Source organism: Myotis daubentonii, chromosome 11 (assembly GCF_963259705.1).
Source record: "Myotis daubentonii chromosome 11, mMyoDau2.1, whole genome shotgun sequence".
NCBI lineage: Eukaryota > Metazoa > Chordata > Mammalia > Chiroptera > Vespertilionidae > Myotis > Myotis daubentonii.
The window spans coordinates 64,646,154-64,751,998 of record NC_081850.1 but is presented as its reverse complement, the minus strand read 5'-3'; the positions used below and the strand labels follow the sequence as shown (position 1 = coordinate 64,751,998).

Here is a 105,845-nt window from a genome sequence, read left to right as displayed (position 1 = left end):
TAGCATGGAGAAAATATTTTCAAATCAAATATCTGATAAAGTCTAGTATCCAGAATATATAAAGAACTCTTAACTCAGCAACAAAGAGATGAACCCAATCGAAAAATGAGCAAAGGATCTGAGTAGACCTTTCTCCAAAAAAGTCATACAAATGGCCAGCAAGTACATTAAAAGATGCTCAACATCATTAATTATTAGGGAAATTCAAATCAAATTCAAAATGAGATTTCACTTTACACCCAGTATGATAGTTATAATACAAAAAAAAAAAAAAAGGAAAATAAGTGTTGGCCAGGATGTAGAGAAATTGTAACCTTCTTACATGGCTGATGGGGATGTAAAATGGCACAGCCACTTTGGAAAACAGCTTTGCAATTCCTCAAAAAGTTAAACATCTGTTACCAGCTACTGGATAGTCTACATGCAATTACATTTTTAAATGCACACCCGAGAAATGAAAACATTCAAAATAACCACCAGATGGCACTGTTATTTAAATATTCAAAATATAATACCACAAAATGTTAATTAACAAAATTTTGATAAATTATAACCTGATTTGGATTAAGGCAAAAATAGCATGAGGTCTCTGTAGGACTCCCATAAAAGGGAAATAAAAAGAGGTATACATTTGAAATTCCTTAAAACTGCATCATTAAAATAGTACATGATACTCTACTTCATTTTTATATTATTTAAATTATCACGCCGAAACCGGTTTGGCTCAGTGGATAGAGCGTCGGCCTGCGGACTGAAAGGTCCCAGGTTCGATTCCGGTCAAGGGCATGTACCTGGGTTGCGGGCACATCCCCAGTGGGGGGTGTGCAGGAGGCGGCTGATCGATGTTTCTCTCTCATCGATGTTTCTGACTATCTCTCTCCCTTCCTCTCTGTAAAAAATCAATAAAATATATTTTTAAAAAAATATCATAAAATAGTCAAGCTTGTCTTCACTTTGTGACTCCTAAAGTCTATTAAGTTTAACTCTCCAATATTAAAGAGTAATTCTCAGATACATAGGAAATTGAAAATGCCAGCTTAAATTGAAAAAACAAAAGTTAAAACATTGAAAACTTTAATATTAAATTATCACAAAAGGACTCTTGTAGAAGAAAAAGACTCTTCATACCCTGGCCCCTTGTATAAAAATCTACTTTTTAAGTGTATAATGAAGTAACATTCACATTTGTTGACCATAACCCACGTAAGGAAGTACATTTTTATCCAGACCCAAAATCCAGTTTTCTATTCTATTTTAATCTCTTATATCTTATCCTGTTCTTTTTAAATTGATCATAACCTAGTAAATTATTTTGATGACTCATTAATGGTTCGTAACCTACCCTTTGGAAAGTATTGCTTTAGCCCAGCTGGCTTGGCTCAATAGTTAAGCATCCACCTATGAACCAGGAGGGGGCATGCAGGAGGCAGCCAATCAGTGATTCTCATCATTGATGTTTCTCTCCTCTCTGAAATCAATAAAATTATATTTCAAACAAATAAACATTGCTTCAGTGTGTTGTAATTTTTGAACTTGTCTTTTAAGATATCTTAGCCCTCTCCAGTCAAATATAAAATTACTAATTAATGGTCAGAGGTCAATAGGATGTGACTAAGAGCAGGTGGAGGCTTTCAATGGCTTTGAATGTCAGGGATCTCAAAACTTTCCATTTCCTTCATCCACAAAACAGCCCACCCTAGTTCAGAAGCTTAAATGGGGAAATCCTCAGGATTTAGAGGGTATGACAGTTGTTTCTGATAATGTACCAAATCTTCCTCATAGGACTCCTAGTTTGCCTTTTGTTGCTCAATGAATTATTGCCAGTCATTATTTAATAACTATTGGATACGAACCTCACTGCTGTATTTTAATGTCTACATATATCTGGTAATACATCATTCCAACAATCTAGAGTTAATCATTGTTAACAGTTTGGCATATATCCTTTAAGATTTTGACATTTTTATATAGATGTTGATCATTTTTAAAGCATAGGGGAGATATCTATAATAATAAAAGCATAATATGCTAGACTGGACATCCTTCCGGACAACCTTCTGGATGAAGCCAGGGCTGCGAGGGAAGCCTGGGTCCCGGGTGCCTACCAGCAGCCAGAGGAAAGCCCGGGTTTCAGGTGCCTGCCGGTGGCCAGAGGGAAGCCCAGGTCCTGGGTGCCAGAGAGAAGTGGGTGCTGGCAACTGGGGGAAGGCCTACTCTTGCACGAATTCTGTGCATTGGGCCTCTAGTCTATATAATAAAAGCCTAAGCAACCGTTATGGCGGAATGACCAGAACAACTGGTCACTATGATGTGCACTGACCACCAGGGGGCAGACACTCAATGCAGGAGCTGCCCCCTGGTCGTCAATGCGCTCCCACAGGGGGAGCGCTACTCAGCCAAAAGCCGGACTCATGGCTGTTGAGTGCAGCAGCAGTGGTAGGAGCCTCTCCCACCTCTGCAGCAGCACTAAGGAGCAGGGGAGTGGGCCTAAGCTGCAGGCAGACATCCCTCAAGGGGTCCCGGACTGTGAGAGGGCACAGGCCAGGCTGGGGGGAACCTCAGTGCACAAATTTCATGCACTGGGCCTCTAGTATACTATGTTGTTTTGGAACTGCTTTTATTTTACTTTGCTTCATAGACATCTTCACAAGTTTACACCTAAAAGTTTATCTTAACGATAGGTGCATAGTTTTCTTTTATAGGAATGTACTCCATATTAATTTTACCATTGTCATATTTGATGGACATTTAAGGTATTTTAAAATTATCTTTATGATAAACAACATTGCAATAAAAGTGTTTGTGCATATATCACTCTTTGCTAATCATATTACATTTCCTTAGAATATGTTCCGGGTTTGCTCAGTAGATATACACATTGAATACCCTTTAGCTAAAGATTGTGCTAATTTACACCAAGATTTCTCAACCTTGCGATTATTGACCTTTTGGGTTGGATAATCCTTTGTTGTAGGAGTCTAAAAGTGTACCGTAGTGTGTTTAGCAGCATTCCTGGACTGTATCCACTATATGCTATTATTTATTTATTTATTTATTTATTTATTTATTTATTCATTCATTCATTCATTCATTTATTTGCCTTGTTAATCCTCATCCAAGGATATTTTTTCATTGATTTTTAGGGAGAGTGGGAGAGAAAGGAAAAGACAGATAGAAACATTAATGTGAGAGAAACACATGGAATGGTTGCCTCCTGCACGTGCCCTGACCAGGGCTGGGGCCGGGGAGGAGCCGGCAACCAAGTTATGTGCCCTTGACCGGAACTGAACCCTTTGGTCTGCAGGTCGACACTCTATCCATCAACCCAAACCAACTAGGGCTCCACTATATGATATTATTCCCCTCTCCTAGTTTTGTTGTTCAGTGTGGTAAAATATACATAACATAAAATTTACCATTTTAACTATTTGTAAGGGTATATTTCAGTAGCATTGAGTACATTCACACTGTTGTGTAACCAACACTATCATCTATCTCCATGCCTTCCAGTTTTAACAACTAAAAATGTCTCCAAAAATACTAAATGTTCCCTGGAGGGCAAAATTGTCCTGGTTGTTTACACCATCACAGAGTTGAATGAGAAAGCCAAAATGTCAATATCATTAAAAAAGGAGGAGGAGGAGAAGGAGCAGGAGGAGGAGGAGGAGGCTGGGAGGAGGGGCTAAGGATCTGCAATAGATTAAAGGAGACTAAAAAGACATTACAATTAAATGCAACACATGATCTTGTACTGGATCCTGTATAGAAAAAAAATTGGTATGTTAACACAATCAACAAATTGGAATATTTACTAAATTAAAATATTGTGTCAATGATAAATTTCCTGAATTTGATAACTGTAATGTGGTTATGTAAAAGAATGTCTGGTTTCTTAGTATGAATATTAAGGGGTAAAAGGAAGTGAATATGTACCAACTCTCAAAAGTGTGTGTGTGTGTGTGTGTGTGTGTGTGTGTGTGTGTGTGTGTGTGTGTGTAGAGGGAGAGAGGGTGCTAAAACAGGTGCTTTTGGGTAAAGATATACGAAATCTTTAATTATTACAATTCTTCTGTAAACTTGAATTCAAACTAAAAAGTTTTGTTTTAAGTGAATGAGAATGCTTATTGCTGAGACTATAGATTGTCTGCTCATGCTTTTCAACTCTGGTTCCCTGCTAATTTTGTTCATCAATGCTTCAGAAAAGGTAACCATAACTACGGCTCCAGATAACATATTAATTAGTCTAGGTCAGTGGATCTCAAACTTCAGTGTCATCTGAAGAGCTTTGCAAAAAATGGATTAATGGGCCTGACCTCTGGAGTTTCTGGTTCACTAGGTCCTGGACAATACAGTTGAAGAATTTGTATTTCCAACAAGTTTCCAGGTATTGTGAATGCTGTTGGTTGGGGCACAAAAAGGTGTTGGCCAGAAGTACCCAGCCTTGCTTACAAATTGGAATCAATTAGGGATCTTTAAAAAATTCTGATGCCTGGATCTTACTTCCAGGCATTCTAATTAAATAGGAAGTAAACTCCCAGGTATTTCTAAGACTCAGCCAAGATGGAGAATCACTGATCTTGGTCAATGTCATCTCATTCCCCTTGTCAATGCCTTGTTCAGAAGTGGGTGTATTATCCAGTGTGACAAATGCTGGGAAAAGTTTTCTTACTTCTAAGAAAGACCACAGAATTGTCACTTGTAGATGTTATTTCTGTATATGATGCTTGGAACTGCTGCATCTATTCTGCAACTATAAGAGGAAGTAGCTTTCCCCTTTCCTATAGCTCTTTCAAAGGTAAACTTTCTCCTAGAATATACATGAAGGAAAGGTTGGGGTTGGGGGCAGTTGTCTCAGAACCCTCCTGCTAGTTTTCTAATACACTCACTGCTCCAAGGTACACTGTGGGTTTTCTTCACTTTGAGGCTGGCCATATCTTAGAATTCCAGGAAACATTTCCCTCAGTAGACAAACCAATCCCTTGCATGAGGGCTCGCAGGAGTGTGGGTGTGTGGATCATGCTACGTTTCCCTTTTTTGCTCTGTTGGTTCATTTACTGCACCATTTCCACACAACTCTTTGCCAATGAGATGAGTTGAAGCTTACAAAAGTGAATTAGTATACATCACTGATTTTTAATCATTGTGCTGCAAGAACTTTTAAAACATACAATACCTGACTATTTATGCCGGGAGCTGGTCCATCCTTGCTGTTTCAAGGGACCTGGCATATATGGCGTACTGTTCTTAATATGTTTGCTCACCTTCTTGGCACTATGTGTTTTAACCAAGGTCACCTCTCTGAGAAAGGTTGTTTCCCCAGGTAGGGGTTTTCCCCTGAAGTTAGGGAGGGAATAAAACCCCTTAACTAAGTGCCAGGCGGGTAATTAATCACTTTAACTACGAACAATCATGCTTAAGCTACATAATCTTTACTCCCTGGAATGGAGATAAGAAACGCCCTAACCTTTGGAATAGAGATTGATAGGATTGGAATCAACTGGTATAAATACAGATGTAACAAGACAACAAGACACAGAACTTAGAAGACAGAACCTAGACACAGAACCTAGACACAGAACCTACACAGAACCTAGAGACAGAACCTAGTGAGAGAACCGAACCAGAACTTGGCTGGAGATTGTGGCTAGAGATCCTGGCAAGGCTGCTGATCAACTGAACGCTGTCTCCATGTCATTCCTTCTTCGCCGACTCCGTCTACACCTTTGGGGACCCCTGGACCTGCTGGGGTTGGACCCCAGCATATTTAGTTAGGGGCACTGACCTCTTTTCCCTTAGATTGTCAAATAAAAAAATGACAACAGTCAGCACAATAGCTGCCTAGTGTGAATTAATCAAAATTATACCTCTTTTTGTTGTTGGATGAACAAAAATATATTTCTGTTATGCCACAGAGTTTTAATTATTAGTTATGTGTGCCATGGGATGAAAAAGGCTGAAAATCACTGCTATAGCTATAAAAAATTAACTTTATATGACAACTGCTATGTGAGAGACTACTATTTGCCTACCCATTATACATTCTTCACTTCTTACCAACATCTATTATTAGAGGTGGCACTATGCCCAGTAAAAACACTGCATCTCCCAGCCTTTCTTGCAACTAGGAGTGACCATGTGACCAAATTATGGCTCTTGAGACATAAGTGGAAGATTTTGGACTTCTAGGGAAGCTTCTTTAGAAAAGCTTCTAACCATTTTGTGAGCTTAAGAATTAAAGCCATAAAAAAAATGAAAGCCATATGCTCACATAATGGAACAAAAAGCGATTGGCATCTTTGATGAATATGGAATGTCATAACAACACTGAAACCACTACTTCTAGAATTTTGCATGAAATAAAATTTTACCTAATTTAAGGCACTATTATTTTTAGTTTTCTGTTATATGTATCACAATCTAACTCTTAATGATACTCAAGGCAAAAGTATAAAAAATTATATAAACCATTGCAGGGGTCCCTCCTGAACATAATACCCAAATCTCTACTTTGCTCTGGCTTCATCTGCTTTCATCTCTGCTTTCATGCCTGAGAGCATGAATTTTGTTCAAATTTCCTTCTTTAAAATGCGCTTTACTATCTCCACCCCTTTTAGGAGATCCCATGTTCCACTCACACATCGATTGGTTGCCTCCTACATGAGTCCCAACTAGGGCCCAGGCTGGGGAGGAGCCTGCAATGAAGGTTAAGTGCCCCTGACCCAAAATGAACCTGGAATGCTTTGGTCCGAAGGCCTGATGCTCTTTTCACTGAGCCAAATCACCTAAGGCTCAATTATTCATTCTATTTAGACTATGGCTTTAGCAAGAGAGTCCAAGGTGGGTGTGGTTGCTAAGCCCAGTGCCCTTGGACATATTTCCACCTAATTCTTCCTGGTGTCCTCACTTAATAGTAACTTTTATGTCAAATACACCCACATCACCCAAAGTCAGGCATTAATTCTGAGACACAGTAGTCCACTTTGAGTACATGAACTCTTTCCATGCTAAGAAAGAAACATTTGACTCTTCTATCATCGACGTAGCCTCCTCTGCTCACTATAAAAATAGCATTTTAGCCCCAGCTGGTTTGGCTCAGTGGATAGAGCATTGGCCTGTGGACTGAAGGATCCCGGGTTCGAGTCCAGTCAAGGGCATATGCTGGGTGTGGGCTGGATCCCCAGTAGGGGGCGTGCAGAAAGCCAGCCAATCAATGATTCTCTCTCATCGATGTTTCTATCTCTCCCTCTCCCTTCCCCTCTGAAATCAATAAAAATATATTTAAAGAAATAAAGAAATAATTAAAATAAGTAAAAGTAGCATTTTATTTTGCAGGACAATGTCAGTCTTCTTTTATCTTCTAGCTTTCAAACTGTTCCTACCACCAGGCATTTTTTAAAAAGAATTTTAAAAAGGGCATTCAAAGTTAGCTTAAGAATCAGGTCCATGATTGAGCCATCTCTTAATGGCCACTACTTTGCTATACAAAGATCAGGCTTTGGAATTACCCCCATGTCTTTACTCTGTGCCAAATTATTCTTGAAGGTGTCATCCTCCTACTAACCTCTCCTAAATTAAATGTTATTGTTGAAAGTATTACAGATGTCCCCTGTCTTTCCCCACTAAATTAAATTTTTGATTAAGGTTTCAGACTCCCACTGCTCTCGTTGGAGAGGCTACATAAAGACTTAGGATCCTCTGACACAGTAATCCTCTACCTCCATGAGTAAGGAATGGGGTAGGAATGGGGAGGAGATGTGCTTTTCTAGTTAAATTAATAACATATCCTCACAGAGAAATGTTCCAGATTGTTCTTTAGCTTTGTTTTTCTGTGACTGACCTTTTGCTTATTTGCCTGTTCAAGGTTAGATATTTGCCTTCCCTGTGGGCTCATCAGTTATGGTAAACATATTTTAGAACCATATTGGGGAGGGATAATAGCTCTATCCATTTGTCTGTCAACGCCGGAACCTTTCCACTGACTTTGTAGACTATGATCTGCTTTTGGCGTAAGGCTATTGTTTCAACAAAGGACAAATAAGGAAAAAGAAAATAAATATACCCTAACCAATATATTTGGCTCCTTGTTAAGTACTTATGTCAAAAAATTTAGAGGGAAGGTTTGAATTAGTGACCACAGTGAAGGCTTTGTTCTAACTGTAAAATAAAATTTATAAAAATAAATAAATAAGTACATAAAAATAAAATATATTTTTTAAAAATCCCCACTTAATTAGAGTAATGAGTTTCAATCTCTTCCAATCCAGTTTTTAAATGCTGTAGAGGAGTAGTGCTATAGCTACAGAGTTTTCTGGGGAAAAATTTTTAATTCATTGAAGTTTCATTTAGAAAAATAACAGAATATATAAAGACTTAGGAAACAGATAACCCATTATCCTTTCTAAAAAGAAAATCTTAAGGATATAATTTTGCCTACTGGAAGGTGAATTTTAAAAACAACAATATTGTCAATGAGAACTCCCCTAAACTAATAATTATATCTAAAAATATGAATATTTATAAAATTTAATGTGATAGTTATAATTTTTGATAGAAAATTTACATAATGTGAAACTAATACTCAGACAAAATTGAAAATAAAGGAGAGAGTCATCAGAGTTGTTGTGAGGGCTAATTTTTTATTTCTCAGAGTGGAGTCAATAAATATCTTGTACATTTTTGCTCCTGAAGTTGATGATTTATGTATGTTATTTAACACTTAAAGATAATTATTAGTGGAATCAACAGTAGATCTTCTAATTTACCAGAGAAAGTTGCTATAATTCTGATACTAAACTTTAAAAAGTAGAAAGGAGTTCTGCTGAGCTGTAAAGAAAGGAAAAGTTTTAAAGGAGGAAAAGGGGCAAAAAAAGGTAATTATTAGTAAAAGATGCATTGTCTCAGGCTGGGTCACTCTCTTAAGGGGAACGGAAAGGTTTTATCTGGTAACTAGAGGCCTGGTGGACGAAATTTATGCATGGGTAGAATCCCTAGGTCTGGCCGGCGATCAGAGCTGATCGGGGCCTTCAGGCTGCCGGCTGGGGCCTTCCTTCATTCCACACCACCCCCTGGTGGTCAGCGCACATAATAGCAAGCGATTGAACTCCTGGTCTCCTGGTTGAACTCCCGAGGGGACACTTTGCATATTAGCCTTTTATATATATAGACTAGAGGCCCGGTGCACAAAAATTTGTGCGCTTGGGGGGGGGCCCTCAGCCCAGCCTGTGCCCTCTCGCAGTCTGGGACACCTCAGGGGATGACCACCTGCTGGCTTAGGCCCGCTCCCCGGGGGATTGAGCCTAAGATGGCAATCAGACATCCCTCTGGCAGCCCGGCAGCCCTCGGGGTATGTCCAATTACCAGCAGGGAGCAGGCCTAAGCTGCAGTCGGACATCCTTAGCGCTGCTGAGGAGGCAGGAGAGGCTCCCACCACCACCGCTATACTGGAAGCCATCAGCCTGGCTTGTGGCTGAACAGAGCTCCTCCCATGTGAGAGCACCCTGACCACCAGAGGGCAGCTCCTGCATTGAGTGTCTGCCCCCTGGTGGTCTGTGTGTGTCATAGTGACCAGTCATTCCCAGTCCTTCTGCTGTTAGGGTCAGTTTGCATATTACCCTTTTACTATATAGGATAGAGGCCTGGTGCACGGGTGGGGCCCGGCTGGTTTGCCCTGAAGGCTGGTTTCCCGGATCAGGGTGGGGGTCCCGCTTGGGTGCCTGGCCAGCCTGGATGAGGGGATGATGGCTGTTTGCAGCTGGTCACACACCCTTCATGGTGGGGGTCCCCACTGAGGTGCCTGGCCAGCCTGGATGACAGGCTGATGGCTGTCTTCAGCTGGTCACACCCCCTTCAGGGTGGGGGTCCCCACTGGGGTGTCAGTCTGGGTAAGGGGCTGAGGGCTGTTTTCAGGCTGGCGGGTGACTGAAACTCCCAACCTCTCCTTTTTTTCTTTTTTCTTCTGGGATTTATTTACCTTCTATTGCTGTCACTGGAGCTGAGAGCCGGCTTTAGCTCTGAGGATCGGCTCCAGCTCTGAGACCTCGGTTTGTTTGGCTTCTATAATTGAAACACTGTTGCAACTCCAGCTCTGAGGCCCAGCTGGCTGAAAGTAGGTTTCTGGGGTTTGTTTAGCTTCTATAATTGCAACATTGTTTCTTAGACTGCAGCTGAGAGGCTGGCAGCGGCAGGAGGGGAACCTTGGCTTTCTCCATCACTAGAGCAAGCAAGCCTCCTGTTCGCTTCAGCTGCCTGGCTGCCGGCTGCCATCTTGGTTGGCAGTTAATTTGCATATCGCCCTGATTAGCCAATGGGAAGAGTGTCGGAGGTATGGTTAATTACCATGTTTGTCTATTATTAGATAGGATTACCTCACTAATGCTGACTAGGTAATTCCAGGTTAACTGCTTAAAGGTTAAATTCCTAGGAGTGGTTGAAACTGCAATTAGATTAGGATTAAGTCTTGGTTTGCTAATGTGGGGCTTAGCATAAGTGACTCCATTTTAGGCCTGTTGTCTCTTTTTTTAACACTGGAAATAGAAAAAAAGTTTCCATTTGGTGTTAGTATGCCTTTTACACCCACACTTGGTAATCTCCCTTTTTATAAAAAGGAGAAATAGGTCTCTGGTCCAGAGTCTTCAAGAGATAATAGTATCTCGCTAGAATTTTTAAAAAATATATATTTTATTGATTTTTTACAGAGAGGAAGGGAGAAGGAGAGGGATAGAGAGTTAAAAACATCCCATTCGGCTGCTTCCTGCACACTCCCTACTGGTGTTGTGCCTGCAACCAAGGTACATGCCCTTAACCGGAATCGAACCCGGGACCCTTTAGTCCGCAGGCTGACGCTCTATCCACTGAGCCAAACCGGTCAGGGCTCTAGCTAGAATTTAATATTGTTTACATTGTATTCACTGACAGCTCTTATGGCAAATGATACTGGTTTTCCATTTATGATAGTGATATAAAATTTGCTTTAAAATAAAATTGCTTTGGCCAGGCAGCTCAGTTGATTAGAGCATTGTCCTGATATGCCAAGGTTTCGGGTGTGACCTCTAGTCAGGGCACAAACAAGAATCAACCAATGAATACATAAATAAGTGGAACAACAAATCTATGTTTCTCTCTAAAATCAATTTTAAAAAGTGAAAAAGTAATGTTATAGAAAATATTTGAAAAAAAAAAGTAAAGTGATTTAGAGAAAAATGTTGAACAAACAAGAGTAAAGATGATACATGGATAGAACAAGAATCATGGAAATGGTATTGGAATGACCCAAGTTTGAGAAACTGCTCCAGGCAGATGTTTCTTAAGTGGGCCTGTTATTACATTCATGGTGGTCTGAGGGTTTTCTGCAAAACTGTTTCACATTTGTGTTTATAATGTTATATAATTATATTCTAGATCATGTGGATAACTATCTTACAATAAAGTGAGGCCATGTAAATTTAGCGCCTACCTTTGTATATACATTTGCTTCCTCACACATTAGTGCCACTTTGTCATGGGCTAATGAGAAAAAAACAGAGAGCTTGATAGGTAAATGATGCATCTGATTCACATAGAAGGCAAGTGATATAACATTCTAAGAAATGCAGGTATGTAGAAAATTTTTAATACAATTGAGTTATTGTCCCCATTATAATGAAGTTATATCCATGCAGATATTCAGCTAATACTAATATACAAAGGTTGGCCCTACTAATCATGGACAACATCTATTTTGAATGGTTGGTGTCCATTTAGTACCAGTTATTAATTAAAAATGTTGAGTATCACCTATATCACCTGGTCAACGATCCTTCTCTGTAGGAATCAGCACTATATTCATGTTGTGAGCAAGGATTTTTTGTTTTAGCCAGACAATTTTACCTTTTAAAATTAACAACTGTTAATTTAGATTTCTATTGATTTAAAATTTTTACATTTAATTTAAAAATCTATTTCAGTTTATTATTTATAAAATCTAGTCTTGTTTCTAAATATTTAACAGCCATTATAAGAAAACTAAGTCAATGCTGAAGAGTATCTTCTTTTTCTTAAAAGTCGATGTTACATGGGGTATATCCTTTTTTTTTTAATCCTTATCCTAAGGTATGTTTAGAGAGAGAGAAACATATATTTGAAAGAGAAACATCGATGGGTTGCCTCCCTTAAGTGCCCCAACCGGGATGGAATCCGCAAAGTAGGTATGTGCCCTGACCAGGAATCGAACCCACAATCTTTTTTTTTTTTTTTAATGTTTTATTGATTTTTTACAGAGAGGAAGGGTTAGGGATAGAGAGTTATAAACATCGATAAGAAAGAAACATCAATCAGCTGCCTTCTGCACTCGCCACTGGGTACGTGCCTGCAACCAAGATACATGCCCTTGACTGGAATCGAACCTGGGACCCTTGAGTCCGCAGGCCAACGCTCTATCCACTGAGCCAAACCAGTTAGGGCAAACCCACAATCTTTTAGTATATGGGATGATGCTCCAACCAACCCAGCCACCTGGCCAGGGCTGGGTGTATTGTTTAAAAACAAAACAAAACTATAGTTAAAATCTGTAGGAGAGTAGGGCTATAGCTTAAGTTTGTTTTCTGTGGTTTTTTAAAATTTTTTTTATTGATTTCAGAGAGGAAGGGTAAAGCAAGACAGATAGAAACATCAATAATGAGAGAGAATCATTGATCAACTGCCTCCTGCATGCCCCACACTGGGACAGAGCCACAACCCCCGCATGCACTCTGACCAGGAATCGAACCATGACCTCCTGGTTCATAGGTCGACGCTCAACCACTGAATAGCTTGAGTTTTTATCCTATATAAATTTCAACATGTGCATTTCAACATATTTAAATTGTACCTAAAAACAAAAATGAGTGGTGGAGAAGGGTAAAGATATAGATGAAACAAGAATGTCAGAATATTGAGGTAGACAGTCCTGAAGTAAGACTATCAGAAACAAGTGAGAAGAAAGAAATTGTTGTAGACACTTAGGTTGCCATTGAGAAAAAGTAAAAAAAACAACAACAATGTAAAGGGACAAAGCAAAAATTCCATTATCAGTTCTCAAGAAGTAGATGGCCTAAAGATAAATCTGGAAAAGTACATTCTGTGGGCTCAGGTGGCAAAAAAAAAAAAAAAAAAGAAAAAGAAAAAAGAAAGGAAGAAAGAAAGAAAGAAAGAAAGAAAGAAAGAAAGAAAGAAAGAAAGAAAGAAAGAAAGAAAAGCTAATGGGAATATATTCTACCTTGGATTTAGAAATAAACATATACTAAGGGGTCCAACTCTTAGTGCAGGGGCTGCAGAAAAATCTTAACCCTTTACATCAATGATTCTCAAAATTTGGTAGCAGCCTCTTCTGGGAATCTGCTAGAAATGCAAATTATTGGGCCCCATCCCTGGGTCAGAAATAATCAATTCCTGTTTAACAAGCCCTCCAAGTGATTCTGATGCATATTAAAGTTTAACTACTGCTCTACATTGACAATTTATCAGTGATTTTAAAGGATCAGTGATTGGTAGTTGGGAGTCATTAAACTATTCCATTTATTATGTTTGAAATAATAATTCCTTAATAAAAGATCATAAAATAGAGGCCAGTCACATATTACTTGTAAAATAAAGAAGAAAAACAGATCCATATATTTGAGAAATGGTAGAGTAATGCTTCTCAAATTGTGGTGAAGGACCATTTTTTAAAAAATTCCAATCTTCTGTGTCCTAATACTTTTGCAAAAATAAATAAATAAATAAAATAAATACAAATACAGAATATTAATCCTACATTTTTATTAGTAGATTCAATAGAAATAGTTCTCTGTCAAGTTGCTATGAAAGTTTCTAGACACTTATTCTCTTACTAGAAGCCCGTTGCATGAAGATTCGCGCAATAGGCCTTCCTTCCCCGGGCTGCCAGCACTGGTTTTCCTCTGACACCCGGGACCCAGGCCTTTGGTCCGGCCGCAGCAGAGAAGCCAAGCCTCTTCAGTCTTCAGTCTTCACTCTGGCTTTACTCCGGCCGGAGCCTTCAGTCTTCGCTCCGCGCCTGCGTATGTAAATTAACTGCCATCTTTGTTGGGTTAATTTGCATACTCATCCTGATTGGCTGGTGGGTGTAGCAGAGTGATACCAATTTGCATGTTTCTCTTTTGTTAGTGTCGATTCCATTCTTTTGGTAGGGACTAGTAGCACTTTACTACTATAGATCAGTTGGTGCTGATTCATGGTCTACACTAAATACATGATTCTTGAATGATGTTCTGCTTTGTAAGCTCATAATAGTAATACAAAATAATAAATATAAACATATTGCATGTGCTACTGTTTTAAGTACTTTTTATGTATCAATTCCTTTAAACTTTCCCAAAAAACTATCATATAAATACTACTTATTATCCCCTCTTTATACTTCAGGAAACTGCCGCCCAGAGAGGTTAAGTAACTTGCCTTAGTTCACTTTTAACTAGTGATGGTCTATAAACTTTTTATTTTTTGTTTTGCTAAAAAATTCTGACAAATCAGGAAATGGGGTTTTAGGAGGGGTGGTGATGCAAAGGAAGGAAGCCATGGGGTAGATAACAGTAGTGTCTCCATCCCATGCCTGATATCATCTACTGAAGCAGACAGACTGGCATATTCAGAATGGGTGGGTGAGCCCTCTACCAGGTCTGTTCAATGTAGATGTTTATCTCATCAAGCAGCTCACTAATACTGACCTCAAAGTGATCCTCCATATCACTGAGGATCTTAGCATCACTCTCACCTGACACAATTATGATGGCCAAGCCTTTGGTGCCAAATTGGCCTGCTCCGGCCACATGATGTGGGTAGGTCTCACAATACTCACTTATGTCGTTTTTAAAGGCAGTATTCAACAGCTTCATGTCCATGCCTCTGCCAAATAGGTTGGTAGCCACAGGAATTCATCACCGAAAATCTTTCAACTGCTGATACTGAGAAAGCCTCTCTTCCTGGGGCAACCCATAGCGGATGGCAATGGCTGGTTAGTTCTCCTCCACCAGGAGCAGGGCCAGGGCAGTGTAATGCTGCATATTGCTTCACAATATTTTAAGATTCTAACTGGCAAATCTGGTTCTAGCTCACACTCTTCACCACCATACAGTACTATTCATTTTATTGCCTAGGCAGAGGTGTTGCTCTACTTAACTCAAATTATTCCCTTTTTCTAGTTCTTTGATAAATAAAGTTAGTGAATAGGATTCTCTTTTTGTGGGAGTGGGGGGTGCGGGGTGGGTGTCTCAGCTTGAAATTAAGCAGAATCAAATATACTCAAGCGTATCTGAAGAGGTGTGACGACCTTTATTTCCAGGAGATCTACTTGTAAGTGGGACCCAGGAAACACCTTGATAAGAACCCACTGCCAGAGCAGAGAGTGGGATGTGCCAGTTTTAAGGACAGAAGCCCAGTAGTTAAGGGGACTGATGTAGTGATAATCGCTCCGATTGTTCTCTGGCCTAGCCCCACAGACTCATGCCTAAATACTAAAGGATTTCCTGTGAATAAAAATGGAATAGGCTGTTTTATTAAAAACTTAGAGGCATTGGGACGTAGGTGGTATAGTATGACAAAAGGATAGAAAAGAAATTCTCCTCTCTTCAGAAAAGTGCTCCAGAAAATTGGCATGGGCTGCCATTTCCTACTATGGACAGTGACAGGAGACAGCACCTTCAGTGCAACATGGGGACCCTCTGAACCAGGCGTTGGACATGTTAGGAGCTTCACAGAAAGATGACTATGTTAGAGCCACACACAGAATGAGGAAAATGGGCATGACTCTTAGTGGTGGGAGGTCAGTGAGTATATAGGAGAGGCTTTCAAGCCTTCTCCCCACATAGCGGGGAAGGACGTGGCAGGAAGAAGACTCATAATTCAACAGATTGGGCAAGGTCTGTCAGACGCAGTGTCTGTCAGCTATTATAACTAGTTTGATTTACCACGATGCTACAGCGTGAAAAATGTGAATTATAATCCCACACATTTTCCTTAAACCTTTAAAGTCTGTTATTCCTTAACTACTGAACAACCAGTATTAAGAAAACTCTCTGCAAGATTTCTTATTATTGTTATATTTTGTCTTACTTATAGATTCACAGGAAGTTTAAAAAGTAGCACAAAGAGGTCTGCGTACTCTTCACCTAGTTTCCTCCAACCCAGTTTCCTTCAATAGTTAGCATCTTGACATTGGGATGATCCACAAATCTTAATGAGATTTTCCCAGTTTTATATGCACTTGTGTGAATCTAAAATTCCATGCAATTTTATCATGTGTAGAGTGTATAATCAAGATATATAACTGTTCCATTAAAACAAACATCCCCCTTGCTACTCCATTGTAGTCACACCCAACCCCTTTTCCCCCCATACCCTCCCACTCCTGGCAACTACTAATCTATTATCCCTCTCTATAATTTTGTCATTTTGAGAATCCTATCTAATAATGAGGGAATATGCTAATTGACCCTTACACCATCGCAAAGATGGCAGCGCCCACAGCCAATAAGGAGGGAATATGCTAATTGACTACCATGTCCTCAAAGATGGCAGCGCCCACAGCCAATAAGAAGGGAATATGCTGCCAAAACCGGTTTGGCTCAGTGGATAGAGCGTCGACCTGGGGACTGGAAGGTCCCAGGTTCGATTCCGTTCAAGGGCATGTACCTGGGTTGCGGGCACATCCCCAGTAGGAGATGTGCGGGAGGCAGCTGATCGATGTTTCTCTCTCATTGATGTTTCTAACTCTCTATCTCTCTCCCTTCCTCTCTGTAAAAAATCAACAAAATATGTTAAAAAAAAAAAAAGAAGGGAATATGCTAATTGACTGCCATGCCCTCAAAGATGGCAGCGCTCACAGCCAATAAGGAGGGAATATGCTAACTGACCACCACACCCTCAAAGATGGCGGTGCCCACAGCCAATAAGGAGGGGATACGCTAATTGACTGCCCTGCCCTCAAAGATGGAGGTGCCCACAGCCACCAGATGGTGGAGCCCAGTCCCCTCAGACCCGCCAGGGCACCTGCCTCCGGAGTCCCCCAGTCCCCTCAGCACCCCAGCCACCCAGGGCTGCCCGAGGCTCAGGTAACCATGGCCGGCCAAGGCTTGCGCTGCCGGCAGTGGCAGCAGCAGAGATGTGATGGGGCGTCGCCTTCCCTGATCGCCAGGTCACCTCCCGCCCCTGAGGGCTCCTGGACTGTGAGAGGGGGCAGGCTGGGCTGAGGGACCCCCTCCCGCCCACCGCTCCAGTGCATGAATTTTCATGCACCAGGCCTCTAGTGTTATATAAATGGGATCATGTAGTATGGAATCTTTTGAGGTTAGCTTTTTCACTCAGTATAATTTCAGAAGTTTCTATTTTAGGGAATACAGGTTAATGATTATGACTTTATGTCTTAGATAAAATGATATAAAAATGTCTACCTCCCAGATTTACCTAATAAATGGTCTTATTTCTGACCTAAACTGGTATTTTTACATTGCTTTTTTGTCTCAAGAAGTCCTAACTGTAAATATAAATAGGGTAATGTTTGTTAAATATTAACTACCACTGCATACTAGAATACCTTAAGGTAAATGTTCAAAGTTGTATTTTGTCCAAACATCATAAATGTGGGGGGTATCGTTTATCAGATAAAGGTGTTTCAGAGGAATTTCTTAGACAAATTAAAATAAAAACACAAGGAAGGCAAAATGTTAGACAATTTATAAACTAAATTATTATGACTGTTTTTATTGATTTCAGAGAGGAAGGAAGTGGGGGAGAGAGAGATAGAAATATCAATGATGAGAGAGAATCATTGATCGGCTGCCTCCTGCACACCCCACACTGGGGGTCAATGGAGCCCAAAACCTGGGCATGTGCCTTGACCGGGAATTGAACCAATAGCCTCTTGGTTCCTGGATCAATGCTCAACTGCTGAGCTACACCGGCCAGGCTAACTGTCTTACATTTCAAAAGTATAGAGCAATTAGCAATACGGAATGCTACCTTCTTCACCATTAAGAAACAAGCAGTACACAGAACATAAAGCTTCCATGCCACGCCAGGTCATGTGAGTGATATTTGATCACTCAGAAACTCAGAAACTTTTACCGAGGACATGGTTTTTCCATGCCTTCTGAATTCTGGAATAGCCAGGATTCTAAAAGTAGTCCTAGAAGACCTAAATTCCATCCTTTTCCCTGTTTTTGAATCACAGGGACTCACAAACCTATGGAGCTCAGTCCATGAGAAGTCTTGAATTTATGACCAAAAATTAGGGAAGAGAGAGAGGTTTCACCTTTTTGTTTTCTTTGTGAACTGTTTTCTTGTATCTAGGCTTCTGTTATTAAAACTACATGCTAAGTGGTTAGGAAATGTCATACAGTTTTGTTCACTTTAGTCAGGTACATTGTCTTTACAGTGGAGACTTTTCAGAGTTATTGTTAATAATAAGGACAATGAATTTCAGACAGACTTTCACATTTATCTTTTTTATTTTTGTTAATTCTCATACAAGGATATTTTTCCATAGATTCTTAAAGAGAGTGGAAGGGAGGGGGAGAGACAGAGAGAAAGAAACATCAATGTGAGGCACATCAATTGATTGCCTCCCGCATGTGCCCCAAGCAGGCTGGGGATTGAGCCTGCAGCCAAGGTATGCCCTTGACAGGAATTGAACACGGGACCCTCAATCAGTGGGTCGACACTTTATCCACTGAGGCAAACCAGCTAGGGCAACATTTATTTTTTAATATTGAAATTTGTTAGCTATCTTAAGGAGTAGGGCTAAGAGAAAGACAAATCTTGTTTTTTAAGTAAAGTATAAATTGACACAGCCTTTTGGGAGTCATTTTGGCAATATTTATCATATTTGAAAATGCTTATACTCTGTTCTGCAATTCTACTTCTAGGAATCTATTTTTTCAAATATAATCATATGTATGCAAAGATGTTCAGACATATGTGATATTCTTTGCAATATTGTTAGTTATTTTAAATAATTAGAAGCAATGAAAATTTCCACTATTTTGTAAAATGTTAAATCATGGTACATGGAACTATGAAATACCATGCAAGGTTAAAAAAGAATGAAGTGTATGAAAAATACTGATGTGAAAAAAAAATCTCCAAAATTATCAAATGAAAAGAGCAAATGAAAAATGGTGAGGGTTTGGTTTGGAAGGATGCATAGAGAATTGTTATACTGGTTATCATGGGCAAGGGGTGGCTTGTGAAGAAAAATAATTATAACTTTTTAATATTTAATACTTTGAAATTTTCAAAATGAGCATGATTATATATATATTTAAATATATTTTTATTGCCTGTAGAGAGAGAGGGAGAAGAAAGAGAGAGAAATATCGATGTGAAAGAAAAACGTCAATCAGTTGCCCCCTACAGGGATGGAGTCGGAGACCTGGGCATGTGCCCTGACCTGAATGGAATCTGGGACATTTTTGTGTACAGGAGGATGCTCAAACAACTGAGCCACACCAGCCAGGATTATCATTATATTTTTTGTATAGTCAACAGAATATATCCCCCAAACAACAACAGCAAAACTGTTATCAGCTACTTATCTTGCTGATATTTTAATATCCATCTGGCAATTTCCAAACTGCAACCTAATATTTGGCTTAACATACAAAACAAAATATAGTCGACCTTTTGGAAAGAGGGACTGAGATCAGATACAGTACCTTAAAGGTACCTGAGATATCTGAAAATTGTTTTTGACCAATAAATAAATAAACAAACTGAACCACAGAATCCATTCAACCATGAAGGCTGGAACCTGATTTTCTGGGTACCCCTGCAGTGCTTGACACATAGTAAACAATAAATATTGGCTGAATGATGGATAAATAGCTCAAATCTTTTTAGTAGCACCTACTTATTTAAAAGCATACCTGTGTGACATTTCTCTCATCTTTACAGTTCAATCTATATTTCTATTTCCCTTCTTCTCTAAAATCAATTTAAAAAATTTAAATAAATAAAAGCATACCCGTTACTTGCGCTTCTTGTCACTTGCTTTTCAAATTGGGGGGCAGAGAGGGAGCAGCCCTTTCTTTCTGCTTAGGAGGCTAGGAATTTGGTCCAGGACAGAGTTTAGTGGCTCACGTTTTGGTGACCTGTGCCTTGAAAGCATCATTCAATTTCAGAACTAGATAGAAGAGGGAAATTATATAAATTATATATATATAATATATTACGTAAATTTATATATAATATACATAAAATTATAGATATACATAATTTTGCTCAAACCAGAGGAAAAGGCTCTAGTAGTGGCTGTGAATATGGGCCAATCACCGCACTCACGTCTAAATCTTTATGTGAAAAACGGGAATCACTCCCTCATAGATTTGTTGCTTGTTTTTTTTTTTTTTACATGGAGAAAAAAGGAAAACTTTTATAAAATGCTGGCATTAGGGTGGTCATTCCATATTGTGCAACGAATGTTTCAAGATAAATTAAATCTGTGGGGTCGAAAAGCCACCGAAGACTAAAACTACAAAAAAAAAATCAAATGTTCCCCAATTCGGTGAAGTCTCTTTAATCTCATTCGCCGTCATCGCAACCACACCTAGCGGGCAGGTGCGGGTCCCACCGTCCACTCCCAGCGCGCAGCCGGCGGGCCCCGCACCGGCTGGAGTTCGCCCCCGCGGGGGTCCCGAGCCCGGGCTTCCTCGAACGGCAGCGCCCGGGACGCGGAGGATGACAGCGCACGCCTGGCTCCGTGCTTGGCCAGGGCCGAGCCGCCGACAGTCTCGCCCACCCGGGATAATTACGCCGCGGTTCGGAGGCTCTCGCGGGACGTCCTTACCTACTCTCCGGAGTCGGGTTCCCAGGTTTTCCCAGCCGGTAGAGGGAGGTACCGAAGCCAGACGGCCGAATGCGGGCGGGAGGGCGGGGCGGCGCAGCGGGAAGCACAAGGCGCGCGCTCCCGCGGACGCCGGAGGGAGACGGCGGGCGGGGCGCACGCGCGCGCCGGGGCGAGGGGCGGGGGGCGGGGTTTTAGGAAGCCCGCCGGCAGAGGGCGCGCTGGAGCCGGGCTGGAGGCCGGCAGGGGGCGTGGCCAGGGGAGGGCGTCAACGCCAGGGGGCGGGGCGGGGCGAGGCGGGGACGCGCTTGCGGGGTGGGGAAGGCGGGGGCGCGGCGGTGGCGGGAGCGTCCCTGGTTTCCGCCCCTGTTTCCCACTCTCCTTCCACCTCCGACCCGCCGGGGCTGTGGACAGGCTCCGCTGGCCCGTCCCCCGGAGCCGCCCCGCTGCTGCCGCTTCCTCCCTCCGCTCGCGGTGAGCCCGGCAGTCTCCGCACTGTGCGCTCCCCCGTCTGGGCCATGGATGGGTAAGTGCTCGGCGGTGCGGCGGTCGTGCGGGGCTGCGCTTGTCCCGCTTCCTTTCGGCTCAGGTCCGGACGCGCCGAGGCCGGGGAGCTGGGTGCGGCACCGGCGGTCGGAGGAGCGGCCCCGGCCGAGCCCGACGGCCGGGCTTCCGGGCGCCTCCTAGGGGAGCTCGGATTGCGGAGGGGCGGTCCGCCACCGCCTCGCCTTCCCCCCCGTAGGGCGCCCCCGTAACATCCGCCCCTCACACCGGGAAGTGGAGGAAAGCCCGGTGGAGCCGCCCGGGGGTTGGGGGCCGGCCTCCGCGCCGAGGGTCGGGGAGCCCTGCCCTGCCTCTCGACACTTCCTCTCTGAAAATGGTGCGCGGCGCTGGGGGAGGCGGAGGCGGCGCTCGGGGCGGGCGTCCTCCCGCTTGGGGAGTTGCTGTTTACCGGCGAGGTGGGGCGAGCGCCGGAGCTGCCCCTGGCGGGGAGGCGAGCGGCCGCGGGGAGGCGGACGGCGAAGTGCACGCGTCGGTACACGTCTGGGCGGCGACCCGCTGCCGGAGCCAGGGCCCCACGCGGGTTTCGGCGTGCGGGGGCACCGGCCGAGGTCCCCGGGCTTGTGCCGGGAGCTGAGTTAACGATCGCTGTACACCAGGCGTTTGGAGAACCGTGGCCGCCTCCCCCCGCCCCCAGGAAACTTCGTGAACCCCCCTGCCATGTATGCAAAATATTGTATAAGTGCCATTTCCGGAGAGCCTTCAAACGCTCTAAAAGTTAATGAGGTCTGTGATCAAAGTCAAGAGATTTAGAATAACCGACATAAATATTTCTCTTGGGGACTCAGCGATATGGGGTGGGACCCGACAGATATTTTCATATTTATTTAAGGAAACAACTGGATGAGGATCTTCGTGAATTGAAGGTCGTAGTATATGTACATCAAGAATTTTAAAAAATGCCCAGCTCTTATTAACACCTGCAGATCACTTATGTAGGCATTCGAAGCTTTGTTGGGACTTTGACGTGCTTTTGATGATACGATTTCTGTAAACCCCTCGGTTGTAGAATATGCAGAACTTGTTTGAAACAGTAAAAGCCGTGTACATGTTGCCAGATAGTCGATGATTGCTGTCATGCTGTGTAAAGACCGTGGAATCTTACAACAGCTTTTACCTTCATTGGATTTCATTTATCCTACTTTCGTAATAAGTCTAAATGCTATATTGGATTAACTCATTTGAATGCATATTGTGCGCTGCTAAGAGACATTAGACAAAGTTCAGTTTTACATTTCATTTATGGTTGGATGTTCTTTCAAGTGTTTTTTACTTAATTAAAACTTTATTGTTTAATTGAAGCTTCTCTGGGAGATTTGTTGAAAACTCATTATGTAAAATTTGCTATTTTGTGTAATTATTGCCACTGGTTTTAGTTAGGAAGGCTGTGAAATTAGTATTTCATTATGTATAGTGAATTGTAAAGCGGCTTGACTTGAGATATGAAAGTAGGTTAGGTTTTTGTATTGGAAAATTTAAAATAGAGGGTAATATAGAGGACTCTTGGGTTATGCGTTTTGGCTGTTAGGTTGTTGGACAACATGAAGTGCAAGCTTACTATTTTGGACAGTGTTTTAAGTTCTGTTCACTCTATATGCGATTTTAGAGCTAATAATGAGTTTAATGATTTAAATAAGGGCAATAAGGTACTGGAAGGTAAGTTCATTTGGGAGATCCAGTAGGTGCATGATTTACTTTGTAGCAAGACCTATACCACAGTCTTTTTTTTTTTTATGCACAAACATCAGTTATTTATCACATTTAAAATTTAGACAAATGAATTTCAATTTTCAAAAGTCTATAAGGAAAAATAAATCTACATGGTTATTGTTTAAAACAATTGAATTTGCATCATTAAACAGTCCAAAGTCATAAATTTGCTTACTTTTATTAAGTAATGATATTGTGTGTTATTAACAATGTATAGAACTTACAGTTTTCTTTTAAAAGCTATGTAGACAAACTTAAGGGAAGACAGTTTCTTTGGAGTTAGAAGAGATGGATTTTTGTTCAGCAGAACTTTATAGAGGTTTTTACACCTTGGTATTAAGGAATGTGGTTTTGACACAGTGAATTTTGGCTTTCAGGAGGCTAATTAAATTTCTACATTTTCCCATAGCCTGAAAAAGGTCCCTTTTCATTATTTTGAATAGTTAGAAAACAACAAACCACCAGTCAACATCTTTCTAGTTCCCCCTCAAATCCCACTGTCTTGTGTGTGTGTGTCTGTGTGTGTGTTCATTTCCTCTTGAGGTAATTTATATTTAAAGTTTTTTCCTAGTTAACTTTTATTTAAATATACAATTTATTTTAAGTTAAATTAAGTGTTACTATTCTTAAAGTTTTATATTTGTTTCAGATGTATATCATAGTGGTTAGACAATTATATAATTTACCAAGTGATCCTCCAAGACAGATTTGATGTGGTAGACTTTATTTAAAAGCCAGTCTTTGAAAATTTTGATATCTGAAATTTGATGTGTTCTGAGAGACTATGTTAGCTGAATTTTGGTGAGCTCTTTGGGTGGTATATGCAAATTTGCAAAATAGCTACTATTTCTGTAAATCCACTCACTGGTTTTGTTTCATTTAAAATTTTAGACTAGTCATTTATACCAGTGATTTAAGAGAATGAACTTTGGTGATTTTGAGTTTCGGTTTGGATTTGTTAAAAAGAGGTAAATGGATAAACATAATCATTTTATTAAAGCACAACTATACTCTCCTAAATAATAAGGGAGAATTTGATTTATTAGTTGTTTCTTACATTTCTATTGAAGCTTTGCTTTTACATCATGCTTTTGCTAGGCTGTCCCATCACTTTTCTTTGTATTAACATTTCACAACTCATTGCATTCTTATTTTTATTATTTTTATTATAATGCTTTTTCTTTTTTTTCTTTAATCTTATTATCTGTCTTTTAAAAACTTGTTCTCTAACTTTGTTTTCCATTTTCTCTTTTACTTTTTCCATACAGTGTTGTTACAGATCTTATAGCAGTCGGTTTAAAGGTAGGAATCTTTTACTATCCTTTAATAAGCATTTTTAAATTTTAGTTTTGGCATTTTTTTTCCAATGGTGAAATCATCTCACCTGTTCATAAATGATATGTTTTATTGTCTGATAATAATCTCTTATTTTCACTTAGCTCCATACTACATGCTCTTATAGCAATTTTTGGATTTTACATATTTATTAAGAGAGGCCACAATATTATCTTGTGTATCTAAAATGTGAGCAAAAAGTTTAGCCCAAAGTTTCACTTGCACTATCATAGAGTGTGTTTATTTTGTTTTGTTTTAGCAAATGTAACCTAGGTTCAGATTTATTTTGCTATCATGTCCTTTTTTTATATCTTCTCTTGGGTATGCTTTATAAGTAATACAATTATAACAGCAGCCGAAGTTTCTTCAATTTCTACTATGTGCCAGCTGCTTTACATGTATTTTCACTAATTATTATAACAGTTCTTCAAGGTAGGTATTAATATTCCCATTTTAGAGATGAAAAAATAGGTTCAGAAAATTTGTATTCAAGGCATAGTGCACCAGAGTTTACCCATGTCTTCCTGGCTCCAGAGCCTGGCTCTCCACCCCACCCCCACCCCCTATTATACCTAGCTGCCAGTAATGAGGATTCTGTCTTAAAGGAGGAGAGCTGGATAATTAATATTTCTCAGTAACGCTCCTAAGTTATAAGTCATTTTAGTTTTATCAAAGTCTTCTCATTTATTGGATTCTAAAGTATAAATCAAGTCAGCGGTGATCAACAACATGAGGCTTTTACAATATAAATGGGCGTTTTAAGGTTCCCTTTAGCTAGTGGTTGGTATAGCTGAGTTGAGAACTTGGTTCTAGAAGCCACTTACAGTTCAGATCAGTGTAGAAAATAGAAAGAAATAATTCATAGTTTTATTATATGTATTTTATATAACATTGTTACATTACTTTTTATCTATCATCTCTCTCGCTAGCAGTTTCCACACTTCCCCCATTTGCATTTATTGGGTCTGTTGGTGACATTTATATTCTTAAAACACCTTAAAAAATAAGCATAAGTACAGCATACAGCATTTGAGAGTAACAATGGTATGTCCAAGATTATAATTGGGAACTGTTGCTTATATTATCTTTCGAAGTTGGTGGAATTACTTGCTTTGGCAAATTTTGAGCATATTTTATAACTTGAAAATAAATGGAGGAGCCTCTTTTGGTGGGATGTTTCCTCCCAGCCCCCCTTTGTTTTTTCCTGATATACTTAAGCCATTTTCTCATTTAGGGGTGATAGAGATTAGAAACTGCAGGAAGGAATATTTAAAGTGAATGTTGTTTTGGTCTTATCAGAAATGTAATTTATGATTCTAGAGTTTGGTAAAAACTGAATACATGAGGCATTTTAAAAACAATCATTTGGATTGAGGAATTATGCTTGAAGGATTGTCATGCCTGTTTTCTTGTGGAGAAAAATATATTTTGATGATAACTAAAAGAAAAATTTGAAGCCAGCTCAGGGCTTCTGGCTGAGCAGCACTCTCCCTGTGGGAATGCACTGACCACCAGGGGGCAGCTCCTGCGTTGAGCATCTGCCCCCTGGTGGTCGGTGCACGTCATAGCGACCTGTCGTTCCGCTGTTCGATCTGCATATTAGCCTTTTATTATATAGGCTATAAACCAAAATTAGTGAATTTAAATAAGTTTTTAAAAAGTCGGTTATTTATTTTCCTCTATTTGCTGTCTGAATATAATGACTAAACAAATAGTTGTAGCCAGTGCCAAGAGTGGATTCCATATGTTGCTTTTCAGGGGTCAAGAGTTTGGGATCTTTGCTCATACTTGATATTGCCAGTCTTTACATTAGCCATTCTAGTGGGTTTAACTAGAATTTGCGTTAACCTTTTGTACTTGCACCCTTTCATGTGATCTTTAGCCATTCACTTACCATTTTTTTGTGAATGTTGTCTTTTGCCTATTCTTTTCAAGTAGGTTTCTTATAGATAGCATATAGTTAGGTCTTTTTTAAGCCACTCTGACAATCTCTGTCTTTTAGTTGATATATGTAGACCACACTTCAGGGTATGATTAATTTAGTTGGATTAATATTTACCTTTTACATAACTGTTTTCTATTTATTGACTTGTTTTTATTTTCTTCCCCTTATTATTTTTTTGCCTTCTGGTTTTCATTGAATATTTTACATGATTTTTTTATCGTCTCTTAGCATATTAATTATACTTCCTTTAAGCATTTTTTAGTGGTGGTTGCAATATACATTTACAACTCACTTAAGTCCACTTTCAAGAAGTAACAGTATATTGCTTTGTGTGTAGTGTAGGTACTTTTTTTTTTAGAAATGTCAGTCATTTTATTTTAATTGGTACAATACTTTAGAGCATTCCCAATGCCTTCTTCTTGTCCTTTATGACATTGTTATTCTTCATTTCACTTAATCATATGTAATCATATGCAATAATCACCAAATACATTGTTAATATTATTGCATTAAATGAAGTTATCTATTAGATCATTTAGGAATAAGTATAAAATAATTTTATTTTACCTTCATTTATTTCTTCTCCAACGGTCTTTCTTTCCTTATGTAGATCCAAGTTTTTGATTTATATAATTTTGCTTCTCCCCAAGGAATTTTTTAAAACGTGTCTTGCAGAATCTACTGACAATAAATTCCTTTGGTTTTTGTCTGAGATAGTCTTTATTCCTCTTTTACTTCTTTTTTTAAAAATATATTTTATTGATTTTTTACAAAGAGTAAGGGAGAGGGATAGAGTGTTAGAAACATCGATGAGAGAGAAGCATTGGCCAGCTGCCTCCTGCACACCCCCCACTGGGGATGTGCCCGCAACCAAGGTACATGCCCTTGACCGGAATCGAACCTGGGACCCCTCAGTCCCCAGGCCGACGCTCCATCCAGTGAGCCAAACCAGCTAGGGCTGCTCCTTTACTTTTGAAGGACACTTTTTATATAGATTCTAGGTTGGTGGGGTGTTTTTTTTTTCCTCCCTTAACATTAACTTTAAATATTTCACTCCATTTTCTTACTGCTTGTATGGTTTCTGATGAGAAAGAAACATTTATAATTCTTATCTATATTCCTCTATAGATAAGGTGGGTTTTTTTCCCAAGACTTTTCTCTTTGGTTTTGGTTTCCTGAAATTTGAATAATATGCTAAGGTATTTAAAATTTATTGGGGTGACAGTGGTTAATGGGATCATGTATGTTTCAAGTTTACATCTCAATACAAGATCTGTATATTGCATCTGTGGGCACACAAATGCATCCCATTCTTCGCTAATGTAACTGGTATTTTATTGTCAGTATGTAAAATACATTGCATATTGACTTTGTAACATGATATTGCTATGTTACTAGTTGTTTGTTTTTTGTTTTGTTTTTTTTATCAGCACAGAAGTCTTTTTTATTTTTTCCCACTTATCATGCCATGAATTCATAGGGAATGGGTTCCAGCAGCTCAGGCTCCTTTCCATTGGTTCTCACAAAGTGTGCTTCTCTGGGTGGAGCAGGCTGACGCTTCAGTTGAACCCAGGTACCTTTCTCCTTGGCTTCCTTCTTTTTCTGATCATTTTCCTTCACACGTTTCAGGAAGCTATCTCGACTCTTAGAGTGCTTAATATGCTCAATACGTACATTAATTCTCTTGGCAAGAATCTAGCCCTTAACTTGCTTGTTCACAATAATGCCCACTGCATGCTGGGTGACATTGTAGACTCTTACAGTTTTGCCCTGGTAACATTTGTGGGGCATTCCTTTTGGAACAGTGCCCATTCCCTTGATGTCCACAATATCACTTTTCTTGTAGATTCGCATGTATGTGGCCAAAGGAACAACTCCATGTTTTCTAAAAGGCCTAGAGAACATATAGCGGGTGCCTCTCCTCTTTCCCTTTGTGTTAGTCATTTTGGTGAATTACTGGAAGATGGCAGTTCTGGCCGAAAGGCTGTTACTAGTTTTTTTAATTCCTTAGAATTGTTTTGTACATGATCATGCATCTATGAATATTATTTTATTCATTCCTTATCAATCTGAATAAGTTATTTTATTTCTTGTCTTAATGTAATGTTTCGGACCTCCAGTATAATGCTGATAGAGATGTTAACATCCTTAATCTCATTCCTGCTTTGAAGGGAAAGTAGTCAGTCTTTGTTAGTTGTACATTTTTCTTAGGTGCCTTTTTTCAGGTTCAGAAAATTCTTTTCTATATCTCATTTGCTATTTTTGGGTATCATGAATGGATGTTGAATTTGGATCTTTCAAGATTTGTATATTTTAGCTAAGATTTGTATATTTTAGCATAAAGTTGTTCACAATATTTCCTTATCCTTTTAATTTCCCTTGGATCTGGAATGATTCTATATTTTTAGTCCTGATATTAGTAATGTGTGTGGTTCCCTCCCCTCCACCACCTATTGGTCTAGTTAGAGGCTTTTCAATATTACTGATCTTTTTAAAAGCCAATTTTTGGTTTTACTTCTGTATTGGTTGATTCTTCTGTTTAATCGGTTTTACTCTTTATTATTTCCTTCCTATTTATGTTGGGCTTAATTTGTTTTTCTTGACTTGAGTTTTTTTTGTTTTGTTTTATAGCCTAAAACAACATTTATTATTGTTAAGATTTATCTAACGTTTTCTGTGAGTCAGGAATATGGGCCTGCCATAGCTGGGTCCTCTGGCTCTGGGGCTAACCAAGGTATTAGTAGATGAGATGTTGCAGTCATCTTCTGGGGACGAAATCTACTTCCAAGCTCACTCAGATGGTTGATGGCAGAATTATTTACTAAGTCAAATGATTAATTATGAAGGTAAATTATGAAGATAGAATTTTTAGACATGCATAGCCCTAGAACGTTTACTTTCTGTTTACCTTCATTTAGGTAGTTGTTTTAAGGATGTACTCCTGTAAACTAAGAACAAGGAAGACAGAACTTAAAAAAAAAAATTGAGCCAATCCAGAATAATAATGAAAAGAAGACTCAAGTTAACAGCTGTTCTGAAGGCCTACAAAGCATTCCAGATTGACACAGGAGGAAAGAGGGTTTTAGGAAGGAGATCTTGGGAAGAAAAATAGGGACTAGGTAGAATGAATGGTGTCATGAAGATTTTGGGTAAAATTTGATGGCATAATAAAGGACAATGATATGAGGAAAATAAAGGCAGTTAAAAATCTCATGGAAAGCAAAACTGAAAAGAAAATCATGGTCTAACTAGGAACCAAATTAAGAGTATAGCCCTGGCCAGGGTGGCTCACTTTGTTGAACATCATCTCATTCACCCGAAAGGTCACTCACTGGTTTGATTTCTATCCAGGTGATGGATTCAGTCCCCAATTGGGGTATGTACAAGAGGCAACTGATCAATGTTTCTCACTCTCCCTCTCTCTAAAAATCAATACAAAGAAATTGAAAGAATTCATTTGATCTTGATTCTAGGAACAATCTTTCAAGTGATCTTAAGGTTGTAACAGACCATAGAGTAAAAAATGAAGTATGTCAGGGTTACATTTCCTTACATAGTGATAACAATGTAAATGTTTATGAGTTTTCCACTTTGAGTCAACCTTTGGACAGGACACGAATGGACAAAGCCCAGAATACTGCTGTTGCAGAGCAGAATGTAATAACCATAAAAAAATAAAATAACAGAGGGAGGGACAGAAGGAGAGAACAGATTACTAGCACTAATAGCTTTGTCTTTCAAAATGGAGAATCAAGAAATAATTTCATATTGACAGAATAAGCAATAAACTGTAAGTATAGTATTTAAAGTTCAACGATCTGTAGTAATAATAGCATAATATGCAAATTGACCTAACAGCAGAACGACTATCTGGACGACCTTCTGGATGACCACGCTGTGACATGCACTGGCTCCAGGCCAGCTAAGGCAGGTGCAATGTGATTGGTCAGGGGGCCCTGCCATCACTCCATGACCTCCCTGCAGAGGGAGGCCCAGGCCACCCTTTGTGGGGTGATTGATATGGGGGCTCTGCAATCGATTGCCCCAAAGAGGGAGGCCCAGGCCATTCTCTGCGCGGTGATTGATTGTAGAGCCCCGGCCAGGTGGGCAGGGCCTCCCTCTACTGGGCGATTGATCGCGGAGCCCCCCCATCAGTTGCCCCAAAGAGGGAGGCCCAGGCTACCCAGCCTGCAGCACTGTGGTGAGTGGGCGGGGCCTCCTGGCTGGTGGCCACAGAGGGAGGCCCATGCCACCCGGCTGGCAGCACTGTGGCAGGTGGGCGGGGCCTCCCTCTGTGGGATGATCGATCTGGGGGCCCCACAATTGATTGCCCCACAGAGGGAGGCCCAGGCCAGCGATGCTGTGGTGGGTGGGCGGGGCTGCCAGCGATCACCCCTCAGAGGGTGGCCCAGGCCAGGCAAGCGATTGCTCTCCACACCTGTTGCCCACAGAGGGAGGCCACCGCCCACAGAGGGAGGTGACCGGTGGCAGGGGGGTGGGGCCAGCTGCCGGCAGCCTGGGGAAGGAAAGCCCTGATAGGCCCTGATCACCGGCTGGGCCTAGGGACCCTACCGGAGGGGTGGAGGGGTCGTGGCTTGCGAGAGGATGCAGGCCGGGGTTAGGAACACCCCCCCCTACACACACGAATTTCATGCATTGAGCCTCTAGTAGTTACATAAGAATTAAAATTGCTAGCATATATTTCAAACAGGACAGAAAAAAGGAAGTGTAAGAGATAAATTTTAAAGTTTTCACACTAGAGGTTAGTTTATTTTTAAAGTGATAAGTCAGAAGTAGTGTTATAAGCATATATTTTGGTTATGTAGATAACCATTGGATAATTAAATTGTGTAAAGATTTGGATATGAGTGGAGAGACTTGCTTTTATCATATAAACTCCTTTGTAACGTTTGATGTGTTATAGTATGTGTATTTGATAAAAATAAAATTAATAAGTTAAAAGAACAAGTAATTCAACAAAAAATAAATTTAACTACGTGTATATAGGGAACTTTTGTTTCTAGTGTTATTCCCCCACAGGTAGCAATTTTATTAGTTTTTTTGCTTACCTGTCTAGTACCTTTTTAATGCAAATAAAGGCAAATATACATATTTTTTCTTTCAATTTTAATACAAAAGGTAGCATATTTATACTGGTCTGTGGTTCTGCTGTGTGGTCAATTTGCATATTATGCTTTTATTATTACAGATCTTTGAACTTTAAATACTACACTTACAGTTTATTGCTTAGTTTGTCAATATGAAATTATTTCTTGATTCTCCATTTTGAAAGACAAAGCAGTAATCTGTTCTCTTCTTCTGTCCCTCCCTGTATACTGGTCTACATTTGGATTTTTTTTCACTAAAACATAAGGAACCTTCCTCAACCCCCTTCACCCCCCATTCTAATTTTTAACAGCTGCAAAATATTTTGTGGCTATAGAAGTTATTTATTAGTTCCTCTATTGATGGACTCATGTTAATGTCCAGTATTCTAATAAAGTTTCTTATGAATAATTGTGTTCATCTGTCATTTTACATATATGCTGTTGTATTTGGGAAGTGGAGTCCCAGCATGGGATTGCTATATCAAAGGTTAAAGGTGTCTCTAGGTAAATAATGACAGATATACCTCCACTAGGCTAGTACTATTTTGCGCAGTACAATTCTTGCCAAGATTATCCTGTTGAACTTTTGTTTTTCTTCCGGGCTTATTGATGATAAATGTTATCTCATTTTAGTTGCATTTTTTTATGGGTGACATAGAGAATATTTTTATATCTTTAAGGGATATTTTAAATTCCTTGTCTTTGGGATGCAGGTTCTTATTTTTAATTTTTCTGTCGGCTGACTTTTTCTTTTCAACTTTTAGAAACTTTCTATAAATTAGGGAGGGAAAGTTGGCCTCTGTTATGAATTGCAGATATTTTCCCCAGTATGTCATTTGACTTGCTTATGAAACGTTCTGCCATGTAGGTGTTTGATTTTTGGATTATTGAAGTTAGCAGTGGTAGTAGTAGTAGTAGTAGTAGTAGTAGTAGTAGTAGTATAGCTCTAGATTTAGAGTCATATGCTCTCCCATTCAAGGTTATGAAGGAACTCACTGTTGTTTTCTTAATACTTGTATGATTGTTTTTCACATTTAGATCTTTTGTTTTTAATCTTTATTGTTGAAGGTATTACATAGGTCCCCATTTTCTCCCACTGGCCCCTTATTGCTCGCCGCCATCCCCCACCCCAGCCTTCCACCCCCCTATTGTCTGTGTCCATGGGATATGCATATATGCATACAAGTTCTTTGGTTGACCTGTTCCCACCCACCCACTCCCGCCTTCCCTCTTAAGATTTCAGTCTTATTTAGATCTTGATTTATTTAGGTTTTATTCTAGTGTGTGGCATGAGAATAGAGTCAACTTTATATTTTTCCAAATGGCTACCTAGTCCAAATAACAGTTAATTATAAAGTCCATTTTCTCCTCTGTTAATTGATGATATACTCTCGTATACCTTTTGCTAATGTAGCACCATGACCTTGGGTATAAAACTGGTTATTCTAATTGTCAGTTCACCTGAGATAGAACACTAAGACAGAGGAGGGAAACTTCCTTTTAAATAATATATGTTAAATTCTTTATGTATATTTTTGCCTGGAATCCTCACAAGAACACCATGAGAAGATGTTTGTATTTTTCCCATTTCAGATGTGGAAACTGCGATACAAAGATAGCAAGTAACTTAGTCATCACATAGTAAGAAGTAGAGCCAGGATTTGAATCCTGAAGGTGTGACTCCTTAATTGAGCTGTGCCCTATCTCTGGTCTTATGGAGGCAACAGGGAGCCTCAAGTTTTTTACTCTTTCAAATCCTTTGCTAATGCAGCAGCAACAGCATGACTGTGGAAATAGAATCTTAACTAAAGAAGTGTGTCTAGGTTCCAATCTTACCAGAGAGCTGCTTATTTTTAAAAAAATAAGTAAATAAAGACTAGCTTAGCCATTTGAGCTTGGCAAGTGCAGAAAATAGTTTATGTATCAGGCTAGAGACTGTTCTTAGAAAGGCTGCTTATAACTTTACAAGGTTGGCCCTTGGTTGGAATACAGTTTTACAATGATAAGTAAGATAATCATTGTGCCTAGACTGTGTAAATAGTGTGGTTTATACTTTCTTTCTAGGAGTCTGGAAATTTGGTACATGCTTGGTAGGGAGTGTCTATGTGACCAGCCCCCAATAAAAACCCTGGGCAGTGAGTCTCTACTGACCTTTTCTGGTAGATACCGTTTCCACGTGTGTTATCACAAATCATTGCTGGAGGAGTTAAGTGTAACCCATGTTCTCTGGGAGAGAACTCTTAGAAGCTTACACCTGGTTTCCTCTGACTTCCCCCATATGCCTTTCTCTTTTGCTGATTTTGCTTTTTATCCTTGCACTGTAATAAGTCTTAGAACACAACTATATGCTAGATTCCGAGAGTGCTTTTTAGAGAATTATTGAACCTGATGGTGGTCTTTAGACTAATTCTAGTCACTGACACTAAATGTTTGTTGTGATTTGGGCAGTAGGGGATGTGTCTGTGCATGTGAAGCGGTGGAGAGAGGGAGAGAATGAATGAATGTACACAGAATATGAGAGCTCTATAACTTTGGGAGGTTAGGAGCCACAGTAGCTGGGACTAACAGCAGAGGAGAGTTTTCTTCTTTACATGCAGAGGAAATACTGGCAGAGTAACTGGTTTCTGCTCAGTCGCTATTGCAGATCAGAACTTCATTCAGCAGCTATATTGCTAGTGATGACATGTTGGAGCAATAGCATCAACAGCCAAGGAGCAGTAGTAGTTGAAGAGAATCCACCTTTTAGACTAATTCAGCACTCTTGAGATTTCAGAATTTGTCATTCAAGAAAGGGTTCTTGCTTAAGAAAATAAGATTTTTTTCTGACTAGTTGTATACAGTCTTGGGTGAAAGAAGAAATAGCCAAATAAATAATTAGTCATAGGTTTCAACACCTTTCTCAGTTATTCATAGAATAAGTAGAACATCAACATTCTGTTCACCAGCTCCCCTCCAGATTTAAAAAAAAAAGGGGGGGGGATTTTATTCCTATCCTGCTAGGTATCAGTATACAAGAAGTTATTTTAAACGGAAACTCTGCATATCTATAATATTAGACCAATTTTGGTGAAACTCTATGTAGTATCACTTTTATTTCTGTTTATGGAAAAATATAGTAACAGCAGGATGAACATGTTTTCTGTTCTGGGAAGTGTTCACAAAGGTTCATAGACTATCTGCTAGAATTATAGAGGAGGCAAACTATCTTGGTTTCAATTTCAGTATTTAAGATACTTTTCTTTAAAAAAAAATGATAGTTATAGGATCATGGAAAATTGTGAAGTATTGCCCTAGCTGGTTTGACCCTACGGAATGAAGGGTCCCTGTTTCGATTCCAGTCGAAGGCACATGCCCAGGTTGTGGGCTTGACCCCCAGTAGGGGACGTGCAGGAGGCAGCCAATCAGTGATTCTCTCTCATCATTGATGTTTCTATCTCTTTGTCCCTCTACCTTCCCCTCTGAACTCAATAAAAATCTATTTGAAAAAAAATTGTGTAGTATTTTTGATAATCTCTTTTTTATACTTATAGTATCTTGATAGACTAACACAAATGATCTTATTCTTGAGTTTCATATCCATTTTAGGTATGATCTGAAATTTAACCGTGAGTTAATCGTTTATTTTCAGAATCTTTCTTACATGTTATTTTAGTGGCTATTTCTCAATTGTTTGGATTGCCTTTTATCATATTAATAATCTCACTTTAATGTTAAATAAAACCACTTCACATCAAATTTGATAATGAAACACTTTATTTGTGCTGCTTAATTACAGTATTCTTTTGCTTTGTTGGCCCTGTGTATTTAATTATTCTTCAGCAGGAGAGAGCTTCAATAATTGATACTTGAGGCAGTGAAGCTGATTGGTGTGTTGACTTAGCCAGAGAGCTAACATGTCCACAGAACAACTGCTGTACTTGTGTAAATTTACGACATGTTTCTAAGGAGACTGTTGATCTAGCATTGTTCATGCACTTTCCCTCTCACCCCCACCCCCATGTCGTCTTTATTATTTGGCTTGTTAAAGCCTTTTATATGATGGTAATTTGTTGACCTGTGGTACAATCTTTTTTCTCTCTCTTTTTAACAATTTCCTTCTCTTGGTCATCTATAGTCACTCATCCAACAAGCTTTTCTTTCTTTCTTTCTTTCTTTTTTTTAATGCTTTCGTTCTGCTTATCTTCCATCTCTTAAACCATGATCTCTTATAGCAGACTTAGGAGAGAGGTACTTAACTTTACGTAGGTCTGCATTGCATTTCCTATACTATAATGGAAATTACCTTTCAGACACTTTTTGCTTATCTATGAAGGGATGCCTTCTGGACCACCATTGTATAGAAGGACAGTGAAATTACCTTTCAGACACTTTTTGCTTATCTATGAAGGGATGCCTTCTGGACCACCATTGTATAGAAGGACAGTGAAATTACCTTTCAGACACTTTTTGCTTATCTATGAAGGGATGCCTTCTGGACCACCATTGTATAGAAGGACAGTGAGAGGTGATGGTGTAAGATAGGGATAAGCTCTGAGAATGAGCTTTGATATTTGACAGCTTGATCAATCTTTTCTGCTCTTGAGAGTTGAACATAGGTGATGGTAATGACTGTTCTAGGCTAGCAAGAAATCTCTCAAGGAATCCTCTGGCTCAGAATGATATATCCCATCATAGTTGTGTGTGTGTGTGTGTGTGTGTGTGTGTGTGTTTTGTTTTGTTTTAAACTTTTATTTTAAAAAAATAAGAGTTTCACAGCAAGTTGTAAAGATACTATATAGGGAGGTATTGTGTACTGTTCACCATTTCCCCCGATTAAGATGGTTACATCTTATACAATAAAAGCCTAATATGCAAATCGACTGAATGGCAGAATGACCAGTGGAACAACCGGTTGCTATGATGCGCACTGACAACCCGGGAGCAGACGCTTAACACAGGAGCTGCCCCCAGCCCTCAGGCCCCAGGCCAGCCAAGGTGGATGCCAGTGGGGGCCCCCCCAGTCGCCTTGCCGGTCACCCCACAGATCCACCCTGATTACCAGCCAGGCCTAGGGACCCCAATTTCGTGCATCGGGCCTCTAGTCTTAATTGTAACACACTATCAAAACAAGCATATTGACATTGATTCAGTGCCTTTGCATAATTCTGTTTCATCTCATTGCTTGTGTAGATTCATGTAACTGTCACCACAATTAAGATATAGAACTAATTCATCACCACAAATATCTCCCTAATGGTACCTTTTTATAATCATATACCCATTCTCCCCACAACCATCTCTGCCCTCTGGCAACCATTGGTCTGTTTTTTATCTATAATTTTATCATTTTGAGAATGTTATATAAATACAATCATATAACATGTTTTTGTTTTGAGCATATGAGCTTGTGATATTGATATGTACAATTAGGTGTTTTTTTTAAAATTTCAGTTGCAGTTTACATTTAATATTTTGTATTAGTTTCAGTTGTACAGCATACTGTAGTTTAGTTTTTTTAAAAACCATGAAACTGTTTCCAGTGGTATTTTACATTCCTATCAGTAATACATGAGAGATCCAGTTTCTTGCACATCCTTGCCTACATTTTATAGTCATTTTTAATTTTAATTGATTAAGTATGTGGTGATATGGTACTATCGTGATCTTAATTTTCACTTGAAGTGATCTTTTCGTGGTTTTAATTTGCATATCCTTTTTAAAAAATATATATTTTATTGATTTTTTTACAGAGAGGAAGGGAGAAAGAGAGGGATAGAGAGTTAGAAACATCGATGAAAGAGAAACATCGATTCAGCTGCCTCCTGCATACTCCCCACTGGGGATGTGCCCGCAACCAAGGTACATGCCCTTGACCGGAATTGAACCTGGGACCCTTCAGTTCCCAGGCCACTAAACCAGTCAGGGCTGCATATCCTTTTTTTTAAAAAAAATTTTTTTAAATTAAATCTTTATTCAGATTATTACAGTTGTTTCTCTTTTTTCCACCCGGTTCCCATCCCATACTCTGCCCTTACCCACTCCCCCCCCAACTGTCCTCGTCCATAGGTGTACGATTTTTTTCCAGTCTCTTCCCGCACCCCCAACACCCCTTTCCCCCAAGAATTGTCAGTCCACTCCCTTTCTATGCCCCTGATTCTATTATAATCACCAGTTTATTCTATTCATCAGATTATTTATTCACTTGATTTTTAGATTCACTTGTTGATAGATTATGTATTTGTTGTTCATAATTTTTATCTTTACCTTTTTCTTCTTCATCCTCTTCTTAAAGAATACCTTTCAGCATTTCATATAATACTGGTTCGGTGGTGATGAACTCCTTTAGCTTTTTCTTGTCTGTGAAGCTCGTTATCTGACCTTCAATTCTGAATGATAGCTTTGCTGGGTAAAGTAATCTTGGTTGTAGGTTCTTGCTATTCATTACTTTGAATATTTCTTGCCACTCCCTTCTGACCTGCATAGTTTCTATTGAGAAATCAGCTGACAGTCGTATGGGTATTCCCTTGTAGGTAACTGTTTTTCTCTTGCTGCTTTTAAGATTCTCTCTTTGTCTTTTGCTCTTGGCATTTTAATTATGATGTGTCTTGGTGTGGTCCTCTTTGGATTCCTTTTGTTTGGGGTTCTCTGCGCTTCCTGGACTTGTAAGTCTATTTCTTTCACCAGGTAGGGGAAGTTTTCTGTCATTATTTCTTCAAATAGGTTTTCAGTATCTTGCTCTCTCTCTTCTTCTGGCACCCCCATAATTCTGATGTTGGTACACTTGAAGTTGTCCTAGAGGCTCCTTACTCTATCTTCATATTTTTGGATTCTTTTTTCTTTTTGTTTTTCCGGTTGGGTGATTTTTGCTTCTTCATATTTCAAATCTTTGACTTTATTCTTGGGATCCTCTAGTTTGCTGTTGGATCTCTGTATATAATATTCTTTTTTTTAAAAATATATTTTATTGATTTTTTACAGAGAGGAAGGGAGAGAGAGAGTTAGAAACATCGATGAGAGAGAAACATCGATCAGCTGCCTCCTGCACATCTCCTACTGGGGATATGCCTGCAACCCAGGTACATGCCCTTGATCGGAATCGAACCCGGGACCTTTCAGTCCGCAGGCCGACGCTCTATCCACTGAGCCAAACCGGTTTCGGCTGTATAATATTCTTTATTTCAGTCAGTGTATGCTTAATTTCTAGTTGGTCCTTTTTCATATCCTTGAGGGTCTCACTAGATTTGTGGAGGGTCTCAGTAAATTTATCAGTGGTTTCTAGAAAATTCTTGAAAATCCTTAAAAGTGTGGTTTTGACCTCTATATCCAATAGTTTGCTTTCCTCCATTTCTGTCATTTGTGACCTATTTCTTGTCTCCACATTTTGCCTGCTTCCCTGTGTTGATAGAGTGGCTTTGTGTGCTCGGTGTCCAATAGGGCCCAGTGGCTCAGCCTCCCCAATTACCTGAGGTGGACACTCTTGGTGCACCCCTTTGTGGGCTTTGTGCACAGTCTTGTTGTAGTTAAGCCTTGATTGTTGTAGGTATCACTGGGAGGAATTGATCTCCAGGCCAATTGGCTGAGAGAATCAGCTGTGTCTACAGTGGGAGAACTGTGCTGGAGACACTCTTCTGGGGCAAGACTTGCTTTAGTGAGGCTTTGGTGCTCACTGAGTCTGCCCCCTGAGTGTGTCCCTTATGGATCTGAGGAGTTATAATCTGGCTAGACCAACTCTGACCACTGGGTACACTGGCTCAAGGATCTCTAAGGAGGTACTAATTTAGCCTCTGCTTGAGGCTACTTAACACATTGTATGCGGGAAATGTATTTATACGTTTTATGTATTTATACGTTCTACCAGTTTAGTAGAGCGTGGGACACGTATTAATACGTTTTTTATAGACTAGTGGTAGAATGCGGGTAACGTATAAATACGTAAACTAAAGTTATCGTAATTTTACTGAACGTTGCCATTTGCGCAAAAAATAAGCCACCTGTTAGCGCGCGATAAAAACTACCCGCAAACAATGTTTTAACAGGAGCTATAGAGAGATCTGCAGATTCCTCTTCTTTGTTTGGGTTTTGGAGGTGTCCAGATGAGGCCCAGCTGTAAAGCAATGCAAGCTGCTGTGGGGCCTTGGGCCTTCTTTTGGATGTTCTGTGTCTCTCTGACACAGCTGCAGTTTGTTAGGTAATTTTAGATTGCAAAGGGCCAGGCCATTCATATACAAAAGTCTCTGCTCACAGTTTGGGTGGGGTGGGGTCTCAGGGAATCAACAGGGCGGAGCAAACAGCTATGGCTGATCCTCAGCCCTGCCCAAGAGGCCCCGGGTTTCAGTGTCCCGCCGTAATCGCTGTAAGCACCTCTGAGAGAAAGCCGCCCTTGAGTTCCACCCAATGCCAGACAGTCCAGTTTCTCCCCGTATGAATCTGGGTCCCCAGAGACTCCCCCGGAACTGGAGTTCAGAGCCGTCAGGAGCTTGAGACTCCTTCCCGATTGAAAAAGACAACCTCGTCCTCAGTTGCCAACCCTTTCCGCATGTGCCTCCATACCTCTGCACTTTATTTCCACACCTCCTCTGAGTCTCAGTGTGCTTTTCTCTTTCCTTCTAGTTGTAGAATTTCCACTCAGCCAGCCTTCCTGTGGTTCTGGATGATGTCCATTTTGTCTTTTAGTTGTATTTTTGAAGTGGTTGTGCGAGGCAGCAATTTCAGGTATTTACCTATGCTGCCATCTTGGTTTCTCCTGCATATCCTTTAATGATTAATAATGCTAAGCATCTTTTAATATGCTTATTGGCTACTTGTACATCTTGTTTTGCAGAAATACCTGTTCAAATCATTGCCTTCTTAAAAATTGGGTATTTGTCTTTAATTATTGAGTTGTAAGAATTTGTATGTTCTGAATACTAGTCCCTTGTCTTATAAGTACCGCGCGCTAACCGATTGCGCCACTGGAGCTCCGGCCCTGAATACTAGTCCCTTGTAGGTACAAGATTTTCAAGTATCTTCTCTAATTCTCTGGCTTATCTTTTCATTTTCTTGATTGTGTCCTTTGAAGTACAATAGATTTTATTTTTTATGAAGTATAATTTATCTGTTTATCTTTTTTTCTTTTGTCACTTGTGCTTTTGGTGTTAAAAAACCACCTCTGTAACCCAAATCCATGAACATTTACCTCTATGTTTCCTTCTAAGAGTTTTATAGTTTTACATTTGGTATACACTCTTTTTGAGTCAATTTTTGTATATGGTGTGAGAAAGGTATACAACTTCCATCTTTTGCATTTAGATATATAGTTTTGATGTATAATTTAGTTTTGACTATATTTTTGAACTCTCTTTAAATGCAATAATAGCATGCATCCCTTTTTTAAAAAACATTTTTATTCATTTCAGAGAGGGAGGGAGAAGGAGAGGGAGAAGGGGAGAGAAACATCAATGATGAGAGCGAATCATTGATCGGCTGCCTCCTACATGCCCCCTACTGGGGATAGAGCCCACAACCTGAGCATGTGCTGTGACCTCCTGGGCCGATGCTCAATCACTGAGCCATGCTGGCTGGACATTCTTTTGTGACTTTTATGTTTGTGAGATTCATTTATGTTATTGTGTGGAGCAACAGTAGTTCATTCTCATTGCTATAAATTGTTGAATACATTTACAAAAGTTTATTCACCTATTTTATACTTAATGCCATTATGATGTTTCCAGTTGGCTAGTAGAAATAATGCTGCTGAGAACATTCTCAGATGTTTAGGTGCACATAAGCAGGCAATCTCTTGTGTGAATCCATAGGAGTACAATAAATACTTAGGGATCCTAGGATATTCCATATAATAAAATTTAGTAGATTGGGTCATTTTTCCAAAGTTGTCCCAATTTACACTCCCTCTACCAATATGTAATAGTTCTGTCACTTTACATTCTTATCAACGCTTGATATTTCAGTCTTTTTAATATTCTAGTATTTCATTGTGGTTTAAACTTGCATTTCCCTGATGACCAAAGTGGTTAGGCATTTTTTTGGTGTATGTTTATTGGATATGGTATTAGTCATTTCAATGTGGCTGAGAAAAATACATTTATTTACTTACCATGTTGGTGGTCCTTACATAGCTATACATGTTTTTGTTCTAGGAATCATGCTGAAAGAGCAGCCCCTGTTTAGGATATATTCTTGTTTCAGAGGTAAAGGGGGAAAACTAGTAGAAAACTACTATCTTTTGAAGATTCTGTTTGGATTTAGTGTAGGTCATGTCCATTCATATTCCATAGGCCAAGGCATATCTTAAAACCATACTCAGGGTCAGTAGACCAGGGAGGTTTCCTCCTTTCGCAGGAGGCATTAAAAGTCACATGGCCATTGTTGGGGATGAATTGTTTTTTCACAGAAAAAGCAGAGAGCACAAATACTCTGGAATAGTAACAAAGTCTACCATCTTATTTCTGAGGTGCTTGTTCAATTCTCTTGTCATGTTCTGTTATTCTTGACTGTTTCTTATTAATTCCTTGTGGGGAGTTTTTCCTCCTTTTTTCTTAGTAAGTTGTGGATATAAATCTTTTGTTGGGTATAGATAGTGAAGATATTTACTGTCATTCTTTGACTTGCTTTTTTAATCCGCTAATGATGTCTTTTGTTAAATAAAATTTTTTAAAGTTGAGATATATTTGACATATTTTAGTTTCAGATTAAGTATACAACATAATGATTCAATATTTGTATATTATTGTAAATGAAATTCTGAATTTCATTGTTGTCTAGTTTATTGATATTTTCCTTTATAATTGTTTTTGTTTCTTGTTTAATAAATGTTTCCCTACTCCAATATTATAAAGATAGCTATTTTCATTATTTTCTAGAGTCTTTATTATTTTGCTTTTTACATTTCAATCTGTAAACCACATAGAATTAATGTTTAGTTGACATTTTAACATAATCCTTCAAGTCTAGAAAAGAGCTAAAATGATCTCTAAGTGGTTTCTAAGATCAGATTAACTCAATTTACATATAGAAACATTGATACTAAATTCACATATGTATAGAAGGTATATCTGTTTTCTAATATAAAAACATGTTGGGCATATTTAAAATTTATTTTACCTTAGAGCTTACTTAATTTCTTTCTCTTGTCTCAAGCTGTCTTTATAAACTTATAGTGAAAGAACCAAAGAGAATAATTTCTAGATGTGTAGTACAGAAATTGTTTAAATAATTGTGTTTCTATTAAGCAAACACATTAGTAGTTTGCCTTTCTTCAGCAAAGACTGAAGTTGTTCCTTGCAGAAGAGGTACTAACATCTAAACATTAAATATATGTTGTGGCACTTTTGCTTCTCTAATATTTGTAGGATAGTTTGGGGATTAAGTTTTATCATCTAGTAGACCAAAATATTTGTTCTTAAAAATTGACCAAGTTAAGCAAATAGTAACATTTTAAATAGGTTAGTTTTAACACTGTGCACAGTATTTTTGTTGTTGTTAATCCTCACCTAAGGATATTTTTCCATTGATTTTTAGAGAGAAGGGAAGGGAGATGGAAAGATAGAGAGAAACATCAATGTGAGAGAGACACATCTATTGGTTGCCGCCTGCAACCGAGGTACATACCCTTGACCGGAATTGAACCCTGGACCCTTCAGTCCGTGGACCAGTGTTCTATCCACTGAACAAAACTGGCTAGGGCTGTGCATAGTATTTATTATCCTTCTTAAATGTAAACTTAAATCTTGGTAATAGATCTTCGGGTTATAATGAAAAGTCTATCTGACTTTTCCTTTGCCATTGACCATTCAGGTTTGGAATTGGTCAAAACTCTTACCTGAAAAATAGAGTAAGTATTTACTTAAATGGTAGTTTAAGAAATAGTACACATTAAAGATCATTTTGAAGATTAATGGATGGAAAAAATAATCAGTGAATAAAAGAATTTGGCCAATATAGAAATAAATTACATCTTTGTGTTCAACCTAAAAAAGAAGGTATCAAAAAACCAGAATTCTTAGGGAGTGCTGCACAAAATATTTGCATTCACATATATTACAAAAACTTGACATACTTAATATACTAAATATTCTTAATGTACTAAGTGTAATTAAAAATATACTACAGCCCTAGTCGGCTTGGCTCAGTGATTAGAGCATCGGCCTGTGGACTGAAGGGTCCCAGGTTCGATTCCGGCCAAGGGCACATGCCTGGGTTGCGGGCTCCATCCCCAGTGTGGGGTGTGCAGGAGGCAGCCAATCAATGATTCTCTCTCATCACATCATTGATGTTTCTATCTCTCTCCTCCCTTCCTCTCTGAAATCAATAAAGAAATATAAAATATATTTTATTTATAAAATATAAAAAATACACACACACACACGCACACACACACACACACACACTACAGAAGCAATGTCAGGATGGAAATCCTAAATATGGTTTCTGGTACTTCACATGTAGCATGTCAGAGGATTGGATTTAATCAAAAAAGGTTCAGGATTACGCCTCCAGTTATGTGATGGCCATTCTGTTTTTTAATAATTGTCATGTACATATTCAGTAATTTTTCTTTTCTGTAAAGTTCACTTCCAACCTTTAGCCTTTGTGATTCTTGAGTACTTCCCCAAATGCCTTGATATTCAGGTGAAGTAATTTACTGACTTTTATGTTTTCAGTAGTAAATATGGATCGTTATTTGAGATTTGTTTTATTAACAGACTATTACTCTTGCTTTTCAGCGGGGATCTGATGAGCTTCTTTCTTCTGGCATCATTAACGGACCTTTTACCATGAACAATTCTAGTCCTTCTATAGGTGTGTATGGTGAGTTTTCTTTTTTTTTTTCTTTTCAAAATCTGAAATGTCTCTTTCTCCATGGGTTTCCCCCCAATTTTTTACAGTGTTCTTGTTTTGCTCATCTTATAAACATGTCGAAGTTCCACTACCTATATATATAAAAGGCTAATATGCAAAGTATCCCCTCAGGAGTTTGACAGGGAGACCGGGAATTTGATCGCTCGCTAAGATGTGCGCTGACCACCAGGGGGTGGTGCAGAATGAAGGAAGGCCCCAGCTGGCAGCTGGGGAAGGGAGGTCCCAACTGGCAACCGGAAGGCCCCAATCGGCCCTGATTGCTGACCAGGCCTAGGCACCCTACCCGTGCACAAATTTCGTGCACCTGGCATCTAGTTTATGTATAACAAAAACTAAAATTTATTGCAGTAAAGTTCATATATGTGAAATTAAGAGTTATAGTTCTCATAAATTTTAAAGATTAATTTGGGTTTAATTTGATAATTCCTTTTTAGTTTGTTGTTCTGTGTGCTACACAGTTGTGATAAGGCTATCAATAAGTTGGTGACCCTTCACAATTGAGTAAAAGAACTAGGTGCAAAGTCTTGTAGTATTGAATGATGATGGATTTAGAATAGAAGTGTTAAAATTTTAATATGCCACATGATTTTTAAAAATTGAAACATACCTTGGGAGGGGAGGGGCTGGGAGGAAGGGAGTAAAGGGAAGGAAAATGGGAGATATCTATAATGTTATCAATAAAAATATATATATTTTTAAAAAATTGAAATGTAATTCACATCCCATAAGGTACCACTTGATTTAAAAATATTTTTGAAATTTGGAGACTGGAGACTGTAAAACAAGTTGGGAAAGTGTAACGCTGGAGGGAGAGTGAGCCGTTAAGAGACTGTTTATACAGTAGCAGTAACAGTTATGACGGAGAGAATTAGAGAACTTACGGAAGGTGAAATTGATAGTTATTGGTGATTACTGTTGGTGATTAATGTTTGAATAAGAGATTCCATTGATGATTTCCAGGTTTTGGTCTTGGAAAATTGAATAGATGGTGATGCCACTCTTTATATTAGAAAATGTAGGAAGACCAGAATTGGACAACATAGCAGGTTCGGATTTTTATTATTGAATTTGACTTTCTCTGGAACATCCAGATGGAAGTGTCAGGTAGATAGTGGGTTCTTCTGGTCTCAGCATTGTGAGAGACATTTGGAAGTGAATATCATACACATAGGCAGCTGAAGCCATGAGAATGGAGAGTCTCAGAAAATGTGAGATTTTTATCTAGATGTTTTTGGAGTTTTAGGGAGTTAGGGAACAAGTGGACTTCAATTTCCAGTCCCTGAGGTACATGGGGTTTGGGAAAGTGAACAGCCTTTATGTGAGGACACACTGAGAAAGGTGGACCAGGTTTAGTTAAGGCAAAAGATGAAAAGAAAACTGAATGAAGAAATTAAAAATATATGGAAATTGGTCAGCCATGATACATTGCTCTGAAGGAAGCATGTCAAACTCACAGCGAGTTTGACATGCTTGCTCTAGAGGACTAAATGGAAAGATTTTGTAGGCAGAGCAACAGCATAGGATTTGTTCATGTATAAGTATGGACCATGTAATACGAGCATGAGACTAAATCAGCTTTCTCAAACTTGAGCTGGCATCCAAATCACCTAGAGGGCTAGTTCAATAAAGCCTGATTGCTGAGTTCATCCCTAGAATTTCTAATTTATTAGATCAAGGGTCGGTCCTGATAATTTGCATTTCTGCAAGTTCCCAGGTAAAGGCGATGCTGCCATTTGAGGAACCATACTCAGAACTACTGGATAAAGGAAAAGCTAGAATATGAAGTTCTTAAACCTTTTGATCTGGTGGGCTTAAAAAAAAAATTCTGCCCTTATTCTCCAGAGTTATAGTATATCGAGGGTAGGGCCTATATGTTTGTTCTTATTTTAAAGATGGAGGTCAGGTAGTCTTTTTGGTCTTGGTTGATTGATTACTTAAGAAAGAAGTATGAGATCTAGCTTTAGCAGGTGGCAGTTTTTGTTTTTGTATTTTGAATTTCTTCTTGTATCCCATTTCCTAAGTTCATTGTTTCTTTTCCTGAAGCGCATGTCCTCTTTAATAGCTGTTTCAGCAGAGCTCTGTAAATGGTAACCTCTCACACTGACTAAAAATGTCCACTTCACTATCGCTATTGAATGATAGCTATTTAGAATTCTAGGTTGATAGTTATTTTCTCTCAGCACTTTGAATGTACTATTTTACTCTTTTGGCTTCTGTTGTTGAAAAGTCTATTGTCAGTTTATGTTATTACTTTGTAGATAGTTTTCTCTGTAGTTATTCTTAATATTTTCTCTTTATTTTTGTTCTGTGGTTTCACTATGCCTAGGTATGCATCACAAGTTCTCAACCCTGGATGCTCAATAAAATAGCTTAGAAAGCTTTGAAGAAAATACAGATGCCTTGACTTACCCCACACCAATTTTAAAATCTCTGTTGGGGCTGGGGCTGGGGTGGGTCTAGATACTGTTTTTTATTTGTTTTTAAAGCTTCTTAGGTGATTTTATATATATATGGTTTGCGCAGCTGGAGTTGAGGACCATTGCTGGAGACTAATTGCCTCCTTCTGGATTTCTGTTTTATGAAATGGTAAAGGAAATCCTTCAGACTTGAGGAAAATGATACCAGGTGGAAAACTTGTGTACAGTGGTAATTATGTGGACACATGACTTTCTCCTTTTTTTTTTTTTTTTTAGTTAATTTAAAAGATAATTGAGGGAGGATTCTGGGAAGATAGCATAATAAGAAGCATCAGGAATCATAACTGCCTACCTAGACAACAATTGCACCGCCTGAATCTGTAACTAATTTGGAACTCTTGAGTCTGTTGAAGGCTTGCAAGTTTCAGGGGGAAATTATGGTTAATTTTCAGATCTTAGCACAGTAGCTGCTACCCGTCCCTGAACCCCCCCCCCCCCCAGTCACATGGAGGCAGCTGTATCCCTGTTTCAGGAGTAGCTTACAGCAGCTTGTTGGAGTTAGGATGGTCAAAAAAAGACCTTGTCCTCCTTGTCCTTTAACTTTTGGGGATCTGTGCTCTGATAGATAATTGCTTCATCTGATACACACTTGCAAACAAAGAGGCAGGCACAAAACAACAATGAGGTACCATCTCACACCTGTCAGACTCGCTATCATCAACAAATCAACAAACGACAAGTGCTGGAGAGGATGTGGAGAAAAAGGAACACTCGTGCACTGCTGGTGGGAATGCAGACTGGTGCAGCCACTATGGAAGACAGTATGGAGTTTCCTCAAAAAACTAAAAATGGAACTCCCATTTGACCCTGTGATCCCTCTTCTAGGAATATATCCCAAGAAACCAGAAACACCAATCAGAAAGGATATATGCACCCCTATGGTCATAGCAGCACAATTCACCATAGCTAAGATCTGGAAACAGCCTAAGTGCCCATCAGTAGATGAATGGATTAGAAAACTGTGGTACATCTACACGATGCAATACTATGCTGCTGTAAAAAATAAGGAACTCTTACCATTTGCAACGGCATGGATGGAACTGGAGAGCATTATGCTAAGTGAAATAAGCCAGTCAATGAAGGAAAAATACCACATGATCTCACTCATGGATAATAAAGACCATTATAAACTTATGAACAATAATAGATACAAAGGCAGAGCTGCCTCAAACAGATTGTCAAACTGCAGCGGGAAGGCTGGGGAGGGTTGGGGGGCAGGAGGGAGGGGGGTAAGAGATCAACCGAAGGACTTGTATGCATGCATATAAGCATAACCAATGGACATAAGACACTGGGGGGTAGGGGAGGCCAGGGGATTGTCAAGGGTGGGGGTAAAAAAAGGACACATATGTAATACCCTTTGTAATACTTTAAACAATAAAAAAAAAAAAGAGGCAGGCAACCATTGTTCTTGCCTCTCCTGATTTGTTGCAAGCAAGGCCTCACTCCCCCCAAGTAACTACCATGAGATTTAAAGGGCCAGTGCTCTTCTCCTTCCCCCACTTCATTTTTCCTGTTTATTTCCTTTTGGGGACCAAACATTAAAAAAACAACTGCATCCACAGGGAAAATTAGAAAGTGGTCATACAGGAAAAGGCTCCGGTGAAACCTGAAAAGACCTTAGTTTACACAGCAGGCTCATTGTTGGCCCAGAGACAGCCTATAATAATAAAAAAAAGAAAGACAATAAATAAAAATAATTCAGAACCTGGAAAGCCTCGCAGAAGGGGAAGAATCTGATTTCCAGAGTTACCACATTCCTAAATTTGATGAAAAACGTGAATATAAATATCCAAGAAGTTTAATGAACTCAGGTAAGATTAACTCAATGAGACCCACACTGAGACACATTATAGTCAAACTTTCAAAAGACAAGAATCTTGAAACAGCAAGAGAGAATAAACTCGTCACATACAAGGGATCCTCAGTAAGAATAAGGGCAGATTTATCATGAAGAACTTCGGAGGCCATGAGGCAGTGAGCCAATGTATTAAAAGCGTTAAAATAATAAAACTGTCAACCTGTAAAAGAATCCTATATTTGGCATAACTGTCAGTCAAAGGTGTTTTTTGTTTTTTATGGTTGTTTTTTAGTTTAAATAAATTTCTTTCTGCTACAGAAAGAAAAAATTATAGATTAATATCCCTCATGAATGTGGACACAAACATATTCAGCAGGATAGTAAATCAAATATCTTATATAATACTAGAGGCCCTGTGCACAAAAATTGGTGCACGGCGGGGGGGGGGGCAGGTGTCCCTCAGCCCGGCCTGTGCCCTCTCACAGTCTGGGACCCCTCAGGGGATGACCACCTGCTGGTTTGGGGCTGCTCCCCGGGGGGTTGGGCCTAAGCTGGCAATCAGACATCCCTCTGGCAGCCCGGGAGCCCTCGGGGGATGTCCATTTGCCAGTGGAGAGCAGGCCTAAGCTGCAGTCTGACATCCTTAGCGCTGCTGAGGAGGTGGGAGAGGCTCCCACCACCACCACTGTACTGGCAGCCATCAGCCTGGCTTGTGGCTGAGCAGAACTCCCCCTGTGGGAGCGCACTGACCACCAGGGGGCAGCTCCTGCATTGAGCATCTGCCCCCTGGTGGTCAGTGTATGTCATACTGACCAGTCATTCCCAGTCATTCTGCTGTTAGGGTCAGTTTGCATATTACCCTTTTATTGTATAGGATAGAGGCCTGGTGCTTGGGTTGGGGCTGGCTGGTTTGCCCTTCAGGGTGGGGGTCCCCACTGGGGTGCCACTGGGGTGCCTGGCCAGCCTGGGTGAGGGGTTGATGGCTGTTTTCAGGCTGGCCACACCCACTTTAGGGTCGGGGGGTGCCCCACTGGGTGAAGGGCTGAGGGCCATTTTCAGGCTGGCCAAGCCTCCCCAGCGACAGAAGCTCCCAGCCTCTCCTTTTTTTCTTTATTTTTTTTCTGGGATTTATTTACCTTCTATAATTGAAACTTTGTAGCCTGGAGTGGAGCTCAGAGCCAGCCAGGGCTTGGCTTCCTCCATCGCCAGGGGCAACCCAAGGCTCCAGCTCAGTGGCCACGGCCTGCTGAAAGCAGGTATCCGGGGTTTATTTACCTTCTATAATTGAAACTTTGTTGCTTTGAGTGTAGCTTAGAGCTGACCGTGGCAGGCGGGGAACCTTGGCTTCCTCCATCACTGGAGCAAGCAAGCCTCCTGCTCATTCCAGCTCCGTGGCTGCCAGCCGCCATCTTGGTTGGGTTAATTTGCATATCTTGCTGATTAGCCAATGGGAGACATAGCGAAGGCATGGTCAATTACCATGTTTGTCTATTATTAGGTAAGATAAGCCTAATATGCTAAGTGTCCGGTCATCCAGTTGGCTGTTCAACCAATCAAAGCATAATATGCTAATGATATGCTAAGGCCGCTCAACTGCTTGCTATGACATGCACTGACCACCAGGGGGCAGATGCTCCAACCAGTAGGTTAGCTTCCTGCTGGGGTCCAGCTGATCGGGACTGAGCAAGACGGGCTGGACACACCTTGGAGCCCTCTGTGGCCCCTCCCCAGCTGGCCGACCTCCCACATCCTTTCCCGGCTCCGACCGTGCACCAGTTGGGTCCCTCAGCCTGGCCTGCGCCCTCTCACAATTGGGGTCCCCTTGGGGGATGTCTGAGAGCCGGTTTCAGCCTGACGGCAGAACAATCAGTCACTATGACACACACTGACCACCAGGGGTTAGACACTCAATGCAGGAGCTGCCAGAAGCCGGCCTTACGGCTGGCAAGTGCAGCAGTGGTGGCAGGAGCCTCTCCCGCCTCTGCAACAGCACTAAGGATGTCCAACTGATGATTTCGGAGAATGGGCCTAAGCTGTCTGTGGGACATCCCCCAAGGGCTCCCGGAATGAGAGAGGGCACAGGCCGGGCTGAGGGACCCCCCTCTCCTGAGTGCACGAATTCCGTGCCCTGGGCCTCTAGTATACATATAATATGGAAAAAGAGGGGAGATAATATATCATGATCAAGGAGGGTTTATATCTGGAAAAGGCATTTTAAAAAATTCAATTCCCATTTATGTTAAAAGCCTTAGCTAATGAGTAGTAGAAGGGAACTTTTTCAACCTGATAAAGGTATGAAACTACAATAAACATTATACTTAGTGGTGTAAGACAGTGCTTTACCTCTGAAATTAGGAATGATGCAAGGATGTACAATACAAGGTCAACATACCAAAATTGTATTTCTGCATACTATCAATGATTAATTGCTACATAATTTTAAAGTGTTATTTACAAGTCCATTAAAAATTATGAAGTATGTATGGCTAAATGCATCAAAATATGTGCATGACCATTCCACTGAAAACCATAGAACGTTGCTGAGAGAAAGTAAAGAAGGCCTACATAAATGCAGAGATATCATGATGTGTATAGTTTGGATGACTCAATTATTAAGAAGAGAACTCTTCTTAGTAAGTACCTGATTTCAAGAATTCCTGTAAAGCTATAGTAATCAAGACAGTGTAGGAATGGCACCCTGTGGTTTAATTGAGGAGCTGGTGGTTTTGGAAGGAGGACTGACTAAAAGGGGCACTAGGGACCTTGTGGGATGGTGAAATTTTCCTCTGTCTTGATTATTGTGTTCATATGGGTGTATATGCGAGAAGTTGTAAAACTGTAAAATGTGGGTAGATTTTATTTTATCTACAGTATACCCAAATGTTGAATTTTTAAAAAAATCCATATTTACAGGGTAGTTTACCTCATAGATTCCTCCAGTTTCGAGATGGGAATATATAATTTTTAAAAAGGCTCTTCCATTTATCTCTTTGGAACATGACTAGTAGGCATTCAGTAGTTTTCAATATATTGTTCAATAAAATACAAGGTTGATGTAAGCTAAGTATTTTGAATACTTATTTTCATAATACAAATTTTGGAAAGTGTGATGTATCCTTTTATACAAAGAACTAGAGGCCTGGTGCACAAATTCATGCACAGGTGGGGTCTGGCTGGCCTGCCCGGATCAGGCCTATCGGGCCAGGCCGGCCTGGGGGGGGGGGGGGGGGCGCAGGTGGTTGGTGGGCCAGGCTCAGTCCTTATTGGGGTTAGGGGGGCTTATTGGGAGTGGGGCCAGTTGGCCCCTTCCCCTGGTCGAACTCCCGGGGACAGGGACAATTTGTATATTAGCCTTTTATTATATAGGGTAATTCTTCAAAGTTATGTATTCAGTGTAATAGAATTTCCTCATTTCCTGTTGACTTTTATTGAATTATGGCTATATGGTTGCTAATATATATTTCCCACTTTCAGATTATTATACTTATCAAATATTTAGATACAGCCATTTTGGGGTCATAAAGTAACCCAAAATTGATTTTTTTATTTCATAAAGTAACTTTTTTGATTTCAGAAAGTAACTTGCCAAGACTGGATATCTGGACATAGCCTATGCTCATAATATAGCTATGGCACTTTCATAATGATATAGAACAATTAACCTACAGTGGTGATTTATAATTGCACATTTTTTAAAATAAAAATGTGTTACCACGGGTCTTTATTTGATAGTGCAGCACAAGCCCAAATAGTTGTAGTATTAATCTTTTTTCTCACACATAGTTTTACAGAGATTATGTATACCTCTGTAAAAGAAACAACCTTCTTAATGTTCTTTCATTTATTTTAGAATAGTCTGGGTAAACTGATATAAACCTCTTGCTTTTAAAATGTTTTTTCCAGTATTTAACAACATTTTCTGGTTAAGAAAACACAAGGTGGTGGTATTTTAGCCTAGCCATTTAGATCTACAGGGAGCATGCAAAAGGCACCTGGCTCTTACTCCTATCCAGGGTGTGATGTTTGGTATTCTTTTTTTTAAAAAAAAAAATATATTTTATTGATTTTTCACAGAGAGGAAGGGAGAGAGATAGAGAGTCAGAAACATCGATGAGAGAGAAACATCGATCAGCCGCCTCCTGCACATCCCCCACTGGGGATTGCCCGCAACCCGGGTACATGCCCTTGACCGGAATCGAACCTGGGACCCTTCAGTCTGAAGGCCGACGCTCCATCCAGTGAGCCAAACCGGTTTCGGCGATGTTTGGTATTCTTAACTAGTGACAGAATTATAAGCCACATAAATGTGCACATACATTGAAAATTTATAAGGTAAATTTGCTTGCTTATTTCTAGGAATGATAAGACAAATGCTTTGAGATTTAGCCCTAGTTGGGTGGCGCAGTATACACCAAAAGGTAGCAGGTTCGACTTCCAGTAAGGCAGTGCTTCTCAACCTTCCTAATGCCGCGACCCTTTAATACAGTTCCTAATGTTGTGGTCACCCCCAACCATAAAATTATTTTTGTTGCTACTTCATAACTGTAATTTTGCTACTGTTATGAATCGTAATGTAAATATCTGATATGTAGGATGTATTTTCATTGTTACAAATTGAACATAATTAAAGCATAGTGATTAATCACAAAAACAGTATGTAATTATATATGTGTTTTCCGATGGTCTTAGGCGACCCCTGTGAAAGGGTCGTTCGACCCCCAAAGGGGTCGTGACCCACAGGTTGAGAACCACTGCTGTAAGGGCACATACTAGGTTGTGACTTTGACCTTGGTCGGAGGCAACTGATGGATGTTTCTTTCTTCCTCTCGAAGGAAAAAAAAAACTTGATTATAAAACCACACATATATCCTTGGGTGAAGATTTTTACAAGGTTACATTTAAATTTTAGTTTGAATAATGCATTTTTCACCTGTTAGCCATTTACAGAAATCATCTCTGAACCTCCATCTCTGCATGTGCTGAAATTAAGATTTAACTGAGTATATTTCTATATGTCAACTCAAATAGGGCAGTGTAAATGAAAACAGTGTGAAAACTAGAAATGAATGGACAGAGTCTTTAGAGCAAGAAAATGACATGGTACACTATTTTAGGTTGATAATGTAAGATCTGAGACCAGGCAAAAGAGGAGTGAGACTAGAGAAGTAGAAGGGGACAAGATCGTAGATGAGGTTGGTGACATTAAGAGTGGAGATGAAAAATATAATTAGTCATTTTGGAGGGAAAACTTACTTCATGGTGATTGATGAGAAAGAAGAGGGAAAAGAAGGAATCTCTTGCCTACCAGATTATCAATATCTGACTGCCAATTATTTTTCACAGTCTGGCTAACCATTTACTATACACAGACACAGAATTGTAAGGACTTCTAAGAATTGATAGTCTTTTGGCTCTGTGTAGGATGCTGCCTGCATTCATGAACATAGAGAATTTGAGAGAAAATGCTGGTTTGGTTAATAAGTCAACTTATTCACCTGTAAGCAAGTAGAGTTCCATGCCACAGATACGGGTATAAAATAGTATTACCATAATTTTTATGTGGTACTCAATGAAATTTATTTATTTAGGAGCACAGACATCTGATTGTAAAGTTCTATTAATATTTGGGAAAATGATCATTTTAGGCCTTTTGAAAGATAATATTTTCTTCCTAATAGTGCTAAGTATGGTATTTAGTATTTAAAAAAAACACACATAACTGTAGTGAAACCTGTGGCTTTCAGATAATTTGCATTCAGTTTTATACAGTGCTATATCGGGGAGAGGGACATTTCTGGATCTTACATATATAAATTTGAGTATTTGTTACAGAAATGTCAGTCTAGTTATTGTCAATGTTAAAATAGTAGGATTTAGATGAAATTTGTGAACTGGGATAATTATTTTACAGCAGTGGTTTTCAAACTTTAAGGTTGCATCAGAATCATCTGGAGAACTTGTTAAAGCACAGGTTGCTGGGTCCTGCCTGTAGTAGATCTAGGGTAGAGCTGGAAATTTGCATTTTTAGCAAGGTGATCATGCTTATGTTAAGAACTACTATTATATAATAAGGACTAAGATTCTCCTCAGAAACCACAATTTAGCCTCAAAAAATAACTTTAAAAAATAAATAATCTCTAAGAAATAGACTTAATTTTCATAAACATATAGCTCAAACCCAAATCCCCTTAGGGTATGATAAATACAAGATTTTTGTTATAGTGTTCCCTAAAAGCTATTGTTCGTACTTATTTAGCAACAGAATAAATTAGAAAAATATATTTTAAAATACTGTAAGGACATTATAAATGTTCTCTATTCACAACAAATAGTTGACTCTTTAGAGGTATTTGGTGCTTCTAAATATGTAATTAACTTACTTGGTAATTTCCTTGAAATTAAACATGCTTACATTTTTAAAGATTTTAATACCCGTGTGAAAAAACCAAAAACCTCTTCACTCAAAGATGAATGGTCCTTTTCTCCTCTTACCCCATGTATCCCATTATCCCCAAAATTTCAAAACCTGAAACTCTTGGAGGATCAGTATTGTCACAATACATATGATTAATATAGTATGTCAACCCAAATTAGTTTCAGTAATTTTTTTAAAATCTTATTTTTTTAGCTAATGGGAATGACAACAAGAAATTTAAAGGAGATAGACCTCCCTGTTCGCCTTCCCGTGTTCTCCATCTTCGCAAAATTCCAAGTGATGTCACCGAAGCAGAGGTCATATCATTAGGTCTACCATTTGGCAAAGTAACTAATCTTTTGATGTTGAAAGGAAAAAGCCAGGTATGTAATATTTAAAGATTGACCCATCGTTATATCTCTGGGTATTAGTGTTAAAGATGATTTTTATTTTTTTGAAGTTTTCTAAATTGCATTTTCTAAATTTCATTCTATTTACATAAAGTAGTTTTTAAATTATAATTTTTTGTGTATGACAAGAAACAACAAATAAAAATATTAACATTGACTGGTCTTTTTCCCTTAATAAAAAAGATTGTATTTTTAATTACAAAATGGCTTATGAAAATATCCTGTGATTACCAAAAGACCCCAACAGAAAAAGAAAATACAAATTATACCTCATTTGGCAAATCATAGGACATAGAAGTTTTCCAAAATCTATATAGAAATATTTATACTATTTTAGTTATAGAATTAATAAGTAGCTTCTTTGATAATTTCAGAAGTTAATAGGTTTTTCTTAAGATGAATATGCTTCTGTGGTGATCATTTCAAAAATATAGTACATGTCATATTGATATAATCGCATGCTTTCTTGTTCCATTTCAGACCTCACTGGGATGAATATTTTAGTTCTCTCCTAGTTCTCTTTTACATTGAGAATTGTTGCAAAGAAGCGGACAACAAATTGAGCTAGGCCCTAGACATTGTGTACATTGGGATATGTCCCTATGTTTCTTACACTTCTCATGAATAAGTTTAAGAAGCACATTTTAAATGTATTTATAAATAAGTTGCTTGATTAGCAATAGACTTGCTAGAGGCTGGATGATGAATTATGCCCAGACCTTTAGTAAGATTATTAAGATCTGTAGAAGTTAAATAAGGTGTTAGTCCTTGTTTTGTCTGCATACTTAATCTTCCATCTCTTGGAGATAGTACATGTACTTAGATCTTTATTTTAACACAGTTGCCTTTGTTGAGAATACTAGGTTTGCATGGTTTGAAAAGAGCCAACATGGCCATGTCTAATGGTTGTGGTATGTGTAACAGCCATGTATCATGTATATTATCATATTTCAATAGTATATCTGCAGTGATGGCGAACCTATGACAGGCGTGTCAGAGGTGACACGCGAACTCATTTTTTTGGTTGATTTTTCTTTGTTAAATGGCATTTAAATATATAAAATAAATATCAAAAATATGTCTTTGTTTTACTATGGTTGCAAATATCAAAAAATTTCTATATGTGACACGGCACCAGAGTTAAGTTAGGGTTTTTCAAAATGCTGACACGCCAAGCTCAAAAGGTTCGCCATCACTGCTATACATTATGTCAAATGGCTGTGAGAGGCAGCAGGCTACATCATACTTTCCTCTGTCGCTACTGTTGGTTCTGGGGTTATATTTATCGGTAGTGCTAATTGACTTATGTTGATTGCTTGTCTTTTGTTTATAAATACTATTTGAAAAATATCTTTTCAGTGATATACTTTAGCAGGAGATTCAGATGTGAGTCACTAGAACTACTTTTAGGTGTAATCTTTCCCATGGTACTTGGAAGTAGAGTGTTGAGGGCATAATGGGGATTATTTTCACCAGTCTTTCTGTGGGTAGTAATTTGATTTTCTTTCCACCCACATTATGAAAATTGATCCTTTTGACTGGATACTTTAGAAAAACAGAAATAAAACCTTTACTTAACAATTCATTAAATATGAATTCTTAGGTTTTATATGATTTCAGGAAAAAACTTCTTATGACAAGAATCATGTACTATTCCAAATACATTGTTTAGTTTTTCCTTTGTGTGACTGATGTTAAACATTGAGTTAATTCTTAATATGTAGTAAAGAGTTTGTAGGAAAAGACCCTCTCCTCATATAGTGAATATAATTAAAATACTACAGTTGTTCAATTTTTTTGTTGTTGAAAAGATGATTACAAACAAGGTAGGAGATACTGCCATAACTATTTTTACCTTGATCATTTTTATCCTTTTTTACAAATACTAGAAAAAGTATATTACTGATATAACTGGATAGTGGATTTAAAGTGTATTGTGGATTTTTATACCTTTTAGATGGTATAAATGACTCAAAGTCTAAATGACTCAAAGTCTGTTTTATTTCTTGAAGATGAAGGAATTTTATTTGTTTATTGTGGATCAGTTAATTAATGGTATTTGATCCACTGTTGTTGGCTAGCATCTCTATTTAGTAGAATGTTTTTAGTTCATTTAATCAATTCAGTTGTGACATTTGATTAATTCAGTTAAGCATCATATTTAACATTTATTAAGTTAATAGCCTAGAATATTTGCCAAATGGAAACACTTGCCAAGTAAGTAACAAAGAAAGTTAAATTTATAGATACGTGCCATTTCCTGTGTTGAATAAATTTTATTGTTAAGTACATACTTTACAAATAAATTATATGTTTTAAATATAATTTGAATTGCTAACTAAATGCTTTATTGTAGTAAAAATGAATTGAGTTGTCTAGAAATTTGCATTGATTTAAAATGCATTTTAAATTTAAGATGAATGAACCATTAAGATAGGTGGCAAAACCTGCCGCCTTAAAGCTTTATAGGTATCCTATTCCTGTCAGATAAGTTACAGGAGTCCTGATAGCCAGAAGCCATATATAGAATAAGATATAAATACCAAGGTTTGTCTTCCATCTTAACTCATCCTATGTTACTCTGCAAATATTTATTAGTAGTACAATGATTATAGATAAAAAAAATTTTGCTTGAATGATTTGACTTATTATGGGAAGTTCTTCTGTTTCCCTAATTTGAACAGTTGAGCCTCTGCTCCTGAATGCTCTATTTAATTGTATTCATAAACTGTTTAATAAAAGGGTAAAGAAGAACAGATGGTCATGCCCCATCTCTGAGACTGTTTTAACAAAGAACTGTTAAATCTCAGCTCCTGAAAGCATCCATTCATAGTGGTGATGCACACATATTTTTATTGATTTCAGAGAGGGAGAGAAAGGTAGAAACATCAGTGATGAGAATGAATCATTGATCAGCTGCCTCCTGCACGCCCCCTACTGGGGAGTGAGATGATCTGGGCATGTGCCCTGACCAGGAATCAAACCATGACCTCCTGGTACAGAGGCCAATGCTCAACCACTGAGCCACACTCGCCAGGCCACACATTTACTTTTGCCTTTTTAATTCTAGATTTAGGAGAAACAAAAATAAGAGAAAAATCAAAAACTACATAAATCATTGAATCAACTGGCAATTTTCAATCCCAAATCCTTTACTGAACTCAGCTTTTCAAGTATGTTCCCAATTAATATCAGCAATACACATTGAAGCAAAAGTCTTTTCATTCTCTTCATCACATTGAAGCAAAAAAATCTTTCCATCCTCTTCTTTTATGAGAACAAATATACAAGTACTATATATATGCACAGATATGTGTGTGTGTGTGTGTGTGTGTGTGTGTGTGTGTGTATGATTTATTTATTTACTTTCATTTTTTTGGCCTGGTCCTTGCCTTGTGGTGAGTGGCTTGAGTTGGTACAAGGTGGGGCTGCATGTGTGTGAGGGGCAGAGATGGATTGGCAACCACAGGATACCTAGTCTGTGTGTAGAACAAAAATCAATTTACTTATCCAGAGATAGCTAACGAACATTTTGCTAATATTTTGGTGTGTGCCCCTTCTTTATTCAGATGTATTATTGTCTATGTATATAATTTTTTAAAAATATATTTTTAAAATATTTTTAAAATGATTTTTTTACAGAGAGGAAGGGAGAGGAATAGAGAGTTAGAAACATCGATGAGAGAGAAACATCGATCAGCTGTCTCCCACACCCCCCCTATTGGGGATGTGCCCACAACTGAGGTACATGCCCTTGACCAGAATCGAACCTGGGACCTTTCAGTCCGCAGGCCGACGCTCTATCCACTGAGCCAAACCGGTTAGGGCATATGTATATAATTTTATTTAGGTTGACAATGCATGAGTTTAGAGCAACCTCGAATGACAAAATAGTTCTTAGCTATCTTTCAAAAACCATCAGTTTTCACTTTACCTTCTTGTGTTTATTGCAGGCTTTCTTAGAAATGGCTTCTGAGGAAGCTGCTATTACTATGGTGAATTATTACACTCCTGTTACTCCTCACCTTCGAAGCCAGCCTATTTTTATTCAGTATTCCAATCACAGAGAACTTAAGACTGACAATCTACCTAATCAAGCTGTAAGTATTAAAGGCATTTTTAAAAATAGCTATAAGCACCTATGGTATAATAGCTTAAGATTAATTTTCTGTTTCAGAGGAAAAACAAAAACGTGTTTTTTTTAATCCATCTTAGCATGATTTATTAGTAAAGATTGTGTATGTAAATTTCTTTCCTGAAAGCTTAAACATAAGAAAGTGAAGCCATGTTTGAAGTTTAAAGTTATGGTGTTAAAAATGGCAGATATTTAGTTTTCTCATGAAACTGTTTACATGAGAAAAAAAATTTAAATTGTTATGTATCTCTTAAAATCTCAGATCTAAAGGAATTTTAGAAGTCAATCCTTTCTTTTACAGAATATATAGCAAAGGCATTGAGAAGTTGAGTGATGTTTCTGTTGTGATGTTACGTAACTGAATTTAAGATGTTAAGAATTTGTATAGATATATTTCGTAAATGATTTATAACTTCAAGATGAATGTGCAATGTAGAATATCAACATTTCTTAGCTATTTTCCAGTTTTTATTTTGGTGTAGTTCATGTTGAATCTTTTGTGTCTTTTCAGGTTGATTTTTAAGTAATTAAAATAGTAATTTGAAGATTTTTTATTATGTTAAGTGCATAATGTTTGGCCCCTATGTTCTTGCTCTAGGCAAAAGAACTCCTCCAGCTCTTGATTCTGTGTTGAAAGTTATTTATAATGTAAGCTGTTGAATTTAAATTATAGTTTTCAATATTATTAAAAATGGACATTTCCTGTATACAATCTTTAATTTGTTCTAAGAGATACTAATCTGTATATATAAAAGCCTAAGCGACCTTTATGACCGAACGACCGGTCGCTATGACGTGCACTGACCACCAGGGGGCAGACACTCAACACAGGAGCTGCCTCCTGGTGGTCAGTGTGCTCCCACAGCCAACCTCCCCCATCTGGCCAACCTCCCATGGTCCCTTTCCCCGGCCGGGCCCTGGGCTTAGATGGGGAGCCAGGGGTGCGTGGCAGTGGACGCGGCCTCTTTTCCAGGGGGCCAAGGGCCGGCTCCCTCCTTGCGGCTGGCGGCCGACCTCCCGTGCCCTGTCCCTCCCCCAGGCCAGCAGGCCCCTATCGGCCCGCTGCCCACCCTCTGCAGTGGCGGCACGGTGGCAAGGGAAGGAGGAGGGGCAGGTGGGCAACCATGCGATGGCGGGGCTCCGATGATGCAGTGTCGATATTTAGCATCTGTTTCTTCTATACCCAGCCCAGTGACTGTTGCCTCCTCTCCCGACCCTGCCAGGGCCTTTGGGCCCCAATTGGCCTGGCCCTGATCACCGGCCAGGCCTAGGGACCCCACCCATGCATGCATTGCGTGCACCGGGCCTCTAGTGTCATAAAAAACTATATAAGCTTAAGAGTAAATTAAATATTAGATATTTTTAAATAGTGTAGACTTTTTTAAATGAAAAATTGCCTTATCCTATCTAATAAAAGAGAAACATGGTAATTGGCGTACGACCGCTACCCTTCCCATTGGCTAATCAGGGCGATATGCAAATTAACTGCCAGCCAAGATGGCGGCCGGCAGCCAGGCAGCTTAAACTGAACATGAGGCTTGCTTGCTTCAGTGATGGAGGACTGTAACATTCCCCGCCTGCCTTGCTGGCCTCTGAGCTTGCAGTTTAAAAAACATTGTAACAAATACAGAAACTAAACAAAACCCCAGAAACCAGCTTTCAGAGAGCTGGGATCTCAGAGCTGGAGTTGATACAGAGTTTCGATTATAGAACTGAAACAAACCAGTTACCTGTTTTCAGCAGCTGAGGCCTCAGAGCTAGAGCCAAGCCTCAGAGCTAAAACTGGCCCAGAATTAAAAAAGAAAAAGAAAAAAAGGAGCAGTTGGGAGCTTCAGTCCCAGCCTGAAAACAGCCCTCAGCCCCTCACCCAGACTGGCCAGGCACCCCAGTGGGGACCCCCACCCTGAAGGGTGTGTGACCAGCTGCAAACAGCCATCATCCCCTCACCCAGGCTGGCCAGGCACCCCAGTGGGGACCCCCACCCTGTTCCAGGACACCTTCAGGGCAAACCAGCCGGCCCCCACCCGTGCACCAGGCCTCTACCCTATATAGTAAAAGGGTAATATGCCTCCCAGCACCGGGATCAGCGGAGCCGCAAGGCCTCCTGGCACCGAGATCAGCGTGACAGGGGGCAGCGCCCAAACCCCCTGATCGCCCTGCGGCTCTGTGTGTGACAGGGGGCGGGGCCACAACCTCCCTATCCTCCCTGCTCTGTTTGTGACAGGGGAAGGCGCCCCAACCCCCTGATCGCCCTGCGGCTCTGTGTGTGACAGGGTGTGGCGCTCCAACCGCCCCCCCACAGGCCCTGCTCTGTGTGTGACGGGGTAGAGCCATAACCACCCCATTGGCCCTGCCCTGAGTGTGAGAGTGGCGGCACCCCAACCCCCTGATCGGCCCTGCTCTGTGGATGATAGAGGGCGGCGCCCCAACCCCCCACCACGGGCCCTGCTCTGTGTGTGATGGGGTAGAGCCATAACCTCCCATCGGCCCTGCCCTGAGTGTGACAGTGGCGGCGCCCCAACCCCCTGATCGGCCCTGCTCTGTGGGTGATAGAAGGCAGCGCCCCAACCCCCTGATCCGTCCTGCTCTGTGTGTGACAGGGGGGAGCTCCCCAACCCCCTGATGGGCCCTGCTCTTGCGTGACAGGGTACGGAGCCCCAACCCCCCTGATGGGCCCTGCTCTGTGGGTGACGGGGCAGCGCCCCAACCCCATGATTGACCCTGCTCTGTGCGTGACAGGGTACGGAGCCCCACCCCCCTGATGGGCCCTGCTCTGTGCCTGACGGGGTGGCGCCGCAACCTCCCCATCGACCCTGCCTTGAGTGTGACAGGGGGCAGTGCCCCAACCCCCCAATTGGCCCTACCCTGAGCGTGACTGAGGGTGGCATCGCAACCTCCCAATCCGCCCTGCTCTGTGCATGACAGGGGGCGGCGCCCCAACTCCCCAGTCGGCCCTGCTCTGAGCCCGACCAGGGGCTGCACCTAGGGATAGGGCCTGCCCTCTGCTACCCGGGAGCAGGCCTAAGCCAGCAGGTCGTTATCTCCTGAGGAGTCCCAGACTACGAGAGGGCACAGGCCGGGCTGAGGGACCCCATCTCCCCCCCAAGTGCACAAATTTTTGTGCACCGGGCCTCTAGTAAATTATAAATAAGATACATGGTCATAGTAAGACATTAAAACAACATAGAAAAGTTTTTTTAAAAAAGCAATTTAGTTACTTAGAGATAACTAGCATTTTGCTAACGTTTTTGTGTGTGCCCCATGTTTATTCAGGTATGTTATTGTCTCTGTGTGTAATTTTACAAAAATGGGACTCTAATGTTTTGAAAGCTATTATTTTCTACTATAATATGTCAGACATTGTTTCATGAGAACAATTATAGAATTTCTTTATAATTTTTAAATGACTGCATAGTATTCCCTTCTATAGGACAAATATAATTTATCCTGCTTCTTTTTTACCCCCAATGTTTTTATTGATTTTTAGAGAGAGAGGAAGGGAAGGGAAAGGGAGAGAGAGAAACATTGATTGATCGGCTGCCTTCTTTATGCCCCCTACTGGGGATCGAGCCCTCAACCCAGGGAGTGTCCTGACCAGGTATTGCTTCCTGGGTCTACGCTCAACCATTGAGCCATACTGACTGGGCTATCCAGTTTCTTTATTACAGACATTGAGATTTTTTCCAATTTTATGCTTTTACAAATAATACTCTAGTAACATTCTTACAATATATATCTTAGCACACTTGCAGCATTATCTTATTTGCATTTCTGGCAACGAAATTGCTGGGACTGAGCATATGCATATTTTATATTTTGATATCTGTTGTATTATTGCTTTCTGTAAAGATTATGTCCCCACTTTGGATGTCACTGATAATGTATGAGCAATTTTCCTGTCTTTGTTAATATGATAGATTAGAAATTATATCTTATTGTTTACTGATTTTTATTTGATTACTCATAAAGTATTTATAGCATTTTCTGTTAATGTGGGTTTCCAAAACCCCCATTTAAAAAATTGCGGTAAAATGTATATAATATAAAATTTACAATTTTAACCATTTTTAAGTATGCAGTTCAATGGTTATTAAGTACATTCACATCCTGCAACCCATCACCAACATCCATCTCGAGAACATATTCATCTTCCCAAACTGAAACTCTGCACATTAAACACTAACTTCCATTTTCCTCTCCCCTTAAACCCTGGCAACCGCCATTTTACTCTCTGTCTCTTGTAAGTTTTGTCTGCTTTAGTAATACAGTTTTTAAAATATTTTAGTACAACAGTCATATCTTTTAAGATTGTATTAAAGTTTCTGATTTTGATACCATACTCATACAGACCTAGCTAAGCAAAATTTTAAAAAAATTTTTTTGCCTGTATTCTCCTACTTTTACATTTTAGTTGTTTGTATTTTAATATGTAAATCTTTATTTTATTAAATATTTTTGGAGTAGAGAGTAAGGGTTAGGTTTTGGTCTTTATTTTACTCCCAGTGACCAGTTTCACCTTTGTTATTTAACTTAATATGTTTTATTTCTCCAGGTATATTAGAATTACTTTGGTAACTTCTACCCCCAAAAACACAATTGGAATTGAATTTATTTTAAAGATTAATTTAAAGATAATTAACGTATTTTTATTGCTCACTGATCCTTTAAAGAGGAAATTATATTTTGTTTCCTGTCTTTGAGTAGATCTTTTAATTTTCCTTTATGTAACTTTTCTCATTAGTGTGATTCCTAAACATATTAGTATGTCTTGAAGAAGAAATAAACAATTTAATAAAACTCTTAAAGATAGGATTATTCTAAAGGGAAACAATGAGAAATCCCAGTTGCTTGGCAACCAAAGCCAGCCCAAATGACCTAGTTTATTCTTCGATAGCCTTGATTTCTTCCCAATATCCTTTCTATTTTGTTACTTTTGTGCAGTTTTTATGCGTTGATGTTTCATAAACTACAATAATTTGTCTTTTATTCAAAGTTCTACGCCAAAGCTGAATTTAAAATTGAAGGTACCTGTTTTCATATGTAAAATGTATTAGATAACTTTTATTTTGACAGTTCTGGGAAGCTGATAAATTAACTGTTTCATTCTCTTTTGTTCTCTGAATCAAGATATTCCAAAACATGCACATAAATTCTTTTCCAGCTTATGGACATACTTGCCAAAGGGTCAGGTGAATATCAAGTATTTTTGTCCCTTGAGTTAAATTAAAATTATAGCTAAAAATTTTATATTTTAAGGTACATCATCTGAGAAATGGTTGTGTAATAGCAGTCAATTATTGTATTGACAGTTTTTCTTGAACTTGTGCGTGGAAGTTTATAAATCCACAAAGAGATGACCATGGGAAGATTTTTCTCTAAAAAGTCATCAAACTGAACACTTAAAATCTCTGCATTTTTTTAAATCTCTGCATTTTTATGTATACTCATTTCCTTCTCTATTTTTGAAATGCCTTCACAGAATCTAGGCATGTTTTAATTTTACATGAAGTACAGTTCTCTCCCATGCCTCAATAAAAATTTGTTCGTTTCATACTGCTGCTATTTCCTTTATTTATAGTTAGTGTAACCATTCTAGAGGGTTTGTTGCGGGACATTTAAATAGGATCTCTTATAATAGGAATTCTGTGTCATAATTTTTATCATCAGATTCACAGAATCTCTTCATATTAAGAAGACATTTCTCATTTCCCCCCAACTTTTCAGTAGTTGTCAGTAAAGAGTATGCCTCAATTTCGTTTTTTTAACTAAAATGTGTGGTATTATTTTTCTCAGGTGTTATTTTCTCAGATATTTGTTGTCAAAAGCATTTCTTGCATCTACTACTCTGAGACCTTTGTACTCAATGCTCAATAATACAGGGTATATTGAAAACTCCAGAATGATTAGGACAATTTATACCATGGCTTTTTATATTTCTCCACTATGATATCCTGTATGCCAAAGAGGAAGGAGTGAAGAGTAATACCAGCAACCAGAAGCATATATGTAGAATTGCTTAATATAAAGGATAAATAGAATTTTTGGAGAGATAATGAAGTAGTCAGTGAGGTTAAGTTTACTTTTGTTTGTGCAGGCTTAATTTTGATAGATTTAATCATCTTAATCTAAGAAGAAAAGGAACCATACTTAGAACTTCACTGTGATGATATCTTCCTAGACAAATAAATTTCAAAATAAAAAATTCAGTTCTTCAGTTCCACTAGGCACATTTCAAGTGCTCACTAACCATATGTGGCTAGTGGCTATCATATTGGACAGTGTAGATAGTGAACATTTTCATCATCACAGGAAATTCTGTTGGACAGCACTGTATTTTATCTCCCATGCCTCTACTTTTGTATGTGTGCGCGTGTGATACAATTGTAGTAACTGCTTTAATCCCTTGTCTGCTAATTCTAGCCCTATGTCAATTCTGGCTCTTTTTTTGATTGATTGACACCACCACTACCCTCTTTCATTTAATTATGGGCTCAAAATGGTGGAAGTCTGAATCAATTTTCAAAGTTGAAAGAAGTAGAACCCTGTTTTCTTACATAAAATCTTACTGGGGAGCCCAGTGTAAATAGATGGCATAAACCACCATGTTGAAATGGGATTGTAGTACTCAGTGTCCACATGTAATTGGCTTTCCAAGAGCATAGTTTTAAAAACCAATGTCATAAAATATTCAAATAATTATTTATTTATTTATTTATTTATTTGTACTACTATTATCTTTATTGTTCAGATTATTACATTTGTTCCTCTTTTTTTCCCCCCCATAACTCCCCTCCTCCCAGTTCCCGCCCCACCCTCCGCCCTCACTCCCCACCCACTGTCCTCATCCATAGGTGCACAATTTTTGTCCAGTCTCTTCCCGCATCTCCCACACCCCTTTCCCCCCCAGGAATAGACAGTCCACTCCCTTTCTATGTCCCTGATTCTATTATAATCACCAGTTCATTCTGTTCATCAGATTATTTATTCACTTGATTCTTAGATTCACTTGTTCATAGATGCAAATTTGTTGTTCATAATTTGTATCTTTACCTTTTTCTTCCTCTTCCTCTTCTTAAAGGATACCTTTCAGCATTTCATATAATCCTGGTTTGGTGGTGATGAACTCCTTTAGCTTTTCCTTATCTGTGAAGCTCTTTATCTGACCTTCAATTCTGAATGATAGCTTTGCTGGATAAAGTAATCTTGGTTGTAGGTTCTTGGTATTCATCACTTTGAATATTTCTTGCCACTCCCTTCTGGCCTGCAAAGTTTCTGTTGAGAAATCAGCTGACAGTCGTATGGGTATTCCCTTGTAGGTAACTGAGTTTCTTTCTCTTGCTGTTTTTAAGATTCTCTCTTTATCTTTTGCTCTTGGCATTTTAATTATGATGTGTCTTGGTGTGGTCCTCTTTGGATTCCTTTTGTTTGGGGTTCTCCGTGCTTCTTGGACCTGTAAGTCCATTTCTTTCACCAGGTGGGGGAAGTTTTCTGTCATTATTTCTTCAAATAGGTTTTCAATATCTTGCTCTCTCTCATCTTCTGGCACCCCTATAATTCTGATGTTGGTACGCTTGAAGCTGTCCCAGAGGCTCCTTACACTATCCTCGCATTTTTGGATTCTTTTTTCATTTTGCTTTTCCGGTTGGGTGTTTTTTGCTTCCTCGCATTTCAAATCATTGACTTGATTCTTGCGATCCTCTGGTCTGCTGTCGGGAGTCTGTATAATATTCGTTATTTCAGTCCGTGTATGCTTAATTTCTAGTTGGTTCCCCAATATAAGATCGAGGGTCTCATTAGTTTTCTTGTAGAGCTCATTAAGTTTATCGGCGGCTTCTAAACAGTTCTTGAGAGACCTTAAAAGTGTGGTTCTGAACTCTATATCTTCCATTGACAATTTTGTCCTGTTTCTTTGTCTCCGCATTTTGTTATGCTTCCTTGGTGCACCCCCTAGTGGTCTTTGTGTGCAGTCTTATAGTTAAATCTTGATTGTTGTAGCTAATTCCAGGGAGGGTTTGACCTCCAGGCCAAGTGGCTATGAGAATCAGCTGTGTCAGCAGTGAGAGAACTTCTGTCCTCTAGGGAGGTGCTAATCTAGCCTTTGCCTGAGGCTATCCGGCAAATGCCTCTGTGCAGGGCTTGGGCGGAGCGGGTCGCACAAGATCAATAGAGTGGGCCGGAGAGAGCAGTTATGGCGGCTCTCAGTCCTGTCCCCAGGGGCTCTGCCTCTCTGAGTCCCAGCACCCGCTGCAAACCTCGGAGAGAAAGCTGCACTCGCTCTGACCGAAGCCAGACAGTCCCGCTTCTCCCGTTTGAGTCTGGGTCCCTAAAGACTCGCCCGGATCTGGAGCTCAGAGTCTGCGACTCCCTCCCGATCGAAAACGCCAACCGCGCCCTCCGCCGCCAGCCCGCTCCGCACACTCCGCACCTCAGAATTTGACTTCAGCACTGCACCTCCTCTGGGTGTCCGTATGCGTTTCTCTTTCCTCCTAGTTGTAGGACTTCCACTCAGCCAGCGTTCCTGTGGTTCTGGGTGATGTCCCTTCCGTTTTTTGGTTTCACTTTTGAAGTAGTTGTTCAAAGCAGCAAACTCCGGCGTTAACCTATGCTGCCATCTTGGTTCTCCTCCAAATAATTATTTATATATTATTCTCAAAGATGATGATGCTTTGGAAATTGAATGTTTGACAGTTGTTTTACCTGATACATAAAAATTTGTATATGGCATAAAAATGCTACTAAAAGGTATAAATAAAAGGTTTATACAGTCATGTGCCACTTAAAACAGCAGGGATATGTTGTGAGAAATGCTCATTAGGTGATTGTATCGTGTGAATATTATAGTGTGCATTTACACAAACCTGGATGGTATAGCCCAGCCGTGGGCAAACTACGGCCCACGGGCCGGATCCGGCCCATTTGAAATGAATAAAACTAAAATAAAAAAAAAGACCGTACCCTTTTATGTAATGATGTTTACTTTGAATTTATATTAGTTCACACAAACACTCCGTCCATGCTTTTGTTCCGGCCCTCCGGTCCAGTTTAAGAACCCATTGTGGCCCTCGAGTCAAAAAGTTTGCCCACCCCTGGTATAGCCTATTACACACATAGACTATATTGTATAGCCAGTTGTTCCTAAGTTATAAGCCTGTTTAGCATATTAATGTACTGAATACTATAAGTAATTGTAGTACAGTTGTTAGTATTTGTGCATGTAAACATATCTAAAAATAGAAAAGGTACATTAAAAATACTATATAAAAGCCCTGGCTGGTTTTGCTTAGTGGTTAGAGTGTTGGCCAGAGGACCAAAGGGTCACAGGTTCGATTCCTGGTCAGGGGCACATATCTGGGTTGCAGGTTTGATCCCCGGTCCCAGTTGGAGCATGTGTGGAAGGCAACCAGTTGATGTGTCTTTCTCACATCAGTGTCTCTCTTTCTCTCTCTCCCCTCCCACTCTCTGTAGGAATCAATGGGAAAAATATCCTCAGGTGGGGATTAACACACACAAAAATGTACTAAGTAAATAAATAAAATATACTATATAAAAGGTAAAAAAAAAAAAAATGCTACACCTGTTTAGGGTACTTATCATGAATGGAGCTCACAGGCCTGAAAGTTGCTCTGGATGAGTGAGGGAGTGGTGAGTGGATGTGAAGTCCTAGGACATTATTGTATGCCACTGTAGGCTTTATAAACACTATACACTTAGGCTACACTAAATTCATAAAGCAACATAAAGTTAAATGAAGCACAAGAGAACATGATGCAGTAAACATGAGGTATGTGAGACTGTTGCCAGCATAATATGGCATACTGTTTTTATAGCAAACTTTTTTTAAAATACGTAGAAAGAGTACCCTCTAAAATATTAAAAATTGTAATACATAGATAAGCCAGTAACATAGTTGTTTATTATCATTGCCCAGTATTATGTACTGGCACTTAACTTCATGTGCTATAGTTTTATACTAATGGCAGCACAGTATGTTTGTTTACACCAGCATTTCCACAGACACGAGAGTAACGTTGTGCTACGACATTATGACATTCAAGATGTCACTAGGCAATAGAAATTTTTCAGCTTCATTAAAATCTTATGTGACCACCATCATATGTGCAACATTTCCTTAATGTTGTTATGCAGAGCAAAATAAATGTCCAACTATTAAGCATACAGAAAGTAAAAGACGGTCTTTCACAAAGGTACTTATTTTAAATATAAATGTTATTTATCATAGCAAAATGTTGGAAAGCTACTTACTTCACAAAGGATATGTTTTTTATTGCTTTTTTTTTTTTTTTTTTGAGAGAGAGAGAGAGAGAAACATTGATATGGAAGAAACTTCGATCGGTTACCTCCCATATGTGCCCAACCAGGGATCAAATCCACAACCTGTTGGTGTATAGGATACTGCTCCAACCAACTGAGCTACCTTGCCAGGGCAAGAAATGTTAATTTAAAACAACATACAAAGTACTGTGATCTTTAAAATTTCAAGTAACATGTGAAAATGAAAGTAACTGGGGGTTTTCATTTTGTTGTACAAATTCTTAAGCAGTGATAAGCATGGAACAAAAGATTGATGAAAGCTTGCATTTAATTTCAATAATCATTAACTGTGCCTTTTTTCTTTCAATTTTCCCTTCGCCTACTTCATTTTTTTAAATAATGATTTTAAAATTTGAGACAATGGCAAAATTAGAAAAGTGTTGAACTTTTGATTTCTTGAGGCATTTGGGAATAAATTGCTAATCTGGTCTGTCTTCATTTTCTAACACTTTTATCGTGTTTTGCCTACAAACAGGTATTCTACACAACCAGAATACAGTGGTTAAAATTAGTAAATTAGTCTCCTTTAATCTGAAACAGTTCCTCAGTTTTTCTTTGACTGTCATGACCTTGATACTTGAAAATTAATAGGCAGTTTATCTTTTAGGATGTCCCTCAAATTGTGTTTTTCTGATGTTTCCTTGTGATTAGATGTAATGGATACTATATATCTTTGATAGGAATATCACAGAAATTATGTTCTTTTTTCCTCATTGCTTTGTATCAGGTGGGACATAATTTAAATTTGCTGCATTACTGATGATGTGCTCTTTGATCACTTGATTAGGCTGGTGTTTGCCTGACTTCTCCACTGTAAAGTTAGTATTTACAAAGCGGGGAGGGGGGAGGAGAGTATTTGAAGAAAGGTATTTTAAGGCAATGTAAATATATTCTTCCTTATCATCTGTCAGTCTATATCAGTATGGACTAAAGGTTTCCTGTTTTATGTGATGGGCTATTATTTGTTATAATTATTATTATTTCATTTTCAAATTGTCCTATATTTGGCAAGTGGGACACCCTTAGAGTTGTCTTCTGTGTCCTTTGGCATCTCTCTATAATTTGTGTGTGTATATATATATCTACACTAATAAAAGAGAAAAATGGTAATTGGCGTACAGCGCTACCCTTTTCATTGGCTAATCAGGGCTATATGCAAATTAACTGCCAACTAAGATGGCAGTTAACTGCCAACAAACATGGCGGCTAATTTGCATATGTAGGCACAATGCAGGGAGGCGAAAGGGAAAGCAGGAAGAAGCCCCCTGCCACTGACAGTGATCGGAAACCCAAGGGGGAGCTAAGAGCCAGGGGGCCGCCTTTGCCCTGCCCCCCAGCCATGATTGGAGAATCAGGCGCCTTTGCCGCCCTGGCCAGTGATAGCAGGAAGTAGGGGATGGAGCCAGCGATGGGAGCTGGGCACAGTCGAAGCTGGCAGTCCCGGGAGCTAGGGGTCCCTTGCCTAGGCCTAAAGCGGAGCCCATGATCGCGGGACCGCTGCAGCTGCGGGTTCCCGCTGCCCGAGCTGGACGCCTCAGCCAGAGGCGTCCTGCAGGGGCAGGGGCGGAGCCTGCAACCGCGGGGAGCTGGGGGTCCCCTGCCCAGGCCTAATGCCTCAGCCAGAGGCGTTAGGCCTGGGCAGGGGCAGAGCGGGAGATCGCGGGGAGCTGGGAGTCCCCTGCCCAGGCCTAATGCCTTGGCCAGAGGCGTTAGGCCTGGGCAGGGGTGGAGCCTGCAACCGCGGGGAGCTGGGGATCCCCTGCCCAGGCCTGACACCTCTGCCGGAGGCCTCAGGCCTGGTCAAGGGGCCGATCCGGTGATTGGTGATCGGAGGGTGATGAGGGTCAACTCCTGGCCTGGGCCAGAGGCATCAGGCCTGGGTGGGGGGCGGAGCCGGGGATTGGAGGGATATGATGGTCCCCTTGCCCAGGCCTGAAGCCTGGGTCAGAGGCGTCAGGCTTAGGCGTGGGGTGGAGCGAGCAATCAGAGGGAGATGGGGGTCCCCTGCCCAGGCATGATTCCTGGGCCAGAGGCCTCAGGCCTGGGTGGGGATCAGAGCCAGTGATTGGGGGAAGATGGGGGTCCCCTGTCCAAGCCTGACACCTCTGGCAGAGGCGTCAGGCCTGGGCAAGGGGCCGATCAGGCGATCGGAGGGTGATGGGGGTCTGTGCCTCTGGCCGAGGCATCAGGCCTGGGCAAGGGGCAGAGCCAGCAATCGGAGGGGTCTGGGGGTCCCCTGCCCAGGCCTGACGCCTGGGCCAGAGGCATCAGGCCTGGGCTGGGGGCAGAACCAGTGATGGGGGGAAATGAGGGTCCCCTGCCCAGGCCTGACGCCTCTGTCAGAGGCGTCAGGCCTGGGCAAGGGGCCGATCCTGCGATTGGAGGGTGATGGGGGTCAACGCCTGAGGGCTCCCAGTATGTGAGAGGGGGCAGGCTGGGCTGAAGGACACTCTCCCCCCCCCCCCACACCCAGTGCACGAATTTCGTGCACCGGGCCCCCTAGTCTATAATAATAAAAGCATAATATGCAAATCGACTGAACGACTGAACAGCAGAATGACTGTTCGGACGACCTTCCGAATGACCATGCTATGAAACGCACTGGTGCCAGGCTGGCCAAAGCGGATGCGGTGTGATTAGTTGGGGGGCCCCGCCCTTGCCCCACGATGGCCCCGCAGAGGGAGGCTCAGGCCACCAGCTGGCAGGGCAATCGATCAGGGGTTGGAAGGGCCTCTGTGATCATGCAGCCCCTGCCAGGTGAGCAGGGCCTCCCTCTGTGGGATGATCAATCACATAGCCTCATGATCGATCGATCACCCCCCCCCCCCACACTCCCCACAGAGGGAGAGGCCCAGGCTACCTGGCCGGCAGCACTGCAGCAGGTGGGGGGCCTCCCTCTGCAGGGTGATCAGTCGTGGGCTCCTGAACTGCAAGAGGGTGCAGGCTGGGCTGAGGGACCCCCAGACCCTCCGAGTGCATGAATTTCGTGCACTGGGCCTCTAGTGTGTGTGTGTGTGTGTGTGTGTGTGTGTGTGTGTGTGTGTGTGTGTGTGTTTTTAATTTTTTTCTTTTTAATTAATGAATTTTTTTATTGATTTCAGAGAGGAACGGTGAGAGAGATAGAAACATCAATGATGAGCAAAAATCATTGATTAGCTACCTCCTGTATTCCCTAACTGGGGATCAAGCCTGCAACCCAGGCATGTGCCCTGACCAGGAATAAAAAAACAACGCACCAAACAATAAAAACAAAAGGCCATGCATTCATTTTTTGCTTTCCGTACTCCACATTGGGAACTTGACTTGGTTTCTTTTATTGGAGTGTGACATTTAGAAACTTGTCTGCCTAAACCTGCTTGGACTCTAACATCCCATGCCCGGTTATCTCTCCATTGTTAACATTCTTATGCCATTGAGGCCTTCATAAACCTCGTTCACCATACTCAGACTGTCTTTACCACATTGGCTACTCACTCCATGTGGACCCCTGCCTGGCTCTCCTTGGGCCCTGACATTCCTGGCCAGTTTACTCTCTTCTGGATGCCCTTCAGGTTTTTACTTTACTCTTTTCATGCTCTTCAGGTTCTGATATCCCCCAGTGAGCCACCCCCACATAGAGAAACCTTCCTTACCTTGTTTGGGCTCAGGTTCCCCTTGCTAGGCAACCCTACCACATGGATGCTCTCCTAATATTGCTCAGGTTCTGATGCTACATGCCAGGATGCCTTCCTATAGGGATGCCCTCCTTACCTCACTGAACCACAGCTCCTTTCCTCCATATTTACATTTATTATTTGCCACCCAAAGGCTTTAGAGTTTAATTGTTCAGGAAGAGTTAAGGCTACTTGAATGGTTTTTAAGTGGTCTTTAATATTATTTTCACATTGCCTTTTTTTCCTATTTAAATATTTTGAATAAAAGTCAAATATATTACTTTACATTAATTAATTTTTTAAGATTCATGTATTGCTTCTATGTAATTAAAGTACTCGTTTTGGATTGTTTTGTAGCGAGCCCAAGCTGCACTGCAGGCTGTCAGTGCTGTCCAGTCAGGAAATCTGGCCCTTCCTGGAGCTCCCACCAATGAAGGCACAATGCTACCTGGGCAGAGCCCTGTGCTCCGGATAATTATTGAAAACCTCTTTTACCCTGTTACTCTGGAAGTTCTTCATCAGGTAAGGAGGGACCTTCTTAAGAAAGCAGAGTCAAATGTGCCTCTAACTTTAGATGTTTTATATCTTTAGTTTTTTGGGTTGTTGATTTTTGTTTGATGTATTTGTTTAAATTTTAAAAAAATTTACCATGTTTCATGCAACAAGCAGTATCAATTAGAGATCATTTTGATACCCCCTGTTTTCTAACTTAAATACTTGATTTTAAACGATGTGTAAGACCTTCTTTTTTTTTTTTAATTCCTAGACATGAAAATGAATAAAGTATAGAATATATAAAAAGCACTGGTGATAGTTATTCCTGACAAAGTAAGATCAGTATAGAAAAGAACTAATTTATTCCTGTTGACTCTTTATATTTGAGTATTTTTATTTTAAAAACTCTGAAAGGAAGGTATACAACAATTCTTTACATGTAACATGGAAATATGTTAGTGCTGACTGATGCCCAATGTAGCTTTCATTGACTACCCGTAATATTATTTTTAATACTCCATATGTACATACCTTCAAAGTTTAACATGCAGTTATTTGTTAATCTGTATACATAAATATTTGGCATCTAGCCCAACAACTTCAGTTAATTTTGTCCCTTTTAGCTGCATAATGATTTCATTTCATTATATTTGTCAATCCATGTATTAAAATACTAAAACATGTTATTTGCTTATTTTCATATCTGTATCTCAATATATATTACCAGTGTAAAACCAGGTCAGTCCACGATTATTTAACTGCTTTTCTGATCTTTGTACTAAAAGTGAAGAGTCATTGAAGTATGTATGTGCATATGTATTTACGAATTGAAGTGCTCTTAACTCTATTCTCACATTTTACAAATAAGGAAACAGGCCTCCTTTAGAAGTTACACTAGGTTTCCACAGTCACTGTGCTAACTGGTGATAGAGCTTGGATACATTCCTAATGCAACTCCTGTGCCATGCATATAAATATCAAAACATACCATTTATTAGGCCCACTGTGATCCCTGTGATAGTTTTCTGAGTACCATTTTCTTAAATATGCATTTGTAAAGCATGTCCCAGGGAAGGCTTTCACAGAGGTATCCATAGCCACTTTTGTTCCCTGAAAGGGTTCAGGAATTGCTCAGGTGATTGCTTTCTTTTTTCTGGTGGATTTTCTTCTCTTCTATTTATCCCACAAAATGGCACTGAGCACGCTGTGATCCATCAGCAGTGTTTGTTTGTTTTTGGTACTGTAACCCTGTAGCTACTGCTAACGTACACTGTGTTACAAAGGACATTCTTGGTCCTGTGGCTCAACATTGCCATCTGTCACGGTGAGTTTAGCCAGGGTCATGTGGTTCGGTCCTGTCGTTCCATTTATTATCTTCATGACAGCAGTAACAAACCTTGTTTCTCTCTCAAAAGATGATCAGGTCCTTCCGGTGAAGAGTAGTAATTCTGAGGATCAGTAACTTTGGGGGTGGGACTCTCGGCCTTCAGTTATAGCACTCTCCTGTTTCATGCTCCTTCCCATTGTTGTTGAAATCACACCAAATTCTTTACCAAGGCCCTTAAGGCCCCCACTTGCAGACCTCTCCCCATCTCTTTAACCCCATTTCCTAATACTTCTCTGCTTATTTAGCACCCTGACTTTTTTGGTTCATTGATCTTCTCCCCTTCCCTCCGGCTTATTCCTGTCTTAGTCCATTTTTATTTTCTATTATTTAAGCTTAGAACACTCTTCACTGAGATAGTCACTTAACTGGATTTTACATAATTAGGTTTTCACTTTATTCACCTCCTCAGAGAGTCTTCCTCTAATTACATTAACTAAGCCCTCTCCCTCTAGTATCCTGTCTCATTAACCAACTAAAGTGTAATGTAGCCTAAGCATTAAGGATACAGGGTTTGGAGCTGGTTTGAATCTTGGCTCTACCACTTACTACCTCTGTAATCCCGGGCAAGTAACTTAGCTCATCTATGCCTTTTATTTACTTACTGGTACATAATGGAGATGAATTAAGATGGTCTCTAATACCTTCATTGTGAGGTTTATGAGTTAATGCACTTAAAGCACTTAGAACAGTGCCTGCTACATATTAAGTGCTCAAGAAATTTTATCTTTAATTATCAGATACTAGTAAATTTCATTGTAAGGAAATGAGATGTAATTTCATAAGTAATCGCATAAAATGCAATGAATATTGAGATGGGATCATACATGGAAATGTGGAGTTGCTTGCACCTGTTACAATTAGAGGATTGTTTTATATTCTTCGCTGAAGAGTTGGCATTAGCTAAACTTCTCTTTAACATCTGTAGAAGCTTGTGGCTGTTCCTTTAGCTCAGGGTAAAGGGGTTGAGATGGGGATGGTGCTATTTCAGATGATGGACGTTAAGAGAGATGTTTTTAATATGTCATTTGAGCAGAGGCTTGAAGGATGTTAGGGTGTAAGTTGTGTGTACGTGGTAGAATGATGGTCCAGTCAGAAAAAGCAGCAAGTGCAAAGTCCTGAACATGAGGGTGTGCTTAATGTGTTCAAATATCAGAAATAAGGCTCTGTCGATGGAATATAAGTAGGAACGTAGTAAATAAGAGGGTCAGAGAAGCAGTTAGGAGCCATATTATGTAAATAAAGATTTTATTATCTTACATGTAAGTAAGATGGGAAACCATTGGAGGATTTTGGGAAGAGGGGCACGTTTATGTTTTAACAGAGTCACTCTCGTTGCTGTTATAAGACTATAGACAATAGTACAGTGAAGGCCTGGGGATGGGGAGGGAGCTGGGTGGAAGGGGTCAATGAACAAAAAGGGACATCTGTAATACTTTCAACAGTAAAGATAAATTTTTTTAAAAAAGAATAAGCTGTAGGCGTAAGTGAAGGCTCTTGTCATAATCATGTAAGAGAGGGTGGAGACTGGGGTAAGGACGTGGGCACTGGAAGTAGTGGTTACGGATATATTTGGAAGAATTTGCTGATGGGTTGAGTAGGTGTAGGTTATGAAGAGGAAGAGAGTAATCAATATTGTCTTCCAGATTTTACCTGTGAAATGGTAAAGTAGAGCTATCTTATACTAATATAGTAAAAACTGAGGGGAATAAAGATTTGGGGCAGGGGTGGAAGGTAGGGCAGGAATCAAGAGTGTGTTTTGGACATGTTTGATAGATCTATTACACATCCTAAGCAGGAGATGTTGAATAGACAATTGGCAAATAAACCTACATTGGCATAAGAATTCTGGGCTAGAGATTTGGTAATTATCATCTTATGGGTGGTAATTTAAGGCCATTGGATTGTATGGCATCACCTAGGATAAAGGACTGATCTTTTTGAATTGCAGAATAAAGATAAATAACTTGCAAAATCTATTATGGTATTAAATAAAAAATTAAAACTAGTAATATAAAATTCTGGTTCTTAAGTCTTACTATTTTGTTGGCTACAAAAACTATTACAAACAAATTGTGTTCGGTGTGCCTGATATTTTAGTCCCATTTTAAAGTCCAAAAGAATACAACATACAGGAGATATCGAGTTGAGTCTATGCATTTATATTTATGACATCAAAATAAATATATTAGGAAAATAAAGTCAGAGATGTTATAGTCAATATATTAGGGAAATAAAGCTAGAGACCTTATAATCAATAAAAATAAATCTGAATATATTGAACTTTCCTGAATGTTAATCTTTTGAAACCAAATTGTTTAAAATTTAGTATTTTGATAATTATGAAATAATGTTAAAAATCACACTTTAGACATTCCTAGATTCTTAGATATTGGTGCTCTTAATTTACTTTATTCAAAAGTATCAGATTGATTGATTTTTGCAGCTATTCTCTCAGTACGTAAATACAATCCAGGGGACTCTAGAGAGCTATCTGTGGTTAGCCAGTTAAGTCAATTTATATCCTCTTAGCATTTTCAGATAAAAATCACATACCTGTCAGTGAGGATATCTGTAGGTTGTTTTCCAGATTAAATGAGAGAATGAATCTAATTAGCATATTATACTTTTCTTATTATAGATTTAAAATTCTATTGCTACTCATTTATTTGGTGATAAAAACACATAGTTGACACACTTATACAGATTGATGGTGCATGGTGTGTGTGTGCACACAACTTCACAATATTACCAAGGATGAAAATTAAGAAAATATAAGTAAGACCTTTTACCAAGAATGCTTATACCTATATCTTAAAGAAAGATACAAAATAAAATTCAAACTGAGAAGGTAAATTTGGTGTTTTATGAATTTCAAGAGTATTATCTAGGTGGGGTGGATGGGGGTCAGTGAGGTTTGAAAAGGGGGAACATCTGTAATACTTTCAACAATAGAGATAAATCTAAAAAATACTAAAGTAATGACATTTTGGGGGGGGTATAGGGGGCGCAGAATATTATCTAGGACACAGGTTGTACTGAGAAGATACCTGTGACAGGACCAAAATTTTCATTAAAAGAAAAAAGCAAAATAATTTCCTTAAGTTTTACAAAACCCAATTAAATAAGGAATTAAGGTACCAAAGTTTTAAACCCTGAAATAAGACCATAATGAAATTAACTACAGTTTTTTAAAAGTTTCTAATTTCAATAAAGAGCCCTCAGACTATCTAATTTTAAGGAATGGCATTTTCTGGTAAGCCCCTTCCAAGACATTGGTTTCACAAATCTTGAATGATGTTATTTCCTGTAAGAAATGTTTGACTCTAAGCTAATTATATGTTAAGAATGTCTTGTCAAAAATGACCATTTGGACTTTAGAATACTTTATTTTGGGCATGGTAAAATACACATAAATAAATTTTACCATTTTAAGACATTTTTCATCTTTCCATACTACAACTCCTGTACCCATCCTATCTAATAAAGAGGGAATATTCTAGTTGACCCTCACACCATCGCAAAGATGGCAGCACCCACAACCAATAAGGAGGGAATATGCTAATTGAGTGCCCAACCTCGAAGATGGCGGCACCGACAGCCAGTAAGGAGGGAATATGCTAATGGAGTGTCCCAACCTCAAAGATGGTGGTGCCCACAACCAATAAGGAGAAAATATGCTAATTGACTGCCACGCTCAAAGATGGCGGTGCCCACAGCCAATAAGGAGTGAATATGCTAATTGACTGTCACGCTCTCAAATATGGCAGTGCCCACAGCCACAAGATGGTGGCGCCCAGTCCCCTCAGCCCCCCAGCCGCCCAGGGCCAGCCGAGGCGCAGGCAAGTCTCAGATGTCGGCTGCCCAGCCGCCCAGGGCCGCCTGAGGCTCAGGTAACCCGGGCTGCCTGAGGCTTGCACTGCTGGCAGTGGCAGCAGCATAGGTGTGATGGAGCATCGCCTTCCCCTGATCGCTGGGTCACCTGCCCCTGGGGGCTTTCGGACTGTGAGATGGGGCAGGCCAGGCTGAGGGACCCCCCCCCCTCCAGTGCATGAATTTTTATGCACCGGGCCTCTAGTCCTATATAATAAAAGGCTAATATGCAAATAGACCAAATGGCAGAATGACTGGTCACTATGACGCGCACTGACCACCAGGGTGCAGATGCTCAACACAGGAGCTGCCCCTTGGTCAGTGCACTCCCACAGGGGGAGCGCCGCTCAGCCAGAAGCCAGGCTTATGGTTGGCAAGCGCAGCGGCAGTTGTGGGAGCCTCTCCTGCCTCCGCGGCAGCACTAAGGATATCCGACTGCTGGCTTAGGTCCGCTCTTTGAGTTCCTGCCTTTAATCTTTTTGGGTAACTTCCCAGAAGTGGAATTGTTGGTTCATATGGTAATTCTGTTTTTAAGTTTTTGGGGTTTTTTGAAGAACCATCATGAATATTTTCCATAGTGCACAGGGTTCTATTTTCTCCACATCATCTCCAACACTCAGTATTTTCCGTTTCTTTGTTTTGCTAATAGCTATCCTGTTGGGTTTGAGGTGGTATCTCATAATTTTTATTTGCATTGCTTTAATGATTAGTAATGCTAAGAATCTTTTCATGTTTTTATTGGCTGTACAGTCATCTTTTTTTGTAGAAATGCCCATTCACGTTTTTTGTTCATTTTTAAATTGGGTTTTTGTTGTTGAATTGTAATTATTTATATTCTGGATATTAACCCCTTATCAGATATATGATTTGTAAATATTGTCTTTCATTTTGTGGGTTGCCTTTTCACACTGTTCATAATATTTTTAATGTACGAAAGTTTTTAATTGTGATGTAGTCGAATTTATCTATTTTTCTTTTGCTGCCTCTGCTTTAGGATATTCTTTCTGATAATTAGAAAGCAGAGCCATTTGCCCTATTAACAATACTCAGACATAATCTTTGATAATAGGAAATTTTTACCAGCTTAGGGAATACTTATCTTTTTATTCTTAGAAGTAGATGACAAGTTTCTGGGTCATTAAGATCCAAATTTAAAATGGGATGTCAGAGGAAAACAAAATGCATTGTAGTAACCCTGGCCATGAACCTTTGTTTTGGTGAAGTAGAACAGTATTGTAAGAGCATTGATACCAGAGATCTGTCAGGAAACCTTCCCCGAACCTTTGTTTATTCCTCTTCTCCAATACCACTTGGACATCTCCAACTTCAATTCTGGTTTTCTCTCATCCCTTTTTCTTTTTTTAATTCATAACCTTTTTTACAACTGAACATTGTTATTTATTTGCTTAGTTACCATATGTCTTTTCTCATAAGGGCAGAGACTCTTGTCTCTGTTTTGATCACTGCTGACTTTCCAGTGCTTATAACAGTACTCTGTGAGTCTTTGAATTAATAGAGCAGTCTCTATTGAACATCTTGTAGTTTGTCTGTCTCTAAAATCTCAAAAAGTTAGAGGCGATTCTCAGAGTGAAATAGTTGATCAATGTGACTCTTCCACTTCCATTCATATACTCTTCACCCCATTATCTTATAATATTAATTATTTTCTATTGTAGACTCCCGTTTTAGTATTGTGCCACTTATGACATACTATAAAGTAGGTTAAATATTTGAGTGCCCTAAGGTTAGGCACTGTTTTAAGCCAGGCATGGGTGTTGAAACTTTAACATCTTAGGTTTGATTTAAATTATTTTGGTACCAACAATTTTAACAGAGGAAATTATTTTCATTTAAAGATGGGATTCATGAGTCAAGCTGTATTTATAAAGATATGTGAGTTTAAGTTTTTCCTTAGATTTAACCTAATGTGAACTTTTTTTCAGATATTTTCTAAATTTGGCACAGTCTTGAAAATTATCACCTTTACAAAGAATAATCAGTTTCAAGCCTTGCTTCAGTATGCTGACCCATTGAATGCACAGTATGCCAAAATGGTAATTATTAACATTTTTTCATTTTTCAGTTGTTAATCAGTCACTTCAGTGATACCAAAGGAAGCCTTTATGTCTTCTCTCTTGCTCCCATTTACCAGGTGTTTTTTAATTGTAGTAAGATAAACATAATATAAAAATTATCATTTTCAAATATACTGTTTCATATGGTCTTTTTTATAACAAGCTAAAAATTACTTTGTTCATATGAAATGGTTTCAAAGCACCTATTATAGCTCAAGATCTCTGGGACTCATTTCTGTTTGTCATATTTGAAGTCTAACATTGAGCACAGTGCTCCTGATATAATCTAATAACGTAAAATTATCCTTGCCCTTATGCTTTCATTTACTTCTATTAACTTATCCAAAGATTGATTTCACTGTTTTTACAACTGTATTTCTTGTTGAATCTTACAAGCTCTGAGTTGGTGAATACATTAAATCTTAGGAAACCTGCTGTGTCAACTCATAGTCTTTTTTTTTAGTTCATGAGTGCTTGATTGTTGACAAGATATAAAATTTCACAGTTTGGTTATATTTGACCCATTTCCTATTGAGATCTTACATCTCTAACCAGAATTCTATCTTACATCAGTGTCTGAATTGTTTCTGAATTCTTTTCAAAGATAGGGATAAAGTTAGTTGTACTTTTGTGTACCACACAGTGTCTACCTCTTGATTAGGAATATAGCCTTTATATTTGTACCCTCTACCTCCACATACATATAATTTTGTGCCTTTATAGTGGCATACTCATCAATAAACTATTACAAGTCAGGGTTTTTTGTATATTTTTGTCTTGGTTTCTGACATTTATTTTGATAAATTTCGGCATTTGTGGAAGTCAGAAGTGACTACAAATATTCCTTTGGTAAATTTTTATTATTATGAAGGGGGGGGATTACTGATTTTTAGTCTTGTTCCAGAACTGACTTCAAATTTCCCTCAGTTTATTATTTATTTATTTTTATTTATTTACTTATTTTGTTAACCCTCATCCAGGGATATTTTTTCCCATTGATTTTTATTTTATCTATTTTTAATATATATTTTTATTGGTTTCAGAGAGGAAGGGAGAGGGAGAGAGAGAATCATTGATTGGCTGCCTCCTGCACGCCCCCTACTGGGGATCGAGCCCACAACCCAGGCATGTGCCCTTGACCCGAATCAAACCCGGGACCCTTCAGTCCGCAGACCGACTCTCTATCCACTGAGCAAAACCGGCTAGGGCCCATTGATTTTTAGAAGAGTGGAAGGAAGGGGGAGAGACAGAGAGAAGCGTCTCTGTGAGAGAGAGACATCCATTGGTTGCCTCATGCTCGCTCCTTGCCTGGGGTGGGGGTGTCTAGCCCGCAATTGAGGTACATACCCTTAATCTGGAATGGAACCCGAGACCCTTCAGTCCTTGGGTGGATGCTCTAACCTCTGAGCCAAATCGACTAGGGCCCTCAGCTTGTTACTCAAAGTGCTAAAAAATAAAGTTATAAGAGAAGAAAATATGATAGATATTTCATGTATTGCTTTTCTAATAAGTACCATTTAGAAAGGCTTTATTTTATCTTAACCTGTATAAACTATATTAAACTATACTCATTCTTTAAAAAGAATTAAAACGAAATGTAAAAATATCTGTAAACATTTTTTGTGGACAAAATAATCATAATATCAACTAATACAATGTACAGGAATGCATAATAGTTTTCCAAGCCTTTACATTCCCTCTCTAATTTGATCTTTACCAGAGACAAGATAGGGATTATTATCCTTATTTTACAGATGGAAAAACTACAGTTAGACATTTACTTTTTCTCTCTTAGGTACACATAGTGACAGAGGTAAAAGTAAATAAAGGTCTTTGGCTTTTAATCCAGTGCTCTCTGCTTTATACCTGATAGCCATTCTGTGTCAAAGTAGAGACTACTTGATTTATCAGTGTTGTTGTCTTGCAAAACATCAGTCCCTTTCTTACATGCTTTAGGCACTGGATGGCCAGAATATCTATAATGCATGCTGCACTCTGCGTATTGACTTCTCCAAGCTTACCAGCCTTAATGTGAAATATAATAATGACAAAAGCAGAGACTTCACTCGCTTAGACCTTCCTACTGGTGATGGCCATCCATCCCTTGAATCCCCTATGGCTGCTGCTTTTGGTGAGTAGTTCTGTTTTGGGTCACAAAGCAAGTTTTCCGAAGTTACACATTCATTTATTAAGCCATGTTATGTCAGTTAGCCTTTTTCTTCTTACATTCTCCCAGGTTTTCTAAGGGATAGCAAGGATCGTAGAACAAAATTTGTCAATAATTAAATTTTAATATTTGTAGATTCTATTAGTTGGCAAAACAAGTAAATATCTGACATTGAGAATTACAGATTTATTTTCTAACGTAAATATTATTCATTCTTTATCAACCATTCAACAGTGTACTTCAAATTAATAGTCTTTTACATATTAACATTAGTTTAAATATGTTGGTTTATAGCCAAGAGAATATTGGCTTAAGTGCTCCTGAGAGAAATCCTTTTTTAAGTAGTGATATATTAAAATAAGGATCTAAATGAGTGGTATGTTCTTCCTTTATTCAAACAAAAGTATTTATTTTGTTTTGTTTTGTTTTTTAAACATCAGAACTTCCATCTTTACCTTAAGTTTGTGGGAAGTTGCATTTTTACATTAATAAAAATAGTCTTCTGAATTGTCTCTGTAAATGTTGCTCTGAAGGGCTTCCTTCTTTTATTTAAAACTAGTTCTCAATACATTTATACGTACTTTTAAAATAAAACTTTATGTTAAGGAAAAAGCAGTGGATGGCCCGGTTGGATATATCACTAGGTTAATGTGTGCTACTTTTTGGATTTGCAACTTTTGAAAGTGTGGTTTATATTTAGATAAAGTAATAATTGCATTACCCTTTGTGATTTTCCCAAACGACACCATAAAATATTGTTTATTGAGACCTTAAGTGATATTTATTCTATCTTCATTTCACAGATGAGAACAAAAATAAGCCTTATTAGCCAAATGGTTGTCTAAAATTCTCGAGAAAATACTTTGTAACTTTTATTTTTCTTTTCTTTTTTTAATATATTTTATTGATTTTTTACAGAGAGGAAGGGAGAGAGGGATAGAGAGTTAGAAACATCAATGAGAGAGAAACATTGATCAGCTGCCTCCTGCACACCTCCTACTGGGGATGTGCCTGCAACCAAGGTACATGCCCTTGACCGGAATCGAACCTGGGACCTTTCAGTCTGCAGGCTGATGCTCTATCCACTGAGCCAAACCGGTTAGAGCTGTAACTTTAATTTTCAAGTATAAAAGCCTTTTGTTCTTTATAATTGAAAAAAAGTCGAGTGAACTGTTAAGTTCATGTTCCTAAAGTTGTTGAAGTTTCTGTTTTGGTCTGACCAATTTTTGTGTTTTATTTGTTACCAGCCTTTACTTACATGTCAGATTCTGCAGCGCCAAAGGTCTTTGTAATTACTGTTTCAATGACACATGATAGAAATTGAGGCTATCATTCAAGTTTGCCAAAACTGGCTGTCAAGTGCAGAACTACACTTACTCCAATAACAGAATATATACTGCTAGTGTAATTAATGTTCTGCATTGTGAAAAGAGGACATTTAAAAAATACAATTAAGAACTTTGGTTTCGCCCTGACCGGTTTGGCTCAGTGGATAGAGCGTCGGCCTGCAGACTCAAGGGTCCCAGGTTCGATTCCGGTCAGGGGCATGTGCCTTGGTTGCGGGCACGTCCCCAGTGGGGAGTGTGCAGGAGGCAGCTGATCGATGTTTCTCTCTCATCGATGTTTCTAACTCTCTATCCCTCTCCTTTCCTCTCTGTAAAAAAATCAATAAAAAATATTTTTTAAAAAATAATTTTGGTTTCTGAATATAAAGTGTCAGAATGTTAACATCCTTTTTCATTGTGTTAATAAATTCATAGTTGTTGCAAAGTGATGCCTACATCCTAAGATAAGTGATTCATCAGAGAACAATGCTTTTTTATGTATTGTGTGGAAGTTTACTATTCCCTCTTCTGAAACACCACACTCTTGACCTTTTTCCTACCTCAGTGTATTCTTTCTCTTTTTTAAAGGTTGACATTTAAAATTTCTAGGGTTACGTTTTAAGCACTTTGTCCCAGTTTTTAGTGATACTTACAGGGTCGTACAAAGGTGGGTTTACAGTTGTTCATATGGAAAAATAATACAATAATTAATAAATAGTGATACAGGAATAAACTGTTTTGTGTACTCACAACTGTAAACCTACCTTTGCCCCACCCTGTATTTTATCAATAGAAAAGCTTATGAGACATGTAAATATATTTTAATACTTATGTAATTGTTACCTAGGTTAAAAAATCAAATATTTATACATACTGAAGAAGCACTCTTTGTACCCTTCTCATTAGTTGTGCTCCCACTCTAAAGATAATCAGTCTCAAATTTTATGATAATCATTCTTTTGCTTCTTAGCTTTTTGTTTTTACTTTGTTGTTGTTTTTACTATTTATAATGCAGCCCTAAGTGCTAATTTAAAAAATGTCTTTTTCTATATTTAGAACCTTACATAAATGGAATTATGCTATTTGTTTTTTGTGTGTGTGATTGTGAGTCATTCATATTTATATATGTGACTGTTGCTTATTCATTCTCAATATTGTCAAGTGTATAGATTCCCATTGTGTGATATACCACAGTTGTGTTTATCCATTCTATTGTGGATAGACATTTGGGTTATTTTAGTTTGAGGCCATTATGACCAATGCTGCTCTTGATTAAAGAGGTTGAACATATTTTTATTTGTTTATTGGTCATTCTCCCTTATGAATTTGTCTATCTCTTTTGCCTAATTTTATGTTCGGTTTATTGCTTTTTCTTGTTTATTTGCAGGATTTTTTTTATCTCTCAAACACTTTTTTGGTTATATGTGTTAGTTATATGCATTTCTTTTATTTTTGGCTTTATGGTATTTTTATGTAGTCAGATTTATTTGCCAGTTTCTTTATGTTTGTGTTTTTTGTGTCTTGTATAAGAAATCTTTTGTTGCCCTGACATCATAAAGCTATATACTTCTATTCTAAAATTTATAGTATTTTAGTAACTTTGTTTTGAAATAATTTACATTGCAAGAATAGTACAAAGAATTGCCTTATATCATTCATTCATATTCCTCAATTATTAACATCATGTGCTTTATCATCTCTCTGAGTGTGAGAGTGTGTGTAAGTAGGTAGGTAGGTTTTTTACGCGCCTTAGTCACTGGAGAGTAAGTTGCAGGCATAATGCCCCTTTACTTCTAAATACTCATTGTGTATTTTCTAAGAAAAAGGTCATTCTTACCTAAATAGAGTTAAGTTATCAAAACCAGGAAATTAACATTCATACACTACTATTATCTAATCCAGCCATGGGCAAACTACGGCCCGCGGGCTGGATCCGGCCCGTTTGAAATGAATAAAACTAAAAAAAAAAAGACCATACCCTTTTATGTAATGATGTTTACTTTGAATTTATATTAGTTCACACAAACACTCCATCCATGCTTTTGTTCCGGCCCTCCGGTCCAGTTTAAGAACCCATTGTGGCCCTTGAGTCAAAAAGTTTGCCCACCTCTGATCCATAAACCTTTTAAATTTTTGACAGTTGTGAAAATAATGTTCTTTTATAAGAGAATTTTTTCTGGTAAAGATCCAAACCAGTATCAGGCCTAATTTATTTGTCATATCTTTTTAGAGTCCTTTAATTTGGAACACTTCTTTGTCTTTCATGACCTTTTCATTTTTTAAGAGTTCAAATCGGGTTTTGTGTAGAATGTCTCTCAATATGAGTTTGTGGTGTTTTTTGCTGAAATAATGTGTCTTTCTCAGTTTATTATGTCAAGAGACACATGATGCCAGTTTATTCTATTCTTGGTGATAGTACCTTTGGTCATATGGGTGAGGAAGAAACTTCCCTTTTCCCTCAAAGTCCTTCCAGCTGGTCTGATAATCAAATCTACGTGAGGCAAATTAGCAAGAAATAATAGCCAGACGTAAGTGCATACGTACACAGGGGAGCCCCACATTCATGAGAGACCGAGAGACCCCACATACATGAGTGGTTCAAAGACAGAAAGAGGAAATGAGGTATATATGAATAAATGAGGCAATATGACATTCTGCATTGGGGCTTCAGAAGGGAGGAAGGTCATCGAAGGGCAATAGAGCGGATGTGAATTCAGTAACTAGTAGTTTGCCCTGCCATATAGATAGATCATAAAATGTTATTTCTGGTGATAATTCTTATTATATGCAAGGCCTCTAATTTAAATGTTTCTAGGGAGTTCAATGGTGGCAGAAGTTTCTCTTGAGTCTGCAGGGTCTCTGTTGCCTTGATCTCAGAATAATCCGCATACCATAGAGGCATGTCTTGAACCCCTATAAGCACTTATTAAAGTGGTTTCTGACAGGTTTCTTTTGGGGTTTGTTATTATAAATAACAATGCTAAACTGATTTCAATGCTGTCTATTAATTTATCTGGCCTTAATTGCTATTTTGGGTCTACATTTTCCAAATGCAAAATATCTATTCTTAATCATCCAAATCTTAGAACTTTTCCTTAAAGGTTTGTATAAACTTTTCATAAAGATATTAACATATTGTCCAACAGGTTACTTTGCTAAAATGTTTTTTGTTTCTGCTTATTTGAGGAGCATATTTATGGAAACTTAATAAATAATTCTTTTTTCAAATTTTAACAGATATCCTTATTAATCATTATATTCTACGGGGAAACAATTATTTAAATTTTGACCCTGATAATTGGTTGCCAGATCTTATATTTATCACTATTTTGTGTTCTGTGATAGTTATCTCAAAATTTTCCTCATTTTTCTAAAACCTGCTGGTCTGACTCAGACCCCTCTCAGTAGGCATCTGTACTGGTCACTTTGTTGTGTTTAAAAAGAATCTCTCTTGTCCCCCCAAATCTCTGGATTTACAGCAGTTAACATTTATTTCTCTCATAGCATCAACACTTAGGCACCTGTGAATCTGCTTTTGCAACCTTCATTCATATACCTTTGTGATCCAGGGCTTGGGCTGAAGATGTCACTCCATTGGAGACATGCATTCTTATGGCAGAAAGTAAAAATAAGAGAGCTGTTTACACTATAATGCCTCTTGAAACTTCTATACAGAGGCAGCATGTCTGTGTGTTCCTGTGACATGATCAAATGCAGTGGGAATTGCATAGAAATGCATGCTCCTCCAACAGGAGGCACTGCAAGTCACATGGAAGGGGCAAGTGAATATTTGGCAACAGTAATAAAATGTACCATATTTCTTCTTTTTAAAAAAAATATATTTTATTGATTTTTTACAGAGAGGAAGGGAGAGGGATAGAGAGTTAGAAACATCAATGAGAGAGTAACATCGATCAGCTGCCTCCTGCACACTCCCTACTGGGGATGTGCCCGCAACCAAGGTACATGCCCTTGACCGGAATCGAACCTGGGACCCTTCAGTCCACATGCTGACGCTCTATCCATTGAGCAAAACGGTTAGGGCTGTCACATTTCTTCTTATGTTTAACTTTGTATTGTAAATTTTTATAATTACTCATATCCATATTGAAGTCCCTTTGTTGTCTTTCTTTATGCCTTGACTATAGTTATTCTATTGTAAAGATGAATCATTTTACCTCTGATCTTCCGTTGACTGGAATGTAAGTTTAGCAAGGACAGAGATTCTTGTCTGCTTTATTCAGTGCTTCCTTAGTGCTAAATAGGCTTGGCTCATAATATGCTTTCAATAAATATGCTTCCCTTCTAATTACATCAGTTATTCTGTCATTTATTTTGTGTTTTCAGTTCTCTCTGCTAGCTCTACCTCTGAAGTCTCAATAACTATATTTTCTTGAATTATTTTAATAAATCACAGCTATATATTCAACTAATTCTGTTAAATCTCTTTCATGAAGAGAATAAACTTACATAAGCTTTTAACTCCTCTGGAAAATACAGCCTATATTCTTCTATAAATATATTCATCACCCTATTATTAAAAAACAAAACCCTCCCTTTGGCTCTCACAATCTAACTTTTCACTGCTGCTCTAAAACTGTTCTTTATCTTTCACATTTCTCATTCTTTTTAACCTCTGTTGAACCCCTTCTCCAAAATAACTTTGATTCTCTAGATCCCAAAGAACTAGAATTCACTTTTTTTCTTAGTTCGAAGGCTGGTTTTTTTTTTTCTCTTTTAGAATGTCCCTCTTCTTTCCTCTGCTATTTAAGTGTACCAATTGATATTCCCAGGTTTTGTTTTTAGCTCTCTTAGTTTTTTGTCGTGTGCCCTTTTCAGTGGGGCTCATTCATTCGGCTCATTTATTTCTACACAGATGATTTATAAATCTCTGTTTATTGTTATTCTGAGTTTGCCCCCTCGTTTCCACTGTTGGACATTACCATTGAAGGTTTTTACCTCCACCTTGACATGTCCAAAACCAAATTGTTTTCCTATTAATACTGACTCCTCCATTGGAACTAAGTCCTGTTTTTGTTGATGATGCATAGTCACCAGGTTTCTGAAAGGAAAGGTACCAGCATTTGTTTAGCATCTAGTGCACACTAAACACTTTGCTTTTCAATGCATAACGCCTAGCTCAAGTTTCACCTCCTGAGAAACCTTCTCCAAAAAATCACAGTGAATCCTCTGTGATCCTTTCTTCTTAGACCACTTGTAATGCATTTGTATTTAAACCACTAGATCCTCAGCATATGAATCTCTCCAAATTATATGTTTAGTTTGTAAACCTCTCAGAGGCAAGGATTTGTATTTCATATTTCCTTTTTATCAATTCAGTATCCCATAGGAATACAACCTAATAAGTTTTTATTGACTTTTACATAGAAACATTCCTTTAAATAAGGGCAAGAATTTCAACCTAAATAACAAACTAATAACTCAAAAATAAATAACAGCTAAACTGTACTCTACACCTTGAACTCAGTTGAAAGGGGTTCTCCTCTGGAAGTGGCAGAGACTCTACATTAGCGATCACCTATTGAATAAATTTTTACTTCACAACAGAATTCTTTATCAATAATATGCCCTTATATAGCCATTTTATATTGCTTTGATAACCATATTTATAGAAGGTAATATATTTATTTTAGCTTCTCTTTTCCATTAGGTGCACCAGGTATAATTTCCTCACCATATGCAGGGGCTGCTGGATTTGCCCCAGCCATTGGATTTCCTCAAGCTACAGGTGATTTTTTTCAAAGTTCAGTTTGAAATCATTTTTTTCTGATGTCCTATATTTTTTTTTAAATATATTTTATTGATTTTTTACAGAGAGGAAGGGAGAGAGATAGAGAGTCAGAAACATCGATGGGAGAGAAACATCGATCAGCCACCTCCTGCACATCTCCCACTGGGGATGTGCCCGCAGCCCAGGTACATGCCCTTGACCGGAATCGAACCTGGGACCCCTCAGTCCGCAGGCCGACGCTCTATCCACTGAGCCAAACCAGTTTCGGCATGTCCTATATTTTTGATAGAGTGGAAGGGAATGGGCGGAGGAGGGTGTCTAAGAGGAGGGAGAGGGAGAGAAACATTGATAGGTTACCTCCTGCACACGCCCTGACACATTTTCTTCTTTATTTATTTTGCTTTTGTCTTAATTTATTTATTTATCAAGTGTTGTAATCTTCAGATAACTAAAATATGAAATGCTTTTGATGTTTTGAAAAGGTCTGTCAGTCCCAGGTGTTCCTGGAGCTCTTGGTCCTCTCGCACTCACCTCCTCTGCTGTCACTGGAAGGATGGCCATTCCTGGGGCTGGTGGTATACCAGGAAATTCTGTTCTGCTTGTCACCAATCTCAATCCTGATGTGAGTTGGAAAGCATTGTAACATAGTCTTTCAGAAGAGGTCTGTAGTCGCTTCTGATCTAGAGTTGTATTCAAATAAATTTTAAGTTTATTTTAAGAATATTTATTAAAATTCATCACTAGTATATATAGAGGAAGTATATAAAATAAATGCTTTAAACAAAGTCACCTTTTATTATTACAAGTAAACTTATTTTAAAGTTTTACGTATATTAGTCAGACACCTGTATTTTGTATTATCCTTTCAGCTTATCACACCACATGGGCTGTTTATCCTATTTGGTAAGTTTCTTTTTTTTCTATTTTTAGTATTATCTATGATATGGATTGAATACATTTCATCATTCAGTAATATTTATTGACTGTCTCTATGTGCCAAGTAGTGTGTTTGACACTGAAGATAGAGTATTAGTAAGTAATTACAATAAAATTTTATTTAAAAAGGAAATGTATAGCTGGGAGTCCTAACCTAGCTGAGGGAATCAGAGATGGTGTGCCAAGAGAAATTATAGTTAAAACTGACTTGTGAAAAATCATAAGCATTAACCAGGCAGAAAAAGGAGGGCAAATATCCTTTGACAGGCATTAGCAGTGAGAGAGCTTCTGGAGCAGGGAAGTGAAGGAAGTCCAATGGAGAGTATAAGGGACAGACGTGTTGAAGCTGTACATGTGGGTGGGACAAATCATGAAGAGCTTGTAAGCTAAATTATGGAGCTTGGTTTTAACCTAAGAACCATGGGAAACCATTGAATAGTTTTAAGCAGGAGAGAAGAATTATGAGCTTCAGGTTTTACCAATTTCCAAACTTTCTAATAGTGTTTTTCTCAGTTAAAAAAATCTAGCACAGCCCTAGCCGGTTTGGCTCAGTAGATAGAGCGTCGGCCTGAGGCCTGAGGACTGAAGGGTTTAGAGTTTGATTCCGGTCAAGGGCACGTGCCTGGCTTGTAGGCTCAGTCCCCAGTGGGGGACATGCAGGAGGAGCTGATTAATGATTCTCATCATTGATGTTTTATCTCTCTCTCCCTCTCCCTTCCTCTCTGAAATCAATAAAAATATATTTAAAAAAAAATTTAGCACATACTCCTAATTTATATATGACTCATTATTCATACACTTCATCCATTTTCACTGTAATCATTATATATAGTGTAATATATACAAATATATGAGCAATTACATAAGCAGTATTTAATATCTTAAAGATTTTTATTAATGGTGAAGCTTTTTCATAAAAACTTTTTCATTAACATTTAGTGAGAAATATGATATAATATGCTTCATTATTTTCAGAAATCTTTTCTATTTTCATTCAATATTCTAAGGTCTGATTCTAAATTCACTTTATTTTAGTACTTGATCTTAATGGTTGTCAAACTGAAAAAGAAACCTCATAAATATATGTGGTATAAATGGAAGTGTTTCATTGTTGCTACACCTAATTATGATACTAATTTTTCAGTTTAATTCACTAATTTTTGTTGTACTTTGAAAAATTCCATTTTTCCTCTTGTTAAATTAGTTGATCTTGAAACTATTGCGTGAGAATATTTTTAACAAATGGAGTTAAAACTCACTTCCATTTAGAAGAATTTTCAATACAATAAAAAATTGTTGTAAATTTTTGAGTGGATAATAGGTGTTTTAAGCTCTGTTTTTGGGGTGTCATTTATAGGTACACAACAGTACGGAATTGTGCAGTCATTATTATCAAAGCCCAGTTTTAGAACATTTTGATGATCTTCCATGCTCATTTGCAGTAAAAGTTTTTATTGATGACACATTTCTGTTTTCGGTAATGGAATCATGTATTAATGATACATTTTTATATCTCTTTACTAGTCCAAGCACATTTCTTTCTAAAAGTAGTTAATTTCTCACTCATTTAAAAAAATATCACCCTCAGCTTGAAGAACAAATTGTGTGTGGGGGATTGTTTTTAAAAAAAGTAGTAGCTATTTCAGCCACTTGTCATTTCTGAAAAGAACAGAAAATTGGAATAATCTTTTTGTTTTAAACTTTAAAAGTACCACTCATCTCTAAGTTCAGTTGCTCTTAGGTGCTTGCCCACAAGATAATCAGCACTCCTTTGTGTGCCTTGAAAATTTCCATAGTCGTTTTCATCACATTACAAAGTATGGTAATGATGCAACTACATAAGGGTCTTATTTTTGTAACATTGGTGATACCTATTAGCACATAAACTGCAGTATATTTTAATATGCTGAATGACAAAAAGGAGAGAATGTCCTTTATATTACAGAAACTTCTGCCTATAATTTTATATATATGTTAAAAATTAGTAAAATGTAGTGTTTCATATTGGTTTTATATATAAACAAACCAGTGTTTAAAAAAGTTTATATTCCTTCCACACCCCAATGAATCATTTTGCCTGTTCTTTGGGATGTAGGACCCACTATGGGGAACACCAGTGTAGAAAACCTAGATGTAAAAGATCAGTTAGGAGGCTGTTGTGATGATAGCTTTGATGGTAATGAGGATGGGAGGAAGTAGGCAAATGTGAGAGAGATTTAGACCATAAAACCAATCAGTGCTGGTCATGGATTGAATGTAAGAATTTAAGAAAAGGCCTGGCCGGCATAGTACGGCGGTTGAGCATCGACCTATAAACCAGGAGACCACGGTTCAATTCCTGGTCAGGGCAAAGGCCCGGGTTGTGGGCTTGATCCCCAGTGTGGGGCATGCAAGAGGCAGCCAATCAATGATTCTCTCTCATCATTGATGTTTCTATCTCTCTACTTCTCCCTTCCTCTCTGAAATCAATAAAAATATATTTTTTAAAAAAGAATTTAAGAAAAGGAAGTCAAAAGCTGAATCCCAAGTGTCTGACTAGAGTAAGTATTTGGATGATGGTAATAACTATGAACAGAGTTTGTGAACACTGAAGTAGGAAGAGGAAAGGGGAGATCCGGAACATAGAAGGGATACAAATTTGGGAGCATGTGTATGAAATAGCTCAGGGAATATATACAGGGTCGGGCAAAAGTAGGTTTATAGTTGTTCATATGAAAAATAATACAATAATCCTATATAATAAAAGGCTAATGTGCAAATTGTCCCCTCAACTGGGAGTTTGGCCAGGGAGTGGGGCCGGCCTGCCAACTGCCCACAGCCCCTCCCCCTGGCCTGCCCTGCCCCCAATTGGCCCCCCTCACCCTGATCAGGGGCTGGCCGACCAGCCAACCTCCCTTGTGCCCTCCCCTCGGCCAGCCTGACCCGATGGGCCCCCATCAGGGCGGGCCAGCCAGACCCCACCCGTGCATGAATTCGTGCACTGGGCCTCTAGTTAATAAATAATCCTGCCGAAATCGGTTTGGCTCAGTGGATAGAGCGTCGGCTTGCGGACTGAAGGGTCCCAGGTTCGATTCCGGTCAAGGGCGTGTACCTGGGTTGCGGGCACATCCCCAGTGGGAGATGTGCAGGAGGCAGCTGATCGGTGTTTCTCTCTCATCGATGTTTCTGACTCTCTATCTCTCTCCCTTCCTCTCTGTAAAAAATCAATAAAATATATTAAAAAATAAATAAATAAATAAATAAATAATCCTATCTAATAAAAGAGAAACATGGTAATTAACGTACGACTGCTACCCTTCCCATTGGCTAATCAGGGTGATATGCAAATTAACTGCCAGCCAAGATGGCGGCCGGCAGCCAGGCAGCTTAAACTGAACATAGGGCTTGCTTGCTTCAGTGACAGAGGACTGCAACGTTCCCTGCCTGCCTTGCCGGCCTCTGAGCTTGCAGTTTAAGAAACATCGTAACATACAGAAGCTAAACAAAACCCCAGAAACCAGCTTTCAGCCGGCTGGGATCTCAGAGCTGGAGTTGATAGAGTTTCGATTATAGAACCGAAACAAACCAGATACCTGCTTTCAGGAGCGGAGGCCTAAGAGCTGGAGCCTCAGAGCTAAAGGTGGCCCAGAATAAATAAAAAAAAGAAAAAAAGGAGCAGTTGGGAGCTTCAGTCCCAGCCTGAAAACAGCCCTCAGCCCCTCACCCAGACTGGCCAGGCACCCCAGTGGGGACCCCCACCCTGAAGGGTGTGTGACCAGCTGCAAACAGCCATCATCCCCTCATCCAGGCTGGCCAGGCACCCCACCCTGATCCGGGACACCCTTCAGGGCAAACCAGCCAGCCCCCACCCATGCACCAGGCCTCTATTCTATATAGTAAAAGGGTAATATGCCTCCCAGCACCGGGATCAGCGTGACAGGGGGCAGCGCCCAAACCCCCTGATCACCCTGCGGCTCTGTGTGTGACAGGGGGCGGGGCCACAACCTCCCTATCTGCCCTGCTCTGTTTGTGACAGGGGAAGGCGCCCCAACCCCCTGATCGGCCCTGCTCTGTGCCTGATAGGGGGGAGCTCCCCAACCCCCTGGTCGCCCTGCGGCTCTGTGTGTGACAGGGTGCAGCGCCCCCACCCCACGGGCCCTGCTCTGTGTGTGATGGGGTAGAGCCATAACCTCCCCATCGGACCTGCCCTGAGTGTGACAGTGGCGGCGCCCCAACCCCCTGATCGGCCCTGCTCTGTGGGTGATAGAGGGCGGTGCCCCAAACCCCTGATCTGCCCTGCTCTGTTTATGACAGGGGGCGGCGCCCCAACTCCCCCGTCGGCCCTGCTCTGAGCCTGACCAGGGCTGCACCTAGGGATTAGGCCTGCCCTCTGCCACCCGGGAGCAGGCCTAAGCCAGCAGGTCGTTATCTCCCGAGGGGTCCCAGACTGCGAGAGGGTACAGGCCGTGCTAAGGGACCCCCCTCCCCCCCGAGTGCACAAATTTTTGTGCACCGGGCCTCTAGTAATACAATAATAAACTGTGTTTCATGTATTCACAATTGTGAACCTACTTTTGCCCCACCCTTTATAATAAGGGAAAAGAAAATTTCTTTAAATGTATTTGTAAATACTACACAGACATTAAAAATTGTTTTGTTTTGTCTTTTTAATTAGGAGTATATGGTGATGTACATCGAGTGAAGATTATGTTTAATAAGAAAGAAAATGCTTTGGTTCAGATGGCAGATGCAAATCAAGCTCAGCTAGGTACTGATGATTAATAGTAATAACAGTGGTGACCTCCCCCTTTTTATGTGAATTTTTCTATAAAATGAGCAAACTTACAGCTAGTAGAAATTTACTTTACCAAAGAGTATTTCTTTGTGGTAGTATCTTCATTATTTGTATCTGCTTATGTTTTATAAAGATTAAAAATATTTATTACTCTTTGAAGTTCGTTTTCTACTTGTTGCTATTTAGAACTTTGACTCTAGGGTTTTTCTCTAAGTTTAAACTATTAAACATCACTTGCTTTGTTTAATTTTATTATATTTTATTATTTATTTGTTTTTGTTCCAAATTAAGTTTTCTAGAACTGTTGCATGGCATAAAAGTTTGGGCAAACTTCGTAATGATGGCACACGACGGTGTCATTCTATGGCCTCTCTGTTCATTGTTATAGTGGCTATTTAAAATGTTACTATTTTGAACTTTTGTAAAAAATACTTTGCTTGAGATTAAACTAATTTATTCAGTAACCGTTTTCCTGAACACTTGTTATGTTCCAGGCACTCTGGAACTTCCTAGGAAGAGAGTTGTTTTTTGTTTGACTGCTTTTCTTTTGTTATTGTAAAATAAATTTATCTAACACATTTCTATATGTAAGAGTTTTAAAGTTTAAAACCATTTTAACCCACAAACTGACAATATAATTTTAAATGACTAAATAAAAAGATTTTATGATAATTTAGACAAATTTTATAGAGGCTCTATCTTAATACCCAAACTTACCTTATTTTCTTCCTATGCATCAGCAATGAACCATCTGAATGGTCAGAGACTTTATGGAAAAGTGCTCCGTGCTACACTGTCCAAACATCAGGCCGTTCAGCTTCCTCGAGAGGGACAAGAAGACCAAGGTCTGACTAAGGATTTTAGTAATAGTCCTTTGCATCGCTTTAAAAAGCCTGGCTCTAAAAACTTCCAGAATATTTTTCCACCATCAGCCACTCTGCATCTTTCCAACATCCCGTATGTACCTCATTACTTATTATCCTTCTGTTGGTTAATAATGAACAATTATTATTATAAACTATGTTTTAGGGGAGGTAAAAACTCTGAAATTAGCCCTAGCTGGTTTGGCTCAGTAGATAGAGCGTCGGCCTGGTGACTGAAGGAAGGGTACCAGGTTCAGTTCCAGTCAAGGGCACATGCCCAGGTTGCGAACTCAGTCCCCAGTGCGGGGTGTGCAGGAGGCAGCTGATCAGTGATTCTCTCATCATTGATGTTTCTCTCTCTTTCTCTCTCTTTCTCTCTCTCTCTCTCTCTCTCTTTCTCTCGTTCCCTCCCGCTCTCTCTTCCCCTTCCTCTCTGAAATCAATAAAAATATATTTAAAAAAAAAACAACTCAAATTATTCTAATGCAGCAATTGTCCTACTGACGAATTTCTTGTGAGAGGATTAATTTATTATTATGTCTTAAGAAGGTTATATCTTCAGTCGTACACTGCAAAAGTAAGGGTAGCAGTATTTTAAAAAAATTTTTTACAAGTAGAAAATTAGCAACTAGTTACCTTTCAGTTATAAAAGGGCATAAAAATAAATTTATGCAGAAATATTCCATTGGCACATATTTGTTCATTCCTTTGCATAGATATAAAGACTTAAGTAACCAACATAGCAAAGTCAAATAATTTATGGGTTTTTGTTTTTTTTTAAATCCTTTCATGGGTATGTTTAGAGACAGAGATAGACAGACAGACAGAAAGTCAGAGAGACATTGATCAGTTGCTCTAGTACGTGTACCGAGGGGTTAGAACGCAAAACTTAGGTATGTGCCTTGACTGGGAATTGAATCCCAACCAACTGAACCTCCCAACCAGGGCAAATAATTTATGTATTTAAGAATTTGAAGAATTTTTAATTTTTTTTATCTATAAGCTGCAAAGCCATATATAATGATTAATTTTAACTAATATGTTAATTATTCTTTTTGTCTGTGATCACTCTATTAACTGGCGTTGTAGCAGACTTGTTCTTTTTTAAAAAATATGTATATATTTTTATTGATTTCAGAGTGGAAGGGAGAGGGAGAGAGAGATAGAAACATCAATGATGAGAATCATTGATCTGCTGCCTCCTGCATGCCCCCTTGTGGGGATCGACCTGCAACCCAGGCATGTGTCCCTGACCAGAATCAAACCTGAACACTTCAGTCCACAGGCCGACACTCTATCCACTAAGCCAAACCAGCTAGAGCCAGACTTGTTCTTTTTTTTATTTATTTTATTTTATTTTTTTTAAATATATTTTACTGATTTTTTTTTTTTTACAGAGAGGAAGGGAGAGAGATAGAGAGCCAGAAACATCGATGAGAGAGAAACATCGATCAGCTGCCTCCTGTACATCTCCTACTGGGGATGTGCCCACAACCCAGATACATGCCCTTGACTGGAATCAAACCTGGGGCCCTTCAGTCTGCAGGCCGACACTCTATCCACTGAGCCAAACCGGTTTCGTCCATACTTGTTCTTTAGTTGTCTTCTAAGTCTGGGATTAATAGACTACCCATGGTCCAAAACCATCTGTTTTGGTATGGCCCATGAGCTAAGACTGACTTTTATATTTTCAAATTGGGGGTGGGGTGGAGAGGAGGGGCAAAAGGGAAATAATTTGTGATTTGAGAAAATTATATTAAAATTTAAATTTCACATTCCATAAATAACGTTTCATGGAGCACAACCACACTTGCTCATTTATATACTATCTATGGCTGCTTTTGAGCTATAACATCAGAGGTGGAGTCTTGCAACAGAGACTGTATGGCCATCAAAACCTAAGGTATTTACTATGTGGCCCTGTATAGAAAAAATCTGAGCCCAGCCTTGGTGGCTCAGTGGTTGAGCATTGACCTATGAACCAGGAGATGATGGTTTGATTCCTGGTCAGGGCACATGTCTGGGTTGCCAACTCGATCTCCTGTGTGGGGGACGTGCAGGAGGCAGCCAGCCAATCAATGATTCTCTCTCATCATTGATATTTCTATCTCTCCCTCTCCCTTGTGCTCTGAAATCATATCCTGATTTAAAAAACAACAAAAAACCCTGTTTTATTTGTTTGTTTTAATGGTAGCAACTCCTGTTCTAATTCTTGAATTCCTTGACCAACAAAGACGGCAGTTTTGTATAATTTAATCACATACATGAAGGGGGATAAGCTTTGGAAAGAGAGGTAAAAGCTGTGGGAAATGGTTGCATGTGTGCATGTGTGTGGAAATTTAAAGACTCGGGAATGAAGAATGGTGAGATTTTGGATTGTTATTAGAATGAGAAAAGGATGCAAAAACCGGTTTGGCTCAGTGGATGGAGCGTCGGCCTGCGGACTGAGGGGTCCCGGGTTCGATTCCGGTCAAGGGCATGTGCCTGGGTTGCGGGCACATCCCCAGTAGGGAGTGTGCAGGAGGCAGCTGATCGATGTTTCTCTCTCATTGATGTTTCTAACTCTCTATCTCTCTCCCTTCCTCTCTGTAAAAAAATCAATAAAATATATTTTTTTAAAAAAAGAATGAGAAAAGGAGATGAATAAGAATAGAAAATAATTACTCAAAATAGTATTGAATACTCAGGCTCCAAGCTAGTCTCCAGTTAGCCTAGTTAGAGAAACCTTGAATCTGAATTGGGCAGGGCTCTAACCTCAGGCCCGCTTGGAAGCTAGAGGAGCCACTTAAGAAAAAAAAACACTAGATTTGTGGATCTAGAAATTTAGCAGCTCATCACTGTTAAGTCTGTAGAGTGGCAACATATTTAGATACTGAGGCAGGCTCCTGTCGTTACCTTTCCCGTTACCTTCAAGCTGGTCTCAAGTAACTACTGTAATAAAAGCTATGTGAATGTCGTCTCTCTTACTAAGTCAAGAACTTTCACCTTTTCCCTTAAAAGAAGCACTTTATGGCTTCTCTTTGGCATATCTGAATTGCCAGCATCACTGCTTTTGCACTTTGGCACCATTAATAAGTAAAACAAGGGTGACTTGAACACAAGCACTGGAATACTGTGATCGGCGATCTGAACACCAAGAGGGGTACTAGTGACTAACAGGCATATACCGTACACTGTTTGGAAACACTGGACAAAGAGACGATTCATGTCAGGCACAGAGGAGCACGATGGCAGATTTCATCACACCACTCAGAATGGCACCCAATTTAAAACTTCTGAAGTGTTTATTTCTGGAATTTTCCATTTAATGTTTTTAAACTGCTAGTAGCTGAAACTGTAGAAAGTGAAACTGTGGGTAAGGGGGGGGCTACTGTATTCTACTTTTTGTCTCTATCAATTTATCCGTAATAACCTTTGAGATAAGGTCATGAATTTCATGTTATCAATGAAACTGAGAGGCTCGGGTTAAGTAACTTCAAGTGACATACCAAGTGAATGAGAAATAGAATGGGAAGACAGACCTGTCTCCCTGCAGAGCCAGCTGTTTTTCTGCTATACCGGCCTTGCTGGCAGTTGTGAAGTGAGTCTACTTTTAGTCAGTTGACTCTGGAGCGATAGGCCACTCACTGTATTAGTCATCTGCTTCATAACAGATCACCCCAAAACGGAACACAGTAATTAACGTTCATTATCTCATACTGTAGCTGTGAGTCAAAAATCCAGAAGTTGCTTAGCTGGATTGTTTTGGCTGAGAGTCTATCATAAGGTTGCATCTGAAGATTTAACTGGGGCTAGAGGACTGACTTCCAAAGTGGCTCATTCATGTGCCTAGTTATTGACAGGAGACCCTCAGTTGCTTGTCACAAGGACCTCTCCATGTGGCAGCTGTAGTGTCCTCATGAAATAGCAGCTGGTTTCCTCCAAAGCTAATGATTCAACAGAAGGTGAGATGGGAACTGCAGTTACATGTGTAATTTCTGTTGTACCTTTAAAGGTTACAGAGGGCATCCCTATTCAGTGTGGCAAGGGTATATTTGAGGGCGTGAATTGCAGGAAGCGAGAGTAATTGGGGGCCATCCTGGAGCCTGGTTATTAACACATATTCGTAATTATCCTGAAAGCAGTTTAAAATGTAGAACGCTGGCCAGCTGGAGTGACTCGGTTGAGTGTTGTCTGGTGCACTGAAAGGTTGCCAGTTCCATTTCCAGTCAGGGCACCTCTGGGGTGCAGGTTTGATCCCCATTTGGCAACCCATCTCTCTCTCTCTCTCTCTCTCTCTCTCTCTCTCTCTCTCTCTCCCTCTCTCCTCTCTTCTCTCTCCTCTCTTCTCTCTCCTCTCTTCTCTCTCCTCTCTTCTCTCTTCTCTCTTCTCTCTTCTCTCTTCTCTCCTCTCTCTTCCTCTCCGCCCCCCCCCCCCAAGCATGTCCTTGGGTGTGAATTAAAAAAACAAAACTAAAGTGAAGAACTCTGGACTACAGTGGACTACAGTCGATAAGTTAGAACTAGCTTTGGAAGTACTAGAGTTAATTACTGAAGTCTGTGGTATGAGTACTAATTCCTTTGAAAGAATAAATAAAGGGGTGGGCAAAAGTAGGTTTATAGTTGTAATACAAATAAATACAATAGTTAATAAATAATAAAACAAGAATAAACTTTCTATCCCTTTGTACGCCATAAGCGTCTGTAGACACAAGGATGGTTTCCATTTTGAACACGTGGCAGTTAACTGGCTAGTACTCACAACTGTAAACCTATGTTTGCCCACCCCTGTATAGAAAGATATTCTTGGTATTCATGTACCTGTCCACATTGTTTGCAAAAGATTTAAGACAAAATTCTGTTTTTTGAGGACATGTATGTGGTATGTGTCAATCTCGAACATCTTCAGGGACAGTTCCAAATCATGTCTTCATTGCATGGCTTTAGTTAGTCTCTATGAAATGTGAGGTACTCTGGAGATTTAACAATTGCAAGTTAATCTTTGCTTCATTTGAGAATTAGGGCGCTAAGATACTTGGTTGACTCTGATGTTTTCACAGACCTTCCGTTACGATGGATGATCTGAAGAACCTTTTCACAGAAGCTGGATGTTCAGTGAAGGCTTTTAAATTCTTTCAGTAAGTCCTTGCTTTTAAGAAACACATTAACTTTATTTAATATGGTATGCAAATTTTAGGGTCATTTCAAGAAGTCTTCTAGGGTGGGGGAGAGAAGGTTTATAGACAAAATTAATTCTATACCCTTTTTAAATTTCTTATCCCATTTTTAGGAAAGATCGCAAAATGGCCCTTATTCAGTTGGGATCTGTGGAAGAAGCGATCCAGGCCCTCATTGAGCTTCATAACCATGACCTTGGAGAAAATCACCACCTCAGAGTTTCCTTCTCAAAATCTACAATCTGACTTTCTGTGAATTTTTCTTCTAAGACTGGACCATAATAGCAGTAAAATGTTCAGACATAGACTGAAGCAACTCAAGACCAATTCTGCCTCTTTTACAAAAATGATTTTTTTCTGAGTTTGCTGTTTAAGTATATTCAAAAAATTAGGGATATTCAAAAAATGTTTTCCCCCCTGCCAATATGTGCTCAAAGGGGTGTTTTTCTTTTATATCTTAGTTTCTATGAAAATAATCTTCAGGAAAAAATTTTTTTTTCAGTAATTCACTTCCCCATATAAAATTGGATTTCAAAAGGACAGACTCTTTTAGTTTGGGACCAGATCAGCCTTATACATTTCTAAACTCCTTTGTACTTTAAAAAATTAAATATAACAACTTTTAAAATTACTTGATATAAGTAATTTCAATTTCTTACAACCAAGTTTTTAACTTTATGATTCAGAATTTGTTCATGCATAAATTACATCAATTATTTGGCATATATTGATGGTTATACATAAACAAATTGGTTTGTGTTGGAAGCAGATTTATAAACTTCATGTTTTCTTTTAGGTTTTTTTTTCCCACTGGTAAGACACTCCTATGAATATTGCATATCTTTAATTTTTTAAGAGTATTTGGAGAAATGAAGCATCTCAGCTGTCCCAAGGAAATTAAGTGGAATCCAACCAGGATCAATTAAGGTGTCAGAAAAATCAGTAACTTTCTTTGGAAAAATCATGTTTTAAATTTCAAAATGATACATTTGCTCAGTAATATAATATGATCTTAGAAAACTAAAAAAAAATTCTACTTATAAACTACTTTTTTATAATTGTTTTCAGAAAAAAGTTTACAGTCTTAAGGAAAATATTCAGGTCTATCATATGGTTTGACAGATTTTTAAAAGTTATTTTTGGTAAGGTCTTCTTTTAGAAAAAAATTAAATCTCAAGGGTTTTTTGTACCACTATAATCTGTAATACTTATTCAGAATTACTGTGTATTTACTTAATTTCTAATTATGTGCCTTATTATGTGCTTATGATACAATAGGTTAGAGTTTTATCTAAGTATCTTGAAAGCTATATTGTGGGCTTGGTGAGTGTTTCCCTTTTCTTTCCCTGTTTTGGTAAGGATTTTAAAGGATTTTTCATTGCTATTTTAAGTAGTTTTCAATAAGTGATCATTTTTATCCAAATTTATGGTGCTTTGGTGAAGAGATGGGGTGGGGAAGGATAAATGGTTTAGACAATAATTCACTGTACACCTGTAGGCCTCTTCACATTTGACCAATAGCAGTCATTGCCGTTATGGCATACTGATTTGGAGCTATGAAATGCAATCTCAGTTTCTGGATCTTGTCAAATCTTTATCATTCATCAGATTTTGTCTCAGGATTACTTGATTTTTCTCAGTACTCAAGCAGAACTTGCTTTTCTTTGTTAATGTAGCTTCATTACTGAGTGCCCACATGTGGAGTATGGCAGAGTGGGTTCCTTCTCATTCTCGGTCCCATTCCCTTTTGTGGTTGAATGTAAGAGTGCATTTCAATGAGGCTTCAGTGATTGTATAATGTAAAATTGTTTCTTTTTAATGAGAAACTTAGCTTTTGTTAATTTCTCCTTCAATGCTTGATCAGATTTTTTAAAAGCGGGATTTGTCAAAAGGGACATTTTTGTCCACCACTTTTACACTTCTCAGATTCTCAGAGTGGCTCATCTCACCTTTAAGAGGAATATCTCAATCTCTTTGCTATATTCCAGCCATTTATTTGAACACAGGAAGGGTTCTACAAAAGAAATTTTACAAAAAATTGGAGACACAGGAGATATTATAGGTTGTTAAAAAGCAGAATTCACTCAACACTGAGCAATAGAAGGTAGGTAGAATTGGAAGGAGACTACTAAATTGAGACCTTTTGGGTGGATCAATTTAGCATTGGCTGAATAGATAGGTATAATCACTTATCAGATTTTTTATTTTTTTCACTTACGAGATATATTTTTAGCTAAACACTGAGTAAAGGGGAAGGGGAAAATGTCTTTGAGACAGCTCCCAAAATTTACTTCCTTTTTCCCTCCATACAGGCACTATTAAAGTTTTTAGTGACAGGTTAAATTGGATTCTTTCATTTGCTTTGAGTTACGAATTTCTGTGTAGTTTAAAGTCATGATTCTCATAATTAGCGTGTAAGTGTAGCAAAAGTGTAGCAGAAGGGAGATCATAAGGGTGTTGAATGTAATTTTGAAATAGAGCATGGCCTTTAAATCTGAGAGAACGTTTGAATCCTTTTCAGGGATTTGTGTATGTGTGTTTATATAAGTGTGTGTGTATATATATATATATATATATATATATATATATATATATATACACATATATATATGTGTGTATGTATATATACACACACACACATACCCTCTTCTGATGTTGTACATACATATACACATTACATACCTTTTAATTTATTGACAAAGAAAATCAAATTAAGATTTGGAAAAGTGAGATATTCTTATTTAAAGTAGTGTGTTTGAAACCATCAATTTGTGTCTAAAATTAGCTGTAGCACATGGATGTTATCTATACTGGGCTATTTGCTGTTTGACTTCTAGAAGTCTACAGTGTTTGTGTTGGCATAGTTTATGTAAAAAGATTTTAAAATATCAGGGTAGTGGAAACATTAGATCTTTGTATTTTTGTTTTTGGCATGCATTTATTAGATATCTTCTAAGTCATGTTTTCACTGTTCAGCTGACATAGTATTCTATTTTTAAGCTTATTTACTTTATTTTAAGGAGTATGTCTTATCACTTTTGGAAGTGTCTTCACTTTTACACAAAGTATATATATATTCAGGACTTTTAAAAAATAGCAGTACATGTTTAACAAGTAGCAATTTATGCCAAAAAGTTTTTCTTTGAGATTTAAGTAAGTTGCAGAGCAGTAAAATGTGTTTTGTGTGAAATACAAATAGAAAAATGACCCAGTAACTAAATTGTTAACTTATCAATTAAGAATATCAGCATTTTACCCAATAGCTCCTACAGAATGCCATAAATCCTTTAAGACTAAATATTGTAATCTTTTATTTGTAGTAATAATATTTCTGATTTTTTTTTTGTCAAAAGATGCAGATATCATCATTTTTAGAGATGTATTTCTTTCTGCTTGCCTAATTCCTTATGGGAGCAGGGCAATGCCTATAATAGTAATCTAGGTTCTGCCTCAGTTGGTTAGAAGTAATGCTAATGAATGTCTCTGTTCAGTTTCATGTAAACATTTCAAAGCTTCC

At 39.1% G+C, this 105,845-nt stretch overlaps 1 protein-coding gene, 1 long non-coding RNA gene and 1 pseudogene across 11 annotated transcripts; 1 reads left to right on the top strand and 2 right to left on the bottom strand.

Annotated features, from left to right (window-relative positions):
• Nucleotides 1–17,701: 17,701 nt before the first annotated feature.
• LOC132212272 (uncharacterized) lies at nt 17,702–21,985 on the bottom strand. The gene is made up of 3 exons (XR_009447700.1): nt 21,762–21,985; nt 19,991–20,149; nt 17,702–18,517 (listed from the first exon to the last, which is right to left on the bottom strand). It is a non-coding gene; the product is annotated as an uncharacterized LOC132212272 (long non-coding RNA).
• Nucleotides 21,128–102,959, top strand: PTBP3 (polypyrimidine tract binding protein 3). 10 transcript variants are annotated; one of them, XM_059657661.1, is made up of 16 exons: nt 21,128–21,335; nt 22,380–22,522; nt 24,349–24,382; nt 44,170–44,245; nt 55,212–55,381; nt 59,362–59,508; nt 73,886–74,050; nt 81,224–81,334; nt 83,312–83,486; nt 90,519–90,596; nt 91,082–91,221; nt 91,469–91,502; nt 96,190–96,282; nt 97,050–97,266; nt 102,212–102,289; nt 102,442–102,959. In XM_059657661.1, exons 4-16 carry the CDS (start codon nt 44,221–44,223, stop codon nt 102,572–102,574), a joined length of 1,566 nt encoding a protein of 521 aa, XP_059513644.1. In that variant the 5' UTR covers nt 21,128–21,335; nt 22,380–22,522; nt 24,349–24,382; nt 44,170–44,220; the 3' UTR covers nt 102,575–102,959. The 10 variants fall into 10 exon arrangements, with proteins under 10 accessions (XP_059513644.1, XP_059513642.1, XP_059513639.1 ...); XM_059657659.1 differs by having other exon boundaries at nt 44,170–44,254; XM_059657656.1 differs by lacking the exon at nt 22,380–22,522.
• On the bottom strand, nt 27,759–28,339 carry LOC132212271 (large ribosomal subunit protein eL21-like; annotated as a pseudogene).
• Nucleotides 102,960–105,845: the final 2,886 nt, after the last annotated feature.

Excerpts from the sequence above, each read along its gene's own strand:
- PTBP3 (XM_059657654.1), top strand. Across the intron at positions 55,382-59,361 it reads TGTTGAAAGGAAAAAGCCAG|GCTTTCTTAGAAATGGCTTC; the intron begins GTATGTAATATT and ends TGTTTATTGCAG. Across the intron at positions 96,283-97,049 it reads TGCAAATCAAGCTCAGCTAG|CAATGAACCATCTGAATGGT; the intron begins GTACTGATGATT and ends CCTATGCATCAG.